Raw genomic sequence first — 144,179 nt, forward strand, 5'->3', positions numbered from 1 at the left:
GTAACTGTGTAAACAATGAGTTCTGGTGGTAGTTATTGCTGTCTGGAAGCTAAGTCTTACTGACATCTTTTAAAGCCCTTACAATTTTTCCTCGTCGATAGGATAATGAGGATCAAATTTAAATTTGATTATATTTTATGCGTCTTTCTTCATCAAAATTTACAGTGGTTGTGTTTCAAATTACTTAGAAAACAAATCGAAGATATCTATTTCCTTTTTCACAAACTACGGACGTTTGTGCTAATATTGATAAACATGTATATGGTCTCCCAAGAAGTGACGGAAGAATCTCTCAGGTTAAATAGCTGGAAATATCAACAAAAAACAATTCTGTTCCATTAGTAGTGTTAGACGACTTATGCAAAGCCATTTGAGATATGAAGGAAGGAAGGACCCTAAGAAATAATACTCTTTCGTTACGAGATACTAAAGCTGGAGTCAAATAAACAGAAAAAAACTTGAAAAATTATTTGTTGAGGGATTTCAGAGGAAAACATTTCACGAGAATTAAATTATTTTTGTTTCCTATCCGAATACACGTCTTATTAGTAACTGGAGTAATAATCAATCGCCGGCCGAAGTGGCCGTGCGGTTAAAGGCGCTGCAGTCTGGAACCGCAAGACCGCTACGGTCGCAGGTTCGAATCCTGCCTCGGGCATGGATGTTTGTGATGTCCTTAGGTTAGTTAGGTTTAACTAGTTCTAAGTTCTAGGGGACTAATGACCTCAGCAGTTGAGTCCCATAGTGCTCAGAGCCATTTGAATTTGAATAATCAATCAAATAATTATAAAACTCAGTTCGAAATATTCTTTTAAAATTACATAACTACAGTATAGCTTCTTTACTGCAATTGGGAAGTCCAGGTTGGTACAGTTTGCGTTGAAACTCTGGCAGACTAGGAGGTGATCTTCAGTCTATCGCAGCCCACAGTCACGTCTTTCATCCTCATACAAGTACTTCCCTGTAACAAAATTCTTTTAACATTTCGAAAAAACCGTCCATAGGCAATTAAGCGTCCCCCATGTTGGATATGGAAGGTAAAAGCCAGCAGAAGAGGCTACATTAAGCTCCAATAAAGGACTTGGTATCTGTTCTCTCCACTGTTCCATTCTGCAAGTTTCTGCAGTAGCATTATGTAACTTGACGGTGGCACCTGATGACCATCCAATGGACGACCTAGTCCCGTAGTTTTATCTGCTCGACTTCTTCACTGACTACCCTCCTTATATCGGGTGGATTCACTACTACACATGGTAAATTTTGTCGGTGGTTCTTGGTCCCAAGCATCCGAAACAACAGGTCATGTCTCATTGTCAGCAACATCTATTTGTTTGGCATGGAAGGAATTTCGTTAAACAGATACTGGGTAGTCTGCAGCCGATGTGTAGAAGGACATACTTGACATGAAGCTGAGCGTCCTAGACGAAGCTTTCCGGCAAGATAATCTTCACACTTTCTACAGTTTTCTTCAAACGTGTATGATTTTTTGTTGAAAAGGTTATACACTGATATTTGTGGCGTTTATCTTCAGATGGTTGAAGTCATGTTGAGAGTGGGATGTAGCCCACTTATCTTCCACCTACTCAGACGTGTAGAACTTAGGCTTGACTTCCGGAATAATTGCTTAATCGTGTATGCTGTACAGTATGGGGCCAAGAGCTCTACGGCGGGATAGCTCTTTCGTCTCAAACCTACAGTAGCTTTTCTCGTTTAGGAGTGAAACGATAATCTGTTTATGTTGGACACTTTCACATGTAAGTCATTTCCTGTTGGTGAGCTTGAAGCGTCTACGAAGGCAGCGCCAGTCACTTGCCATTGTTCGCAGGGAGCCTCTGTGTGTTGTGTGAGATGAAGGACTTGCCTACCACGTGCCTGGTATGAACCAAGCTTGTTGTTAAATAAGAAGATTACCAACTAGGTTAACGATGCGTGGTTGAGTACCGTTCTTACAAGCAGCGTCAGGAGATGGCACAAAAAGGAAACAGGTCGGAAATAGTTGACTTCGTTGGTTTCCTTACGGGGCTTCAGTAGGATAAAGGAGCGAGCTTCCTTGTGTAGCTCAAACATGCAGAACGACTGAATTGAAAATATCCTGGCACGCAGGACGCAACACGTTGCTCTTTAGATGGAGCCAGCTGATGTAATATCTGCCGTGACTTATTGGAGAATAATAGGACCGTTGCTGTAAATGTTAGACATAATGAATTTGCGGTTACTATTATTCGCAGTCCCAGGATTTTCACAGATGATCATACAATAGGCAAAGCACTTCGTTCCGTTAATGATAAACGACCCCCACTGTCTGCAAGTGGTGTATACAAGATTCTGTGTACATGTTGTAGAGTCTACATTTGAACTACAAAGAGAAGTGTGAATACACGGTTGAAGGAACATAAAAGTCTTTGCCGACTAGGAGAAACAGACAAGTCAGCCGTGGCGGAACATGCGCTTCAGTCGGGTGATCACGTTGTGAAATTTTCGGAAACTAAAGTTTTATGTACTATGATGAACTATTATCCACGGCTATTTAGAGAAGCCATCGAAATATATAAACAAGGGGATAATTTTAACAGAAAAGAAGAAGCTATGATACTCAGCGACATATGGACAGCGGCGCTACAAAATCTATGAGAAGATTTTATCTTTGGCGTACTATGATCGATAGTTATATTTTATCCTTGGCAAGTTTTATCTCTGCTATCACGTGAAATCCAGACCACGCCCACTTTCCACGGTATTTAGGCCGTTCTTTGATGTCCGACTCGTCAGTCGGCAACACTCAGCACAACCAGGAGCAAAATGGTTCAAATGGCTCTGAGCACTATGGGACTTAACATCTTAGGTCATCAGTCCCCTAGAACTTAGAACTACTTAAACCTAACTAACCTAAGGACATCACACACATCCATGCCCGAGGCAGGATTCGAACCTGCGACCGCAGCAGTCCCGCGGTTCCGGACTGCAGCGCCTAGAACCGCACGGCCACCGCGGCCGGCTAACCAGGAGCACCTCCGAAAATGTCCACCGTAGCTTTGGACGAAACGTCAAGGATAGAAGAGTTCCATGGAGCACTGCCATACAACCAGGAAGGATTCTTTGCATCTTCACAGATGATGTCGTTATGTATGAGGAAATTCCGTAAAAACCGCAGTATTTGAAGCTTAGCACAGCACAGGTGGAGGAGCTCTTGCAACGAGACGATATTGACGAATGGACTGGCCTGCTCGTTCATCCGTTCGTAATAGCTACCGAGTTAGTGTGGGATGTTTTGAAGAGACGTACTGCAGCGCGTCCGTATGGATCAACGACCACCCAGCAGATGTCGGTAGTGCTGGTGTAGGAATCGAATTCCCTACCACAAGAACTCCTTGTGGCCAGCACGCAGACATATTGCAAAGCATGCTGTGAGTCTAGTGGTGATGACGCACCTTATAAAAAACCATGTGCCACCTTTTTTAATGTCGAAGGTACCATCATGAATCGTGGTGACTGCAGTGTTTTTATTCTTTGAATAAAAGTGTAATTTCTGTTCCTCTCATTGCACATTTCTTTCAGTTACAGGATGTGCTAATCTGTAGCAGCTCTTCCTACGTATCCGCTACGGTCGCAGGTTCGAATCCTGCCTCGGGCATGGATGTTTGTGATGTCCTTAGGTTAGTTAGGTTTAACTAGTTCTAAGTTCTAGGGGACTAATGACCTCAGCAGTTGAGTCCCATAGTGCTCAGAGCCATTTGAACCATTTTTTTCTTCCTACGTATCGCTAAACTTTCATCGAGCCATGTTACTAGACAGTGACTCATTATGCGAAAACTACTTTTGTCCTGAAGTTTTGCGCGCCAATTTACTATCAGCAACTGTAGAGGAAGTTTTCATATCCTTGAACTTGGAAAACGAAGAAGAAATGTGTGAAAATGTAACACATCTGAACCACCTTCGTTTTATTGATGACATTTAATTATACACTGAAAGTTATGGGATACTTCCTAATATTGTGTCGCACCTCCTTTTGCTCGGCCTCATGCAGCAAGTCGACGTTGCATGGACTCAACAAGTCGGAAGTCTGCTGCAGAAATATTGAGCCATGCTGCCTACATTGCCATCCATAACTCCGAAAGTGTTGGCAGTGCAGAATTTTGTGCACCAACTGACCTTTCAATTACGTCCCATTGATGTTGGACGGGATTCGTGTTGGGCAACCTGGGTGGCCAAGTCATTCGGTCGAACTGTCCAGAATGTTCTTCAAACCAATCGCGAACTATTGTCACCCTGTGATATGGCGTATTGCCATCCATAAAAATTCCACGGTTGGTTGGAAACATGATTGGCTGTAAATGGTCTCCAAGCAGCCAAACGTAACCATCTCCAGTCATTGATCGGTTCAGCTGGACCAAACGATGCAGTCAATTCCAGGTAAACACAGCACACACCATTATGGAACTACCACCAGCTCGCACAGTGTGTTGTTGGCAACTTGGGTTCATGGCTTCGTGGGGTATGGGCTACACTAGAACCCTACCTTCAGCTCTTACGAAGTGAATTGGGACTCATCTGACCAAACCACGGTTATCCACTCGTCTAGGTTCCAACCGGTATGCTCATGAGCCCAGAAGAAGCGCTGCAGGCTATGTCGTGCTATTAGCAGAGGCACTCGCGTCGGGCGTCTGCTGCCATAGCCCATCAATGCAAAATTTTGTCACACCGTCCTAACTAATAGATTCGTCGTACGTTCCACATTGATTTTTGCGGTTATTTCAAGCAGTTTTGCTTGTCTGTTAGCACTCACCAATCTACACAAACGCCGGTGCTTTCGGTCGTTAAGTGAAGGCTGTCTGGCACTGCGTTGTCCATGGTGAGAGGTAATGCCCGAGATGTGGTATTCTCGGGACACTTTTGACAACGTGGATTTGTGAATATTTAACTCCCTAACCATTTCCGAAATGGGATGTCTCACGTGTCTAACTCCAACTAACATCCAGCGTTCAAGGTCTGTTAATCCCCGTCGTGCTGGCATACTGGTGTCAGAAACCTTTTTACTGGAACCATCTGAGTCAAATGACAGCTCCACCAACGCACTGCGCTTTTATACCTTGTGTACGCGATACTACCACCATCTGTATATGTACATATCGCTATCCCATGACTTTTGTCGCCACAGCGTGTCTCTCGTACAGGCAAATTTCAATAGCGAAAACAAGAACTTGGCAGAGATATTGAAAAGTAACCTATCAAATCAGTCGTAATAAAACTGAAATAATGACCTTGTCGTTGGGATCTTCAGTCCGAAAACTGTTTTCATTTAACTCTTCACGCTAGTATGTTCTGTGCAAGCCTCTTAATCTCTGCATTACAACTGCATCCTGCTCTGTTTGAACCCTCTTACTGTAGTCGAACCATGGCGTCCGTCTAAAATTAAAGTTTTTAGTCTTCACACTTCCCTCCGTTACGAAACTGATGATTGCTTGACGCTTCAGCTTATATCCTGTCAACTGATCCTATCTTTTAGCCTAGTCGTGCTGTAAATTGTGTAGTTCTCGAATTCAATTCAATACGTCCTCATTAGTTATTCGATGTACCAATCTAATCTCCAACATTGCTCTATAGCACTGCATTACTATTTTCTTCTTGTCTGAGCTGTTTATCGCCCACGTTTCATTTCACTTACATAAAACCCTACACTCTGGACAAATATCTGCAAGAGGGAACCATTAACTTTTATTAATACTTAAATTCGATGTTAACGAACTGCTCTTTTACAGACACGATTTTGTTGCTATTGTCAGTGTGTGTTTTGTATCCTCTCTGCTTCGGTCCTCATCAATTATTTTCCCACCGAAATAACAGAACTCTTTTAATACTTTTAGTGTTTCATTTCCTCAACTAATTTCTTCAGCATTACCTCATTTAATTCCACTACACTTTGCTTTTGCTTATATTCATCATGTAGTCTCTTTTGTAAGCACTGTCCATTGCGTGCAGCGGCTCTTCCAAGATCTTTGCCGTCTCTTACGAAAGTACGATATCATCGTCAAACCAGAAAGTTTTGGTTTCTTCTCCCAGAACTTTAATTACCGATTTCCAATTTCTCCATTGTTTCCTTCACAATTTGCCCATTGTACAAATTGAACAACATCGTGGATATGCAACACTCCTGTCTGACTTCCTGCTCAACAGCTGCTTCTCTTGGAAGTCTTTCGACTCTTATAACTCCAGTCCGGCTTCTGTACAAGTCATAGACCACTTTTCGCTTGCAATTTATACCTCTGCATTGCTAGTTGCAAACAGTATAGTCCAGTGAACACTGTCAAATGCTTTTTGTAAACCCACACCTTTTATAATCGTAGTTTTTCATCTATTCAACCTAACTTATGAGATAAGTCGTATGGTCAGTATTGCTTCGTATGTTCCTGCATTTTTACTGAGCTCAGCTGATCCTCCCCGAGCGCAGCTTCTACAAGCTTTTCCATTGTTATGTAAATGAATCATGTTAGTGTTATGCAACCATGCTTTATTAGACGGACAGTCCTGTATTCTTCTTGAAGTCAGAAAGTATTTCGTCTGTCCCATTTACGTTCCATGCCAGGTGAAATAACTCTGTCATAGTATGTTCTCCCAAAGATCTCAGTAATTCTAAGGATATTTTGTCTACTTCGGGAGCATTCTCTCGACTTATATCTTCCAGAGCTCTGTCAAAGTCTTGTCACAGTATCTGATCTTTCACCTTATCTTCATTTACTCTTCCCTTTCTGTAATATTGTTTTGAAGTTCATTTCTTTTATATGGCCCTTCTACTTGTATATATTACTTAAAATTTCCCTTCTTCATCATTTGTGGAGCTAGTAGGCAAATGAAGTACTGAGGTGGGTATTGGCTTTGTACAAATCTTATCTAGGAGAATATCTTCACTCATAAAATTAATCACGCTTAAGGCAGATACCAGGTCGAGGTTCATTGGAAGAATCCTTGGGAAATGTAGTCCGTCAACGAAGGAAGTAACTAAGAAATCACTCGTTCGACTATTACTTGAATAGTGCTTGTCAGTGAGGGATCCGTAGCAGATGGAACTGATAGAGGAAATAACGAAGATCCAAAGAAGAGCGGCGCGTTTCGTCACAACTTCATTTAGTACGCACGAAAGCGTCACTGATATGATCAACCAACTTTAGTGGCAGACGCTGCAAGAGAGGCGTTCTGCATCACCGTGTGGTTTATTATTAAAGTTTCGATTGCGTAGGTTCGTCGAAGAGTCAACAGATGTAATGCTTCATCCTACGTATATCTCACGAAAAGAACATGAAGATAAAATTAGGGACAATGCACACCGAGGCTTATTGGCAGTTGTTCTTTCTGCGAACTACTCGCCGCTGAACCAGGAAAGGGGGAAGTGACAGTGTCACGCAAAGCACCCTCCGCCACACACCGCAAGGTAGCTTCCGGAGTATAGACGTAGCCGTAGATGCTGTACACAGTAACTTACGCGCGTACCTATTACCTCATTAATGTAAGACCTACCACCTCATTACCTATATTTAATTTTCGATTTGTAGCCCTGTACTCACATCACCAGAGGTCTTTTTCTTCCTGTTACAAACATCACTAATTCCCATTATATCTTATTTCACATATCCTCTCATGTTTTTATATTAGCCTATCTATTCAATTAAGGGACCTAACATTCCACAATCCTATCCGTAGAATCTGAGTTTTGTTTTTCTTGAGTAATCCCCGCCCTGAGATTCGAATGAGAGATCATTTTACCACCGAAGAGGATGCCTTCGTCATTAAGCAATATAGTAGTGCTGCGCGCCATTGGAAAGTGTAACGGTTGTACTTTCTCCTTGCTTTCAGCCATTCCAGGTACCAACTCAACAGGTCATTTTGACTAACGTTACATGGATAGTCAATCATCTAGACTGTTGTCCCCCAAGAAGTTCCGAAAACGTTGCAGCTGGTCTCCACGAACAGTATAAATTTATTCTGACCTCTCCACAGATACCCATCAGTCCAGACTGCACCTACGGTGCGGCTATCTGTATCGCTGAGGCATGCAAGCCATCCCACCTCTGCTAGGCCCATGGTTCGTCGGGAAACTAAAATAATGTATAACTAATACGCTGGAAAGAAAACATTAAAAACCAACAATGAAGTCTAAGATCAAGATGATGAATTTTTGTGTTCAGATCGAATGAAGACACATTTGGCACATATAGGCCCTGCCCCAATACAGGTAGGTTGCCAATTATGTTAACGCAGCCCGACTTTTTGCCTTCAGAACAGGATTAGGCAAATTTTAGGGATACTTAATCTAATCATAGAATATGCTTCTCTTTTTCGAACCATCTGCGTATCTAATTCTGAAGCACATATAATGTTCCAGCCTACTGCCAAGTATAGTTTTTTTAAGCCTGGGCACTACTGCATTCTACGAAAGATAAGAAATGAGCTTGATAGACCGCATGAGCATGATGCCATTTGCCACAAACGATTGGGCGATTTGAGAGCCTTCGTGGGAAGATAGTCTCCCATTTCGTTCTTCGCCATTAAGGTTTGTTTTTACCACAGTCTGCGCCACGTATCCACTGTGTGATATGGTGGTGCATTGCTACCGTACACTTCCACCAATTCAGCTTGGGCTGTTGCTGAACTGGTCCCCTTCAAACGCAGAAAACGAATAACCGCACGATATTCTACTGTATCAATGGCGAGCGACTTCTTATGTTTTGCATCTTCTAACGACAAACAACAAAAGAGTTAATTAAGTAATTTCATTTTTTTCTTGTAATGTTTAGAATTTTATGACTGCTTGTTGTACTTAATAAAATAATTCATCTTTATATTTACAATATTAGGTTCACTTTAGCCTCGTATTACGAGCATGAGGCAAACTCAGGACATTTACATCCACTTTGTGGCAGTGTATTAGTGTAGTTGATTATCAGATGGTGACTGTCTAGGGGTGGGGCGCACCAAATCGGCATCAGAGCCGCCCGTGAGGTGACTGCAGGTGACGTCGACACGTGACCCAACGATATTAAGCACCAAGTTTATCAGTGCAGTGTCATAGCTGTACTTACAAACAACGTCTTGAGCTTTCTAACAAGCAGAGAATTTCAACAAGAAGCCTAACGCAGTAGAAGGATAAGCGGAAACGCCTATAAGTATCTTGTCGCATCTGTAGCGTACCTTCCTTGCATTACGTTTGACTAGACACGTTGTTTGTGTATTTAGTCCCGTGAGTCAAATTAGATGACACGTCTTCCCTTGCCTATATACCAATCTTGCGTCTGAACAGTAAGGATCCGTTTCTCTAGGGTCAATAAACATCGACATGACAACGTGTCTTCTAGAGTATTAAAGTTTTGAAAGCTAAATTCACTTTGATGCAGCGCTTGGATCGGGTTTCCTGTCATATTCGTTCCTCTTACAGTTTACGAACTATCGAGTGAGTCCCTTTCATTCTTATAACACGCCTGTTAAGTGGGCTAGGAGCCTATTCTATGGAGAAACTAATCTCTCTTATCCTGAGAGTCTTTCGTTGTACAAATATCTTCCATCTTAAGAGCTGCCAGAACGGAAACCACAGTGAAAATTCTATGAAGCTTTGCAGAGGTGGGTTGGTCAGTGTCTCTCGCATGCCCGTCCATCGCGTCACGTCGCTCTTTTCCGTTCCGACAGCACAGTGAGCACGTAAAGGTGCCTAGAAAATATTTTATACCACCAAGTACGAGAAGCTGTTGAGAGGTTTCGCCTGATGTCATGCAGCCCACACAACACAACTGTCATGCGGTTTCTTCCTCATAACAATTCTCGGCCACACTCTGTAGGGGCAATGAAGATGCTCCTGCAGTGTTTTCGATGGGAAGTGTTTGATAACCCACAATACAGACCGTAATTCGTTTCGCTTGAGTTTCATTTGCGCTCACATGAACCGCTGGCTATAAAGATAACATTTTAACACAGACAATGAGCTGTAGACCAGCGTAGAGAATTAGCGGAAAGCACAGGTGGCTGCCTTCTATTGCGAGGGTATTGGAAAGTTGGTACAATGCTGTAGCTGGAAGGTGTTGCAAATAAAACATTTTTGATTTTCACAGTGGCTTCCATTTCGCGAACGGTCGGACCTTAGTTTCCGAGTAACCCTTGTATTACAACTCTAACGTGAGGAAGATACGTAAACACAAATGTTAACTCCTGTTATCGTGGTGGAAAGCGTTAGTGTGGTGATAATGTGCAGATGAACGTTGACATATGGGCAGATGTGGGTAATGGCAATATAAACATTACACTTCAACTATCCACGACCATTATTTTTATCAACAGCAAGGAGAACTGCATTCAGGGGTGTTCCATATGTATACTACGTCTGACGTCTGGACACTAGTAAGAGTTTTACATTACATTACTTTAATCGTATTCCATGGACTCCATGGAGAGGGGTCTGTGGCATACAGAAAGAAATCAAAGTTGTAACTAACTGCAGTACAATGAAAGTTCCCATCATTACAACATCTTAATTTATTACAGCGCAATTTCATTATGAAATAACGTGAAATATTAATTTTAATGGTTTCTGTGAAGATACTTTTTAGTGTAACGGAAGTAATTGCCCAGCAAAAAGTCCTTTAAATGTGTGTCAAATTCATCACGTTACCAAAAATGCATTTAATATGCTCTGGCAGGTTGCTGAATACATGTGTGACCATTGGCTGTTCCCTTTCTCTTCCAGAGAACATCCCATGCAGTCGCCGTGCCATTGTCAACGACAGCACCAGATGACCGCTACATTATGCAACAGGCAAGAAGGGAAGCATGTCGAACAGCGGGAGCAGTTGCAACCCACGTTTTACAGGACAGCACAGTTTGCGATTATGTCAACAGAATAGGGACTGGACCTACGTAGTACGGAGTCGTGTGCTCGCACGAAAGTAGATTTAATCTTAGTAGTGATTCGGGACGTGCTCTCCTGTGGGGAGAGGTGGGAACCCATAATGCATGCTGGAACGTTTCCGAGCATGATCGTTTTGGTGGTCCGGAAATTATGATATGGGGAGGCATAATGTTGCGTGGGCGTACTGCTCCAAATCTTTGAATAAGGTACGTTCACCAATCAACATTATTGTGGTACTGTACTCATTTCCCTGTGCGTCTTTTCAGGGATTCATTCGGTCCTGACTTCATTTTTAGGGATGACAGTACGCCACCGTATCGAACAGTGCAGGTGGAGGAATTCTTGGAACTACAGGATATTGGACTAGCCTGCCCGTTATCCCAACTTAAATCCCATCGAGCACATGTGGGATCCGTTTGGATTTGCGTAACGACCACATACACTAACGACCATTCACCAGTTGTCAAACGCCCTGGTGGAGAAATGGAAAGCCCTGCCACAAGAGCTAATCAGCTTTGTGGTCAGCATGGGATGACGTTGCAGAATATGCACTGGTGTCCGCGATTATCACGCACACTATTACAACCATGTCGCACCATCTTTACTATCAAGGGAACAATCATAAATCGTAGTGACTTCAGCGTAATAATTGCCTTTGAATAATAGTGTCATATCTGTTCACCTCGTTGCGCATTTGTTTCAGTTACCGTCTGCACTGCGCGGCAGCAGTTCTTTCCACGTATGGTCCAATTTTCATCTAGCTGTGTTACTTGGCAGTGATATCTCATGCGAAAGTTACTTTCGCCCTTACGTTATGCACACCAGTGTACTTATAACACGCTTCTGTATTCCGTAAATATTATACCTGTAAGGTGAATTTCTCGAAAAAAATTTCCGTAATAGATATTAAATAAAAATTGAATGAAGTTTTAAATCGATACTCTTCTTGTGTCTGGAACATTTTTTTTTCGTTGATGTAGGATCCATTCGGCAAGTGAAATTGACCTCAGCGGATTATTTTTGTACGAAGACAACCCGTCCTTTTCTCCAGCAGGAAACTCGCCCCGATTTACGTAAGTTGCTGAATATTAATTTTGTCATTTCGACCTGACGAAAAGTTCTAGAATGTCCTGTTGGAGAAATAAAAATCAAACTTTTTACTCCGTGAAGTAAAATCAGTAGTCGTTATAAACATCTGCGCAGTAAAGGTAATAAATTTTTATGTCGAAATAGCAGTCACTGCAGACGACGGAATGCTTAATTATTTATAGCAGATGAGATTTCAGGATTATGGGCAAGGAAATAAAAAAAAGACGCATGAATGAAACAATGCTGTCTGGCGTATCTTTTGCCATGTGAACTGTCCAGGGGGAGAGGAAGTGGCTTCCGTGAGGCATTGTTTCCCGTGACGGCTGGCGCCGGGACTGTCTTCTCCATGCAAAAGTTATTGAGGACATCCTGCTCTGCGACACGCAACCAAATGTTTACGCACGTAAATGTTGGATGAAGGGGATCACGTAACGGCTTACGGCTTCCTCGGACGTGATTCAACAACCGTACTGTCATTTCTAGATGACACTAACATTTCGAAAAAAAGAGAAAAGTCTGACTTCGTTACCTTTGTAACATTTTGTGTACCACGCCGGCTGTCATCCAGAATAGCTCGCGGACTCGATTAATGAAAATTCGTCTTGTGTAGTCAGATTGCTAAGCTACTTATTTTTCTTTTAATTTCGTGATAGTTTGTTTGAATACAGTGACCGACATGTATTGGAATTTTAAAGCTATGAAGTGTATTGTAACCTTGATTCCCCTACTGCCCCACTACACACAGAATAATGCTTTTATTACAAACGTTGTTTTTGTTATTTCGACTGGAGTGGACTTGCAGGAGTGTGACCTAGAGTTTTAATACTTTCCAAGACACTATAATCTCGTAACGTACTATGTGACAGTAATTTTTGGTTTCCTTTCTGAATTGGTTTGAAAGGGTGGAATAACGTTGTCTTCTTAGTGAAAGCATAAATAACAAAAATTAAATCCGGTCACAGATATAATGCTATGGCGCAGAGCTGATCAATTTAGCAACGCAGGACATACATCTACGAAAAGTGCCGACAGATTTTGTTTAATTGCTTTACAGCTGAGTCTTCTAGGTATCATCGTTGCATGATACCAAAGATAATGAGTGTTAGTAAAGAAGGATAGGGAGAATGCATCCGACTATTTTCCGAGCTTCATTTTTCATCCCTGTGTGTTGTCTGAGATCACGTTTTCATACATTTAGAAGAGAAATACACGCTTGAATCAACATAGAATCATAGCTAATAATCATAAAAATATAGTCCCTAAAACTCTTTAAGGAACATAGCGTCTTACAGCATTGTCTTCTGCACCGAATTTACACTGACTGTGCCGAATCTCGATTTTAATGTTATTTATGGTATGATAAAGTGAAAAATAGTATCTATAAGATTCTAACAGTGCGATAAAAATATTATATATTTGATCTATATTGATATTTACCGAAGAAAAAACGTGCACTGCCTCCAGCACACTAAAAGTTAGAGCTTATTAAAAAATGGTTCAAATGGCTCTGAGCACTGTGGGAGTTAACATCTGTGGTCATCAGTCCCCTAGAACTTAGAACTACTGAAACCTAACTAACCTAAGGACATCACACACATCCATGCCCGAGGCAGGATTCGAACCTGCGACCGTAGCAGTCGCGCGGTTCCGGACTGAGCGCCTAGAACCGCTAGACCACCGCGGCCGGCAAAGTTAGAACTGAAGATGTAGTTAACGACCCAGCATTTCCCGAAACTTCCACGGCTGCCTTCTGCAAATGAAATAGCGACTCCCCCTTCTCTGCAATACTGCCTGAATGCAATGTCAGTTTCCATCATTCGCCTGAAAGACAAGCATGATCATTGTATTAACAGATCGTGCTGCAATGGAGATACAATTTTTCAAGTTGTAGAAATCAAATAAAAATGTTTGTCTACATTTATATTTTGATTTTTTCGCTTCTGCGATTAAGATTTCGCATTGTAATCAAAAAATTTCAGCTTTTTACAAAATATGTCCAAGGTGTTACATTTTCTCATTAATGCAGTGCTTTCTTGCATCATGGCGATTACAACAGATCTCAGTTTCCTTATAACGTGCAGAGATGTTCATGCACAAACATAAAACAGAAGTAAGATACAATTAACAACTCATTCAGTAGAAGAGTATCGTTGCTACTGGTATCCTGGGAATCGCTATGAGGTAGCACACAATATCAAATTGCTAGAATAAATTTCAAAGTAAAAATTACTTGCTGACAGTGTACACTCCTGGAAATGGAAAAAAAGAACACATTGACACCGGTGTGTCAGACCTACCATACTTGCTCCGGACACTGCGAGAGGGCTGTACAAGCAATGATCACACGCACGGCACGGCGGACACACCAGGAACAGCGGTGTTGGCCGTCGAATGGCGCTACCTACGCAGCATTTGTGCACCGCCGCCGTCAGTGTCAGTCAGTTTGCCGTGGCATACGGAGCTCCATCGTAGTCTTTAACACTGGTAGCATGCCGCGACAGCGTGGACGTGAACCGTATGTGCAGTTGACGGACTTTGAGCGAGGGCGTATAGTGGGCATGCGGGAGGCCGGGTGGACGTACCGCCGAATTGCTCAACACGTGGGGCGTGAGGTCTCCACAGTACATCGATGTTGTCGCCAGTGGTCGGCGGAAGGTGCACGTGCCCGTCGACCTGGGACCGGACCGCAGCGACGCACGGATGCACGCCAAGACCGTAGGATCCTACGCAGTGCCGTAGGGGACCGCACCGCCACTTCCCAGCAAACACTGTTGCTCGTGGGGTATCGGCGAGGACCATTCGCAACCGTCTCCATGAAGCTGGGCTACGGTCCCGCACACCGTTAGGCCGTCTTCCGCTCACGCCCCAACATCGTGCAGCCCGCCTCCAGTGGTGTCGCGACAGGTGTGAATGGAGGGACGAATGGAGACGTGTCGTCTTCAGCGATGAGAGTCGCTTCTGCCTTGGTGCCAATGATGGTCGTATGCGTGTTTGGCGCCGTGCAGGTGAGCGCCACAATCAGGACTGCATACGACCGAGGCACACAGGGCCAACACCCGGCATCATGGTGTGGGGAGCGATCTCCTACACTGGCCGTACACCACTGGTGATCCTCGAGGGACACCGAATAGTGCACGGTACATCCAAACCGTCATCGAACCCATCGTTCTACCATTCCTAGACCGGCAAGGAAACTTGCTGTTCCAACAGGACAATGCACGTCCGCATGTATCCCGTGCCACCCAACGTGCTCTAGAAGGTGTAAGTCAACTACCCTGGCCAGCAAGATCTCCGGATCTGTCCCCCATTGAGCATGTTTGGGACTGGATGAAGCGTCGTCTCACGCGGTCTGCACGTCCAGCACGAACGCTGGTCCAACTGAGGCGCCAGGTGGAAATGGCATGGCAAGCCGTTCCACAGGACTACATCCAGCATCTCTACGATCGTCTCCATGGGAGAATAGCAGCCTGCATTGCTGCGAAAGGTGGATATACACTGTACTAGTGCCGACATTGTGCTTGCTCTGTTGCCTGTGTCTATGCGCCTGTGGTTCTGTCAGTGTGATCATGTGATGTATCTGACCCCAGGAATGTGTCAATAAAGTTTCCCCTTCCTGGGACAATGAATTCACGGTGTTCTTATTTCAATTTCCAGGAGTGTATTTGTTACTTTTGATTATGAAATTCTATTCAGTATCTTATTGTCGGTGGCGTTTCATCCGTTTTACAATGTCGCGACGAGAAAACATTGTCAGCAGATCTTATAACGACCCTAATTGGTATCAAAAATTTTATTTATATATGATATCGAAGGGGGAAGGCAGGGGAACCAGATCTGTCATTGATTATATAATAACAGATTAGGAATTCAGGAAGGCTGTGAGGGACACACGTGTATTTAGGGGATTCTATGATGACAATGATCATTATTTAATCTGCAGTGAAATTGGGATTGTGAGGCCGAAAGTGCAGGAGGTCAGGTCCATATGTAGGAGGATACGAGTGGAGAAACTTCAGGATAAGGAAATCAGGCACAAGTACATGACAGTGATCTCAGAAAGGTACCTGTTAGTTGAATGTAGTCAATTACAGTCATTGGGAAAGGAATGGACAAGGTACAGGGACACAGTACTAGAAGTGGCTAAAGAATGTCTTGGAACAGTAGTGTGTAAAGGTGGGATGAAGCAAACAGCTTGGTGGAATGACACAGTCAAGGCAGCCTGTAAAAGGAAAAAGAAGGCGTATCAAAAATGGCTACATACTATAACTCAGGTAGAGAGAGAAAGTTATGTTGAAGAAAGAATCAAAGCCAAACAGATAATTGCAGCATCAAAGAAGAAATCTTGTGAAGACTTTGGAAACAGGTTGGAGACTTTGGGTCAAGCTGCTGGAAAACCATTCTGGAGTGTAATTAACAGACTTCGAAAGGGAGGTAAGAAGGAAATGACAAGTATTTTGGGCAGGTCAGGAAAACTGCTGGTGAATCCTGTGGATACCTTGGGCAGATGGAGGGAATATTTTGAAGAGTTGCTCGATGTAGGTGAAAATACGATCAGTAATGTTTCAGATTTCGAGGTACAATGGGATAGGAATGATGATGGAAATAGGATCACATTTGAGGAAGTGGAGAAAATGATCAATAGATTGCAGTGAAAGAAAGCAGCTGGGGTGGATGAAATTAAGTCGGAACTCATCAAATACAGTGGAATGTCAGGTCTTAAATGGCTACACAGGATAATTGAAATGGCCTGGGAGTCGGGACAGGTTCCATCATACTGGACAAAAGCAGTAATAACACCAATCCTTAAACATGGAAACAGAAAAGATTGTAACAACTACAGAGGTATCTCTTTAATCAGCGTTGTGGGCAAAATCTTCTCAGGTATTGTTGAAAGGAAAGTGCGAGTATTACTTGAAGACCTATTGGATGAAAACCAGTGTGGGCTTAAGCCTCTTGGAGGTTGTCAGGACCAGATCTTTAGCTTACGGCAAATAATGGAGAAATGTTATGAGTGGAACAGGGAATTGTATCTATGCTTTATAGATCTAGAAAAGGCATATGACCGGGTTCCTAGGAGGAAGTTATTGTCTGTTCTACGAGATTATGGAATAGGAGGCAAACTTTTGCAAGCAATTAAAGGTCTTTACATGGATAGTCAGGCAGTTCATGGTTTAGAGTAGTTTCAGGGGTAAGACAAGGCTGCATCCTGTCTGCACTGTTGTTGATATTATTTATGGATCATATGTTGAAAAGAATAGACTGGCTGGGTGAGATTAAGATATGTGAACACAAAATAAGCAGTCTTGCATATGCCGATAACTTAGTTGTAATGGCAGATTCAATTCAAAGTTTTAAAGTAATATTTCAGAGCTAGATCAGAAATGTAGCATCTCCAAAACGAAAGTAATGACAGTGGGAAAGAGATGTAAACGGATTGAGTGCCAAATAGGACGAACAAAGTTAGAACAGGTGGACGGTTTCAAGTACTTAGGATGCATATTCTCACAGGATGGCAACATAGTGAAAGAACTGGAAGCGAGGTGTAGCAAAGCTAATGCAGTCAGCGCTCAGCTACGATCTACTCTCTTCTGCAAGAAGGAAGTCAGTACCAAGACTAAGTTATCTGTGCACCGTTCAATCTTTCGACCAACTTTGTTGTATGGGAGCGAAAGCTGGGTGGATTCAGGTTACCTTATCAACAAGGTTGAGGTTACAGACATGAAAGTAGCTAGGATGATTGCAGGTACTAGTAGATGGGAAATCAAAGAAAAACTGGGAATGAACTCTATAGATGTAGCAGTTAGGGCGAACAGGCTTAGATGGTGGGGTCATGTTACACGCATGGGAGAAGCAAGGTTACCCAAGAGACTCATGGGTTCAGCAGTAGAGGGTAGGAGGAGTCGGGGCAGACCAAGGAGAAGGTACCTGGATTCGGTTAAGAATGATTTTGAAGTAATAGGCTTAACATCAGAAGAGGCACCAATGTTAGCACTGAATAGGGGATCATGGAGGAATTTTATAAGGGGGACTATGCTCCAGACTGAACGCTGAAAGGCATAATCAATCTTAAATGATGATGATGATGATATCAAAACAATGAAACGCAAATTTTTCATAATTTTCTTATTTAAGACAAATGTACATCAGAGTGTGATTTCCACATCAACATTTCTAATTTGAAATAACGTAGAATGTATTTCATTGTGTGCTGCGGTATATGGTACATAACTAAGAATATCTCAGGTTAGTTCTATTTCACAAGGCAGGCCATCATATTTTCTGAATATATCAACGTTAACTATGTCATTTGATAACATTTAACCAATCCACAATCGCTTGTCAGTACTTTACATTCGTAAGGCTCAAAATACTTTAAACGAATGTCAAACTGATTTTTGACTTATTACTTGAGACAAAGTAAATGAAAAATGCCATATTCCCGCGCTGAGCTACTGTGAAGTTCTTTATTTATTCAACGAGTTTCGGTCGACTGACGATAATCAGATTCCTATATACCAAATAAAATAATATGTAAGTAACATTGCAGGCTAAAACTGTCTGTTAATTGATGTAAATGTTAACGACAGCACACACGTAATAAAATGCCACGTACTCACATCAAAGTGTTCACTGCTTCATGTTAGGCGAAATGTAAAATCATTATCGTGAAATGATGAAACCGTGAATCACGCACTGAAAATAAAAGTATGCCACAACACAGTGATGTGACTCAATGCGAAGACCATATATTATGAATACGTAAATGGTACACATTTGTACCGAGTCACACGTTATAATATTGTACTATAAATTATAACGACAGTCTATAAAAACCGTGCTAGGTAGTGTATTCTATTTGTAAATTGAATGTGGATAGGTGGAGAGAGGAAACGAAAGGGAGGAGAGGGGATAACTGTAGACAGCTGCGTCGACATTACGCGGAATCAGCGGCGATGAGGAAAATGGGGAATCTCCTGATTATTAAAAAAAATGGTACAAATGGCTCTGAGCACTATGCGACTCAACTGCTGAGGTCATCAGTCGCCTAGAACTTAGAACTAATTAAACCTAACTAACCTAAGGACAGCACGCAACACCCAGCCATCACGAGGCAGAGAAAATCCCTGACCCCGCCGGGAATCGAACCCGGGAACCCGGGTCCTGATTATTACGCAGGTACGTTAACCACTGCGCCATCCGGGACACAGCTTTATCGCAACAGCACGGAGTACACCTCTCAGCATATCCACATTCTCATCGAGCGTCACCTATCCGCAGTCCTTGTCCATTACCTCAAAGCTCGCTTCTCTGAGATTCCCACAGAAGGTCGGCCGCATTTATGCATGCGCACAGAAGAAGGTAGATCCGTTACCCACTTAGGCTTAATTAATTATATGAATGCGTAGTGTACTCATTCATATTATACACTGAAGCGCCAAAGAAACTGATATAGGCATGTGCATTCAATTACAGAGATGTGTAAACAGGCAGAAAACGGCGTAGTTGTTAGATCGGTTACTGCTGCTAAAATGGCAGGTTATCAACATTTAAGTGAGTTTCGACGTGGTGTTATAGTTGGCACACGAAATATGGAACATAGTTTCTCCGGGATAGCGACGAAGTGGGGATTTTCCAGTGTGACCGTTTCACGAGTGTACCGTGAATATCAGGAATCCGGTAAAACATCCAACTCTTCGATATCGCTGCGCCTGGAAAAAGATCCTTCGAGAACGAGACCAACGACGACTGAAGAGAATCGTTCAACGTGACAGAAGTGCAACCATTCATTGCTGTAGATTTCAATGCTAGGCCATCAACAAGTATCAGCATGCGAACCATTCAACGAAGCATCATCGCTATGAGCATTCGGAGCCGAAGACCCTCTCGTGTAACCTTGATGACTGCACGACACAAAGCTTTACGCCTCGCCTGGGCCCGTCAACACTGACATTGGACTGTTGATGAATGGAAACACGTTGCCTGGTCGAACGAGTATCGTTTCAAATTGTATCGAGTGGATGGACGTGTGCGGGTATGGAGACAATCTCATGAACCCATGGCCCCTGTATGTCAGCAAGGGACTGTTGAAGCTGATGGAGGCTCAGTAATGGTGTGGAGTCGGCCGGAGTGGCCGTGCGGTTCTAGGCGCTACAGTCTGGAACCGAGCGACCACTACGGTCGCAGGTCCGAATCCTGCCTGGAGCATGGATGTGTGTGATGTCCTTAGGTTAGTTAGGTTCAATTGGTTCTAAGTTCTAGGTGACTGATGACCTCAGATGTTAAGTCCCATAGTGCTCAGAGCCATTTGAACCATTTTTTTGCAATGGTGTGAGGCGTATGAAGTTGGAGTGATATGGGACCCCGGATACGTCTAGATACGACTCTGACAAGTGACACGTACGTAAGCATCCTGTCTGATTACCTGCATCCATTCATGTGCATTGTGCATTCCGACGGACTTGCGCATTTTCAGCAGGACAATGCGACACCCTACACGTCCAAAAATGCTACAGAGTGCCTCCAGGAACACTCTTCCGAGTTTAAACACTTCTGCTGGCCACCAAACTACCCAGACATGAACATTATTGAGCATATCTGGGATGCTTTGCAACGTGCTGTTCAGAAGAGATCTCCATCTCCTCGTACTCTTGTGTATTTATGGACAGTTCTGCAGGAATCATTGTGTTAGTTCCCTACAGCACTACTTCAGACATTAGTCAAGTCCATGCCACGTCGTGTTGCGGCACTTCTGCTTGCTCTCACGAAATTAGGCAGGTGTAGCAGTTTCTTTGGCTCTTCAGTGTAACTGTCATCAGCGTTAACGCTGTGAAGTGACTAATACCACATAGAGCCGATTGCACGCTTGATGACTGCTTAATTGTAGAACCAAAGATGGTCATAGAGATCTTTGTACATAGATAGTGACTACTATCTTACTATTAACAAGCTGTGTGTCGTCTGCTACGATAAGCAGATGTGACAGCCTTGACAGATGTTCTGCGTGTTGTATCTCACGGCAACTTACCCGTGTTGCAATCACAGTTGCGGTGACAAAATTAATGCATTTAAGTAATGGCTGACATGTACTCGTAAGCACTAGCGTGAAACAAGATATTGTCACATTTGTATGTGCACTGCTTTCGTAGTACAGTAAATATTATGAGACACGCTGTCCAGATTCACGAAATGTTTGCGTAGCTGTACTATCTTAATCGTAACGTACAAGGCGACATACAGCTTGTTAATAGTAAGATACTACGCGCTATCGATGTTTTACTGATAAACAGTGAACAGCTGTGCAGCCGGATCTATGTGGTACGAATCACTGCACATCGTTAACGCTGATTATAGTTAAAACATGAAAGAGTACTCCACCTAGCACGGTTTTTATAGACTGGCCATATAACTTATGTTACAACATGATAACTTTGTATAAATGAGAACCATTTGTTGTTGTGGTGTTCAGTCCGAAGGCTAGTTTGATGCAGTTCTCCATGCTATTCTATCTTGTGTGAGCCTCTTCACCTCCGAAAAATTACGGCAATTTATATCTTTCCAGATCTGTTTTCTGTATTCATCTCTTGGTCTCCATCTACGATTTTTGCCATCCACGCTTCCCTCCAAAACTAAATTGGTGATTCCTTGATGTCTCATACTGTGTTCTATCAACCGTCCCTTCTGTTGGTCAGGTTATCCCACAAATTCCTTGTCTCCCCTATTCTATTCAGTACCTCCTCATTAGTTACGTGATGCACTCGTCTATTTTTCAGCGCTTTTCTGTAGCATGACATTTCGAAGGCTTCTCTTCTCTTTTTGTCTAAACTGTTTATTGTCCACGTTTCACTTCCATACATGGCTATACTCCAGTAAAATACCTTCAAAAAAGACTTCCTGACACTCAAATCCTTGTTCAGTATTAACAGATTTCTCTTCTTCAGAAATGCTTTTCTTTCCATTGCCAATCTACACTTGATATCCTCTCTAATTCGGCCATCATCAGTTATTTTGTTGCCCAAACAGCAAAACTCATCTACTACTTTATGTGTCTCGTTTCCTAATCTAATTCCCTTAGTATCACCTGATTTAATTTCACTACATTCGATTACCCTTGTTTTGCTTTTGTTGAGGTTCATTTTATATCATCCTTTTAAGTTGCTGTCAATTTAGTTCAACTGCTCTTTTAAGTCCTTTGCTGTCTCTGACAGAATTACAATATCAGCGGAAAACCTCAAAGTTTTTATTTCTTCTCCCTGAATTTTAATTCTTACTTCAGCGTAAATATTGAATAACGTCTGGCATAGACTACAAACCTGTCTCCCTCCCTTCTCAACAACTGCTTCCCTTTCATGCCCCTCGACTCTCATAACTGCCGTCTGCTTTCTGCACAAGTTGTAAATTGCCTTTCGCTGCCTGTATTTTACCCCCGATAGCTTCAGAATTTCAAATAAAGTATTCCAGTTAACATTGTCAAAAGCTTTCTCTAATTCCACAAATGCTGTAAACTTAGGTTCGCCTTTCCTTAACCTACCTTCTAAGATAAGTCGTAGGGTCAGTATTGCCTCGCGTGTTCCTACATGTCTTCGGAATCCAAACTAACGTTCCCCGAGGTCTGCTTCTACCAGTTTTTCCATTCTTCTGCAGAGAATGCGTGTTAGAATTTTGCGGCCATGACTTATCAGACTGATTGTTCGGTAATTTTCACACATATCAGCAACTGTTGTCTTTGGAATTGGAATTATTACATTCTTCTTGAAGTCTGAAGGTATTTGGCCAGTCTCATACATCTTGCAATCCAGATGGCAGAGTTTTGCCATGGCTGGCTCGCCCAGGGCTGTCGGAATATCGTCTACTGCCAGGAACTTGTTTCCACGTCCATTCTATAAAACTGCTTTCGAGGTCGTCTCCTTCGAAGACATCCGCTACAAACTCCTTCCATCTTCCACCCTTCCTTTCTTAGCTGAGTACTGGTTTACCACCTTCGTACAGCTGCTTCTATTTTCCCCAAAGGCCTCTTTAATTTTTTGTAGGTGGTATCTATCTTTCGACTAGTGCAATATGCTTTCAAATCCTTACATTTGTCCTCCAACCATTCCTGATTAGCAGTTTTGCACTTCCTGTCAGTCTCATTTTCTAAACGTTTGTATTCCTTTTCGCCTGCTTCATTTGCTGCATTTTTAAATTTCCTCTTTCACCAATTAAATTCAGTATCTTTTGTGTTATCCAAGGATTCCTACTAGGCCCTGTCGATTTTCCTATTTGCTCCTCTGCTGCCTTCACTATGTCATCTCTTAACGCTACCCATTCATCTTCTACTATATTCTTTTTACCTAGACAATCGTTGTATAATGCTCCCTCTGACGCTCTCAACAACCTCTGGTTTCTTCAACTTATCCAAGTCCCATTTCGTTAATTTCCTGCCTTTCTCCATTTTCTTCAATTTTAATTTACAGCTCATAACCACTAAATTGTGGTCATCTGCCCATGCAAAAGTCTTACAGTTTAAAATTTTGTTCCTGAATCTCTCTCTAACCATCATATAATCAATCTGAAGCCTTCCCGTGTCTCCAGGGTTCTTCTACGTATACAACCTTCTTTTGTGGTTCTTAAAGCAAGTGTTAGCGATGATTAAATTATGCTCTGTGCGAAAGTCTACCAAGCGGATTCCTCTTTCATTCCTTTCCCCCAGGCCATATTCACCAACGATTTTTCCTTCTCTTCCTTTTCCTACTACCGAATTCCAGTCACCCATCACGTTTAATTTTTCATCTCCTTTAAACGTCTGATTAATTTCCTTTATCTCATCATACATTTCTTCAATATCGTCATAATCTGCGGAGCTAGCTGGCATGTAAACTTCTACTACTGTGGTAGTCATGGGCTTCGTGTGTATGTTGGCTACGATAATGCGTTCAGTGTTCTGTTAATAGTAGCTTACTAGCATTCATATTTTTTTATTCATTATTAAACATGCTCCTGCATTATGCCGATTTGATTTTGTATTTATATCCCTGTATTCACCTGACCAGAAGTCCTGTTACTCCCGCCACCGAATTTTGCTATATCTAACTTCAACCTATCCATTTCACTTTTTAAATTTTCTTACCTACCTGCGGGATTGAGGGATTTGACATTCCACGCACCGATCCGTAGAATGCCAGTTTAGTTTCTCCTGATAACGACATCCTTCTGAGCAGCTCCGCCCAGAGATTCGTATGGGGGACTATTTTACCTCCGGAACATTTTATCCAAGAGGACGCCATCATAATTTAACCATACAGTAGAGCTGCATATCCCCGGGATTTTCAGTGCCTAATTCACTGTTTTGTCATTTGACGAAAATGATTTTGTATTTATCCTAACAAGGAGCTGTGAGTACTTTTACGTGAGTGCATGACATTTTAATTATTGTTTATTGTTAACAACAGATTCGTGACACTTCAAGCTCGTAATGTTACTCACGTTTCATTGTATTTGCTGTATATGAACCAGATGATTGGCAGTCGACCGAAACAAGTTGTAAAAATAAAGCATTTTACCAGCTGCTCAAGGCGTTAATATGGCATTTTTCAAATATAGACGAGCTGTGGGGAACCACCTTCTGATAATATAATCTCTCGTAGAGTTTCCAATTGTTACTACTTATTTTTCGTGCTGCTAAGATTAGTAACCTAAAGAAGTACTGCTCTGTTGTTAATTTTCGTATATCGAGCACCAGATATATAATTTGGTCGCGCTAATCTCCTCATTTTTGCTTTTCTCTCATATGCGGTATTTGTTCTAACCAGCAAATTTCAAGTGATGGTACTTTCCACGTCAACACGTGTTGTGGTTCTGGAAACTGTCTGTAGAATCGGATGGGAGGGCCATTACAACATGTATTTTCTTCTGCATACCGAGTGAAAAGGTTCATATGAGAGTCCCTTCGGGAGGAGTGGAGTCCAAATCTCATTTTCTGTCAGTCCACCAAACCACGTGACATGGATATCCGTGATGGTCTTTTCATCGTAGTCAAGGCAAATTCCTCACCCTCCTCCGCTGTCATGAACCAGTTAGTGTATCGTTTCTCTTGATGTTGATGGGATATTCTTCTCTAGCCTTCCTCTGTTCTTCTTTATGTTTTAAATAACCCAGAGAGTCGTAGCCATCTCGTTTTTGAAACTTTCGTGTTGAGTCTACAGATCTCACTTTTCAAGTGGCCTCAATTTTAGAGTAAAGGCGAATTCATATGAAAAACTGGTTTTCAAAAATTGTATGATCTTTTTTTAGAGAGGAGACAACAGAAGCAAATCATGGCTATACCCTAAGCTCACTATACCTCAAAATTTTCTCTCCTTTCCCCAGGAAAATGTTCTTTGGGAAGAATCTTTTATCGATTTTAAATAGAGCCTAATGCCGCAGATGTGAGCATATGTAAAGCACGAACAACTTTCACAAAAACTAGACATAGTAACAACACTAGTTTAATCTGCATAGTTGGATTCCGTACTTCCGTTACTGAAGCAGTGTACCGTCGTTTCCTCGTGTACTGTCTCATTAGGTGCAGCCTTCGGCAAACACTTCACTATGGAGGAATTATTATTATTATTATTATTTTGTTTTTCTGTTGATGGGTCTCTTAGAATTACTCCTCTTGTTTTGTGTTAAGAGTTAATTAGGCCAAATGCCGAGGGCTACAGATGTTCTAGATTATTCATTGGCCACAATTTGGTATCTCCAGTTTGTGATATGAGGCTTTAGATCTCTTAGGTAAATGGATATTTCATTGACACATTTTTTCGTGAACAGACTGAAACAAAACCTTATCTATTAGGGATGAAAAACATGGAGGGACGATACAGTATGTTCGACATTAGTGATGGACGACTGTTGACGGAAGATTGAACAGTTTTAAATCTTTCCCTAGCCTGTGAATACTGAGGTTATTGAAATAAACCTACCCTGCACACAGCAAAGGTTCTTCTCCTTTTTTTAAATCTGACAGTCTTTTATGTAGGTACTCCAAAGATATGCGATGTGAATGGCGTCGGAATGGTATTTGAAGTTTCACATGAGAGAAAATGGTTTCCTCCTTCACTGGCATTTTTACTAATTCATGGGTTCCGTCGAGAGGAGGAAGGCAGAATAATGGTCAAAAAATCACAAATGAAAAGCGCTGCACATACTGGGTGCCCAGCGAAGGAGCCCCTGACTTTAGAATTAAGTATCACGAAAAGTTATATAGATAGACAATGAAACAGAAGGTATGGTTATTGTGAAAGCTGTAAGAATTTTATACAGAAGTTATGCAGACGTTTCGAAAAAGTCTGAAAAACTGCTAACGCATGGCGCTGTACGCTGTGTAGCTCGTACATCATCAACTTGCATAATTAAACTCGTCTTCTGTAAACAGTCTTTGCAATCCTATCACAAGCTTCTCGAAGTGTCCACCATTCGCGGTACAGAAGTGAAGCAAACAAACAACGAAATTTGCCATCACATCCTGTACTGGCTCAACGGAAGTGGGGTCAGATACCGCACAGACCGCCGTTCCAAGCGCGTTCAACGTGGTGGGAAGGTTTCGAAAGATAGTGTCTTACAATGTGCCCCACAAAAGGTAGTCACAGGGAGTCAGATCGGCCGGACATCCCTACGCCAGTAAATTTGCAGTAATCCAATGGTATGACTCGGTCTCAGAAGTATTCATTAAGAAAGCGAAATACCTTTTCGGTGTTCTTCTCCATCTTGCATAAGTCACTAGGTGCCTGGACGATCCTCCGACATTAGATCTGTGTGAAGACAAGTTGTTTCGAAATTGCAGCGTATCCCTGAATAGTGACCGTTTCTTACAAGAAAAAAAGGGCAGTAATGTCTCTGCTGCACCTTGCAAATACACAAACGGAGATTTTCGGAAGCCCTATGTCGCCAGGTTAGTTTATTCACGACTGCATTCAGGGGAAGTGCACTTCATCTGTGAGCAGATGCAGCCAACAACAAATCCTTCATTATCACTAATTGTGAAAATCTGATTCACACAGCTCGTACAGACATGGCCTAGCGGATGTGCATATTGAATAGAAACATTTGTAGGCTCTGTCTCAGTATTTTCGGCGTGCTGGAACGCTTGAAACCAGTCTCTGCTGCAAGTCTTCGCACGGATTTCTTAGAATTTTGCAGAATAGTTACAGAAGCCTAGGCGACATTTTCAGGAGTAACTACAGTTTACCTGGGGCCAGCATCTCCCTAGACCATCAGCCACGCTGCCACTTTGTGGGAATTCGGCAAAGAGCTTGCGAATGGTTTTCTCGTCGGGCGCTTTTGAAACATTAAATCATGTCTGAAAACTGTACCTTGTTGCCGTAGGACTATGTTTTAACCTGTGGTATTCTAGTATCGGAAAAACTCGATGTTCAATAGAATACGAAAATTCAACCTCTTCGCTTGGTACGCTAACGTACTCTCACATTTCAGCGGTGGAACTGATCGTTCTGAGATACGACGCACTATTTATAGGCGCTACGTATTGCGATTACAGCGCCATCTGTTAGCAGCTTTTCGACCTATCTCGACACTTCCGTATAAAACTTTTAGAACTTTCGCAATAAATACAGACTTTGGTGCAAACGTCTGTCGATCATAATTTACGAGATACTTAGTTTTGAAAGCAAAGATTCCTTCGCTGGACACGCTGTAGAACCAAACGCCAATTTGTTTCCTTCGCGTGTAAACTATTTAATAAAATTATCTCTAGTGTCAAACTAAAGAAATCTGTGCTTCTTAGGATAATCAGATGATCACGTGATTTTTGTTAACTTAATTGAAGGAAATGAATACACCTTCAACGTAGCTGTGTTTGCAACGGCTGCGCGCCTGACCCAATGATAAAACTCTACTGAAGCCACCATTTAGTTACTGTCACTAAAATTTAAAGCTTGTTAATCACGACGTGTCCCAAAACTGCAAGAAATTCAGGTTTGGTACTTTCCCGAAAACAATATTGATTAACCACAAAGCGAAATTGTCATTCATGAAATACAGCTTCTGAAATAGCGTCGTATTTAAGAATAACTAAAATTAAATGACTAGTTGCTAAGGGTTAGGTTATTTATAGAGTACACGTTACTGTTGTGATCTGGTGTCCGAAGGCTGGTTCGATGTAGCTCCCGTGCTAGTTTATAATGTACTAGCCTCTACATCTTTGTGTAAATACCCTAACCTACTTCCATTTGAGAGTGCTTACTGTATTCAAGCCATGGTCTTCCCTGCAACTTGGGGACCCACACTTCCTCCCATTACCAAATTGAAAATTCTTTAATGGAAATGTGCTATCTACTGATCACTTCTTTTAGTCTAGTTGTGCCATAAATTACTTTTTTTCCCCAATTATATTAATTATCTCCTCAACTGAAGACATTCGCGGAAAAAACAGGCTAACCCTCAAATATACAAACGTAGAGATAAGTGTGGCATGTGTTGCTGGGAGCGGGAACTATCGAAATTGACATTGATGTCGCCCATAAATGATATCTATGCACTCTAATTCGGACATCATCAGTTATTTTACTGCCCAAATAGCAAAACTCGTCTGCTACTTTTAGTGCCCCTTTTCCTAATCTAATTCCCTTAGCATCACCTGATTTAATTCGGCAAACGTTTAGTACCACTGTTTGATTATTGTTGAAGCTTATCTTATAACCTATTTTTAAGACACAATGCATTCCGTTCAACTGCTCTTCAAAGTCATTTGCCGTAATAGCCTTTCCAAATTTCTCCTTGGTTTCCTTCACCGCTTGCTCAATGCACAGATTGAATAACATAGGGCCTAGGCTACAATCCCGTCTCATTCCCTTCTAAAATATGGTTTCCCTTTTCATCTCCTTCGACTCTTAGAACTGCAGTCTGGTTTCTGTACAAGTTGTAAGTAACCTTTCGGTCGATGCAATTTAGTCCTTGTTGTCAAAAGCTTTCTCTAAATCTACAAATGGTATAAACGTAGGTTTGCCTTTCTTCAACCTGTGTTTAATAAATACAGCGTAGGACCAATATTGCCCCGCATATACCTACGCTTCGCCAGAACCCCAACTGATCTTCCCCATGGTCGGCCTCTACCAGTTCTTCCATTGTCCTGTAAATAATTAATGTCAACATTTTTCGACCATCATTTTTTAAACTGGTGATTTGTTACTATTCATACCTGTCGTTACGCGCCTTATTTGTAACTGGAATTATTTCAATCATCCTGAAGTCTGAGAGTTTTTCGCCTCTCTCATATCTTTTACACACCACGTGGAATAATTTCATAATACCTGGTTCTCCCAAGAATCTTACTAATTCTGAGAGAATGTTGTCATTTCCAAAGTCTTTGTTTCCACTTATGCCTTTAATTGCTTTGTCAAATTATCCTCGCAGCGGCATGTGCCCCATATCATGTTCACCTAATTGTTTTTCTTTCTATTATATGGTGCTTAAGTTTGTTCCCCTTATATAGACCGTCAATATATTTCTTCCGCCTTATCGTCTTTGCCTTGGACTACTTTTCATCTTCGATACATTTGATTCTCTGTTCTCCAAAGGTCTCTTCAGCTTTCCTATAGGCAGCATTTATCTTTGCCGCAGTTATACATGCTTCTACAGCGTTGCATTTGTGCTCTAGCCATTCGTGCTTGGCCATTTTGCGCTTTCTGTCAGTCTCATTTTTCAGATGTCTGTTTTCCCTTTCGCCTGCATTATTTGCTGCTTTTTTATATTTTCTCCTTTCATCAGTTAAGTCCAATATCTTCTGAGTTATCCAAGAATTTCTAATATGCCTTTTTTCCTATTTGATCCCCTTCTGCCCTCACTATTTCTCCTCTCAAAGCTACCCATTCGTTTTCTATTGTATTCCTTTCTTCTGGTTTAGTTCAACGTTGCCTAATTCTACCTAACAAACTCTCTACAGCCTCTGTGCTCTTCAATTTATTCATAATCCATCTCTTTAGTTTCCTAAGTTTCTTCAATTTCTTCAGTTTAATCTGCAGTTCATAAGCAAATATTATGGTTAGATTTCGCATCTGTTTTCGCAAAAGGGCTTACAATTTAACATCTGGTTTCGAAGTATCTGTCTTACCATTATATAATTAATCTGAAATCTGGCGTGGCCGCTATATAACCTTCTTTTATGATTCTGCAACCAAGTGTTAACTATGATTAAATTAAGCTCTGTCCAAAATATAGAGTAGGTGTGTGGTCCATATTTGTTTTTGAAAGACCATTTACACCGGTGAAACTTGGAAATCATCACAAACTGTACTTTAGAACATTTTGTTGTTAATTTTACCACGCCTTTACAATTAATTCGTGACAGAAAATGATGTGGATTGAATATATTTTCTATTTCGTCAGCAAAAAAATAATGCTCAAACTTCGAGGAAAAATTTTTGTTAGAAAACATTTTTCCCGTACATCGCTGGCTGGCATCACGTGCTTCAGCACGTCCTTATATTTTCACTTGGTGTTTAAAAATGAAGATATAACTTTGTTAATGTTCTACAGAAAATTGTTTAAATTATAGCAATTGCTTCTGTAACAAAAGGTTCTTGAGAATGACTTCATAAGCTCACCGACCATTCATAAATGATATAACCAGTCACAGAGTGCCAATAGTTTTCTTCTTCCATTCCCAAGTTTAGGGATTTTAGCAATTTTCAATGAAGTAAGTCGCTAAAATTTTTGTTTGAAGAGAAATTGTAGGTTATAAAATACTTTACTCTTTTTTGCACTTCTTCAATGAGCTCACCTAATGAAGGCTCACTGCAGGTGTGTAATTTCAAATGATATCGAAGACTAGAGCGCAAGAAAACTAAAAATATCGAGCTCTGACAGTAAGTTGACACTCGTCGTTTTCTTATATGTAATCGTTTCCCTTCATCTCATCTTATCTGCTAATTTCTAACCCTTCGGTTGGAGGCTCATCAGAAGTGTGGTTATGTGTGGGTACCAGAGTCCGAACACCAGGTTATTTTGACAAGAAAACGTAGATTATAGTTTAACGGCGCGTTGACGAATAGGTCATTACAGACGAAACACGTGCTCCGACTGAGAAAAGATTGTAAAGGAATTCGTTGTCTTCCTTTTCAAAGAAACCGTTCCAGCATTTGCCTTCAGCAATTTTTAATGGAGCAACGGAAAGCTTAAGTATGAATGACGAAACTATAGTCTCAACTACTGTTCTCTCGAATGTGGATCCAGTGTCTTAAAATCTGCCCCAGCTGTCTTGGTTATTTTAAGAAGACTGATGGAGGAATTAACTTTGACCTTGGAAAAATCTGGTATTCACGTAAATTAACCCAGAGAACCCGTGGGAAAAGATACTATCCTGAGTGGCCCAGTATTTGAATACAGACAGTGTGATCGTGGAACTCGTGTATTGCCACTACACCTAGAAGCGGAATTCGAACGTTATAACTTGTAGTAAGGAATTCACATGGTCCAGTAACTAGATGTGATTGCCACGAGTAGGTGGCATTCGTTAGCTTTTACGTTCAGTGAGAAACTCTCTCACGACGCTGTAAATAACACTAACGTTTTCATGTTCTGTATCCATTATATAGCATCACGTTATTTGCCAACGGTGCGGCTGCTATGCACACCTGCTGCAACTTGCCCTGATATTTCACATTTCCTACGCTATTTGTGTTAGATGTGGCTTGCGAATATAAATCTCTTATTTCAGAAATGCATATAGGACCCCAAAGGATTTTTGTGGCCACTGTAGCAACAATAAAAAACAGTTGAATGTAATACGTACGCAAATGTTGATACGTGTGAAAATGTTGAAGTGAAATGGTAAGATGTGATCAGAGGGATTACTAAGGCTCACATTCACAGCTACCGTAGTTCACTTATTCTTTTTACCTTTCTGCGGGAACATGCGGTACTGAAGACAAACTCATAAAACTCGAATTCTGTCTTACTGTGTATAATCACGAGGGGTTTATATTCGAGACTGTAACAGTAAAAAAGAAGAGATGGAGGTAAAAAAACGAGATTCGCTTCTCTTTATTCGTTCTTTTTTTCTAAAAGTTCTAATGATAAATTTGATAAGAACAGAGTACATGTTTGCTTTTTCGATTCGTTTTTTCTTTCTGTCTTGTTATGGAGTGTAATGCTGGGTTAGAAGGCAGCCATTTTGTGTGAGCAATTGTGTTGATAATGCGAGGTTACGGTTAGTTATTTGCATGAGTTGCTCTTTTTTAGGTTGCGTGGGCGCGCCGTGCCCGCGCCTGGTGTGATGATTGCCGCATTCCACTTTGGACACGATGATTCATATTATTAGGCGGTTATGCGCTATGCCTCAACCTTGTTATATCACTCCGTCTTACATCCGCTGCTCCTTGCCGCTGGGATAGGAAACTATTTCTCCAAACCTGGTGAATGTTTATTGCGGTGTCTCCTCTAGATGGAACTTAAAACACTGCTTTCGGCCAGCCGACAAAGAGAAAGTTGTAAAACGTAGCCAAGTCTCGAAACACTTTGAATTTGCCATTCTGGCCTAATAGTAAGCATCTGCTCGGTTTCGAGTGTTACTTATGGGACTTTTATACTGAGGTGGGAAGAAATTGATTGAATGAGTACAATCACAGTTATTTCCTTCTTAGATTTCAATAACGATTAAAAGTGAACGACACTGGGCAACATAACGTGCAGCTGAAATACGGAAACAAATGTCTTCCATGGCAGAGAAGCACATTGTTTAGAAATGTATTGTTTTATAGTGTATGTTTTAAGAAAATTAAGTTATTTGCAATATTCCACTAGAATTCTAGATATGCATTTCGACTTTAAGGTACTGTTTAATGTGTTAGTGTCAAAAGTGGGAGAATTTTTTATAGGATCTCGTTCTATTGAGTCTGATGTAGTTTTGTCGGATCAGATAAAGCCTGTCCTAATTGGAAATGACTACTAAGTATTTCCAATTCTGACAGTTGTCCCACATTTACAGAATTCTCCGAAAAGTCTTTGCCGAAAAGAGGCGATTATCATGTACTTTGTTTTAATAATGAGAGTATACTACTTCAGACGAGGATTTCCAAACTTGAGATGTTCGTATGTAGTTTCTAATGAGAATAACAGAACTGACAAAACTGCGTAATTAAGCCTTTTAAAGTTTATTCATTTCCTATCGCACTGAACAGTGTGGTGCGTTGGTTAAGAAACGGGACTCTATCCCCGACCGACCATCCAGATTTAACTTTACTGCGATTTCCTATCTTTTAACTCAAATGTCGCTATGATTGCTTTGTAAAGGAAAATACCGACTTCTATCTGCTTTCTTCCCCAGTCTCATTTTGTGCTCTCTCTCTAACTCCCTCGTTGTCGACTAGACGTTAATATTAATCTTCATATTTTTAAAATTCAACAAAATGGAATACATATCTAAAAACCATTCCGCTCTAGAGATGCTTCATATATGTTGTGAATGTTAATGAACCAGATAGTGGAAAAAGTGTTATTATTGAGAAATGTTTTCCAGTTTTGGTGGTTTTTATATTACCACCAGACAATTTTTTTCTGTTAAGCATCCGAGCCTACTATCTTGTAATAGTCCGTGGAGTTTATTCGACAGAATCAATCACTATGTACATTTCACGAGTGTTCAGGAACAAATAATCATCGTTATATTTCCCCGGTGAAACGTGCATTTTCTGCCTTATTATTATTTAGTCGTTTACCAGTTCACGTCAGCACTGTTTCCGGAGAGCATAGGGAAATGTACACAAAGGCGATGAAAACTCACTTATCTATTCTTGATTCTTCCACGTTCTTGCACGTTGCAAGTAACGTTAAATAGTGAAAGAGAGCCGACTTAGTAAAATTTCTACAGTTGGACGATTGTCACACTTCAGTAAATACTGTGATATTAACGTTGTATGTCCGTAACAGACATTCACAGCGTTTTCTTACTTGAGCTCCACTAACAAATCGCGTTTTCCTCACCAGTCGCTGTTATCTGAACACATGTGTAGGTTACAATTTAAAACACGCTATCACAATCTGGTCCTTGTACGAACTGTCTAATTTACGTTATATGTTAATGTGACTTTTGATGTGTAACGATCAAATAATTTGATGCTAGCTGTGAGTCCCATCGACATCGTGGTCATCTGTGACGGACGCTAATGTTGAAGTGATAGAAACAGAAATGGCCTTTGGTCTGGCAGTTCTGGAAAACGTATGACTTCTAGCAACTCGTCCCTCATCCATCATACGGAGATCCCTATATGTTCGTTTTAAATCTGTATTAGTACGCGCCCGCGTGAAACAGACACACACACACACACACACACGCACACACACGTGCAAGGGCGCATCTCTTTCCGTCTGTGCAGTGTGCATGCGCAAGAGGACGCAAAGAGCAGACGTGGGTACACTTGAAATCATTATTGAATCACACGCCAAAGATATTTCTGAGCAATTCATTACCTTAACAGTGAACTTTCTAGACTATAATAAGGAGCAAAATAGAGATTTTAGGTGCAGTTGCTGTGCATCCACTGACGTAAAACACACTCTGAGCAGTTGTACCATGGGTTAGAAGAAATAGAATTTTTTGAAACGTTAGTTTCTACGAGGAACTGACAAGGATTCCTATAAATTTCTACATCATTTAGTATCAAAGATATAACCAAACACAGCTATACACAGAAGCTCGTGCACGGTCTGTGAGGCGATGCTTACAAACGTTATCCATTCGCTAACGTCTGTAGCGGCTGAAGTAGTGGTATCTATTACTTTCGTGGCTTGTAAGGCTACTGCCTTATTGAAAGTACAGCTTTTCCCGCTCCTGTGAATGAGCTAGCCAGTTCACAGGACCACTGAGTCACGAGGCCATTTAATAGTGTTGGCGATACATATTTGTAAACTTCGTAGGAATATAACCAGTGGAAACAAGCAACTGGCATATAGAATTACTGGTCATGATATTACGTGCATGTGGCCTACACGAAATTCTGTATATCTTCCAAAACCACTACAGAGAAGGCATGGTCTACAGAGATCAGTCTTTTCCTCCATACATCAGATACAAACGTAGGTAAACACTTAGCTGGAGATATGTCAGTCCTCACTTGGAAGAAAGTTGCCTATGCAAGTCGTCTCTCCTTCACCCTTCTTTACACGTAAGTCTTTGTTCTGGCTTAACTTAGCTTCCATAAACATATATATTCATGTGAACCCTCTCTTGTTGGCTCGTCTTAAAATAAATTGGAGCCAGGTAACACAGTGTGTCAGACGACATATTTCATCAAGTGGTAAGTAGACAGTGGAGTAGACCACTGATTGGAAATACTCTTTCAAAAACTGGGGAAATAAAATCATCACAAGAGGGAGAAACGAGGGCAGCACCTTGCCAATAGTCAACACCAGGATTCGTTAACAGAAAATATGCCTATTACTTGGTTTCGCAGAAAACTTTGTTTCCCAGTAAACCATATAATTTACGCATTTCATCTATCCACTAGTGTTTCTGAATTGTGTACGGTGTGTTTGGCTCAATGTTTCAATGTTCAATTGTTGCCTGTAGACTTCCGTTGGTAAAAAATACATGCTTTACTTTTGTTACATTTAGGATGTTAAAATACAGAATATGTGATCATGTGATTATGGATCTGTATCGGCTTGTTGGTTGTAGAAAGAGATTACGTTGACAGAACATTGCACATAACTGCAGATGCAGCTACTTTAAATATCTTCAATCTGCTGTGTACGTCATATTTTAGAATCATGGGAACTTCATTCTTTAAAGAGGATGAAATGTTGTTTTCCAGACAAAGATGTTTACATAATAAACGTCTTAAGGCTATCAAAGTACTCTTTTGCAGAAAATGTAGTAGATTACAGCATAAAAGTCGTCCATCCATTTGTTCATCATTTACACAAAATTTATACAGTCTGATCACAGATGCTAGAGGTTATTGTGGCATATAGAACTTAAAATTACATTACTATTAATAATATAGATGTTGTTATTTACTGTGCAGTGCATTAGAAAGTATGGCCAACTGTAGTATTCTAATGTAAAACCATGTACTTGGTTTTGTCTCGAATTCTTAACTATTCCACGAAAATTTTTTGTGACATTAACCTTTATTTTTCCCCCATCAATTATAGGGTTTAGTGAAATAAGGTAACAGATATATTTAGTTCGCATTACTTAAAACAGAAAAAAGAAATTTGTGAAAAAGCTAATAATGGGCAAAAGGTCACGGCTTAGTGTTAGATAAGATCTCCGTTCCCCCGCAGTAATGATTAGTGAACCTGCTTTATCATTAATCACAAGCAGTTACATACTGTCCGCAGCTCGTGGTCGTGCGGTAGCGTTCTCGCTTCCCGCGCCCGAGTTCCCGGGTTCGATTCCCCGCGGGGTCAGGGATTTTCTCTGCCTCGTGATGACTGGGTGTTGTGTGATGTCCTTAGGTTAGTTAGGTTTAAGTAGTTCTAAGTTCTAGGGGAATGATGACCATAGATGTTAAGTCCCATAGTGCTCAGAGCCATTTGAACCAGTTACATACTGTTCAAATTTAAGAGATCCCCCAAGCGAAAAATCACCTTAAAATGTGCATTTTTAGTTGTACTCAGACAGAGCGCTAGCAGTTCTTAATTTCATCACGCCAATTCCTTACTGCAAAATTTTGATAATATGTTAAACGCGTATAATTGAGATGGTTACATTCTAAGATTTACTTGAAAACATTCTGTGAATTTCTAAATCTAGAAGATAACGATGCTGTTCTCTTTCTTTTCTCAGGTAGTTCCAACATCCATCACAGAGCGATGGAGCCTAGCACCGCCAACTACTGAGGAAACACTCGTGTACAGTCACTGCTGAATGGCCCAAAGTAAGCTGCTCCCCAGTAATGAAAACCAAACAAAATAAAACACAAAAGACAAAAACAGTTAATATATTATTGCATACCACTTTGCCTCATGGCCTATGCCCAGACGTACACATATTTCACTTTATATGCTGAAAGTATGCTGCACACGCAGATCTGGAATAGGATTGACACCTGAAAGATATCACAATAGGTGGACGAAGACTAATTTGCACACAGATAAGCAACTTCTCGTCTGTCTCTGTGAATTGTGTTAGGCCAACACAAATTATGTTACATAGGAAGTGTGTCGAACCTATGAAAAAATGTTTAGACCGTATTCGTAGATGATATTTGTTGAATTATTTGACGTAAGAAACTAATGGACTTCAGAAATATGGTATCGAATAATTACGGTTCCTAAGAAACTGAGATTCCTGTCGTTTTTTAAACCCGTCATCCCACACTTTTCGGAAAATGTGCCGTTGATTATTAGTTAATTGTTTAAATACCATTTTGTGCATAATGTTAAGAACCACCTGGATATTCAGTTTAGGAAAAGGTATATTGGTCATCTCGATTAGAAGGTATGACATAAATGAGAACAGCTATGTGAGGACAGCTTTTTAAACACATGCATACAGTAACAAGACAGATATACAAGACGACTGCAGCAAAAGCGAACGAGCTCATTTGCTAATATACACTGAAGCACGACGTGGCATGGACTCGACTAATGTCTGAAGTAGTGCTGGAGGGAACTGACACCGTGAGTCCTGCAAGGCTCTCCATAAATCCGTAAGAGTACGACGGGGTGGGGATATCTTCTGAACCGCACGTTGCAAGACATCCCAGAAACGCTAAATAATGCTCACGCCTGGGGAGCTTGGTGGCCAGCGGAAGTCTTTAAACTCAGAAGACTGCTCCTGGAGCCACTCTGTAGTAAATCTGGACGTGTGAGGTGTTGCATTGTCCTGCTGGAATTTCCCAAGTTTGTCGGAATGCACAATGGATGTGAATGGATGCAGGTGATCAGACAGGATGCTTACGTACGAGTCACCTGTCAGAGTCGCATCCAGACGTACCAGGAGTCCCATATAGCTCCAACTGCACACGGCCCACACCATTACAGAGCCTCCACCAGTCTGAACAGTCCCCTGCTGACGTGCTGAGTCCATGGACTCATGAGGTTGTGTCCATACCCGTACACGTCCATCCGATCGATACAATTTGGAACGAGACCCGTTAGACCAGGAAACATGATTCCAGTCATCAACAGTCCAAGTCTGCGTTGACGGGTCCAGGTGAAGCGTAAAGCTTTGTGTCGTGCAGCCATCAAGGCTCCGAAAATCCATATCGATGATGTTTCGTTGAATGGTTCGCACGCTGACACTTGTTGATGGCCCAACATTGAAATCAGCAGCAATTTGCGGAAGGGTTGCACTTCTGTCACGTTGAACGATTTTCTTCAGTCGTCGTTGGTCCCGTTCTTGCAGGATCTTTTTCCGGCCACAGCGATGTCGGAGATTTGATGTTTTACCGGATTCCTGATACTGTATTCCCAGCACACTCGTGAAATGGTCGTACGGGAAAATCCCCACTTTGCCGCTACCTCGGACATGCTGTGTCCCATCGCTCGTGTGCCGACTATAACACTACGTTCAGACCCACTTAAATCTTGATAACCTGCCATTGTAGCGGCAGTAACCGATCTAACAACTGTGCCTAACACTTGTTGTCTTATATAGGCGCTGCAGACCGCAGCGGCGTATTCTGCCTGTTGACATATCTCTGTATTTGAATACACATGCCTATATCAGTTTGTTTGGCGCTTCACTGTAATTTGTAAATACCGGTTATCTGTTTCTAGAAACGTATTACGATCATCAGAACGTAACTGGTAGTTTGCCAACTGATGTTTAATAATATAATCAATTTGTCACAGTCTCAGAAACCTTACGTTAAGATAGAAGTACTCAGAAGTCAGGCTTTAAAGACAATGAGCTACTAATTTCAAATATCTCAGCCGTCATTCCTGAGCAACCTGAAACTACTGATGCGATTTATCTAACGTATACAAACCAAGGATGGCATGATCTGTGGATACCAGAAAAGTGACGAAGAAATAACAAAAAGTCTCAAACAGTAGATAGTCGACAAAAGGCTGCTATTATGTCTTGGAATTTCTTCATAAAATTAGAAGAGTCTGTTTCCAGGATAGAATCTGTGAATGCAATTCAGTTTTCCAATAAAGGACTTAGGCGGTGGAGGATGGGAATGACATCAGACTTCTATCAAAGACTCTTTCTGGGCGCCCTGATTCAGATAAAATGTAGATGGCGAGTGACTAGGGCCTCCCGTCGGGTAGACCATTCGCCGGGTGCAAGTCTTTCGATTTGTCGCCACTTCGGCGACTTGCGTGTCGATGGGGATGAAATGATGATGATTAGGACAACACAACACCCAGTTCCTGAGCGGAGAAGATCTTCGACCCAGCCGGGAATCGGACACGGGCCCTTAGGATTCAAATTAAGTCGCGCTGACCACTCAGCTACCGGGGGCGGACCCTTGAGTCAAGTTATCCATACGTTTTCAGGGTCGCTACTGAAGTTCCCATCGAGCGACACACACACACACACACACACACACACACACACACACACACTGCCTCACTGGAGACGGTGAAGGTTAACATTTCCCTATGAGGAATGTACGTTCGCGATTATAACAGAACAGGAATAAATAACGTGTAGAACGTAAGGACGACACATGTTGCAACGATTTACATGAGCTGAATGTAGATGTCTACAGAGGACAGGAAAGTAGGCAAGAGAGCACATACTGAGATAAGTGATGAAGATGGATGATAGGATAAAGCACAACGATTCATCGCAAGAATTAATACATGGAAATTTAATTTATACCTTTTTGGAAGTCTTTATAGCGAGGGTGTAGCTATTTTTCTTAGATTTAAAATATTCTTCCGGTTTTCGAGACTCATTGAATATCTAATCCTGGCTGACAGGATCGAAAATTATACGTTTTTAGCCTTGTATGAGTATTGGATAACTATAGTTTAGCAATTTTGTAACTAAGTTTTTTCAATGGAAATAAAACAAACTTATAGTGAGAAAAAATAATTGACTTGATGTACTACTGGAACCTGAAATATTAGTGGGATTTATGACCCCTTATTATCTGATTGTCGTTCTCTCGCACTTGTATCTAGCTACTTCCTACCATTATCCTACTCGAACTGAGCTAGTGCTCCGTGTCCAACAACCTCGACGTTGACGGGACGAGGAACTGCGACATACTTTCTTTCCTTTTCTCAGCCAAGAGGCCCGCTGTGCTTCTCAGTTGTTCATAGCTGTTTATTGTCTAACATCGACATTAGCAGTAGAAGAAAGAAGATACCTGCTTCCCGAGAGATGACATCTGATCAACGCTCCAAGAAAAAGTCTCCACAACTTGAACACGACTGTCCATATCACTCCACTACATGGCTCATGGACTTTCAAAGTGGTATCTGCAACCTTTCGGACGCTCCTATATCAGAAAAAAACTTTAATCAGTGGCAACTCATGAAAGTATTACTGCATTGAGGAAAAGAATGGAAAAAGTTATGACGATAGTTATCACCTTAAATCCGTGCAATTACAACTGACTAAAACAAATGTTTCTTGTCAAGGGCGTTTCGCCTTCATTATTTGCAAGGCATGGCAATGCAAGAAAATTTTTTTTTATTCAGTTACGTTTCGACGGATCTAAAGTAATAATTATCAACATAATATTACACGCAACTGAAGACGGCGGAAGAGCAAATAACTAAGCACGTTGGTGGAAAATGACAGAAGAATCTTGGGCCTGTTTTGTAGATGTTGTTCCTGTCTTTCGACATGGCATTATAATAATGAGCTCTTTCTGATCAGTCGTCCATAATATAGCAGCATGTGACACTACCATTCTTGCTATGTGAACGAAATTGCAAAATAATCCTGCTTTGTTATTATTAGGATAAATGTCCCAAATGTGACCCCTTTGCCTGATACCGCCGGTACTTGTTCTGAAGGTGCGCTGCCTTTGACTTCATATGGTCAACGTCGTTGTTTTTGTTGCCACTACAAACGAGCTCCTTATCAATGATAAACAAGACAGCTATGGAGATGAAAGCGTTCTAAACTTGTTCATCATTATTTCTGCCTATATTACGATTGGGAAGCAATCAAGTAAAAAATGAAATGAAATGGTCGTGTGGCATTCATGGTCGGGAGGCCCCGTACGTGGAACTTCGGCTGCCGTGTTGCAAGTCTTATCCCAGGCGACGCCACACTGCGCGACTTGCGCGTCGGTGATGAGGATGGAATGGTGATGATAACACAACACCCAGTCCACGAACGGAGAAAATCTCCAACCTGGTGGGGAATGGAACCCGGGCCGCTGCATGGCTAAGCAAACACGATACCACTCGGCTAAGCGGGTGGACAGTAATTAAGTAAGAACGACCCAGACTCATTTCTGTTGCTATCGTTTGAAACGGTGTTAAATGGAGAGTCCAGTGGCATAATACTTTACAGAAACTGTTACTGAACTTACGTTATTCGGGCAAGGGTATCAACTGAGCTGTGTGCGTATATCGTAGTTCAAGTGTTGCATTACCTTTCAGATTTCCAATTATTCTATCTTAACTTCAGGACAATGATACGCCCCTTTACGGAGTCTCTGTCACAGTATGAAATTGTGGCTGTGTTCATCCCACCCAAGAACATAAAAACAGTAGCAAAAGTTCTAGAATCAATTCGCAGAAGAGAAGGTGGATCGAATATAATATTGACCAACCACCCCAAGAAAACCCCGAAAGGTAATGCTTCTCAAGCAAGACATTTACTAACAAAAATCGGAATGAAGTCAGAGAAAGAAAGCACAAGGTTCCATATTGTTCAAGTTACAACAATATCGAAAAAAATATCTCCATTATTCTACTCAGTCGAAGATGTCGATATGGACGTGAAAACAATGGGTGTCATATGTATATTTTGCCAAGAAAAATACACGGACTGTTTCGGTGGCCAGACTAGGGCGTTTCCCTAGTCAAACTAGAACTATAAATTAAGCAGAAATACGAACAGGTTTCTGATAATTCTCAATTTCAAAAGTTTCGTAGTCGGCAGAATTTTTTCATCTGTAAAAGAGTTAGAAACTAAGTTAGGCAGTATTATCAATCAAATTTTCTCATTCATGTGCCATCACCGGAGGAGGGAATAACGAACAGAACGTGCGAGCTTTAGGACATTAATGTCAGTACGGTGTGGTGTACTCTTAGCAATCTGAAAGTTTCGAAATTATAAGATTGAAGATGTGAAATTTTGTGGTACTCGATTATAAAATAAAGTGCGTGACATGCAGAACAACGCCTGCTCCAAATTACAGATATGCTAATACGAAATCTGTGCATACATCGTTGGCTGTTTCCACCAGAGCTCTGTAATGTTATACCGCACGCAAGGCGGCAGATCGTGGGAGCGTGCAGCGCAATGTATTCAACATACCCACGCTACTCGCTTCCGTCTTACAACGGCGTCGACCAGAAAGTGTACCTTTTCCCTAAACTACCTTGTAGTGTGAATGGATCAAAAAAGCGTAGTGCTAATCTGGAGTGCAGTCATTTTGGTACTAGATGATGCTACATTGCAAACACATGTGGCGTTCATACAATATTGTAACTAACGTTCAGATACATCAAACAGTTACAGACGCGGCATTACATATTGCTGAATGATAGTCTTTTGTTTGCTACGATACTCAACCACGAACCGAAAAGTATTTTCTCTTGCCTCTTTGTAACGCCGGCCGAAGTGGCCGTGCGGTTAAAGGCGCTGCAGTCTGGAACCGCAAGACCGCTACGGTCGCAGGTTCGAATCCTGCCTCGGGCATGGATGTTTGTGATGTCCTTAGGTTAGTTAGGTTTAACTAGTTCTAAGTTCTAGGGGACTAATGACCTCAGCAGTTGAGTCCCATAGTGCTCAGAGCCATTTTAAACCTCTTTGTAACGTCTTTGAGGGCGAAGTTTTAAGCACTTTGATCCTACTCCGTAAAGGAAATACGTTTTGAAAAATACAGAATCGTTGCATAACTGTGACGTTCGACTTCGACAGTTGCTCTCATAATTGTAAAATTTAAATTTCCGCGGCCGGAAACGTCACAGTTAAAAACGTTTTCCGGGCTGTTATGCTGTGGTGGAATGGATTTCACCTTAAAACCCAACGTTTCGTCCCCACCTGCTGAGGACATTTTCAAGGGGGAAGGTAGCTACTTTGAATGTCCGATTCACACCCCGGTTCGCTACTGATTGCAGCAAAATTCCGCTTCCTTGTGCTTCCGCGCAGTGGCGTGACGTCACATTTTTGTAATGTTCGAGCGCGTTGTCGATTGCCATCGTCCGTTGTTGCTATCGCCCCATTATTGAAGACTCGTACACATCTTCCTCAGCACCGGAATCCAGATATCATTCAGTTTCACACCCTCATCTTTCCTATTGAAATTCCTGGGTGTTTTACAATCTCTATGGCTTCTCCGTATAACCTTTCATGGTATCCGCTTCTAGCTGCCAGTAATTGTGTCCTATCAAAATGAATGTGATAGTCTCCTGGCTGCAAAGCACGTTCCGCAACAGCTGATCTGTTAGTCTCCCTTCTTCTGCGATTGCTCCTGTGCTCTTCTAGTCCTTTCATGGCCGTTCTTTTTGTAGTAACCACGTACACCTTCCTAGAACTACACGGAATCCTATAAATTCCTGCTTTTTCCAGCTGCTGGCGAGCATCCTTGACAGAATTGAGGTGATCTTGTATCTCCCGGGTGGGTTTTTATATTACCTCGATGTTCACTTTTTCAAGATTTTTCCTTTGTGGTCAGTAACGTCCTTAAGGGGCTCCGGAAAGGCTCAAAATCATGAAAAGTTCAATTTTTACTTTTATGCGTTTTCTGAATCTGCAGACTATTACCTTTTAATAGATATATAATTTATTCAATTCCGAAGACTACAACTATTTTTAAATTTTTTTTGAAATGTGTTCTACATGGGCGTGACCCACTGTGGCGCTGTTAAACTGCTGTCAAATGGTGTTATTATTAACGTCCGTGTTCATCAGGTACATTTTAGTGATGTGAGATAAAGTATGTGTTGTGGCTAACCTGTGATGGTTCAATATATATCGCTGGTGTGATTGTTGATTGTTTCATGTTTATTTACTCTGTCGTTATCTCGAAAATATTCGTAATTAATTGTGTTTCTTGAGTCTCTGTTTTGTTGAAGTATAATAATGAGTAAAAGTAAAGTTATTAGAAATCCTCTGAAGGCTTTTAAGAAAAGGAGAAATGTTGGAAAGCCAAAGGTATGTGTTATTACTGTAAACAATAAAGACGGTAACCAAGTGAGTGAACCTAACCTCTCAAGTACACCTGCCCATAGCAGTCAAAGTGGGAAAGAAAATACTTCACAGAAGAAGCTTGGTTCAATGAGTGAAAACTATGAATGTTTTATGGGCGAATCGGATGTGAATGAGATATTTGATATGTCGGTTCTCAAAGGAATTTTTTCAAACTGTGTAAGATGTATTCATTGTAGTGAAGTTGGTCTGGAACTCTCCATAATAAAGCACGTAGGACTTGCTAGTGAAATACAACTGAAATGTGATAAGTGTTCATACATGACCACCTTTTGGAACAGTGTTGCAGTAACTGCAACTGAAGAAAATGGTAGCAAAATCTACGAACACAACAACGAGCGATGCTTGCTTTAGACAAGGAACGCCTTCGGGCTGCAGACAGGGCTGTAAAGAGTCTAGAAATACAAGCAAGAGTAAACAGGAGGAGGAACAAGAGGAATCTGGAGGAGGAGTTTGCAGAGGATGAAGATAATCCATCCGATGGACCTGGAATGCACTAAAAAGTTAATCCAATCTTTGTCGCTCGATTCCCAAAACTTTTATTTTCTCATACTAATTACATGTTTTCTAAGAATCTTCCAAACATATTTCTTTCAAACTTTCAGTAAATGTTACACAGTACCTTATGCATAATTTAACACAGCCTTTTTCCAAAAAACTGTATATTTTTGAATATATAAATAAAAAAGTGCAAAAAAATGTTGTGAATTTTCATTACAATTGAAAAAAAACATCTTTAATAACTGAACTAAAATTTTGTAAAATCCCTGTGTTAAGTTGTAGCCCATATTCCAATAAATAATCTGTAAAAAGTTCAGCTTCCTACCTCAAATACTTTGTGAGGAAAGATGTAATTTATAAGCGTTATTTTAACATTGCAAGTATAGGGCGTTCCGGAGCCCCTTAATGAACGGCAGGAAAACTTCCGATTTCACCTGCATTTGAGCATCGCTATGGTTTCTACGCGTTGGTCTTGACGCTCTTTTAACCTCAGCGCCGGCCGAGTGGCCGGGCGGTTCTAGGCGCTTCAGTCTGGAACCGCGCGACCGTTACGGTCGCAGGTTCGAATCCTGCCTCGGGCATGGATGTGTGTAATGCCCTTAGGTTAGTTCAGTTTAAGTAGTTCTAAGTTCTAGGGGACTGATGACCTTAGAAGTTAAGTCCCATAGTGCTCAGAGCCATTCGAACCATTTTTTAACCTCAGCGAACGAATAACCATTCTTGAGCAACGCGTTGGTGAGATGTTTTAATTCTATGTCAGGCAGCTCTGGTTCGGAGATTTTCCTTGCCCTGTCCGCCAACGCTTTTATGATCCCTCGCTTTTGTCGTGTGTGGTGGTTCGAATCCCGGCACAGGTAACGGTCTGTGCGGGTGGGTTTCCGGTAAACCGTGTGGTCCAAGCTCCATCTTCTTTCTTTAAAACTGGTACATCAATAAAACTCAATCTTCCGCCTGCCTCCTCCTCCTCCGTGGTAAACTGAATCTTCGGATTGATCCCGTTGAGATGTTTCTGAAAACAATCCAGCTTCTCCCTGCCATACCGCCCCAAAGACAAAAGTATCATCACGAGCCGGAAACAAATATTCGGTTTCTTCTTCTCAGTTTCCAATGCCTGCTCCTCGAATTTTTTCATATAGAAGTTCGCTATAACCGAGCTTAAGGGGCTCACCACAATTACACCATCCGTCTGTTCACAGAATTCATCGTTCCATTTGAAATACGTGATTGTGAGGCAATATTTAAACAGCTCTGTAACATAGGGAGGAAAAATCCGATTCAGCTGTTGCCGCACTTCATTGAGCGGAACTATAGCGAATAGCGATACCACATCAAAATTACCTAATACGTCCTCCTGCTGTACCAATATTGCATAATGATGAATGATGAAATGATCTGAATTCTTGATACACTAATCCGATCGGCTCACATACGGTCGTAATAATGGCATCAAGAACTTGGTAAGCGAATAGAAGGCCGAACGAATAGCACTCACTATAGGCCTTAAAGGAACCTTTTTTTTCGCGTGTCTTTGGCGGTCGATAAAGTCTTGGTGACAGCGCAGCTGAACTGGACAGATTTTTCTCTTCGATAGAAGACTTCTTTATCAACCGCGTAACAATTCTAAGAACTTTGTAAGTGTTGTCTTTACTCAGTTTCATATAAGTTTGCAGATATAATAAGTTGTTAATCTTACTATTACAGCAGGTCACATTCAAACGACCGTTGAATTTACCTTCTCAGCGGGAAGAATAATAACACTGTCGTCCTCATTGAGGCGTTTTAAGGCATTCCTCTCACGCAAAGCTAAATTAAATTTTGGAGGCGTTCCGCGAGGCAATACCCTTACAGCTTCTATACGGATTTCTTCAGCTGCAACCGTGCCCACACTACGAATGCTCTATATGGACGAAATGCAATGTCGTGTGAAGCCGTAGTGTGACGGTTGCAACAATTTGACCAAGGCCGCACAGACGTGGGTGATACTGCTAGGGAAAATGAGCCATCGCGGCAACCGCAGATTTTCCAACGGAGAGGACGTTCGCATAATGGTTCTCGAGTGACCAACGAGCGGACTTCTATCATCGAGTAATTGAGCCGTTGGTAGAACATTCAGACCGTTGTTTACAGAGACTTGATGACTGTTGGAAAACAGTGTCATGTATGTGTTTCACTGTGAAGTACATTCAAGCGTTCAAATGGACTCGCTTGCTTGCCATAACAATGTGAATCTTAGTTTTTGAGGTCCCCCTTGTAGAACAATTCTAGACTGAAATTTTCACTCTACAGCGGAGTGTGCACTGATATGAAACTTCCTGGCAGATTAAAACTGTGTGCTGGACCGAGACTCGAACTCGCGACCTTTGCCTTTCGCGGGCAAGTAAGTGTTCTACCAGTTGAGCTACCCAAGCTTCTGTGAAGTTTGGTAGGTAGGAGACGAGGTACTGGCGGAATTAAAGCAGTGAGGACGGGGCGTGAGTCGTGCTTATGTAGCTCAGTTGGTAGAACACTTGCCCGCGAAAGGCAAAGTCCCGAGTTCGAGTCTCGGTCCGGCATACAGTTTTAATCTGCCAGGAAGTTTCATATCAGCGCACACTCCGCTGTAGAGTGAAAATTTCATTCTAGAAACATCCCCCAGGCTGTGGCTAAGCCATGTCTCCGCAATATCCTTTCTTACAGGAGTGCTAGTTCTGCAGGGTTCGCAGGAGAGCTTCTGTGAAGTTTTGAAGGTAGGAGACGAGGTACTGGCTGAATTAAAGCTGTGAGGACGGGGCGTGGGTCGTGCTTGCGTAGCTCAGTTGGTAGAGCACTTGCGCACGAAAGGCAGAGGTCTCGAGTTTGAGTCTCGGACCGGTACACAGTTTTAATCGGCCAGGAAGTTTCAATTTTAGAATTCGCCTACAACCATTTGGGAAAGTGACTGAAGATATAAATCTAGACTGGTGTCCAAAATTAAAACAACATACCTTTGTTTTCCCGTACTGTGTCTAATTCACGATAAAATTAACTGTCAACCGGATGTCCGTACGATCGTGTTCTGCACGGAAGATGGCATTCCGGTCAGTGGACAACCATGCCAACGATGACGTCAGAGCACCTGTGAAATGAGATAGTGTTTGCCAGGTAGTCCCACACCCAGAATCGCTGTGTACACAGTCATAGACGGTGCAGTATAACACAGAGAAGATACCTACCAGACTCTCTTCGGCGGAGGGCCAGCGAAAGAAAGGAAGCTGGACAGTCGCAAACTGATGTTGGACGATGGATTAGTGTGAATCGTTGTGTTGTTTCTCGGATGTGACGAAAGTTTATGAAGACCGAAATGGTATCCCGAAGACCAGGGCAGAGCCGACCACGTGTTATTTCCGAAGAAAAGACCCTTATTTGACACTAAGATCTTACTACTGGACGACAACTGGGATGTGAGCTCGCAGCATCCACTGGACGTGTTGTATAGAGGCAAACGGTGAGCAGAAGGCTTCGGTAAAGAGGCCGTTACTATCGGAGACCTGCTGTATGTGTACCTCTGACGCGTCTTCACAGAAGGGAACATCTAGAGTGGAGTTATCAGCATGCACACTGAATTCTCTCACATTGGGACATTGTTGTTTTCACAGATGAGAACCGATTTAGTCTGGAGAGTGATTCTCAATGGATTCGCATCTGGATGGAACGTGGAACACGATTTCTGGACCTAAACATTGTGGAAAGAGAGCAGTGTCGCGGAGGATCCCTAATGGTGTGGATAGAGATTATATTGACCATTCGAACCCCTCGTCATGAAATTGTACTGGTGAATCGGCAAAGTTTAATTGCCGTCAGGTATCGTGGCAAGACCTCGTATTGATGGACGATAATGCTCGACCTCAAAGAGCATGGATGGCTGAAGTTTTCTTGGAAACGGAAGATATTGCACGCATGGCGTGGCCTTCTCACTCTCCCGATTTCAGTTCCTCAGAGCATGTCTGGGATGCACTAGGGAGACAGCATCCACCAACCACTCTCCAAGACTGCGAGCAGCTCTGTAGGAAGAATGGGAGTTATTGCCTCAGCATGAGACTGATTATATAATTCACAGCATGCCCTGGCGTTGTCAGGCCTGTATTGCTGCCAGAGGTGGTCACACAACATTCTGAGCACATAAACCAGCTGTCGGAATGTGTGTGTAAATCCGTTACGTTGGAAAAAACGAGGAACTATTTGTATGCCGTTATGCATGTCGCAGTTGTTTACGTTCTGTATTCTTTACATTGTTTCTACTTTACTATCACCTGTCAATTCTGTGTTGTGGTAAAATAAAAGGAACCTTGCAAAATTTTCGTTTGTTGCTTTAATTCTGGGCACCAGTGTAGGTAGCAAGACGTAGATTCTAAGCCGAAACCTTCCTACCTCGGTATTTATAATAAGATACCTTGTAGAAACAGCAAACTAATCATTTCAAAGAACAAGAAATTAATGAGCTAACGAAACAGCCATTATGGGTAAACGTCACTGTCATTTAACACATAGCGGAAATATTATGTCAAATTCGCGGCATGTACACCGAGAGTTACTTTGCTTTTACTATCTTTCATCTTAAAAGGTTGCCTACCGAAGGTAGTAGACCCTTAATGAAATCCGTATACAGAAAAAGGAATCAATGGCGACAATCTTAGGAAGAAGCCTGTAATGCGATTTGTGCAGTTTTAAACCTGTATCCGTAATAAGAAGGTCAAACAACAGTGCATGACAGAGGGTACGTTTTACACTACAATATTTTAAAGCTCCTCCTCGTGACATTGACGGATGGAGCGTGAAATGATTGACTGCCAGTGTGTCTCTGTGTGAGTCGTTATTAATCTAATCTTAACTGACGACCGTACCGACGTTTTGTAGACGTAGGTGGAGAATATTCACGTATGTCACTTTAGAAAGTAGTAGTATGAATTGTCTAAGCCAAGTTTTATCAAATATTATTTGCCTTTGAGTATCTCCCAGATGAGACTTGTTAGAATTTTTCAAAGCAGACAAGTCGATGACTGTTCATATTGAGCTAAATTGAAGCTTATGCGTTTTAAAATTTCGTAGCCAGTCCCACCCGTAGACAGACTGTAGTTGTCAGGTGTCCCAACAATAAATTGATGGATACTACGTTCTTTAGATATGTGCGAACGGTTGTGGCTGTCACTAGGTGTTAAGAAGGTATATCTCGAATTACCAACGTGCTTAGCTACGTAACGTATTTTTTCAGGCAGACATTTTCCCAAAAAGACAAACTGTTTTCGATGTGGTAATGGTATGTCATTTCATTACCCATTCTCATTTCCAAAATGTAACACCGAGCGAGGTGGGGAGGTGGTTAGCACACTGGACTCGCATTATGGAGGACGACAGTTAAAACCCGCGTCCGGCCATCCTGATTTAGGCTTTCCGTGATTTCCCTAAATCATTTCAGGCAAATGCCGGTATGGTTTCTTTGAAAGGGGGCGGCTGATTCCCTTCCCCATCCTTCCCTAATCCGATGGGACCGATGACCTCGCTGTTTGGTCCATCTCCTCCAAACGAACCAACCAACCAAAATACAATGTTATGAAATCCCTTAAGTAGGGGAGAATAATAACTCGTGGAACATATAAAAAATTAAATAGATGTTTCTTAGGTTTAGCTATTTATTGACGAAGCCGCATCTAAATCCGATGTTTGGTGAAGAGTTACGTAACTTTCAATTGATTGTCGCATCAAAATTCGGGGAAGTGAGCGGCAGCCATGTTGGACAACTGTCATGCAATCTGGAGCGGCGCGCCCACTGCAGAAGCGAGTCGTCTAGGTGGGCGTGGTTACATCGGATGATCAAAGCTTATGTCATGCTATTACTTAATATGCCACAGTGTTACTGGTAAGCAGGACAACGCTTAATATCTTATCGAGTACTCGTATACTCAGTGTTGTGGTAGATACTCTTTGATGGCTTTCTGTTCGCGACTGTGTATAGAAATTTATTAGTTGTAAAGAGGATTTAGGTGCTGAGCGGTATCATCACTAACCGAGTGCTTCGCTTATAATGTCTAACGTGGCAGGATATTTTGTTGGGTATCCCACTGCTGATGCTAGTTAGTCGAAGTTACGTTCTGAGGACGATTGCTTAGAAACAGTGGTTTCAGTGAGGACTCTGTGAATTCTGGTGTGATGCACATTCATCTTTGAGCTGAAATAGTTAATGATGTACTCTAACTTAATTGGAAGACACGGAGCCTTGAAAATATAGTGTCTTATTACCAGACACAGTTGATACTTACAGTCTGTTAAGTAAGAGCGTGATCGGCATTACACACAGGTGGTAAAAGATATCGCCTTAGTTCTTTCACAGCCCAACAGAGGAAACCTTTCTCCTTCATGCATTGTCCATAAACCCTTAGTTTTCTTTGAATTCTTGACTGAGATACGCAAGAAGAGACATGAGTGCCGCTTACGCTTCGCATTTACAAAAGATGTTTCATGCCAACTGTCAAACGTTGGTTCATCGACAAATATGAAGATTGGATACTGCAGAAGGACAATGATCCGAAGCACCGCAGCAGGCTTTGCAGCGACTGGAAAAAGGAGAAAGGCTTGCAGGTACTGGAGTGGCCCTTACAGTCACTGGACTTACATCAAGAAGAAGCTGCAAGGAAAAAAGATCTTCACTTTATAACAGGTGTCAACGAAAATTCGACGCGTTTATAGGTCGCTTCCACTTGAATACGCCGAAAAACTGGTTTAAAGCATGCCTCGTTGATGGCAAGCAATTTTTGACGCTGTGGGTGACTGGATGTATTGTTAATTATATTTGAGTTTTTCATTTGTACATGTGTGATGTATGTATACGTTTTAGTTTGTTGTCGAATATATTTTTCTGCTAATTAACCCGACCACGATCGGACTTCACGGACTGCTGGTTAACCAACCTCTCCACCGGCCCTTTTTTTATTTATTTCAAAGATGGTTTACGTGCTAGCAGTTGAAGAGCAACGTCAGAACGAGTGCAGCCCATGTACGACAGGTGAGATTTAATAGGTTGCGGCACTGGTGGTAAGGATCAGGTTGCCGAAATCAATAGGCAGGTCTGATGTAGCTCTTGATCGCGCACGCAATTACACCACAGTTACGGCTGCAGAGAATTCTTTTCCATAGAGACGTTACCTGCTTTTGTACATTTCGCCAGCTTGTAAAAATTGAGAGCTTCGTGAAAAGTGCAAGTTAAGTTAGGGGCCAATGCCATTAAGTACCCCTGTAAAAGCGAACTACACGCATCAATAAAAGTTTTGCAACACCTCGGATCCGAGAGTCCGGAACCTGTACAGAAAATTGGAATAGAGGTCAACATAAACATCATTTCCGCTCTTTTTATTGCTAATGAAAACCACACACTGCATGTTGTACCACCATAGAGCGAGATATTCAGAGGTGGTGGTCCAGATTGCAGTACACACCGCTACCTCTAATACCCTGTAACACGTCCTCTTGATTGATACATGCCTGTATTCGTCGTGGCATACTGTCCAAAGTTCATCAAGGCACTGTTGGTCCAGATTGTCCCACTCCTCAACTGCGATTCAGCGTAGATCGCTCAGAGTGGTTGCTGTGTCACGTCGTCCATAAACAGCCCTTTTCAATCTATCCCAGAAAATGGTTCAAATGGCTCTGAGCACTATGCGACTTAACTTCTGAGGTCATCAGTCGCCTAGAACTTAGAACTAATTAAACCTAACTAATCTAAGGACATCACACACCTCCATGCCCGAGGCAGGATTCGAACCTGCGACCGTAGCGGTCGCTCGGTTCCAGACAATCTATCCCAGGCATGTTGGATAGGGTTCATGTCTGGAGAACATGCTGGCCACTCTAGTCGAGCGATGTCGTTATCCTGAAGGAAGTCATTCACAAGATGTGAACGATGAAGCCGCGAATTGTCGTCCGTGAAGACGAATGCCTCGCCAATCTGCTGCCGATATGGTTGCACTATCGGTCGGAGGATGGCATTCACGAATCGTACAACCGTTACGGCGCCTTCCATGACCACCAGCGGCGTATGTCGGCCCCACATACTACCACCCCAGAACAGCAGGGAATCTCCACCTTGCTGCACTCGCTGGACAGGTTGCTTTTCATGCCCCTCGACTCTTATAACTGCCATCTGCCTTCTACACAAATTGTAAATAGCCTTTCGCCCCCTGTATATTACCCCTGCCACCTTCAGAATTTGAAAGAGAGTATTCCAGTCAAAATTGTCAAAAGCTTTCTCTAAGTCTACGTAGGTTTGCCTTTCCCTAATCTTTCTTCTAAGATAAGTCGTAGGGTCAGTATTGCCTCACGTGTTCCAACACTTCTACGGAATCCTAACTGATCTTCCCCGAGGTCGGCTTCTACCAGTTTTTCCATTCGTCTGTAAAGAATTCGCGTTAGTATTTTGCAGCTGTGACTTATTAAACTGATAGTTCGGTAATTTTCACATCTGTTAGCACCTGCTTTCTTTGGGATTGGAATTATTATATTCTTCTTGAAGTCTGAGGGAAATTCGCCTGTCTCATACATCTTGCTCACCAGGTGGTAGAGTTTTGTCAGGACTGGCTCTCCCAAGGCCGTCAGTAGTTCTAATGGAATGTTGTCTACTCCCGTGGCCTTGTTTCGATTTATGTCTTTCAGTGCTCTGTCGAGCTCTTCACGCAGTATCGTGAACTGTAGATTTAAAAAGATGTTGGCACTCATTGTTGCAGTGGGTTATTAGTGAATCTCTCCTTTGCTGTTTGCCGTAGAGGCCCATCGAATGGATAGTAATTTACGCTACATAGACACATACGACATTAATCGGCATGTAAGTCTACCTTCAGGGGCATTAGTATTGTCAGAATTATGAGGTAAATTGTTCCGGCGTAACGACAAGCGCCGGCGTGACAATGAAGAACGGAAGAGGAGAGAGGGCTGTGACACGACGTCAGCCAATAGTACGCTGACTAGGACGACACCACGACAGGAGCGGCATCTACACGAAGAGAAGATCAGATCCGCGCCGCCTAGCCGCGGCCGGATTGGAAGACTAGCCGTCATACTAATGCTACAGCAGTGACTTATGAACTGAATTGTTTTGCTTGCATTGAGATTGTACGTACCGAAGGACACTGATTATTTGCATATCGTCAGTTGCTTGCGACACATTTTTGTGACCACGCAAAGTTACATATTGTCAATTTAACTTACTCTAATAAACTCCATTAATATGATTTTTCTTGAATTGTTGTCTAGCGATCCGAGAAACGGCTTCCTAGGCACCCTATTTTAGACGAGTGGGCAGGATTGACATAAATTATCTAACGATTCGGTTCTATTAGGGATAAGTGTGGCACCCTCTTCAGCTGCTACAAGTAACAGTAGTTTCAATGACGTTATTGGTGTTTTGGAAATCGAGGCACATGTGATCTGAACGTCATGGAAGGGTGTTGGGCATTGAACGGGCAGTTTGCAACGTGAGACGATGTACGCGATATGGTATTCCCTGGCGGTGAAGGAAGTTATTTACAATGAGAGCCCGACGTTGTCGGTATGCGTCCGACGAAACTGTTGACTGTAAATGCTGGAGGATTTTATATCTCCCCGTTCGTTATTCAGCCTAAGACTTTTCGTACGTGATCGGTCTCCTTACAGAATGCAAATGAGTGAGATTCTAGATTGTAAATGAGGAGTGCACGGAAACCTACTACGAGGGCCGGCCAGCTGGCCGAGCGGTTTCAGGCGCTACAGTCGGGAACCGCGCGACCTCTGCGGTCGCAGGTTCGAATCCTGCCTCGGGCATGGATGTGTGTGATGTCCTTAGATTAGTTAGGTTTAAGTAGTTCTAAGTTCTAGGGGACTGATGACCTCAGAAGTTAAGTCCCATAGTGCTCAGAGCCATTTGAACCATTTTTGCTATGAGGGGATACATTTCGTGAATTCCATTTTGAACACACCGATCCCGTTATCGGAAACAGGTGAAGGCTGGACAGCAACGTTCTTGGTGAACCTGATATTCTTTTCTGCGTATAGTGAGAGTCTGTTGAATAGATTAATTCCGGATTTCTAACGGTGTACGGGATTCAAACGAAAGGGGCGAGTAGAAGACAGTGAAACAAGCAAACAATTGTAATAAATGTAGATCCGGAAACCAATGGTTTCACCAATACGACATATGCACAAATGCAGTCATCCACTGTTAATTTCAAAGGCTACGCTTTGGATTATTTTCCCTGTGGTAAAAGGATGAGTATCTCGTACATGCTTGATGGTGCTCCGGCACAGTTCATGTAGCGCCCTGAAATTTGCAGCACGAATCCTCGGCATCAAGTGTATCAGTAGTGCCTTGCCAATACCATGTCCCCCGACTTGAACCCAATGGCTTTCTTTGTGTACGAATATTTGAAAACTTTAGTCCTGTTGATAATTTCGATGAACTCGGGGAAAGCATTGTGGGCGGTTGCCAATGAATGTGGAACACGGCTAGGATTCCTGAACTTGTACGGGCGTTGATGGGGAGACATGATAAGGACTTTTTCCACATGGACGATAACCAAGTGGAATAACTTTGTTATGTGTTTGCCCTCAGGTGCGTATCTGCAATTTGCACCCTCGAGAACTCTGTTATCGGGTGTTCATGTACATGGGCATCATACCTCATATCGGTGAAACCATTGGTTTAAGTAGGTTATTAGCTTGAATGAGGTTTTCACTCTGCTACCCATTGGGTAGCTCAGTGGTAGAGCACTTGCCCGCGAAAGGCAAAGGTCCCGAGTTCGAGTCATGGTCCGGCACACAGTTTCAATCTGCCAGGAAGTTTCATATCAGCGCACACTCCGCTGCAGAGTGAAAATCTCATTCTGGAAACATCTTCCAGGCTGTGGCTAAGCCATGTCTCCGCAATATCCTTTCTTTCAGGAGTGCTAGTTCTGCTAGGTTCACAGAAGAGCTTTTGTATGGTTTGGAAGGTAGGACACGAGGTACTTGCAGAAGTAAAGTTGTGTATACGGGACGTGAGTCGTGCTTGGGTAGCTCAGTTGGTAGAGCCCTTGCCCGCGAAAGGCACAGGTTCCGAGTCCGAGTCTCGGTCCGGCGCACAGTTTTAATCTACCAGGAAGTTTCAGGTTGTTAGCTTGTTTCATTATGCACTACTCACCCTTACCGTCAGTACCTGTAATATTCGAACACCTTCTATCATGTAGGTTAATCGAGTGGAGCCGCAGTCTTGCGTATGTTATCCTGATCTCATTTACTTCACCCGAATATGCAACAAAATCTGCCTTTAATTTAAACGAAGGGACAACATGCATGCAGAAATCACCTTACCGTAAATGGCGTTCTTCGATATAAGGAAACTGGAAATGTAACGTAGCTCTCTGTGATGAACTTGCAGTCAGATTGACCTATGTGCTCATCGTAACCGCTCGGTGTGCACTGTGTCAGCAGCGCCGTGTCATTTCTCCGTCAAGTGCGCAAGAGGTATGCCAGTTGCGCCATCCCCGCGTGTGTCTCAAGCCTACTGAGGCCTTCTGTTTAACACAGATTCCTTTCTATACTCAACAGAGACTCTCACGATACTGCAGAATTGGCGTCTCTGAAAGACACGATATGGTGAAGAGTTGGAATAACTGCCTCAGAAGTGACACTGAGTTGATAATATATTATCATTTTAGATGAGTTGACGCTGCTAACATCGAGTTAAATATACACTACTGGCCATTAAAATTGCTACACCACGAAGATGACGTGCTGCAGACGCGAAATTTAACCAACAGGAAGAAGATGCTGTGATATGCAAATGGTTAGTTTTTCAGAGCATTCACACAAGGTTGGCGCCAGTGGCGACACCTACAACGTGCTGACATGAGGAAAGTTTCCAACCGATTTCTCATACACAAACAGCAGTTGACCGGCGTTGCCTAGTGAAACGTTGTTGTGATGCATCTTGTAAAGAGGAGATATGCGTACCATCACGCTTTCAACTTTGATAAAAGGACGGATTGTAGCCTATCGCAATTGCGGTTTATCGTATCGCGACATTGCTGCTCGCGTTGGTCGGGATCCAATGACTGTTACCAGAATATGGAATCGGTGGGTTCAGGAGCGTAATACGGAACGCCGTGCTGGATCCCAACGGCCTCGTATCACTAGCAGTCGAGATTGGATCCCAATGGCCTCGTATCACTAGCAGTCGAGATGACAGGAATCTTATCCGCATGGCTGTAACGGATCGTGCAGCCACGTCTCGATCCCTGAGTCAACAAATGGGGACTTTTGCAAGACAACAATCATCTGCACGAACAGTTCGACGACGTTTGCAGCAGCATTGACTATCAGCTCGGAGACCATGGCTGCTGTTACCATTGACGCTGCATCACAGACAGGAGCGCCTGCGATGGTGTACTCAACGATGAACCTGGGTGCACGAATGGCAAAACGTCATTTTTTCGGATGAATCTATGTTCTGTTTACAGAATCATGATGGTCGCATCCGTGTTTGGCGACATCGCGGTGAATGCACATTGGAAGCCACGGGACACAGCCAGCCTGGCTAATTGACCGATTCCAGCTAGACAGGTGCAGAGGCCAGCAGCGTCGCCGGAAACGGGTAAATGCCAATGCTGAAAATTCAGTCGGCTGTCGCTCGCCTGGCGTTTGTGCAGGAGACAATGCTCTAAGAAATGGCGGAGTGTCAGACAAGGTGAAAGATGGCTTTTACAGCTCTTTGAAAGTCGATAATTTACAATAAAATATTAATGCAAATGTCAATACGTCAGCGATCCCAGAAAAATGAGTCACATTCAGTTACACAACAATATTTCAATATCTTTAAAACAATAGAAGTTAATACTTCACAGAGAATAAACATTTACACAATGAACCTCTGAGTTAACAACTTTTTGTCACTTCATGCTATTTCAACAAACTATAGCATTGCACTATAGCTGTCATCACTGAAAGCTACATATCTCTATGTATTTCATTTCGTGATTTATTACCTTTTTTTGTGTCTTTTCATTATGCAAATGTTTGTCAGAAACATCAGATCCTCCACAGTTACTCGGCAAATGAACACTGCACGTATACTTCATATATATTGTCGCACTTGTATAGTCATTTACTGAACAGTTTACTATTTTGCCAGTAACTTTATCTAAATTTTGATTGGAAACGCTATTAAGAAACGGTGCTAATTTAAAAGTGGTCAATCACAAATCTTAGCGGACGCCACAATTGAAAAGAGGACCAAAAGACACTTCGGACAAGCATGACTAAATAACTGTTAAAACCATATTTCACGACAATCTGTTGTCATTCATTACGAGCGCACTTGCGCAAGATTACTTGCTTATATATGTATCTACAAACCTTTATGTATATTTATTGTGAATGGTCTGAGTGTGAACGAACGTTTATACCATTTTTTATTTAAATATCATTGTAATATATTACATTGAAGAGGCAAAGAAACTGGTACACCTGCCTCATATCGCGTAGGGCCTCGCGAGCACGCAGAAGTGCCGCAACGCGACGTGGCATGGAATCGACTAATGTCTGAAGTAGTGCTGGAAGGAACTGACACCATGAATCCTGCAGGACTGCCCATAAATCCGTAAGAGTACGAGGGGTTGGATATCTCTTCTGAACAATACGTTGCAAGGCAGCCCAGGTATGCTCAATAATGTTCATACCTGGGGAGTCTGGTATCCAACTGAAGTGTTTAAACTGAGAAGAGTGTTCTTGTAGCCACTCCGAGCAATTCTGGGCGTGTGGAGTGTCACATTGTCTTGCTGGATTTTGCCAAGTCTATCGGAATGCACAATGCACATGAATGGATGCAGGTGATCAGACAGGATGCTTATGTACTTGTCACCTGTATGAGTCGTATCTGGACGTACCAGTGGTCCCATATCACTCGAATTGCACACGCCCCACACTATTACAGAGCCTCCACCAGTTTCAACAGTCCACTGCTGACATGCAGAGTCCATTGATTCATGAGTTTGTCTCCATACCCGTAAACGTCCATCCGCTCGATGCAATTTGAAATGAGACTTGTCCGACCAGGCAACATGTTTCCCCGTCATCAACAGTCCAATGTCGGTGTTGACGGTTGACGGACCCAGGCAAGGCAAAAAGCTTTCTGTCGTGCAGACATCAATGGTACACGAGAGGGCCTTCGACTCATTAAGCGCATATCGATGTTGTTTCGTTGAATGGTTAGCACGATGACACTTGTTGATGGACCAACATTGAAACCTGCAGCAGTTTGCGGAATGCTTGCACTCTGACACGTTGAACGATCTCTTCAGTCGTCGTAAGTCCCGTTCTTGCAGGATCTTTTTCCGGCCGCAGCGATGTCAGAGATATTATGTTTTGCGGGATTCCTGATATTCACGGCACACTCGTGAAACTGTCGTGTGGGAAAATCTCCACTTTTCACTACCTTGGAGATGCTGTGCGCCACCGGTGGTGCACCGACTATAACAACACGTTCAAACTCATTTAAATCTTGATTACCTGCCATTGTGGCAGTGGTAACCGATCTAACAACTGCGCCAAACACTTGTTGTCTCATATAGGCGCTGCCGAGGACAGCGCCGTTTTCTGCCTGTTTACATATCTCTGTACTATTTGAATAAGTATGCCTATAACAGTTTCTCTAGCGCTTCACTGTAGTTTATCCCAGAAAGTGGTCAACGTTAGTGAAATCACGCCTGTATGCACGTATGAACGATGTAATCTTAGTGGGGATGGTCTTCAGTCAATGAAAACGCAGACCCTAGTAGAACGCTGTGGGAGACAACTGGAGACCGGGACCTTTCTAGTGATGAACTCAAGGGGGCAATTCCTGACACTTGGCAGTTCGTTTTGGGTGAGGGTAGACCTGCTGTGGTATCGTGTGGTTTTTCATTGAGTGGGTGGTAGATTCTGGTCGGCGAACGGTCGCTGCCATACTTTAATTTCGCAATGGACTTTATGTTTCCAGAGATCTGAATAACAACAAAAGGGTGGCAGAGATATGTGCGTCTGTGAAAAGATCCATGCGTGAATCATACAACAACTGCCACCGTCATATCTCTCCAGAAGATTTGGCAGAGGAGCCGAGAAAATTATGGCCCTATGTAAAAGCTGGTCTATGTCTTCCATTCAGTCCTTTGTTGACCAGTCGCGTTCAAGAAATTGTTCAAGCAGGAGAGGCGTACAAACATTCCGTCATTTGAAAATCAGACAGACTCCCGCATGGGCGACATAGTAATAAGCACCACTGGCGTAAAGAGACAACTGAAAAATATGAATGCAAATCAGTCACCAGGTGTGGAAGGAATCCCAGTTCGGATTATATGGCACTGGCCTCTTACTTAGCTTGCACTTACTGCGAATCTCTCAGCCAGCAAAAAGTGCCAAGCGACTAGTAAAAAGCGCAGGTGACTTCTGTATACAAGGAGGGTAAAAGAACGAATCCGCAAAATTAAAGACCAATATCCCTAACTTCGGTTTGCTTCTGAATCCTTCCAACTATTTTCAGCTCGATTATAGCAAATTTTCTTGAGACTGAGAAGCTTACGTCAAGAATTAGCATGGTTTTAGAAAGCATAGCTCGTGTGAAACACAGTTTGCCACATGATATCCTGCGAACTATGGATGAAGGGCAACAAGCAAATTCCATACTTCTGGGTATCAGGAAAGCATTTGACACGGTGCCCCACTGCAAGCTGTTAACTAAGATACAAGAATATGAATAAGTTCACAGATATGTGACTGACTCAAAGACTTCTTAAGCAATAGAACCCAGTATATCGTCCTCGAAGGCGGGTGTTCATCAGAGACAATGGTATCGTCAAGAGTGCGTCGGGAAAATGTGATTGCATCGCTGTTGTTCTCTATATACATAAATGATTTGGCCGACGGAATGGGCAGCAGTCTGCGGTTGTTGCTGAGGATGCTATGATGTACGGTAAGGTGTCGAAGTTGAGTGACTATAGGAAGATACAAGATGTCTTAGACCAAATTTCTAGTTGGTTTGATAAATGGTAGCTAGCTCTAAATGTGGGAAAATGTAAGTTAATGTGGATGAGTAGGAAAAACAAACCTGTAATGTTCAGATACAGCATTAGTTGAGTACTACTTGACACAGTCACGTCGTTTAAATATCTGGGTATAACGTTGCAAAGCGATACGAAATGGAATGAGCATGCGAGGACTGTGGTGAATGGTCGAGTTGGGTTTATTGGGAGAATTCTAAGAAAGTGATGGTCTTCTGTAAAGGAGACCGCAAATAGGACGCTGGCGGACATGTTCTTGAATAATGCTCGAGTCTGGGATCGGTACCAGGTCGGATTGAAGGAGGACGTAGCAATTTAGAGGCGGGCTGCTAGATTCGTTATCTGTAGGTACGAATAATACGTTAGTGTTACGGTGATGTTTCGGGAACTCAAATGGGAGTCCCTGGAGGGAAGACGACATTCTTTTCGAAGAACACTATTGACAAAATTTAGACAGCCGGCATCTTAAGTCGACTGCCGAATGATTCTACTGCCGCTAACATACATTGCGCGTAAGGACCATGAAAATAAGATACGAGAAACTGGGGCTCATACGGAGGAGAAGACATAAAAACTTTGAGGTTCGCCGATGACACTGTAATTCTGTCAGAAACAGCAAAGGACTTGGAACAGCAGTTGAACGGAATGGACAGTGTCTTGAAACGAGGATATAAGATGAACATCAACAAACACAAGACGAGGATAATGGAATATAGTCGAACTAAGTCGGGTGACGCTGAGGGAATTAGATTAGGAAATGAGACACTTAAAGTAGTAAATGAGTTTCGCTATTTGGGGAGCAAAATAACTGGTGATGGTCGAAGTAGAGAGGATATAAAATGTAGACTGGCAATGGCAAGGAAAACGTTTCTGAAGAAGGGAAATTTGTTAACATCGAGTGTAGATTTAAGTGTCAGGAAGTCGTTTCTGAAAGTATTTGTATGGAGTGTAGCCATGTATGGAAGTGAAACGTGGACGATACATAGTTTGGACAAGAAGAGAATAGAAGCTTTTGAAATGTGGTGGAGAGCTGCATCAAACAAGTCTCTGGACTGAAGACCACAACAACAACAACAACAAGGGAGGCATATAGGTAACAGTTTTTCCCTCGCTCTGTTTGTGAGTGGAACAGGAAAGGTAATGACTAGTAGTGGTGCAAGGTACCCTCCGCGAAGCACCGTACGGTGACTTGCGGAGTATCTGTGTAGATGTGGTTGCTAAAAACCAGGACTTTAATTTTTTTTCTGATATTGTTACGGAGCTGAGGATAGACAGAGTATGAGTTACTGTTCGTGTATCGCTTGTATTAATTTGTGAATATCATGCTGAACTCTTAACTGTTTATAGCTGGTGAATATTTCGTGTACTGTGATCAAGAAATTGACGGTGTTTTTGCGTATTTTCCATGACTATTTAGTTTGGAGATTATGCTACCATTCTTATAACGCTTTCGACGTAACTTTTCTGCATTTTATAAGGATATTTTCTGTCTGTTTTCCAATTGATTGTCGTAGGAGCACCTCCTGTTAATTTGAGATGCCCTTTCTTGAATTAACAATAATTCTCCGTAATTAGAATTACATATCAATACCTTCAGCTGCTGACGGGCGTTGATTTATATCAACGGGGACAGGTGAAAATGGGTGCCCTGACCGGGACTCTAACCCGGGATCTCCGGTCAGTAAAACTTTGAAACACGTATCTATTTTGTGCGAGCTGTAAATAAATACACTCCTGGAAATGGAAAAAAGAACACATTGACACCGGTGTGTCAGACCCACCATACTTGCTCCGGACACTGCGAGAGGGCTGTACAAGCAATGATCACACGCACGGCACAGCGGACACACCAGGAACCGCGGTGTTGGCCGTCGAATGGCGCTAGCTGCGCAGCATTTGTGCACCGCCGCCGTCAGTGTCAGCCAGTTTGCCGTGGCATACGGAGCTCCATCGCAGTCTTTAACACTGGTAGCATGCCGCGACAGCGTGGACGTGAACCGTATGTGCAGTTGACGGACTTTGAGCGAGGGCGTATAGTGGGCATGCGGGAGGCCGGGTGGACGTACCGCCGAATTGCTCAACACGTGGGGCGTGAGGTCTCCACAGTACATCGATGTTGTCGCCAGTGGTCGGCGGAAGGCGCACGTGCCCGTCGACCTGGGACCGGACCGCAGCGACGCACGGATGCACGCCAAGACCGTAGGATCCTACGCAGTGCCGTAGAGGACCGCACCGCCACTTCCCAGCAAATTAGGGACACTGTTGCTCCTGGGGTATCGGCGAGGACCATTCGCAACCGTCTCCATGAAGCTGGGCTATGGTCCCGCACACCGTTAGGCCGTCTTCCGCTCACGCCCCAACATCGTGCAGCCCGCCTCCAGTGGTGTCGCGACAGGCGTGAATGGAGGGACGAATGGAGACGTGTCGTCTTCAGCGATGAGAGTCGCTTCTGCCTTGGTGCCAATGATGGTCGTGTGCGTGTTTGGCGCCGTGCAGGTGAGCGCCACAATCAGGACTGCATACGACTGAGGCACACAGGGCCAACACCCGGCATCATGGTGTGGGGAGCGATCTCCTACACTGGCCGTACACCACTGGTGATCGTCGAGGGGACACTGAATAGTGCACGGTACATCCAAACCGTCATCGAACCTATCGTTCTACCATTCCTAGACCGGCAAGGGAACTTGCTGTTCCAACAGGACAATGCACGTCCGCATGTATCCCGTGCCACCCAACGTGCTCTAGAAGGTGTAAGTCAACTACCCTGGCCAGCAAGATCTCCGGATCTGTCCCCCATTGAGCATGTTTGGGACTGGATGAAGCGTCGTCTCACGCGGTCTGCACGTCCAGCACGAACGCTGGTCCAACTGAGGCGCCAGGTGGAAATGGCATGGCAAGCCGTTCCACAGGACTACATCCAGCATCTCTACGATCGTCTCCATGGGAGAATAGCAGCCTGCATTGCTGCAAAAGGTGGATATACACTGTACTAGTGCCGACATTGTGCATGCTCTGTTGCCTGTGTCTATGTGCCTGTGGTTCTGTCAGTGTGATCATGTGATGTATCTGACCCCAGGAATGTGTCAATAAAGTTTCCCCTTCCTGGGACAATGAATTCACGGTGTTCTTATTTCAATTTCCAGGAGTGTAGTTGCCACTATCAAAGTTCCAAACCTTGTATATTCAACGTACACTGATGGGTCAAAACATCGCAACCAGTCGTTGTAGTCCACCTTTGGAACACTGATACTGCGTGTCACTGGTTCAACCAACAAATCGTTGATAGTTTTCTGGAGGTATGTGGCACCAGATATCATCCTACAGGTCACACTCATTTCTCGTAAATTTTGGCCCGATGGTTTGTGGGTGTGGACTTGACGCACCAGAGCATCCCTGGTGTGTTCCATGGGGCTCAGATATAGTGAATTTGGAAGCCAAGACATGTACGTGAGTTCACTATTCTGCGTGCTATGCCATTTACTTGTGACGTTTTCCATGTGTAAGGTGCTGCAGTGTCCTGTTGTCTTTACTGCAACATACGAAAGCAAGGAAAATTTTTAATTGATGATCGATATTTCTTTAGAATTAGTGGCGAAGTTTGGAAGAAGTTCTACTTACAGTTTTCTTGTGATCCGCTCATGCAGAAACTCACACATAGTAAACTTTAAATAAAATTTCCTTTGCACATTACACATTGAGAATAGAAAAGGTACGTAAATAGTTACACAAATGTTTTTACATGTAATCAACAGAGAAGTGCCATAGGTCGTCCGAGCGAGTGGACACGCATTCGGGATGACGACGGTTCTAACCCGCGTCCGTGGAACACTGTATAAACTATTAGGGGTGACAGTCCATCGTCGTTTATTACAGCGTGCGTGTCGTCCACTTCTTCTGTGTCTACCTTTGACTAATGTGCTAAACGGCAGTGAAGCACGGAACAACTTTACTGGGGCAGGAATGGCATCAGATATTGTTTTCGGACGAATTCAGGTTCTGTTTGTTTGAAGTTGCTGGTTGCATTTTGGTTCACTGCAGTCAGGGAGAGCGGCATCACATTGACTTCATTCGCACAAGACATATAGCTTCAACTCAAGGCCTTATGGTGTGGGGTGCTATTGGGTACAACCACAAATCACAGTTGGTGCGCGTCCAGGGCACTGTGAACAGTATGACCTACCTGAACGGTGTCCTGCGACACGTAGCCAGACCCTTTCCGCACAACACGCCAGACGTCATTTTTAAGCAGGAAAATACATGACCATATGTTGCTGCACAACAAGTGTTACAGGAAGTCAGTCTTTTGCCCGGACCCGTCAGTTTATTAAACTTGTCGCCAATCGAAAATGTGTGTGATACGGTGAAATAACGCGTGCTGCACTGTGACCCAACGCCGATCACCACAGATAAACTTTGGAACCAGATAAATGCAGCATGGATGGCGATACCACAGGACGCCATTTGCGCCTCATACGCGTCGATGCCGTCAATGATGGAACAAGTTATCAGGGCCCAGGGCGGACCCTGTGCCTACTAGGCAACAGGACACATGATGAACCGAGGTGACTGAAATGCTAATCGTTTCTGCAGAACATACTAATTTACATGTCGTGTGAATATGAGCGTCGTATCCCTAATCGTTCATGGTGTTCTGTTTTTTCTGAACATGAGTGTATATCTGACAACCGGACGCCACGACGTTCGGATGTAGAATGTACTACAAACTTTGTACACTCTTAGTAGTACATTAGGATAAAATAATGTGCAAGTAATAAGGGATTTCGAGAAAATCGCAAGAGAAGTTTTACGTGTCAGTGATGTACCGGTGCGTTGCTACCGAAGGTGCTTAGTTTTTATGATTCATCATTATTAGCCCTTACGCACAAGCTCCGGGGAATTAAACCTCTCCCAGTTGGTTGGCCGACCTCCTCTCGGCCCACCCGCCGCTAGCACCAGCTGGCAGCGGTCACGTGGTTAGCGTTCAAGCTTCATAATCGATTGATCTTTGGGTCCACTTCCCCTCCTGTTTTTTTATTTGTATTGTTTCAACACCAGTCATGTTATTTCATAAATATTGCATTTGAAAGGTGATATGATGATATGATACGTGTATGTGCACGAACTTTTACCTGGTTTCCGATGTTATTTGGCTGTTTATTAATTTTTATTATTACAACGAACTTTAATTTCTATAGGCAAGTTAAAAATTTTATCAAGCGTCTTCACACTTGATCATGTTTGATTGACAACAATTGCTTCTCGTGAAGATGCTATTAAAACACATTCAATAGCACATCGCTTATTTTCGTCACATGTATTTTCGACAATGTTACGCATGGTTTGCAACCTAATTGTCGGAAGAAAAGGTAATTTTTTTAAATGTCAACAAGCTTTGGTTTTGCTTCGAAACTCTAAGGATTGTTAGTACACGCGGGAAAATTCGATGTAGTAGATGCCGTTATAATTTACGTTTTCTGTGACAGCATGAAAAATATCATCCAGAAACTTGTTATGTCGAAAGGACATGCGACGATTAATCATACCATTTGATATTCTGGAGTATTGTAACTCTTTGTATTATTGAATTGAGTTATTCACATCTTAATTTATCGTTATTTGACTTTTGCTTTCAAAGCCTGTGACTCGTCCTTGAAAGTGGTGTCTGCGGGTCGAAGCGCCCAGTTGCAAATCAGTTCTCTGTACCTTACCTGATTGCAGGTACAGCGAATTTCCTAAATCACGACAGGCATACATTTACTGGGAAATTTGATGTATGTATTCGTTTACCTGTCGATGGTTATGAATACAACATTCGTTGTGATAGTAAAAATTAGCAAACAATCAAATAAAATTGTAAATTCAATAACAGTTCAGACACATACACGTGTCTTTTCATCACATTACCTTTCAAACGGAATGTGTATGAAATAATATGACTAGCGTTGAAAAAAATATAAACTAAAAAAAAAAAACGGGACTAGATCCATTGACCCACCGATTACGGAGCTGGAACACAAACCTCACGACAGCCGCCACCTCGTGTTGACGGTTGCAAAGCACCGGTACAGCACTGACGCGTAATATTTCTCTTGCGATTTTATCGAAATCGCGTAAGTAGTACGCCTTATTACTATCGCATTATGTTTGCTTAATGGACTATGTACAGTGCACAAAGTTTGAACTAAGTCCGTGATCCGAAAGTCGCTCTGTTTTTATTTTTTTTTTTAGAGCGTAAAAACAACTAACGTCAAACGCGCCTATGTCAGAACCTTAAAACACTATGACTAAAATGGAGTTAAAAACCACTACACGTTAATCCCAATCGACGAAAGGAAAAACAGCGAAAAAGAGGGGCTTCCTCTTTGAGAAAGGTCCATAAAATACGTCAGAGAAACAACGGAGGTCCTGAACTAAAGATTAAATGTCCTTCGCCAGATTGCTACGATGGATAAAAAGTAAAACGTGGTTTACATCCCGCGCATCGTTCGCTAAGACAGCCAAAACTCAGACGGCACACATAAATTCGAACGTAAGTGCTTACAAAAAGAGCATTCGACCAGGAAATAGCGAACCGTCAAAGGTTAATGGCAATGAGCACAAATGGTGGGGGATCACCAGTTAACAAATGACGATGGCTAAAACGACAGTGCCCAATACGCAACCTAGCTACAATGATCTCGGGGCGAGAGGGCCGAGAGGAGGTCGGCCAACCATCTGGGAGAGGTTTAATTCCCCGGAGCTTGTGAGTAAAGGCTGATCATGATGGGTGATTAAAAGTGAGCAACTTCTGGGAGACTTTTGGCTTTTAGTTCTTCAGCTAGTATCCTTTTATGCTACACGTCACTCTGCTGCGTCGTCCAAAAGATACGGAACACAGCCATACACAGAAGAGGACCGAGCTGCAACTGACCGAAGGCTTCAACAGTAGGCGCCCAAGGCAATACTTTTTCTATGCTTCTGCCTGAAATCACGCAAATAGTTCCCAAGTTGACATCCATCCTCCAGACACGGATGTAAGCCGTCGCAAGGGTACACTCAAACAGTATCAGTAACAACAGCGACAATATCATCTAAACAGTACGAGTATCAGGACCTTGTCTACAATCGCTGCCAAAAAGGCCATAACTATACATCATACAAGTGAACGTAGTTATTGTTCATTGGATATTACCAATGTTCAAAGCAGGCCGTTGCAAGTCAACAATGAATTGTTGCTACTCACCATCTTCTTACTACAGTCAAGCAAGTTAAAGTTGCTATTAATGAATTATTAATAATCGTTGCTAATCTGTGTTGCCATAATTTTTGCGTAGATGTAGCCCACTCCTAATCATCCCATGAAGAGGCTGTATAGTTGCTGCGTTCAAGCAAGCCACCTTTTAACAGCAGCTACTTTTGTCACTAAGTAATGCAACACTTTTTTTCTGCAAACAGATTCGTTATATTTAGGATTCCAAGAAAATGGTTCAAATGGCTCTGAGCACTATGGGACTTAACATCTGAGGTCATCATTCCCCTAGACTTAGAACTACTTAAACCTAACTAACCTAAGTACATCACACACATCCATGCCCGCGGCAGGATTCGAATCTGCGACTGTAGCAGCAGCAGCGCTGTTCCGGACTGAAGCGTCTAGAACCGCAGGGCCACAGCGGCCGGCTTAGGATTCCAGTACACTACATTATTCCCCACTGTTTTGGCTACAAAACCCCATTTTTCAGCATAATCTCCGTTCACTGTGAGGGCCTTACGCCACCTTATTAGGAGGGCCTATATGCTCGCATGACACCATTCTACTGGTTGACGTCGGAGCCAGCGTCTTGCTATATCACTAACCTCCCCATCATCCACATACTACAGTGCATCCTTCACTGGGCCAGACAGTTTGAAGGTGCGACATCCGGGCTGTAGGGTGGATGAGGAAGAACATTCCGATGAAGTTTGTGAGCAAACTTATGTGGGTTGTCATGGAGAAGGAGAAGTTTATTTGCATTTTTGTGGCAACGAACACGCTGAAGCCGTTGCTTCAATTTCCTGAGGTTAGCACAACACACTTCAGAGCTGATAGTCCCATCATGAGGGAGAACGTCAAACATAACAATCCCTTGAGAGTTCCAGAAGATCGTAGCGACTTCGAACATTTCCTTAGGAGGAGAGATCGTGTGCCTTCACTTCGTGAATTGCCGATTTGTTTCCGGTTCGATGTCATGAACCCTTGTTTCATTGCCGGCCAAAGTGGCCGAACGGTTCTAGGCGCTAAGGTCTGGAACCGCGCAACCGCTACGGTCACAGGTTCGAATCTTGCCTCGGGCATGGATGTATGTGATGTCCTTAGGTTAGTTAGGTTTAAGTAGTTCTAAGTTCTAGGGGACCTCAGAAGTTAAGTCCCATAGTGCTTAGAGCCGTTTGAACCTTGCTTCATTGCATTGTCGGGAACGGCCTCGTAACGCGTAAGCAATTCAGTGCAGATGGTTCTTCGTTCCTCTTGAAGGTCTTCTGTTAGACGGCGAATGAGAGTTTCATCATTGGAGGAGTCACGGCTGTGTGCGGTCGGTTTGAGCGATCTTGTTACGATGATAACAGAAACCTCGTCCAACGACTCACCGCGTTTTTGTTCACTGCCAGGTCTGCGTAGACATTCTGCAATGCCTATGAATATCTGCGATACCCTAGTATTCCGCCAAAAGAAACTCAGTGACAGCTCTCTGCATGGAACGCACCCCCGTTAAAGAAGTCACTTAGAAAGCTACGTATATCACCGCCACCCATCGGAATGTCATGAAACTACAGGGGCTGAAGCTGAAATATTCCACGGTATCCCACAACAAATTTCGCATTATTTCGACCGAAATTGGCCGAGATAAGAAGTTTTTCACATTTCTTATTGAAAGTTCTTCGTATATTTGACACCATTAGCAGTTGTTGAATATAATACACTCAAAAACAACATGTTTAATCAGGATGTCATCTGAGTTGAGCGTCGTCAAGGTCTCTATTGCTGCTGTGTGATGAGCGTGTAACACAGCAGTACCTAAATTATTGAAAATTAAGCATCTCCACTGACATGTGTTTCGACAAGAGAGTTCTAGTTTTATTGGTTACCTTTGAACATAGCAGCATTCTTACTGAGTCGGTCTGCATCCATCTAGGTGATCCATTTCTCAGGTTTCCTAGGAGGTATAATGGAGTCTACTTCGATATTTACACTTAGAGGTTATTAGCTGTATCTGATTAGGAAGGTATACCACTGTGACATTACTAGAGTCTATTACCATAGGGTACTGATCAAGCAGAAAATTTGTAACGGAACTACTACGTGGTCTCGAGTAAGGTACGCAAACAATCGTGTGTTTTGTTGCACTGAACGGCAGTAACTAGTAGCAGTGCAATATTTCACAGGCGTAACGGCAGCAAGCAACATCAAGCACGCTACACAATTTTTTCAAAGATGGGAATATCCCACTGTAAGTCGTAAAAAGAAATAGACCTAACTTTACATCTAATTTTAAATCTCATCATCAATTCAAAGAATGTTAGTAGCACTGATTATAATAACAAATTACAGAAAATGAGAAGTAAGAAGTGGAATTAAAAGTTTTATTACAGCCGAGACACGACCTCAATCGGCGAGAAGGTGTCGGCTTAACGGAAGGGGTTGGCGGCACGCGCTGCGGAAGACACTAAACGACTCCGCATACAAATGAAGCTGCTCTCCCAGCTTAAATAATTGTCTTCATTAAAAGAGCGGGGACTCTACTTTGCACATATTCACACGTTCTAATGGCATTAATCGAGTAGAACAGAAGCTGAGAAATTAATGTACCGGACGTGCTGATGCGAGCTGGGAGGATGCGTTCTCTTCTAGAGTAAGACTTGGGTGTACTTTCTACGGCGGCGCTTCTGAAGTTTTCTCTTGGTGGCTTTCAATACAGTTTTTCTTCTTTCTCCCAATGAAATAGTCTTCAGAGGTTTTCCTGACAAGCAAGTAGTGCTGAAAACTTGCCACTGTTATGTATTTATATATGATTAGCAGCAAATTATTCAGTGCTGACTATATAACAATTAAAAACGTCCCTTGTTCGAATAAAAACATAAACGTGTTTAAAACTTAACTTGAACCTTTCTAGAAGTATGACTCGTTAGCTTCTATCAGCAATCCCTTCAAGTCTCCCGGCCGCAATCAAGCATAATACAGAAGGAAATACCTGCACTCACGTGTGGATGATCTCCGTTGACGTTTCTCTGGTGGCTGTCTCTAGCAAAGCAATCAACGATGAATGTTATTTAGTCAATCCAGCAGGGAATTAGAAAGAAGTAACTGGTACATCATCAACGTGCAAAGGCGTACCCGACGAGGGACAACAGGAATGCAATGCAGTGATGTTAAGAAATGGCGGAAAGGAAGATATTCATTCACTGAGGGTGATGTGGTCTAACTGCTGAATGAGCCGGCCGCAGTGGCCGAGCGGTTCTGGGCGGTTCAGTCCGGGATCGCGCGACTGCTACGGTCGCAGGTTCGAATCCTGCCTCGGGCATGGATGTGTGCGATGTCCTTAGGTTGGTTAGGTTTAAATAGTTCCAAGTCTATGGGACTGATGACCTCAGATGTTAAGTTGGTTGGTTGGTTGTTTTTGGGGAAGGAGACCAGACAGCGTGGTCATCAGTCTCATCGAATTAGGGAAGGATGGGGAAGGAAGTCGGCCGTGCCCTTTCAGAGGAACCATCCCGGCATTTGCCTGGACTGATTTAGGGAAATCACGGAAAACCTAAATCAGGATGGCCGGACGCGGGATTGAACCGTCGTCCTCCCGAATGCGAGTCCAGTGTCTAACCACTGCGCCACCTCGCTCGGTAGATGTTAAGTCCCATAGTGCTTGGAGACATTTGAAACATCAGAAATATTCGTGTTTCTCATATTGATTACAAAAATTTGTTTGCTGGAGTACTGCACTGCTGGTTCCTGTAATGTTAGTGCAATACAGAATGACATAACGATCCTGGTGGCAGCCTCTGGTAATTGAATAATCCAAGAAACCTACACGCGGAAAACAAACAGTGCTCACCATCCGTGAAATCACAGGCACAAAATACTCTTTTCGATGGGACTGTATCGGTACTCTATGATGCTACACTGCTAGACTAGGGTAAAGGAGAACTGAATTATAAAGGTAACTGGGTGTGAGACAGCAACTTAAGTCAATTACGGGATTAATTTTCTTAGCACACCTCACTGCCATTAATAGACTATTACTGCTATTAGTAGATTTACAGTAATCTTAGCACATAGTTTTGAATATAACACAGAGTCAAGGTGGAACTATGCTCCCTGTAAAATCTCATAAACACAATCGTAACGAAACAGTGGCTACACTGTCATGCATCCTGCAGAGATTATTCGATTTTATCGTTCTCTGTTACGTTCCAGAAGATCAGTTGGCACACAGATGTATTACTTTGAACGTATTTCAGGAACGAGATACAAACACGAAAAGTTCTGGAAACAGTGTCAGATGCAGAGTGAGAATTGCGCCCTTTTCTATGAGTCACACAGATATCATGATCTGAGCACGAATACGATTACATCAATTTCTCACTCAGCTCCTATCAGATGGGTAATCTTCTGCTGCCAAAACTAGGTCCACATCGAAACAATGTGGTGTGGTAAAAACTTCTCTTGTTCGATGTCAAGGTATAAAGAAGATCCTGTATAGCTCTTGGCGATTCTGGAACACTTAATATTGACACTAGCTACGTAGTACTCTAAAAAATATTCATGTGACTGTACTAACTCGTTTTTGACGTGATATTTTCTCTGCAAAGCTTAATACTTGCTCATTTACTGGCAGCACGACCAAAACGATTAACATGCCGATAACTCAACCAGGACGTAAAAAAATATTAATCGCGACTAGTTTCGATTATGTAAATTTAATTAGTGAAATATGGGTTCAGCTCGTAACTTGAATAAATTCATCAGCAGCCAGTTTACGTTATACGGGAAGATAATGAAAGTGTCTCATAAAAGTCTACAGTACAATGAGTGTGGATGAATGAGTAAATTGTCTCCACATACAAATATTCACAGGGACGTACTTATCCTGCTCCACGTAAGTAACGTAGTCTCGTAATACTCTACGTCGAGATTCATAATGGTGTTTCTTTTCTCGTTTGAACAGAGCGTCCATAAACAGCATGTAAATAACTAATTTTACTTTCCGTTTCTCGTTCCTGTTCTTCAACCGGTTTTGACATTTTGCCAGTATTTCTTGAGCCCATTAATCAGAGCTTTGTTTCGCTCCTCTGATAATGACCCTCTCCATCCTCAATAACGACTCTCGTTCCGTCGAATCTTATACCCTTTTCTGAAGCCAACGGAACTACCACGTAGTCAAATCTCCTAGTTGTCTTGTATCTTATGCTATCATTCACACTGAAAATTTGTTCTGAACAGGAGAGGTCATTTCTGAAAACAAACTGGTTCTTGACAATCAAGATGAACTTCGGTTAGTTAGTTGGTTAGTTAGTTGCATCTTCTGTAGATCATTTGAATGATCCTTTTATCGAAACGATGCGGAACAAGTTTATTTACAGGATATACGATGTGTTTAACAGTGCTGCAGAAAGAGTCTTGTAAGAGGCAGGCACTGTTAATACACTCTAATAATTGACGACGTTCTTCTTGTCTCCTTCTTTGTAGAGAGGATGGATTAGTGCTGAGTGCCTTTCAAGCTATACAGAACCGTACTCCGAGTTTCCGAAAAGAGGCAGAGTAGTACGATCAGAATGTCCTCATTCAAATATCCTATAAATGCAGTTGCTATAATTAAAAATAAAGTTATTTCTCCAATTATTTATATCTGTTTATACGTATATGAGACAGAATAAAGTACCTGACCTACTTGTAAATAAATACAGACAAAAATATACAAACTCTATTTGCATGTAATGTTAGGATAATAAACCATTATTTATATCTCGAGAAATCAGCTCCAGTTGTTCCGACACAGCACAACTTTCACCAGCTTCTTCATTTTCTTTCAAGCTGTCTATGATCTATTTAATTTCGCTATAAAAAAGTGTCTGAGAGTTAGACACTGAACGGGAGGGGAGATAGATTGTCTCCCTGTGAGTTAATCTCACTTGAGCTTGAAGTACTCAGCCAAAATATTACAACTTTTATGTTGTTTAGGTCTGCTTTGTAATTAGATCTCTGAACAATGACTAGGAGTTGATACTCTTTCAGAGTGGTATTGAAGGTTTGATAAATTTCCTTGAAATAGATGTTTCGGGGATCCTGATTGATTTTGTACAAATGAAAAACAGGACACACGTTCCTTCGGCGATCAAGTCGAAAGCGTAGCGAAAACCAAGGAAATTCATTTGAAATCGATAAAAATTTACGAACCTCTCAGGTTATCCAAGTTTCCAGGTCACCTCCATCTAAATACGAAACATGCAGAAAAAGATAATATAAGTATTCGTCTTGTTCAGCAACTGACCAGAAAAGTCGACATTTATACAAGTTGTACCCTGACGCAAATTGTACTTTTCTTCACGCTAAGTATTTAAATAGTACGTCAACAATTTATGATTCATTGTATATCTTTCGATATAATGTCTACTGTATTTCGTGAAATTAGATAATTAAAGTATTAGCTGCGTATCTACACTTTACAACTAGATTTTAGGGTAATAAATTTCTACTGTAACGAAGATAGTTGGGTGGAGTCTTTCTTAACCAAATTGTAGATTCAGAAGAAAAGTTTAATTATTTAGCCTCTTTTGTAATATGGTACTGTAGGGAGATGGATAATACCACGCGGACCACCTAGCCTAGTGTGCCCTAACGACGGCTACCTCACCCCATTAGTCTCACGTGTTGTCACTCCATATGATTCCTCAGGGGGTGCGGGGAGGGTGGTGGGGTGAGGTGGGAGGGGGTTGCGGGGGATGGGAGTTCTCTCGAGACACAGAAACCTCCTGTGAACAGCTGTATTCCGTCACACCTCGAACTGGCAAGTTCAGACTGAGTTCTATTGCACTATGTGCTTCAACGACCCTATGAGAGATGGAAGTGGGTTTCTTTCGGAGGTGAATTGTTGTTTTTTAATATTTTACCAGAGAATCATGCCCTATAACAAGATCATAAGACAAAAAGTTAATGATCATCGATTGGCCAACTTATTATGCGGCAACTTTGGATGGAAATATTCATACGTAAACAAATTCCACATTTAATGGTCGCCATATTATTAAGATCAGTAATGCTGCGTAGAGGCTTTATTAAGGGATGCAATCTTTGGCGTCTCATTCACGTACAGTCTGGATGACATCCAGGACGCAAGCTGGTCTCTCTAGACGCTTTGTGTCCTCATCTTGCGGTTATCCACGTGCCATTAGAAAACTGTGCGGTGAAGCGTTGTAAACCACATTAGCTATGTGCTTTACCAAAACGTAACACACAAATCATTTGAAAAGGTTCTATGATAAGTGTAAATAACGGTTTTATTTCTCCTTAGGTAACATCTGTACGCCTGGAGTTCCCACACTATCCCACAGTCACACTATATTTTTCTTCGTCGTTAGTTAAGGATCTGTTTGTAAAAGTTGATGGTTTATTATCTTAATTCCACTCATCCCAAGACTACTGGAACAATTCCACTTCAAAACGTACCCACTTGAGTCAGTTTCTGAACAAAATGGCTGACTGGGGTCAAGGTGGAGTAAGATCCTCCACTCCCTCAAAGCCTCCTTAAGTTTATCAAAACCTTCTTCACATTTGTATTTCCAGGTAAAACTTGTTCAGTTACAAAATTTCTAAAACAATTGCACAGAACTAAACATGACTTAAATCACTTTCTGGTTTTTGGATATGAACTTTCTTTTATTACCTTTATGTTTTTTGGGTCACCGTTAATACAAGCTGTGTGTAAAATTCCACCAAAAAATTTTATCTCTTTTCTAGCAAATTCACGCCCTTTAAGCCTAGTGATCATGCTCCCTTCTCTTAAAGCTTAAAATACCTAGTCCACAGGTTACAATATTCTTACCAAGGTTCACTGGTAATTAGCTGATCATTTACATAAATGATTGTTCTAGAGCGATCTGGTCTTATAACTTGCTGTAGGACTCATATAAATACTGAAACTAATATTAAATCCAAATGGCCCACCAGTATAATCGTAGCACTTCTCATTTATTAAAATGGATGTACGATTTCGATATTTTTTAATAAATGGTACTTCCCAGTCTCCAGCAGTTAAATCCAGAATTGTCATATGGTTCACCCAGCAGTACTTTTGCAATACCCCTCCCACATTTTCTGTTTCACTTTTCTCTCTCCTCACCACTGTGTCCAGCATTCAAACATCTATGACAACTTTTACACTAACATTCTTTATACTAACAACTAATAAAGAACTATTGAATTCACTCTTATCGCTGTCTATATTTCCTCAATCCATCATCCTTCCAATTGCTTTGTACACTGTCCCTATGTGTAAACAGAATACGATAAGATTTTACTGAAAAGGGGTCACGTGGTTTTATGTCGCGTTTACATTCAAAAGTCTGGCACGAGTGTCATAGCGCATAGCCCAGCAGCAAGTGCCCCCCACCACCATAGCACGCTGTCTAAGCGTGAGGAGAGGGTAGTAGCCCTGTCGGCATGCTGACAGATGCAGACCGTTTCACAGATTCTCGAACTCAGGTTGGCACTTAATCATGACAATTTTGTTTCATAAATGAGAAAATGTCTTTCACACAAGTATTTTGATCGAAGCATTGTAGCACTTTTGCAACAACATTAAAGACAGACGGAAACTTTACCTGAGAAGTGGGAATTTCATTACAGATCAGCACAGGAGCACTTTCAACTGAAATCACAAACTGTTTCGATAACAGTTCGAAAACAGATGTAAGATTGACAGCGTCCTCAAAACATGAAAAAAACTGTTCTTGTAATACTTTTAAGATCACACTGAAGTATTCAAACCACAAGTTTTCTTTTTAAGTGAGCTTAGGGAAATTGACTGTGTTTGTCAGAATTTGTCCCTTCTATAATACGATTTTCTTTTTAAATGCGTCCCAGTGAAATCAGAAAAAAGTTGTTTCACACCTTGCAGTATCTTACTGTGGGCAGTGTGCAGTCAAATTCACTTAAAGTGCGCCGGCCGGAGTGGCCGAGCGGTTCTAGGCGCTACAGTCTGGAACCGGGCGACTGCTACGGTCGCAGGTTCGAATCATGCCTCGGGCATGGATATGTATGATGTCATTAGGTTAGTTAGGTGTAAGTAATTCTAAGTTCTAGGGGACTGATGACCTCAGATGTTAAGTCCCATAGTGCTCAGAGCCATTTCACTTGAAGTGCGAACTCTGCAATCCATTCCGGATACTCTAATTTTCGTTCCTTTTAAAATCGAAAAGTCGTACCAGGCATGCCTCTTGACTCAATCGACGTGCTTTGAAATAATATATAAAGTACCCATACGCTTCGCTCATTTCCATTGTCAACTGTTGCAACTGAAAGTGTAGAAATGTCACAGATTCCTTCATGCCCCTTGCTTGCAAATTTAGCGCATTGTGCTTCTTGATGTACGATACAATGAATCCCGCTTAGTTATCATTGTAATGTTTAGCTCTTTCATTGTCAACTAAATCTTGAAATTTTTTCTGCGTGGTACTGTCGTCAGTTCATAACAAATTTTCAGTACACATCTACTACGCGACTGCATAATAGATATTTGGATTTCTTATTACTCTTTACTGTCATTCCTAGTTGTTTTTAAAGGCTGCGACGATAGACTGCTATGACTACATCTTTTTGTGGAAACAGCCACTGGAATTGCGAAAGTCCTTTGTACCACGAACAAAGGGCGAAGAGTAAAAAGCGTTGACACCACAACTGTGCCGAACTGAAGAGGAAGATGCTGACCGAAAAACGCCACATCGGGATGCTAAACGAACTGTCATGCCGTAACGGGTACTTCCAAGAACCACCGAACAAAGCTGAGACAGGGTGAGCCTCAGCTCGCACACGGCAGCACATGCAGCACGCGTGCGGTGCAATTTGGCACGCTGTAGTAGGCCCTGGTCTAGAGCAGTCTCTTGAAGCACTGTCTGGCAGGAGACGTGCGACGGAGACAGTGAATTTCCTGGCTTGGAGACCTCTGTTTCTTCGGTGTCTTTGGGCACGAAAGGCAAGATATGAACATGGCACTCACGGATGAGAGTTCATAATACTTATCTCATTAATTGCATTGTGCAACTCAAAGTAAGATATATTTTTGGTTAACGCACCACCCAAATGAAAATACGCCTCGACGCTAAACATCAAAATCTAGGTTAATCATCTAATCGTAATGGAAGATGGTTGCAATTTGTGTGCAAATTTCTCAGATTGAATGCTCTTCCTATGCATGTAAAGTGGGGCAGTAGTTAATAGAAAATCACCTATGGACTTCGAACTTTGGCTCTATTTCAGGTAATCTCCTTGTCTAATTTTCCAACCTATATTATTTACACTTACGCTGCTTGGTTAGAGATGATTTGCATTGCATGTGTCTCCAAAGATATAGTGGACTTGATTGGAATTTATTTAACAACTTCATAAATCTGTACATCCCCCACTAGTGAATGTAAATACTCGTATCACCATCTCAAAGAGTACTCAGATCAGTCATGCCAAACAATTTCAGGTATTTTTAGTCATGCAGAAACTTAAACTACAAATACCACTTTCAGAATCTGTAAGCAAAACTTTGACCATTTTCGGATGCAAGCAGAGACGTCAGTCAGCGACATGGCGTATACTAGGCCGTTTTTGTACACGGCAGAAGTGGAAAAGTGTTTGTGCCATATCTATGAACCTGAAAAAAGAAATAGTAATAAGCAGAGTCAAAAGTAAATACACATTACCAGCAGTATAGCGAAAATATTTAACTAGTAGAGCGTAGTAGCTAAACAGAATTGCTGATTTGCACAGGAAAGCTGCAGCATTCAATTTACTGCCGATGTTTTAACAATGTACTAACTGAAGATCCAAATGTGTATCACGCTAACTGGAGATGGGTGAAGGCCCTAAACGAGTATTAGCTGCAATATAAATACATAAACAAGATTTTGGTTGCTGTGTTTCTTTTAAAATATATATATATGTAACCCACAGCCACGGAAATTAACAACCGATAAAATGGATAAATTATTATTCAAGAACATCGGTTTGATACTACTCGTAGGGTTGAACTGCAGTGTTGTGAATATTGCGACTGTCGAGTACAGAACTGCAAGATGGATGGGGAGATCGATATCGTACACTATGTGATCAAAAGTATCCGGACAGCTCACAAAAAATGACTTACAACTTCGTGGCACCGTCCATAGGTAATGCTGGAATTCAATATGGTGTGGCCCACTCTTAGCCTTGATGACAGCTTCCACTCCCGCAGGCATACGTTCACTCGAATGCTGGAAGGTTTCTTGGGAAATGGCAGCCAATTCTTGACGGAGTGCTGCACTGAGAGGTATCGATGTCGGCCGGTGAGGCCTGGCACGAAGTCGGGTTCCAAAACATTCCAAAGATGTTCTATCAGGTCAGGACTCAGTGCAGGCCAGTTCATTAGACGGATGTTATTGTCGCGTAACCACTCGGCGACAGGCCGTGCATTATGAAACGGTGCTCCATTGTGTTGAAAGATGCATTCGCCATCCCCGAATTGCTCTTCAACAGTGGGAAGCAAGAACGTGCTTAAAACATCAATGTAGGACTGTGCTGTGATAGTGACTCGCAAAACTACAAGGGATGCAAGGCCCCTCCAAGAAAAACACGACTACACATAACACCGCCACCTCAGAATTTTATACCGTTGGCATTACACACGCTGGCAGATGTTCACCGGGCATTCTCCATGCCCACACCCCGCCATCGGATGGCCACATTGTGTACCGTGATTCGTCACTGAACATCATGTCATTCCATTGTTCATTCGACCGTTGTTTACGTTCCTTACACCAAGCGAGGCATCATTTGGCATTTACAGGCGTGATGTGTGGCTTATGAGCAGCTCCTCGACCATGAAATTCAAGTTTTCTCACCTCCCGCCTAACTGTCATACTACTTGCTGTGGATCCTGATGCAGTTTGGAATTCTCATTCGATAGTCAGTATAGACGTGTGGCTGTTAGACATTACGACCTCCTACAACTGTCGGCGGTCTTTGTCAGTCAACAGACGAGGTCGGCCTGTACGCTTTTGTGCTGTACGTGTCCCTTCACGTTTCCACTTCACTATCACAAAGGGAACAGTGGACCTAGGGTTGTTTAGGAGAGTGAAAATCTCGCGTACAGACGTATGACACAAGTGACACCGTATCACCTGATCACGTTCGAAGCCCGTGAGTTCCGCGGAGCACCCCATTCTGCTCTCTCACGATGTCTAATGACTATTGAAGTCGCTGATATGTAGTAGGTGGCAGTAGGTGGCAGCGCGATGCACCTAATATGAAAAACGTATGTTTTGGGGGTGTCCGGATACTTTTGAGCCCGCCGCAGTGGCCGAGTATTTCTAGGCGCTTCAGTCTGGAACCGCACGACCGCCACGCTCGCAGGTTGGAATCCTTTCTCGGGCATGCATGTGTGTGATGTCCCTAGGTTAGTTAGGTTAAAGTAATTGTAAGTTATAGGGAACTGATGACCTCAGATGTTAAGTCCCATAGTGCTCAGAGCCATCTGATACTTTTGACCACATTGTGTGTTTGTCTTCTGGACAGAGTTTGAACGTAACAGTATCGCTCCCCCTCTCTGTTTCAGAAGGCGGTCGTTGTACAAAATAATTGCGACGCTCAACCAGGGGCCATGTATCGCCAAATCTGCGCCATGATGTTCCTCTGCTACCCATCCATCTCACGTCAATAACCTTCATTAAAACTATTGACAGTTCATCTGTAATTATAAAACAGGGTATGCGCTTGCAAATCCACTTATTTACATAATGGTTACAAATTACTCTAAGAAATTTAGCTGTAAATATTTAATGCTACCTCATTAGCACACGTCTGTCTACGTGATAAGGAAATCAAAATGACAGTTTCACTACAACTTCTCATAAAATGATCTTAGTTGTTCTAAAAGGAACAGGCTCCCTGAATCCTGCTAGTTAAATGTTTAATTGCACGATACACCAGTTCACAAGTCCGCAGACATTACACAACTGTCACCTATAAGTAATTTACAACCATATAAAGAAATCTAATTCTCCAGTTGTATTAAACACAGTTCTCATAATAGGAATCTACGTGGTCGCTATAAAAACTACGAGATTCCCTCTTTGTGGTCGTGGTAAAATCATGATTTATGTTATATTCTGGTGAACATGTAGCCTTATGAAATCATCGGATAATTTTTGATCATCATTGTTGTTCGATTCTGGTGAACATGTAGTCTTATGAAATCATCCAATTTTTGATCGCTGTACATGTATGGATATAGTAACGTAACGTCGCAGAAAACAAAACTATGCCTATTTTGAATGACAATCATTATGACAAAATTTAGGCAGCACCTTGATCACTACATTCGCTTCATATGGATCTAGTAGCCCATTTGTGAACATTGATAAGACAAAGTTTCTTTGAACCCAATATAATCCACCATCAAATACCAATAATAGGACGGTTCCTTCCAGTTGATGAACTTACACCTCATCGAGTTCTTGAATTCCATCGAGTTGTATAGGGTCATGTAAGGCATTATGTGCGGACGGCTATCGTGTTGTCTGTTTATGCGGAAGCCAGTGAACCAGTGAAAACCCTTGAGGCAAGAACTGCTATGAAAGTATGGAAAATCTACGCAGCTAAAAAAAATGCACCAGGTAACAAATAGATATAAAAGTTAAATGTGCTATTGTGTTTCAAAGTAGACTGTTGAGCAGACTTGGTCTTTCTAGTTCTAAAATCTATAGTGTCAAACGATTTCTCCGAAAATCTTTCCTCCCGAGAATACTTCAGTACGTTATCTGTTACATTACTTGGTATGTTGTCCACGTAATTTTAAAGTTGTGAAAGAGCGTTGCTGGAGTTCCATCACGCTTCATGGTGGACAGGACGTGTATCATAAACGTCTATATAGCTTGGACTGCAACTGAGGTGGTGAATGTGAGTAGCTGGTTTACACCCGCGTCATATCGCAAGAAGAGGTAGCAGAACAACGGAAGGCGATAGTGACAATTGCAGTTCTGACAACCCCACACTTAATAGGCAGATTTGGCACCTCCGCCATGTGATCATCACATATTGCGCAGTAGCCCATTATGTTATCGGATGGTTCGAGAACACTTACAGATCACGGGATATCACCAAAGACTGTTTCACTACGTATCAGGCCAGTTTACCTGTCCGTTTAGCCAGTGTCACTGACCCACGACCTCAAACACTTATAAACACAATGGAAACGTTAATGTCGACAGTAGCGTGCTGATACAGTAAGTAGTCTCTACTGGCAAACGGAAAACCAGATTTTTTTCAAAGAAAACGACGTTCCGCTTAAGGAGGTCGGAGACTGACTTATTATAGTTTATTTATTTTTGACGCAATCACTTTTAATACGCAGACATAAACGATTTCGGCCAACAAAGGCCATCTTCAGACGCTACAATAGGATAAACAAAAAGCTTATACTAAGCTCTAAAACAAGTAAAATAGGTTTAATATTGAATTAAGCAATGTGCAATTAAAATACACTCCTGGAAATGGAAAAAAGAACACATTGACACCGGTGTGTCAGACCCACCATACTTGCTCCGGACACTGCGAGAGGGCTGTACAAGCAATGATCACACGCACGGCACAGCTGACACACCAGGAACCGCGGTGTTGGCCGTCGAATGGCGCTAGCTGCGCAGCATTTGTGCACCGCCGCCGTCAGTGTCAGCCAGTTTGCCGTGGCATACGGAGCTCCATCGGAGTCTTTAACACTGGTAGCATGCCGCGACAGCGTGGACGTGAACCGTATGTGCAGTTGACGGACTTTGAGCGAGGGCGTATAGTGGGCATGCGGGAGGCCGGGTGGACGTACCACCGAATTGCTCAACACGTGGGGCGTGAGGTCTCCACAGTACATCGATGATGTCGCCAGTGGTCGGCGGAAGGTGCACGTGCCCGTCGACCTGGGACCGGACCGCAGCGACGCACGGATGCACGCCAAGACCGTAGGATCCTACGCAGTGCCGTAGGGGACGCACCGCCACTTCCCAGCAAATTAGGGACACTGTTGCTCCTGGGGTATCGGCGAGGACCATTCGCAACCGTCTCCATGAAGCTGGGCTACGGTCCCGCACACCGTTAGGCCGTCTTCCGCTCACGCCCCAACATCGTGCAGCCCGCCTCCAGTGGTGTCGTGACAGGCGTGAATGGAGGGACGAATGGAGACGTGTCGTCTTCAGCGATGAGAGTCGCTTCTGCCTTGGTGCCAATGATGGTCGTATGCGTGTTTGGCGCCGTGCAGGTGAGCGCCACAATCAGGACTGCATACGACCGAGGCACACAGGGCCAACACCCGGCATCATGGTGTGGGGAGCGATCTCCTACACTGGCCGTACACCACTGGTGATCGTCGAGGGGACACTGAATAGTGCACGGTACATCCAAACCGTCATCGAACCCATCGTTCTACCATTCCTAGACCGGCAAGGGAACTTGCTGTTCCATCAGGACAATGCACGTCCGCATGTATCCCGTGCCACCCAACGTGCTCTAGAAGGTGTAAGTCAACTACCCTGGCCAGCAAGATCTCCGGATCTGTCCGCCATTGAGCATGTTTGGGACTGGATGAAGCGTCGTCTCACGCGGTCTGCACGTCCAGCACGAACGCTGGTCCAACTGAGGCGCCAGGTGGAAATGGCATGGCAATCCGTTCCACAGGACTACATCCAGCATCTCTACGATCGTCTCCATGGGAGAATAGCAGCCTGCGTTGCTGCGAAAGGTGGATATACACTGTACTAGTGCCGACATTGTGCATGCTCTGTTGCCTGTGTCTATGTTCCTGTGGTTCTGTCAGTGTGATCATGTGATGTATCTGACCCCAGGAATGTGTCAATAAAGTTTCCCCTTCCTGGGACAATGAATTCACGGTGTTCTTATTTCAATTTCCAGGAGTGTACGTACGAATCATATCTATGCGCGACATTGGGTGAAAAAACGTTCATGCATTATCAAATTGAACATATTACCAAAAATCAGTAAATTATGTACTGCAATACAGAACAGAATTAAAGGATCACTTTTTCGAAACCCCTTAATTGCTCCCCAAACGTATAAGTGGCTGAAATCTGCGCACAGTCTTCCACTGTAATAGTGCAAAAGCTTGGCGCCCTACTCTCACCCGCTTGTTGTTGACCTTCAAACAGCAGGGTGTCGACACATGCGAAAAAAAGAAGCTCTGAAGTTAATGTGACCTATAAGATGTGTTAATTACGTCAAACTGGCAGCAAATTTCACCACAAGTATGCACAACGTTGTGGACGTGTCAGTGGATGAGGAGGTCGTCACAACCCCTCTTACCCACCTTTTACACCTTTTCTTGACGCATCTGCGATGAAGATCAGAGCCGCGACGCCCAGCGTTGCAATCGTGTGGTTTTCTTATGAGTGGCAGAGGAAAACATTTCAGACCCATCGCCGCTCGGAATCGACACGAAGACGACTCAGGAGGTTGCATAAAGGGTGTCAATGAAACCACCGCTTTCCTTCGGAGGTTGATTCCCACACATTTCGTGGCAGAAAACGACACTTCGCGGTGCGAACACAGTACAGTCTCCGGTAAACGATGTTATGGCACTGCCCTCCCCCCCCCCCCCCCCCCATTTGCGCGTTTTCTGGGGAAAATGCGCGACCGCCTCCACCCGCGAAGGTGAGGGCGCTCTTCTAACGCGAGGATATTCGAATGGACAGGCCTTCCCGATCCACCGACAAAATGTGGGATGCGTTGGGGAGACGTATTGCAACACGTCGACAAGCACCATCGACCCAGCAGTTGTCAACAGCGCTGATGGAAAAGTGCGACGCACTAACATAAGAACTCCTTACCAACATTGTTGCCAGAACGAGAGCACTTTAAAGTGCGCGTATTGTCGTCCGTGGTGATTACACACCTTATTAACAAACATATCGCGCCTTTTGTAATGTCCAGGACCATCATGAATCACCGTGACTCCAGTGTAATATTCTCCTCGAATAAAAGTTATTTCTCTTCGTCTCATCCCGTATTTCTTTCAGTTACCTTCCCTACTACACTGTAGCAGTTCTTTGTATGTATGGTCAAAGTTTCATTCAGCTATGGCTCTAAGCACTGTTGGACTTAGCCGGCCGGTATGGCCGAGCGGTTGTAGGCGCTACAGTCTGGAATTGCGCGACCGCTACGGTCGCAGGTTCGAATCCTGCCTCGGGCATGGATGTGTGTGTTGTCCTTAGGTTAGTTAGGTTTAAGTAGTTCTAAGTTCTAGGGGACTGATGACCTCAGATGTTGAGTCCCATAATGCTCAGAGCCATTTTTTGAACTATTGGACTTAACAGCTGAGGTCATCAGTCCCCCAGACTTAGAACTACTTAAACCTAACCAACCTAAGGACATCACACACATCCATGCACGAGGTGGGATTTGAACCTGCGACCGTAGCAGCAGCACAGTTCCGGACTGAAGCTCCTAGAACCGCTAGGTCACAGGGGCCGGCTCATTCAGCTATGTTACTTGGCAATGAAACATTTACGCGAAAGATAATTTCGTCCCTAAGTTTTGCCCCCGGTGTTTGGGATTTATGATTTACACTGTTTTCACACTGTTATTTATAAAATTTCGCTCACAGCTTTACTTCACACATAGTTTTCACCAAACGTGGAAAAAATGTGATTTTATCAGACACTTCTGTCTCCATACTCACTGAGAGGTGCTATGTGGTTGTCGCTGCTCACTTTTTCATTATTTTTCTTATGTTTAACGTGGCGCTAATTTTGAATATTTCGTGAGAACTATTGTGGTGTGGGTGGGAGAGGTCGGATATTTGTGACGTGGTGTGTGTGAGTGTGTGTGTGTGTGTGTGTGTGTGTGTGTGTGTGTGTGTGTGTGTGTAAAATGAGAGACACAGAGAGAGGGTGAGATGGAAAGAAGGGGTGGAGGGGACTGGGAAATCATACGTTTTTAGGTGTTTCAGAATGTTTGATTATTATGTTTTACGTGGGGAAGTGTCTCTGGATGGTTCATTGAGTGTTCCAGACAGTGTTTTGTTGCACAGTGCTCAGTTTCCATTCAAGACTTTCTCTTCTTGAATCATTGCTTCTCATACGTGATAGTTCTCCTCTATTTTGAGTTTTTGAGAGAGACTGTGGCTTTCTCTGAGGACCTTGAGTGCTGTCTCATTGCTGTTCAGGTGGTTGTAATGTTTTGGCTTATCAGTGTATGTGGACGGCATCATTTGCTTGATAGACGAAACAGACACCCAAATAAAACAAATAAACAGTGACATAAACACTGTTCATCAAAAAATAAAATTCACCATCGAGACATAACAAGACATATAACTTAATTTCTTAGACATCGCTGTACACAAAATCGACAATAAAATTTTGGAATATTCAGGAAACCTACAACCACAGGTATAACCATTGACAACCATTCCAGTCACCTGCAGGTGCACAAAAGCTGAGCTTTCAGGTACATACTACACAGGCTCGACAGAACTTCACTGGACAAACTCATCTGCACACAGTGGCTAAATACAGTACACCAGATAGCCAGAGAGAATGGGTACAACACGCAAACAGTAATCAAACTGAACAACAAAATTAAAAAACAATTAAAAAACAAACCATGAACAGATCACGAGCCACAACAGAGAACCAGGAACATAAAACCTTGACAAACAATGAGAATCAGGAACAACTTACAAAGAACACAGCATGACACATACTTACGTACAAGAATAAAAACTTCTACAGGGTGAGGATCATCCTTAAGAAAAATGGACTACAAATATCGTTCCACACAAACTACACACTACAGAAAAAACGTAAACACTAAGAACACCTCCGCAGACAAATTCTCCAAAGGTGGAATCTATCAGTTAACCTGCAGTTCATGGCAGTCTGACCACATAGGTCAAAGATGCAATAATTTCAAAGCGAGATACTCTGAAAAACTCAGAGCCTTTGTAAATCATAGCACACAATCAACTTTTGCAGATCAACTCATACAAGAAAACCACCAAGCTAACCACAATGAAACTGATCTTAATATCCTCAGAGAAACCAATAGCCTTTATCAAAAAATCGCAATAGTGGAGACCTAGCACATATAAGAAGCATTGATGATACAAGGAAAGAAAGTCTTGAATAAAAATACACTGTGCAACAGAACACTGTTTGGAATACCCTATGAACTATACGAAGGCGGTTTCCAACATAAAACATAATAATCAAACATTCTGAAATACATAAAAACATGTGTTTTCTCAGTCTTTAAAAACAACTTTTTCTCAGTCCCCTGCCCTTCCTCTCTCTAGCTCACGCTCTCTCTCTCTCTCTCTCTCATTTTACACAAACACACACACACACACACACACACACACACATCACATCATATCACATCACATGCATCGCCCCCCCCCCCCCCTTAGCCGATACACCTCAAAGCACAATAGTTCTCACGAAAGAACAAGTGAGCTGCGACGACAGTATAGCACCTCTGCAATTCTTAATAAGTATGGAGACAGAAGTGTCTGCTCGAATCACGTTTTGTGAAAACTACATGCGAAATAAAGTTATGAACGAAATTTTATAAACAACAGTGTGAAAACAGTGTACTCAATAGCAGTAGAAAGAGATATGCACAACAGGACGGAAAACGTATGTATAGAACGTACATAATCACTAGCCACGAAACAGTACTTAATAAACGCACAAAAAAATTCTTCATGAGTGCTTTGACATGCTGCAGATGACTGCATACACATGCTGTAAAAAACAGCAAGAAAAACCACAAACCAAATCCATAATAACACAGTTTCATTGAAAATGTAATTTTCATTTGAGTAATCAAAACAAAACAAACAGCACGCACACGTTAAGATTTTCAGACCTACAATAGATAAATGATTATAAACTTCATACACTGAAGAGCCAAAGAAACTGGTCGCCCTGCCGAAGACAGTATAGGGCATCCGCGAGCTCGCAGAAGTACCGCAACACACAGGATCGTCCATAAATCCGTAACAGTACTAGGGGGTGGAGATCTCTTCTGAGCAGCACGTTGCAAGACATCCCATACATGCTAAATAACGTTCATGTCTGGAGAATTTGGCGGCCAACTGAAGTGTTCAAACTCAGAAGAGTGTTCCTGGAGCGACTCTGTAGCAATTCTGGACGTGTGGGGTTACGCATTGTACTGCTGGAATTGCGCAAGTCCATCGGAATGCACAATGGACATGAATGGATGCAGGTGATCAGAGAAGATGCTTACGTACGTGTCACCTGTTAGAGTCGTATCTAGACCTATCAGGGGTCTCATATCACTCCACCTGCAACGCCCCACTCCATTACGGACCATCCGCCAGCCTGAACAGTCCCCTGCTGACTTGTAGGGTTCATGGATTCATGAGGTTGTCTCCATACCCGTACACGTCCATCCACTCGATCGCTCGATACAATTTGAAACGAGACTCGTCCGACCAGGCGACATGTTTCCCGTCATCAACAGTCCAACGTGGGTGTTGACTGGCCCAGGCGAGGCGTAAAGCATTGTGTAGTGCAGTCATCAAGGGTACACGAATGGGCCTTCCGCTCCGAAAGCCCATATCGATGATGTTTCGTTGAATGGTTCGCACGCTGACACTTGTTGATGGCCCAGCATTGAAATCTGCAGCAATTTGCGGAAGGTTTGCACTTCTGTCGCGTTAGAAAAAAGAACGATTCTATTCAGTCGTCGTTGGTCCCTTTCTTGCTGGATTTTTTTACGTTCGAAGCGACGTCGGAGATTTGATGTTTTACCGGATTCCTGATATCCACGGTACACTCGTGGAATGGTCGTGCGGGAAAACCCCTCTTCATCGCTACCTCGGAGATGCTGTGTCCTATCGCTCGTGCGCCGACTATAACACCACGTTCAAACTCACTTAAATCTCGATTACCTGCCATTGTAGCAGCAGTAACCTGTATAACAGCTGCGTCAGATACTTGTTGTCTTATATAGGCGTTGCCGACCACAGCGCCATATTCTGCCTGTTTCCATATCTCTGTATTTGAATACACATGTCTATACCAGTTTCTTTGGCACTTCAGTGTATAATGCTTCACAAAAATAAATTTCATCTACAGAGGATAACTCATAGCTATCGAAACATGACTGGGTGAACAAAAAGAAAGAAATAGTGTTCGCATAAGGCGGATTTCAAATCCAATCATATATCGAGGCTGAAATACGAGACATTTATATAGGGCTATACGATATAAGCATGGAATTATAAACATCTACATCTACATACACACTCCTCAAGCCACCATAAGGTGCTTGCCCCTTTCTTATTCCACTCGCAGATGGATCTAGGTTAAAACGATTATATGCCCCCGTACAAGTCCTAATTTCTCTTATCTTGCCTACGCGGTCATTACGCGAAATGCATGAAGTTGTCCATTAGCCTTCCCTGCTACAGTCATGCGTGCTCGTTCCATTTTGTATCGTTTTGTAACGTTATGGATTTCCAGCATGCTGGATTAACTGCAGGACAATAACTTGTGTTAACCAGTTCGATAAAGGGTTCAGATAAGCTGAAACAAGTCATCAATTGACTAAAATAATGCATCTTGCAGCTTTGGCGGTTTCCATATCGAGCATCTAACGTTACGACTATGTATTTATCGACGTGCCTGTGTCAAGCAGCGCACCACTAGCTCTTACACGAACACGACAGGATTGTTTTTACTACTCATCTGCATTAACTCTTATTTTTCTTTATCTAGACTAAGCTGCCTTTTATCACACCAAACAGAAATTCAGTCTAAATAATTCTGTGTGATGGCCCTACAACGGCTAAAAAATATATTGACGATTGAAGGAGCAGTGTCCTTCCTTTAATGCTCTCTGGTTGAAGAAAAGGTAGCTTCAAATCACTCGGTTGATTTTGGTGTACGTGAGTCTAAAGTGGATTGATTAATCTTCATAATCTTCACTTTCACCTGTTATGCCCCTGCTGTCTAGTATTTCAGTCTCGTATTATCTGCCTACGCCAATGGCCTTGCCCCAGTGGTAACACCGGTTCCCGTCAGATCACCGAAGCTGTCGGGCTGGGCTAGCACTTGGATGGGTGACCATCCGGTCTGCCGAGCGCTGTTAGCAAGCGGAGTGCACTCAGCCATTGTGAGGCTAACTGAGGAGCTACTTGATTGAGAAGTAGCGGCTCCGGTCTCGGAAACTGACATACGACCGAGAGAGCGGTGTGCTGACCACATGCCCCTCCATATCCCCATCCAGTGACACCTATGGTTTGAGGACGACACGGCGGCCGGTCGTTACCTTTGGGCCTTCATGGCTTGTTTGGGAGGAGTTAAGTTTAGCTTAGTTTAGTTTTATTATCTGTCTACAAAGTATTGTATTTTTTTTCTGTCATAGTATCCTTGCACTTTGCGACTAATCGCTGTAACGACTTTTACTTGCATAGCTCTATTATCCTAGGAGTTAGTATTAATCGCTGCAACCACATATTTCGAAAAAATTGAAATCAATAATAGTACTTGCTTCGAGATGGATATTGGAAACGATAAAACGGTTTCAGAGTTCACACAGCAACCATTCCTTAATCTTGATTTCGACTGAAAATTCTCCCATTAAGACGACTCATAAATGTGGCGTCCCCATAACTGATATAATTGCTTCCATCCGAATTGTTCGTCGAACAATGCTGGGCGGACTCACTCACGTGTCTAACAGTTAAATACTGACACACTTATTTTGTTCACGGTGTAGGTATTCGCATGTGTGGAACGAATCATTCTTTGGTGCTCTTGAGAATCAACGCTCTCACAGCAAACAGAATGCCTAGTGGAGGCGCTTTAATGCATAAAATATTGTTCAGGACTCAATTTCTCAACTGTTCCTACGGGAAATGAGAAACCGAGAGTCGGAAATTAGTCCTGTCGTAACGTTAATCAGGATCTTTGTAAGTGGTTTAAGGCGATGAATAACCATAGAATCTCCAGATAAACAAAAATAAATGGCTTACTGTTTCATATAAGTGTTTTTAATAATACATCGCTTTATTAACGCACGTAATTGTTCTCATTTGGTCACAGCGCCTATGAAATATGTTGAAACATGCTAACATTTGTGAACATTGCAACGACACGAGTGGTACGTAAAACTGAAATAAACGTTACAGTGCAGATTACTTACATCACAACGAGTAACCCTTGCATAACTGTACATTATCTCTCACTTACATAATTCAGTATGATGTGGTACCTATACGTGCTTTAATATCGAGAAAGTGGAGAGGATGTACGAGATTTGCCCAGAAAGTAATGCACCGCATTTTTTCTTCAACAATTCTTTACTGAAAATAATGAGAATTACACACAAGAAAGAATGGTGTTTTGTCTACACACCCTATTTTTTCACGTAATCTCCGTCCCGTTCTATGGTCTTCCTCAAGCGCGAAACAGAGGCGTGTATGCCCCGTCGGTACCAGTTCTTGTCCTGGTGAGGGAGCCAGTGCTTCACTGCGTGAACCACCTCCTCATCGTCCTCAAAATGTCTTCCACGAATGGCCTCCTTTAATGGCCCAAACAAGTGAAATTCCGAAGGGTCTAGGTCAGGGCTGTATGGTGGATGGGGTAACACTGTCCAACCCCGTTTTGTGATGTGTTCAGCCGTCCTCAGACTTGTGTGGGGCCGAGCGTTATCGTGTTGCAGCAAAACATCACCTGAGTTGCTGTGGCACCGAAGTCACCGGAAGCGCGTCTTTAGTTTTGTTAATGTGTTGACATATGCTTCTGAATTAATGGTACCGTCTCTTGGCATCACATCAATGAGAATCACACCGTCTCAGTCCCAGAACACGGTGATAATGACTTTACCGGCGGAAGCAGTAGCCTTGAATTTTTTTTCTGTGGGGAGTGGGAATGGCGCCATTCCATCGACTGTCGATTTCTTTCGGGCTCAAAATGGTGAAACCACGTTTCATCACCTGTCACAATCCGGGACAACAAGGCCTCCCCCTCAGCTTCAAAACATTGCAACAAATCAAGACATATGTTTTTTCTGTGCAATTTATGATCCACCGTTAGACACCAAATGGCTCAATTGGCTCTGAGCACTATGGGACTTAACATCTGAGGTCATCAGTCCCCTAGAACCTAGAACTATTTAAATCTGACTAACCTAAGGACATCACACACATCCATGCCCGAGGCAGGATTCGAACCTGCGACCGGAACGATCGCGCGGTTCCAGACTGAAGCGCCTAGAACCGCTCGACCACACCGGCTGGCGGTTAGACACCGCGGGACCCATTTTGCACACACTTTTGAACATCCAAGAGTGAGGATAGTTACGTCCACACTTCCTTTGATGATTGACAGATGCAGCGCCAACTGCCGAGTCGTAACACGTCTGTCCTCGCGAATGACATCATCAGCTCGCTGCAACATGTCAGGTGTGACAGCCGTGGGTGGTCTCCCCGACCGCTGTAAATCGTGGAACTCCGCCGAGCCGCTTTCTGAAGACCTCATTCTCTGTGTCCAGAGACTAACCGTATTTCTGCTGACAGAAGATGCTCCATAGACTTTGCCAAGCGTTTGTGAATATTCCCCATAGTTTCTTTCTCTGCAGTGAGAAATTCAATGACGGCACGTTGCTTGTAACGTACATCACCCACAGATGCCAATTTGATACTGTCCTGCAGCTACCCTATCTGTCGGAAGTGACGTAAACTTGGCGCGCTCTCTTGGGAGACTTCATATAATACATACGTACGTTTCACATTCGTAGCATTGTTTTCGGCAGCGAAAAATATGCGGTGCATTACTTTCTGGGCAATCCTCGTACTTATGTCTCCGGGAAATCTCCTTTCGCGCCTACTGTATGCTACTTCATAATGTTCGAACATACGTTGTTGGAGACCTTGAAGAATCGAAGAGAGTTTGCACATGTAAACCGAAGTTTCCTTGCTTAAATATAATATGTAGGGTTGCCAGGAGCAGGAACTGTATCTCGATATTTAAAACTTCTTTGATGGTAGGGCTGCTACCCAAACCATCAAGCTGCCTTTTTTTCCGTATACAATACAGACAAGAAGACTGTTCCTACTCCGATAACGCTGAACTCGTATGCAGTCATCACTGTTTGACAGGTTGAAGGGAAATCCGATTGAAAACAACTCATTTTGCCAATTTGCACTCAAGCGACGCCATTCTTGTGTTCGTTGTTGTTTGAGATGCTTATGGTTTCTACATAGACGGGAAAGACGCAATGAAACGCGTGGGACTCGTACTGGCACGTACACGACGTAGACAGAACTACGTCAGTCGCAACGCAACGAGGTCGAACCAGCATCGAGGACGTAGCTGTATGTTACAGAAGAGTGGATAACGCGGCAACCAGCCTGTGCTGTGCTGACATTCCTTCCGCTAGTTCTTGCGTGTATCATAGCCATTGTGGTACACCCTTAACGAGCCGAAGTGTCGCTATATGAGAAAGACATTACTAGGAGATCGATTACTCTGCTCTGATGGAACTCCCCGACAAGCCATCCATATTTAAGTTCTCCGTGGTTTCCTTCAATTTCCGAAGGAAAACACCGTGGTAATTTAATATGCCCCCTACTGGGGACGGTCTGGCAGCAATCGTATCACCGCTCTTCGGCCACTGGATTATATAATGTACAACTCGAATACAAACTTGTTATAAGGTAAAATACTGGACGTTTATGACGCGATGATGGTGATGTCAGATACATTCTCTTCATTATGAGGATGACATTATAGAGCACCTAGTTAGTCTGCAGAGAGTGGGAATTAATGATCCTCACACAAATAAATGTAATGTACTGTGAATACGTAGACAGAAAGACCCTTCATTGTATGATAACACGATTGCAGAACAGCCTCTCGAAGAGCTACTTCCATAAAATATCTATGAGTATGTGTACGAAGCAGTCTAAAGTGGAACAACTGCATAAAATTAGTCGCTTTTAGGATAAATGCCGGCCGGCCGGGGTGGCCGAGCGGTTCTAGGCGCTACAGTCTGGAACCGCGCGACCTCTACGATCGCAGGTTCGAATCCTGCCTCGGGCATGGGTGTGTGTGATGTCCTTAGGTTAGTTAGGTTTAAGTAGTTCTAAGTTCTAGGGGACTGATGACCTTAGAAGTTAAGTCCCATAGTGCTCAGAGCCATTTGAACCATTATTTAGGATAAATGCCAGACTGAGATTCATTGAAAGAATCCTCAGCACATGAAGTTCATCGACAAAGGAAGTAGCCTACGAAATCTGTAACAGATAGTATTGACAGAGGAAATGAGAAGCTCCAAAGAAGAGCAGCACCTTTCGTTACAGGTTTATTTAGTAAGTTCGAAGGAGAAGCTCTGCCAATTCCAGTGGCAGCCTCTGAAAAACAGGCGTTCTCCATCTCGGTATGTACCACTATTAAAGTTCCGAGAGCGTACGCTTCTAGAAGAGTCAAGCAGAATATTGCTTCCTCCTAAGTTTATCACGCGCAAAGACCGTGAAGATAAGATTACAGAAATTTGTGCCCACGCTGAGGCTTACCAGCAAGCGTTCTTCCCGTGAAACATACACTAGTGGAACAAGAAAAGAGCAAAGTGACAGTGGTACACATAGTATCCTCCACCACACACTGTAAGGTGGCTTACGAAGTATAGATGTAGATGTACCCTGTGGACAGGGATTGCAATGTGGGAAGGTTTTGAGAGAATGTTTATGTGGAAAACGACTGGTAGGTGAGATGTAAGGGAGTCGTACACCACATGGACGAGAAAAGGGTTCCTGGGAAGGGGAAAACGATTGTAGTTCCACTGGGAGGGGATATCAAATGATAGAAGGTGTTGGGAAGGTGGCTTTGATAGACGCGCAGCAGGAAGTCAGTTTTCTCACAGACGGTGATGACTATAGGACGTTTACAGAAGATATAAGAGATGCGAAGGTGTTGCTAGTGTTTTAGGAGTTGTGGGAGCTCTACGAGTTGTACAAGATACGAATGGAAGCAGGAATGCACATCGTTCCAGGATTTGAAGGATGATGAAACTCGGCTGGTCACGAAAACTGACAACAGCCAGGAGAGCGCTGTGCTGACCACACACCCCACCGTACCCGCATCCGGTGATGCCTGAGCGTATCACTCTTGCACGTGAGATCTACAACAGACACAGACAGTAGGGCTACCTAAATTCCTTCTCGGGGGTGGGGGGGGGGGGGGGGCGGGGAGATAACGCCAGGGAGGAAATCCGACAGCCAAATGACAATAATAATGCCAAATGTAATATAACGATGCTGACACCGAAAAGAAACAGGAGCAAGGCAAAAGGAAAAGAAATTCAAGACATTTTAGTGCTTTAGTTACGCAGACTGGACTGGACTGTTGTAGACTGTCAGGTAAAACTCTCTGGGGCGGAATGCTCGGGTGGTTTTTCCTATAATTATTTCCTTGGTTTTTAAGGGGCTGGTGGAAAGGCATGCTTCTTACGAAAAGAGCAGGTCCGGTTTTCTTCCACATTCTTTATCAGGCTACGTTTATCTTTCTTTCATAACAAGCTAGTCGTCGACAGGGTTTTAAACCCCAATCTTCCTCCAAATTTTCTCTTGCAACTCAACTCATCTGACCAGGCGACGGTTTTCCAGCTATCTAGGATTCAACTGATGCGGTCACGATCCCAGGAGAGACGCTGCAGGCGATGTCGTGCTGTTATCAAATGCATTCGCGTCGGTCGTCTACTACCACAAACTATTATCGCCACATTTCGCCGCACTGTCCTAACGGATACGTTCTTCGCACGTCCTACATTGATTTCTGTGATTATTTCACTCAGTGTTGCTTGTCTGTTAGCACTGACAACTCTACGCAAACGTTGCTGCTCTCGGTCGTTATGTAAAGACATTCGCCCATTACGTTGTCCGTGGTGAGAGGTAATGCCTGAAATTGGTATTCTCTGCACTCTCTTGACACTATAGATCTCAGAATACTGAATTCCCTAAAGGTTTTCGAAAACGAACATCCCTTGTGTCTAGGACATTTCACAGTCCAGAGTGTCTGGGTTGACAATAACACCCCAACATTCAGCCCTACATCCTGCTGGGATCAGCATTGTTACACTCGTCGCATAAAGGCGAGAGGACATTCAATATTCATGAGAATCATCTTTATTTTAATAACCATTATTCTGATGGACAAGTATGTGACCTACAGAAGCTCGATCAGTATTCTTGAACGTTGTGTGGGACATGTCGCTGGGGATTTATCTCTCCCCATCCATACATCACATGCACTTTACCTTTGGACAAGACAGTTTCCAAGCCACTGAAAACCGTCGATTGGCTAGTATGTCATCGCCTGGTATTCAACCACCCATAACAGACGATAACAAAACGTAATTTGATTCTATCTTGAAAGGAGCCAGAGAAAATTAGCTACAGTTTCAAATGCAGTAGGAAGTTTCAGGGGGACGCGTATCTTCCCTTTAAATCAGTTGACAGTTTCTGAAAAAAATTTCGTTTCTGAAACAAAACGGGGAAACTATAGTGACGAAATTCAGCAGCCAGCTATGGAAGATGTAAACAGAGAAGAGTTGGATGCAGCAAGAAGCGTATTGGCGTCTCCCAAGCAGCGTGAACAGATGACTATGGGCGGAGGTGGAAATAAGAGGCAGGGGATAGTGATACTGACAACTCATCAAAGAATACAAAACTTTAAGATCAGCAAACGTTTGTCTGTTTATCCTAAGCTTCCTGGAAGGGAAGAGGGCCTTGAACGAGCAAATGTAAATGCAAATGTGACTGGATTTTGTGGCAAGTCCTTTTTACACCTAAGTACCAGTCGACTTTGTGACTGGATACAATGCGAGAAATGCGGCACACGGTACCATGAGTATTGTGTCGAAGCAGCAAAGAAAAAAAAAAACCTTTATTTCCGACAAATCTGCTTACCCACTTTACTCTAAGGACGACACACTTCATATTGTGATGACCTGAGTAAATTACAAAAACCGAATTTTTGATTGTTTACTTTCTCTCTAGTGTGCATAAAATTATAATATTCATTCATTTGCAGTATAGAGAATATCGTTAATGTACAAAATAATTTTCCCAAAATATCTTGTTTACCGTTTTTGTATAGAATGACGTGGTAAAAGTCATGGGGTAGCACCTCCATAGGTATGGGAATGGGAGGCTGGCATATTTCATCAAAATATAAGAGGTATTAGAGATAACGTTAGTGAACTCCTTGTAGATGTTGACTCTCAAATTATTGGTATATCGGAGCACCACTTAAATAATTTGACAATTCAGAAGCTTCCTTTACCAGGATACAGAATAGCTGACTGTTTTTCAAGAAGTTCCTTGCGAGGTGGAGGAGTGGCTATGTATGTAAAAAACAGTATTCACAGCACTGCACTGAACAGATATTTGAATGTTGTGCAGGGGCAGTTGAATTTAGTGAAAATAAACTTCTAATTGTTGTTATTTATAGGTCTCTGACTTCAGCCGGCTGCTGTAGCCGAGCGGTTCTAGCCACTTCAGTCCGGAACTGCGCTACTGCTGCGGTCGCAGGTTCGAATCCTTCCTCGGGCATGTATGTGTGTGATGTCCTTAGGTTAGTTACGTTTGAGTAGTTCTAAGTCTAGGGGACTGATGACCTCAGATGTTAAGTCCCATAGTGCTTAGAGCCATTTGAACCATTTGAACTCTGACTTCAGGGCATTTCTGCTCAAGCTAGAGAGGTTTCTTGATTCACTTTATAGAAAGTACCAGAAAGTATTTATATGTGGTGACTTCAAAATAAAGTTCGTATATGATGGCGCAAGAAAAAAGATGTTGGTAGATCTCCTAAATTCATATGATCTGATGCAGACTATGTTCTTTCCAACTAGGGCGCAGGGGAACAGTAGGACAGCCATAGACAATATTTTTCTTAATTCTTCATTACTAGATGGGCATTCAGTTAGTAAAAGAGTGAATGGCCTTCAGACAATGATGCACAAATTTTAATACTAAAAGATTTTTGTACTCAAACAAAAGTCACATATAATTACAGACTATGTAGAAAAGTTAATCCAACATCAACAGAGAGGTTTTTACACCTCGTCAGCGAACAAGAGTGGAAGGATGTTTAAAGTGCCGATAACACAGATGACAAATATAATGCTTTTTTTAACCCATTTCTCATGCTCTTTGAGAGTTGCTTTCCATTAGAACGTTCTAAACGGGGTACTATCAGTAAAGGGCAGGCCGGGTGGCTGACTAGTGGGATAAGGATATCGTGTAGAACAAAGTGGGAATTATATCAAAATTTTAGAATCAGTCTCAATCAAGCTACAGAAGCCTATTACAAACAATACTGTAAGGTGTTTAAAAATGTTATGAGGAAGGCAAAGAGTATGTGGCATGCAAATAGAATAATTAATTCACGTGATAAAATTAAGACCATGTGGTCAGTTGTGAAGGAAGTGTCTGGTAAGCAGCGCAAGGTCGACGATTTAAAGTCAGTTCGTAGTAAAAATATCTCTATTACTGATAAATCAGATATACTTACAGTATTTAACAATCATTTTCTCGAGCGGTTATAGGCGCTACAGTCTGGAACCGCGCGAGCGCTACGGTCGCAGGTTCGAATCCTGCCTCGGGCATGGATGTGTGTGCTGTCCTTAGGTTAGTTAGCTATAAGTAGTTCTAAGTTCTAGGGGACTGATGACCTTAGAAGTTGAGTCCCACAGTGCTCAGAGCCATTTGAACCAATCATTTTCTGAGCATTGCTGGTGAATTAAACAAAAATTTAGTTCCTGCAGGGAATCATATAACTCTCTTGGCAAATGCCTTACCGAGATTCATGTCTGAAATACTCCTCAGTGATACAGACAAGGGAGAGACTGAGTCAATAATTAATTCACTGAAGACTAAGGACTCTCATGGATATGATGAGGTGCGTAGCAGAATATTAAAGTACTGTGCTGCACATGTCAGCCCTGTATTTAGCCATATTTGTAATTTTTCCTTTAGGAATTGTCAGTTTTCTGAACTATTAAAATTCTCAGTAGTAAAGCCGCTTTATAAAAAGGGAGAAAGGAATAATGTAGACAATTTTAGACCCATTTCTACGTCATCAGTGTTTAATAAAGTTATTAAAAAGGCTGTATATGTAAGGATAATTGATCATTTTATATCACACGATTTGCTATCAAATGTACAGTTCGGCCTTAGAAGTCGTTTAACAATTGAAAATGCTATATTCTCTTTTTTCTGTAAGGTACTGGATAGGTTAAGCAAAAGGTTTCGAGCGCTAGGCATATTTTTTGATTTAACTAAGGCGTTTGAATGTGTTGATCACAAAATATTGCTCCAGAAGTTGGACCATTACGGAATACGGGGAGTAGCTCACAATTGATTCACTTCTTACTTTAGCTAGAGACAGCAAAAGGCCACTATTCACAGTGTTGAAAATGGCTGTGATGTAGGGTCTGAGTGTGTGAGTGGGGTACGGTCAAGAAGGGGGGGGGGGGGGTGCCCCAGGTATCAGGGTTGGGGCCACTCCTGTTCCTCCTTATTTATATAGGTGATACGCCCTCTAGTATTACAGGTAACTCTAAGATTCTTTTTGCTGATGACACTAGCTTGGTATTAAAGGATGTTGTGTGCAACATCGGCTCTGTTTCATATTGTGGAGTTAATGACGTAAGTTCATGGCTTGTAGAAACGAAACTAACGCTAAATCACAGTAAGACTCAGTTTTTACAATTTCTAACATACAGTCAACAAAACCTGGCATTATAGTCTCACATAATGGGCATATGCTTGGTGAAACTGAACAATTCAAATTTCTAGGTGTTCAAATAGATAGTAAACTGTCGTGGAAAGCCCACGTTCAGGATCTTGTTCGAAGCCTTAATGCTGCCATTTTTACTATTCGAACGGAATTGAGTGATCGCTTGACACGAAAATTCGTCTACTTTGCTTATTCTCATTCGCTTATGTCGTATGTGTCGTATGGTATTACATTTTGGGGGAACTCTTCGCATTCTAAAAAGATATTTTTGGCTCAGAAACGGGCGGTTCGGGCTATAAGTGGTATAAGTTCACGAACCTCTTGTTGACCCCTGTTCACGAGTCTGGGTATTCTGACATTGGCCCCTCAATGTGTATATTCCTTACTGCCATTTCTTGTTAACAATATTAGTTTATTGCCAAGAATAAGCTCCTTTCACTCACTTAACACTCGACAGAAATCAAACATGCATTTGGATCGAACTTCTTTAAGTCTTGTGCAGAAAGGTGTGCAGTATACTGTTGCATCCATTTTCAGTAAGCTAGCACTAGAATTCAAAAATCTTAGCAGTAATCCACGCACCTTCAAATCGAAACTGAAGAGTTTCCTCATGGGTCACTCCTTCTATTCTGTCGAGGAGTTCTTTGAAAAATTAAGCTGATTCTTGTGGTCTTGTTGATTGTATTTACTTAAACTTATGGCTTGACTTTTCTCGGGTTCATAAACATTTTATTTTTATGTGTTATTAACTTTATGTTGTAATTTCATGCACTGACACGTTGCATGACCTAGGAGATTTGCTTCTCAATTTGGTCCTACGGAACTTGACGTGTAAATAAGTAAATAATTATGCACATATACAGATGGCGGTGGTATCACGTACGCAAGGTATAAAAGCGTAGTCCATTGCCGGAGCTATCATTTTTAGTCAAATGACTCAGATGAAAATGTTTCCGACGTGATTTTGTCCACGCCTCTGGTATTAATAGGCTTTGAACGCTAAATGGTAGTTGGAGCTAAATGCATGGGACCTTGCATTTTGGAAATCGTTAGGTAATTCAGTATTCCGAGATCCACAGCCTAAAGAGCGTGCCGAAGATAGCCAATTTTTGGCCTTACCTCTCACAACGAACAACGGTGTGGCCGCCGGCCTTCACGTAACAACCGAGAGCAGCGGCGTATGTGTTAAACAGCCAGTACTGACGGACAAGCAACACTGAATGAAGTAACAACAAAAATCAATGTGGGACGTACGATGAACGTATCCGTTACGTCAGTGCGGTGAAATTCGGCGTTAATGGGCTATGGCAGAAGGCGAACGACGCGAGTGCTTTGGTAACAGCATAATTTCGCCTGCAGCGCCTCGCCTGGGTTTGTGACCATATTGGTTGGAGCCTAGAGGAACGGAAAACCTTAGCCTGGTCAGTCGAGTCCCGATTTCAGTTGGTAAGTGCTGAAGGAAGGGCTCGAGCGTGCCGCAGAGCTAAGAAGCCATGGTCCGAAGTTGTCGATAACGCACTGTGCAAGCTGGTGGCGGCTCCCCGATGGTGTGAGCTGTGTTTACATGGAGTGGACTGGGTCCTGTGGTCCAAATGAACCGATTATTGACTGGAAATGCTTACTTTTGGATACCTGTAAACCATTTGCCACCATTCACTTACTTCATGTTCCCAAACAACGATGGAACTATGTGAATGACAATGCGTCATGCCACCGAGTAACAGTTGTTTCCGATTGGTTTGAAGAACATTCTGGATAGTTATAGTGAATTATCTGGCCACACATCGAACATCTAAGGGACATAATCGAGAGGTCAGTTCATGCATAAAATCTTGTACCCGGAACACTAACGCAATTATGGATGGGCATAGAGGCGGCATGGCTCAATATTTGTGCAGTGGACTTTCAACAACTTATCGAGTCCATGCCACGTCTAGTTGCTGCACTACGCTGGGTGACAGGAGGTTCGACGTGATATTAGGAGGTATCCCATGACTTTTGTCACCTCAGTGTAAGTGCGTCTTAAAATCGACAGTATGCGCTTAACGACGAGTGACTAATTTTTTAATCGCGTATATATCCTTCATTTTCAATTTTTGTTAGAAACCATTTTTTGCGTATTTCTAAATTGCATCTACTGAAGAACTAATAGGCGAGGGAATGAAATAACGATTTTAAAAAATCAAACTGCGACCGGGGCTGGATGAGCTAAAGGCCATTTTCTTAGCTTCCTGAAATCATCCGTTTAGAGAGCGTCATTATAGTTTCGTGAAGCTGTTTCTTGGACCATAATTTCATATAACCGACGTTCTTCTTAAAAGTGCCGATAAACATACAGAAGACACCATCACATTGACGGCAGAACGTTACCATATGGCGTTTGTAGTTGGAGAATGTTATCTGTTATTAAGTAAAATGGTATTGTGAGAGGTGTGACGACAACAGTTTGGGTATATGCTCCACTGATGCATGAAATGGGATCGATAATTGCTCAAACGAGGGGCAGCGTTTTTCATAAATCATACACGTTGTCTCAAAATAAAGTAAGAAATCTGAGGAAGGCCCTTCTGTTGGCAACAATTTTTGCGAACTCGGGCGTTGGTTATGTCCTCTGAGCAAAAGCTTGCCACAGATTTGAAAACACTCAACCGCGAGCAGCTCCTATATCAGCTTACACAGTGCGTGGCGCTTCGCTTTCGGTGAGCACAGGACGGCACCCACAGGAAATTCTGCCGTCCGCGCCAAATAATGTCTCAGATGACCTGCTCGTTCAACGATACCCGAAACTGTACGCTCTCGGTGTAAACCCGGTTAAGGATTTTACTCGGAAATGATGAGTGCTCTAATTGACGCAACTAACTTCCGACGTTTTGTTGTGAATTCAGTGCTCTTCGTAGGGGGGGGGGGAGGGGGGGGGACATATGAACGAGTTAACTCAGACCATTAACTAGAGGGTTTAGGAACCAGCGATTGACGGACCTCCTGCATATTATTCAACATATAAGATACGCACATTTTCTATAATTTTTTTCACACCTTGCATATACCTTTACTCCCATGTTTGTATTTTTGCGTGGTGTGAAGGTCTCAAAGTATTGCCCAACAGTACCGTTGCTAGTGACTTCTTTGTCGACGGGGCGTTACACGGTAAACTTTCTTTTCCCTAAAAAAAGAAAAACGTCAGATACTGCATGCGCCATACGGCCCTACTGATAAATAAAAAATCCATTACGAATTCGTAATTCAATTTTAATAACCTAATGAGCTTATTCAGTTCTCACTCTTTCCAGAAAGTGTTCGATGTAGAGTCCTTTGTTCCTAATGGAACATCAAGTCCCTGAATTTTATTATTGTGAAGGGACATGTAACCATTGCCTTAAAATTTAATAATAGTTAGCGATTTCTCTTTTGTTGGTTTTCTGATGTTAAATTTGGCACTCTAATTTAATTTTTAGTCTCCTACAGAGGATCGTATTAAACGTATATCATTTAGTAGAAGCAAATACATGTCAGTGTTTGTCAGTGAAGTGTCTTGTTCTTCATCACCTTCAACTACAAGCAGATTGCGTGCATCTCAGGATCTAAATAAAGCGTAAGGTTTACTGAATAAAGTACAAATGAAGTGTTTTTACTGTTACTGTGTGCTACTAAGATGTTCAGTGCAAGCACTGTTAGTGAATGCTGTAGGAATTTTGTTCATTCACAAAGAACTTCCCTTCGCGTAATATCCATGCAATAGTGCGAAGTTAATGTCTGCGGAAATAGAACGAAACATTCCTTTTCTTATCTGCATATTTTCCACATCCGTACTGGCTAACATGTTCATATCTTCGAGTTAAAATTTTGACTAATATAAGGTGTAAGCACGTAAACATTTTCTTGGTTATCAAAGCTGTTATGAATGAATGAGATAGGATCTCTGGACTTTCCATTACTGAAGAGTCTGAAGTTCAGCGACATAAAGTGAAAGGTAGCTAGTAGGCAGACAGATATTTCAAGAAAAGAAATCGGGACAAAATTTTTCTTGCGCCTAAGTCTCACGCCTATGTTCTACACCAACGTGCAATAACCACTCACAGACCTCAGGTGGCACCACTAGCAGTGGAGGGTATGTGAAGCATGTCGGGAGAGACCTGAGTAACAAAAAAATATGTGTGAATTTCTAAGGGACCAGACTGCTGAGGTCATCGGTCCCTAGCCGTACACACAACTTAAACTAACTTATGCTAAGATCAACACACACACCGATACTCGAGGGAGGACTCGAACCTGCGACGGGAGGGGCCACGTGAGTAGAAATGCAGTCATTGCCGTAATACTGAAACGGAGTGATTTATCTGACTTCTTAAAGGGCATGATCATTGGCTTTCGGGTCAATGATCAAAGTATTTCCTAAACGGCTAAGTTTTCAAACTTTTCGAGTGCTGCAGTGCTCAAAGAACACTGTGCAAGACAAAATAACGCTATCCAAAACCAGAGCCGAACCAGTTTTCGTTCACAACGGGCCATAGATGACAGGGGTGAATGACGGCCGCGGAGATGTGTACAGGCGTTTAGACGTGCAACTGTAGAGCAAGTGATCGCCGCGATGAATCGAGCGGCTACCAACAATGTCTCCTCAATGACCGTGCACCAAACGTTGCTCCATATGGGCCTCCGCAGCAGGCGCCTGGTCCATGCACCCATGCTGACTGCTGTTCATCGGTGATGGAGGCTGGAATTCGCACGCCAGGACCACAAGTGGACGTCCACTGGGTGGCAGCCTTTACAAATATATCACGTTTTCTGCTCCCCCGTCGTGTGAAACGTCTGAAAGCAAACACCATGCAACGAAGAGGTACCGTTACGGTCTGGGGAATGTATTCGTGGCATTCGCTGGTCTCGTCATTCTGAAAGGTACAGTGGATTAATACAAGTACACATCTATCTTTGGTGACCATATAATACCCTAGAAGCAGTTTGTTTCTCTCTCAGCATGATGGCATCTATCAGCAGGATAATGCAACGTGCTACACAGCACAAAGTGTGCGTGCGTAGTTCTAAGAGCACCAAGGTGAGCTACCGTACTCCCCTTGCTATCATACTCCCCGGATTTAGAACCAATCGAGAATATGTGGGACCACCTCGGTTTTGCTGTTCGCGGCATGGATCCTCAGCGGAGAAACATCGCGCAGCTGGTCACGGCCCTCGAGTCGGCACGGCTGCACATCCTCGTCAGTACTTTCCATAACCCCATTGACTATCTCCTTGCACGTCTCGCGCTGACGAAGGTGGTTATAGAGGCTTTTGAGATCTACTCACATTAATGTGACTGGACAGTGTACTTCGTCACGATCTGTAATGATCAGGATAAGCTCTCTATTCAAAGGAAACACGATACTTGCAATGTAGGAAGGAGGAAGATTAGAGTTGAATGTCCTGCAACGATACCATTAGTATGCTGAGGCTGGGGAAATATGCGGAAGGAAATCGACCATGTGTTTCGAAGGAACCATCCCTACGTTCGCTTTAAGAGGTTTGGGAAAATAACGGGAACCTAAATCTCAGTTGCTGAACAGGAATTTGAGTCACCGATCGCCAGAACGCAAGTCCAATGTGTTACCACTCCGTCACCTAGCTGGGTGAAATATATTGGGTCTCTGAATGTAAGTTCCTAGCCAGGTTCCTAAAACCTATGCTTGATTGCCTTGTTTATCGCTACTGAACACGTATTTCCTTCAGCACACAATTCTGTGTTTGCAACAAAAATTAACGGTGAAAAATGTTAACATGAGCTCATAGTACTATTAAGGAAAATTCTGGAGAATTTATAGAAATCAGTAAAACCTTTACTAATGAACAGACTGCAGAAACGATTCCCGAGCAACATTCGTGAACAGAACAGGAAGAATCCTCCACTTGAGAAGTATAGAAGTTAATGTACTCCATCTGTCCATGAAGTTTCGACACTGAGATAGTAAAAACTAGAGAAACATTAAAATGATGGTTTTAATATTTCAGATGTTCTTCATTGTCTTTACCCACTTGACTACAACGTGCAGAACGTTCACACAACCATGTGAAACAATAAGTCCTTCTTTGAGCATCTTTTCAACTCACGACTGACATTGTCTCTGATGAACACTCGCCAGTCGATCTGCAGCAAGGGAAGTCAAACGGCGTCCAGAATAAAGGCACTTCGACTGTCGTAATTTTATCAGTAAACCGTAGAAGATAGATAATTTCTGTATGGTGCGAAAAGTGGCAATTGGCACTCAACAAAGAAAAGTGCGAGGTCATCCACATAGGTACTAAAAGAAATCTGATAAATATTGGGCATATGATAAATCGCACAAATGTAAAGGGCTGTCAATTCGACAAAATACATAGGAATTACAATTACGAGCAACTTAAATTGGAAAGACCACATAGATAATATTCTGGGGAAGGCGAAACAAAGACTGCGCTTTGTTGGCAAAACACTTAGAAGATGCGACAAACCCACTAAAGAAACAGCCTACATTCCACTTGTCCGTCCTCTGCTGGAATACTGCTGGGTGATATGGGATCCTTACCAGGTAGGATTGAAGGATGAGATAGAAAAAGTGCAAAGAAGGGCAGCTCGTTTCGTGTTACCGCACAATAGGGCTGAGTTTGTCACTGATATGATCCGCGAGTTTGGGTGGCAGTCGTTGAAACAAAGGTGGTTTTTAATCATCAACTTTCTCTTCCGATTGCGAAAATATTTTGTTGACACCCACCTACGTAGGATGAAATGATCATCATAATAAAATAAGAGAAATCAGAGCTAAAACGGAGAGATTTAGATGTTCATTTTTCACACGCGCCATTCGAGAGTGGAATCGTAGAGAAGTAGTATGAAGATGGTTCAATGAACCCTCCGCCAGGCACTTAGGTGTGAATTGCAGAGTAACCATGTAGATGTAGATGTAGAAGCATTCGCAATGAAGGACCCGAATTTTCTGCCCTCCAGGAAAGTTCTCGCGCACACATTATTCTCGGGACCAAGAACTGGCAGATACCAGAAGTGGAAAGCTTCCAGATATTTAGCGAGTCGTGGAACGTATGCTGGAAAGACAGCTTACAGACTATAGCAGGGGGAATTTTCATTACAGTTGACAAAATATTGTTTCTAGCGTGATCGAAGCTGGCCGGCCCTTGGTGGCCGAGCGGTTCTAGGCGCTACAGTCTGGAACCACGCGACCGCTACTGTCGCAGGTTCGAATCCTGCCTCGGGCATGGATGTGTGTGATGTCCTTAGGTTAGTTAGGTTTAAGTAGTTCTAAGTTCTAGCGGACTGATGACCTCAGATGTCAAGTCCCATAGTGCTCAGAGCCATTTGAACCATTTTTTTGATCGAAGCTGAGTGTCTCAGTAAAGTTACTTGGTCGCGTATAAAACGTGTAGGTGAAACCAAATTAATTGTTGCGTGTTTTACCGGTGACCAGATTCTGTTGTGACAGTTCTAGAGTCATTCAAAGAAAGTGTAAGGACAGTAGGGCATAAATACCCAGATCATGTAATACTAGTTGGAGGCGACTTTAACCTACCGAGTATAGCCTCAGATTATGTATTCATTGCAGGGGTTACAGACAGTCATGCGAAAACGTTTTGAACGCATTTTCTGAGAAATGTCTAGAGCAACTAACTCGGCAGCCCACACGAAATGGAAATATCTTAGACCTTGTAGCTAGAAACAGGTCGGACCTTATCGACAATGTCAGTATAAAGGCGGTAATTAGCGATCATGATGTCATTATAGCAACTATGATTAATAAATTAATCAAGAAGGATTGGAGAGTGTTCCTACATCTACATCTACATGGATACTCTGAAAATCACATTTATGTGTTTGGCAGAGGCCTCATCGAACCACCTTCACAATTCTCTATTATTCCAATCTCTTATAGCGTGCGGAAAGAACGAATACCTATATCTCTCCCTACGGAATCTGATTTCGCGATTTTATCATGGTGATCGTTTCTTCTTATGTAGATCGGCGCCAACAAAATATTTTCGCATTCGGAGGAGAAAGTTGGTGAATGGAATTTCGTGAGAAGATTGCCCCGCTTTAATTATGTTCATCCCAATTCCTGTATCATTTCAGTGACACTCTCTATCCTGTTTCGCGATAATACAAACCGTGCTACCCTTCTCTGAACTTTTTCGATGTACTCCGTCAATCCTATCTGGTAAGGCTCTCACACCGCGCATCAGTATTCTAAAAGAGAATGGACAAGCATAGTGTAGGCAGTCTCCTTAGTAGCTCTGTTACATTTTCTATGTGTCCTACCAATAAAACGCAGTCTTTGGTTAGCCTGACCCACCACATTTTCTATGTGTTCCTTCCAATTTAAGTTGTTCGTAATTGTGATTCCTAGATAATTAGTTGAATTAACGGCCTTTAGATTTGACTTATTTACTGTGTAACCGATGTTTAACGGATTCCTTTTAGCACTCATGTGGGTGACTTCACACATTTCGTTATTTAGGGTCAACTGCCAATTTTTGAACCATACAGATATGTTTTCTCAATCGTTTTGCAATTTGTTTTGGTCTTCTGATGACTTTACTAGTCGATAAACGACAGCGTCATCTGCGAACAGCTTAAGAAGGCTTCTCAGATTGTCTCCAAAATCGTTTATATAGATGAGGAACAGCAAAGGGCCTAAAACACTGCCTTGGGGAAAGTCAGAAATCATTTCTGTTTTACTCGAAGACTTTCCGTCAATTACTGCGAACTGTGACCTCTCTGACAGGAAATCATGAATCTAGTCACACAACTGAGACGATATTCCATAAGCACGCAATTTCACTACAAGCTGCTTGTGTGGTACAGTGTCAAAAGCCTTCCGGAAAACCAGAAATACGGAATCAGTTTGAAATCCCTTGTCAGTAGCACTCAACACTTCATGCGAATAAAGAACTAGTTGCGTTTCACAAGAACAATGTTTCCTAAATCTGTGTTGACTGTGTGTCAATAGACCGTTTTCTTCGAGGTAACTCATAACGCTCGAACATAATATATTTTCCAAAATCTTGCTGCATATTGACGTTAACGATATGGGCTTGTAATTTAATGTACTACCTTTCTTAAATATTGGTGTGACCTGTGTAAGTTTCCAGTCTTTGGGTACGGATCCTTCATAGAGCGACCGGTTGTAGATGATTGTTAATTATGGAGCTATTGCATCAGCATATTCTGAAAGGAACCTAACTGCTATACAATCTGAACCAGAAGACTTGCTTTTATTAAGTGATTTAAGTTACTTCACAACTCCGAGGATATATACTTTTACGTTACTCATGTTGGCAGCTATTCTTGACTCGAATTCTGAAATATTTATTTCGTCTTCTTTTGTGAAGGCATTTCGGAAGGCTGTGTTTAATAACTCTACTTTGGCAGCACTGTCTACGATGGCATCTCCATTGCTATCGCGAAGAGAAGGCATTGATTGCGTCTTGCCGCCAGCATACTTCTCTTTGGATTTTCTGCCAGGTTTCGAGACAAAGTTTCGTTGTGGAAACTATTGTCAGCATCTCGCGTTGAAGTCTGCTCTAAATTTCGAGCTTCTGTAAAAGATCGCCAGTCTTGGAGATTTTGCATGTGTTTAAATTTGGCATGTTTTTTTCGTTGTTTCTGCAACAGTGTTCTGAACCGTTTTGTATACCACGGAGGATCAGCTCTGTCGTTTGTTAATTTACTTGGTCCAAATCTCTCAATTGCTGCCGATACTATTTGTTTGAATTCATGCCACATGTTGTCTATACTTATATTAACTTGGAATGAGTGGAGATTGTCTTGCAGGAAGGCGTCAAGTGAATTTTTATCTGCTTTTTTGAACAGGTATATATTTCGTTCGTTTTTGGAGGATTTGGGTGTTACAATATTCAGTCTCGCTTGACAACCCTGTGTTCACTCATACCTGTATGCGTTTTGATGCTCGTTATTAACTCAGGATCTCTGCTAGACAGAGCAGATAAGCAGTTCTTAGTACCTCACTTCAATAGTGAACTAACATCACTTAGTTTCAGTTAGACGGATGTAGAGGAATTATGGACAAAGTTTAAGCATATTGTAAATCGTGCTCTGGACAACTATGTGTCCAGTAAGTGGATAAAAGACGGAAAAGACCCACCATGGTTTAATAACGAAATTCGGAGGATGCTGAGGAAGCAGAGGCTGTTGCACCCTCGGTTCAAAAGGGAACACACAGATGACGACGAGCGAAGGTTAGTAGAGATTTGGGCGTCTGTGAAAAAATCATGTGCGGAGCATACAACTATTACCTCCTTCACACCTTAGGAAAAGACCTGACAGAGAACTCGAGGAAATTCTAATCTTATGTAAAATCGCCAAGCGGGTCAAAGGCTTCCATTTAGTCCCTTCTTGACCAGTCTGGTGTGGCAGTTGAAAATAGCAAAACGAAAGCCGAAGTTTTAAATTTCTCTTTCAAGGAATCGTTCACACAGGAGAATCGTACAAACATACCCTTGTTTGAAGGCTCCCGTATGGACGACGTAGCAGTAAGCACGAGTGAAAGATTTGAAAGTAGATAAATCGTCAGGCTCTTATGGAATCCCAATTCGGCTTTTCAAAGAGTACTCTACGACGATGGCACCTTACCCAGCATGTATTTATCGTGAATCTCTCGACCAGCACAACGTCCCAAGCCACTGGAAAAAAGCGCAGGTGACTCCAGTACATAAGAATGGTAAAAGAACTGACCTGCAAAATTACAGACCAGTATCCCTAACTTCGGATTTCTGCAGAATCATACGCTCCGTTAGAATATAATAAACTTTCTTGAGACTGAGAACCTTATGTCCACGAATCAACACGGTTTTCCGCTCATGCAAAACTCAGCTTACCGTTTTCTCACATGATGTACTGCGAACTATGGATGAAGGGCAACAGGCAGATTCCGTATTTTTAGATTTCCGGGATAGCGTTTGACACGGTGCCCCAGTGCAGGCTGTTAACAAAGGTACGACTACATGGAATACGTTCACAGATAGCCTAGCTGTGTAGCCGCGTGGTTTGAGGCACCTTGCACGGTTCGCGCGGCTTCCCCCGTCGGAGGTTTCGAGTCCTCCCTCGGGAATGGGTGCGTGTCTTGTGCGTAGTGTAAGTTAGGTTAAGTTAGATTAAGCAGTGTGTAAGCCTAGGGACCGATGAACTGAGCAGTTTGGTCCCATAGGAACTTACCACAAATTTCCAGTTTTTCCAAGTTCAGAGATATCTGAGTGGCTCGAAGACTTCTTAAGTAATAGAACCTAGCACGTTGTCCTTGACGGCGAGTGTTAGCGAGAGACAAGAATTTCATCAGGAGTGCCCCAGGGAAGTGTGATACGACCTCTGTTGTCCTCCATATACATAAATAATTTCACGGTCAGAGTAGGCAACAATCTGAGGTTGTCTGCTGATGATGCCGTGGTGTAAGGTAAGGTCTCGAAGTTGAGCGACTATAGGAAGATACAAGACGATGTCACAAAATTTCCAGTTCGTGTGATGAATGGCAGCTAGCCCTGAATGTGCAAAATGTAAGTTATTGCTGACGAGTAGGAAGATTAAACCTGTAATGTTCGGATACAGTATTACTAGTGTTCTGCATGACACAGTCAAGTCGTTTAAATATCTTGGTTCAAATGGCTCTGAGCACTATGGGATTTAACATCTGTGGTCATCAGTCCTCTAGAACTTAGAACTACTTAAACCTAACTAACCTAAGGACATTACACACATCCATGTCCGAGGCAGGATTCGAACCTGTGACCGTAGCGGTCACGCGGTTCCAGACTGAAGCGCCTAGAACCGCACGGCCACACAGGCCGGCAATACCTTGGTGCAACGTTGCAAAGCGACATGCGATGGAACGAGAATGTGAGAACTGTGGTAGGCAAGGCAAATGGTCGACTTCGGTTTACTGGAAGAACTTTAGGAAAGAGTGGTTCAACTGTAAAGGAGACCACATATAGGACGATGGTATGACCTGTTCTTGAGGACTGCTCCTGTGTTTGGTATCCGTACCAGGTACGGCATTTAAAGCTGAGTGCCGAACGATTCTTCTGCTGCCGACATACATTGCGCATAAGGACCACGAAGATAAGATAGGAGAAATTGTCACGTGTTGGGCAGGTCCCAGTACCGGGTACCATAATGATAAGCTGAATTTGCTGTTAAATATTTTCTGGTATGTCCCATACCAACAGAAGTTCAGGTTCAAATGGTTCAAATGGCTCTGAGCACTATGGGACTCAACTGCTGAGGTCATTAGTCCCCTAGAACTTAGAACTAGTCAAACCTAACTAACCGAAGGACATCACAAACATCCATGCCCGAGACAGGATTCGAACCTGCGACCGTAGCGGTTTTGCGGTTCCAGACTGCAGCGCCTTTAACCGCACGGCCACTTCGGCCGGCAGAAGATCAGGTTATTTTCCTTTATATAATTCATAGTATTTTTTATTGGTAGTTCTTCTGGAAGGTAAATGCTGTCTGTTTTACGTTGCCATCTCTTCCCCTGAATGCACCTATGTGGTTTTCAATAGCTGCCTCCTTTTCTTTGGGTAGTTTCCAAGGCCGGTTAGCATGCATACCTCTTTTGTCTCTGGTAGATATTCCAGCATCGTTTGTACTCCACTATATAGTCTGCAGTCTGCGCTTTGTTATTTCATGTAAAGCAATGAAGGCCTTTCGCAAATAGAAATTTCATTCGTCGTATCAATTCGTTTGGTTATTACAATGCAATTTATAGCATTGGAATCGTGATACCTAGGCCTTCTATGAGTAATTAACTTCCGAGACATTGCCGTAAAGTCCCTACAGACATTATTCATTCTGCCATAACTTTTTCTCTTTTTAACTGACTGATTATCAGATGGTTTTTCACCGTCTTGTCATGATCCACACACATCGAAAATCCTGAGAGGACCACACTACTATCACACTTCACTTTTACTGTAAGGAAACAACACAGAGTAAGAAACTCAATCGATCACGTTTGTAGTCGCAACACAACTGACCTGACTGGCGTTATGTGAACAGTGGAAGCAAACCTTGGACTTGTCCCATCCTTTCTGCCTTTAAACGTTCTTTCCGTCACCACTAAAAGTGAAGTCCTTAGCATCTCGGTGAACTGCCATGTTATTAGAAAGTCACTGTAATGCCTTATAGTAGCGATAACTAGCCATCAGAATATGCGATAAACTCATAATTAATTAATGAGCCGGCATTTAAAGCTGAGTGCCGAACGATTCTTCTGCCGCCGACATACATTGCGCCTAAGGACCACGAAGATAAGATACGAGAAATTATGACTCACGCCGGGGCATATAGACACTCGTTTTTTCGTCGCTCTATTTGCGAATGGAACAGGAAAGGTAATGACTAGTAGTAGTACAGGGTATTCTCGGCCACGAACCGTACGGTGTAGATGCAGATGGTTGTTATTGAAAACACCAAGTGTCATCGCCGATGATGATTTTTTTCAGAAAAGAACTGTCCGCGTTTTGCGTTTCAGTCAAGTCGCAGGAAACGTTCACAATTTGTTGTTTTTGCTCCGGAGTGAAGGTGTACGGGACAAACTTTGCACATGCATTTCTTTTCTTCTAAGCATTGTGGAGACTACCTCGAACACTTGGCTTAGAGAAGTTGCTCCCCTACGATATATGGCATAACAGTGTTGCCACACTTCGGTCGCATGTCCACTAATCAAATGCACATCTATTGTTTTCAGTTTGAAGTTCAAGGGGCCAGGGCCACAGTAGTTACTGCACTGACGTCACTTATACACCAGGAATAAAATCAGTTTCGGAATTTTTTAGACGGACAGTGTATACGTAGACGGAGCGGTATCCGCTTGTGCAGGTCATCAATATTGCTGCTCGGCCGAACGTGTGTAATGCAGCCTGATGCAGAATGTTTTTGTAATTGAATTTGCAATTCGAGATTTCGTTCGAAGGACATAACCAACGCTGGAGATCTTATTTCTGTGCCCAGTACAACGTCCACATACAACTTCCGCTTATCATTTTGAGGTAGCCTTTCTTTTCAGTAAGACGGCACATTCGCAACCTTGTGAAGCTTATGATATCACACACCTACTGCACGAGCTCGATTAGTTATGCTTCTGTCTTTCACAGTCTTGCAGCTTTACTGAGTGTCCGGTGGCTATTCTTACCACACCGCGTACCTAGCGTGGGGGTAACAATATGAAGTTAATGAATTTACATAGAGTTCCTGGAGCACATGAGGCCGGATTCTTTGAGCGGCCGTGCCCGCGTCCGACGTGCCGTGTAATTGCGGCCGGCAGGCAGCGAGGGAGCGGAGCGAGCGCAGCACGCCCCCGCGTTTCGCGCTCGACTGGCTGCGCCGCGAGTGGCCGCCATCGCGCCGGCCGCCGCCCCCGCCGCCTAACTTGCCTGCCAATCTACCGCCGGTACAATCCCGTCCACCCACGCGGCGCCCAAAGCTCTCCTCGCTGCCTCTCGCTGTGCAGAGCGAGTAGAGCACCGCGAGGCTTCGCCGAAACAGGGCTGCTATCGCTCCAGGCTGGAGGTCCCAAGGACAACTGCTCATTTATTAGGTTACGGCAAGTTACGGTTCAATAAATATTTCACAACAACGGTAATGTTTCATGTTCAAAAATAGTTTATTCTTACCTATTTCCAACTGCTGAAATCAAAACTCTCCACAGAAACGAATGATTACCTTTTGCTTTATTTATTGTTTTAAATTATTATTACGAAGTGTGATGTCACGTAACACGGCACGAAAAGGAGCCTTTGACCACTGGAGACAGAGCCACAGGCTATCCCAAAGTCATAACACAATACGTACATGTCGTGTTAATCCCCATAAATCCATGTGATGACGGAGATTGAAACCTCTGAAACGAATTGTCGAAATAAATAAAGAGTGACTTGTAACAGTAAACTAGTTGTTTCGTTCGATATCACGAATAGTCACTGTAAAAGTTAACCAAAAATGTTCGCATTTAAGTGTAACTCCCGGGAAAAACATGTTAAATGGACTTTTAATGTTGTTGACAGAATTAAGATGTATCATGTCCTATTATCCCGTTAAGAAAATACAAACGCCAATAGACGGCAGGTGATACTTCAAATGGTTCAAATGGCTCTGAGCACTATGGCACTTAACTACTGAGGTCACCAGTCCCCTAGAACTTAGAACTACTTAAACCTAACTAACCTAAGGACATCACACACATCCATGCCCGAGGCAGGATTCGAACCTGCGACCGGAGTGGTCACGCGGTTCCAAACTGACGCGCTTAGAACCGCACGGCCACACCGGCCGGCTGCAGGTGATACTGTTTTGGCTTGCATATACAGGGTATTTCTGTAAGAGTGTGCGGAAACGTAACAGAATATAGAGAATGCTCCACTGAACAATATTTTGTAGGGAACCTTGGATCGGAGAAGCCAGCTTAAGGAGATATGGAAGTAAACTTATCTACCGATTTGTCTAGCATTACTATTTTCCAGCTTATTTACAACCAGCAAGTGTACACGTTTACACGTACTACGCTGCTTATTTCCATGTGCATCCTTTACTTTCTACAAGGAAACAAGGAGGACGAGCCTGATTACTTGGAAGTCACAGTGCAGGTTTTGTTTATTTTACTTGTACGTAAGGGGACTCTACATACCGTATTTACATCGTGCCATAACAGATCGTGCTGTGAATCAACGACAGACCCATTTATTGCTCAGTGCTATTCAGAGGCGTGCAGTGCAACAGGGTGGATTATTCCCGGTACAATATTTCCAGCCGGCCGAAGTGGCCGCGCGGTTCTGGCGCTGCAGTCTGGAACCGCGAGACCGCTACGGTTGCAGGTTCGAATCCTGCCTCGGGCATGGATGTGTGTGATGTCCTTAGGTTAGTTAGGTTTAACTAGTTCTAAGTTCTAGGGGACTAATGACCTCAGCAGTTGAGTCCCATAGTGCTCAGAGCCATTTGAACCACAATATTTCCTGATACCTGGATTGGAAGGGGAGGTCCTATTCCATGCCCTGAGATGTCATCTGACCTGAATCCTCTTTATTATTTCCTATGGGAATCTAAAGTCACTTGTGTATGAGACCCCAGCGGATACGGAGATGGAATTAGTTGCCATAATTGTAGCTACCTGTGATGTGGTTCGAAACACACCATGGTAATTTGTCAGGGTACGTCAGAATCTTGTTCGCCTGTGTTATTCTTGCATTGAGGTTGATCGTCGTCAGTTTCAGCACATTTTGTAAGATGCAGTACAAATGGTACGTTCGTTGTGTCAATGATGGCATCTGCAGTTAACTAATGTAAATAAAAAAGTACACAGTAGTATGATTTTATTCCTATTATTTCCTTAAGTTGGCTTCACCGACCCCAGGCTCCCTATCTCAAATCGTTCAGAGGAGCATCCTCTATGTCCCGTTATATTTTCGCACACTCTTAAGGGAACATCTCGTATATATAGTGTTTTCGGAAATTACCATTACAAAATTCTAGGACTTATAGAGGGGAGTGAGTACATAACGTTCTGAATAGGAACCCTTGTCCGGAAACGTACCGACGGCTTCAACTCAGATGTTTAACTCATCCACTTCTGCCTGAGGAATTGATTTAGGGCCGGCCGCGGTGGCCGTGCGGTTCTGGCGCTGCAGTCCGGAACCGCGGGACTGCTACGGTCGCAGGTTCAAATCCTGCCTCGGGCATGGGTGTGTGTGATGTCCTTAGGTTAGTTAGGTTTAAGTAGTTCTAAGTTCTAGGGGACTTATGACCTAAGATGTTGAGTCCCATAGTGCTCAGAGCCATTTGAACCATTTGAATTGATTTAGGCGTGACACAGTACAATTAACAGGTAGCAATTAATAGGAAACATAACGAAACACGAGGAGCCCACGGAAAAACTGGGTAAGTCATTAATAAGGAAAGAAAATTTGATCCTTTAAGATTATAAACAAATACTTAAAACACTCTAATCGAGTGTAATCAATATTTATTGATTTAATGATTGTAGAGGAAGTACCTTCGATAAAAGTAATAATTGAATTTATACGATAAAAAAATACATCGAAAGAACGTCTTTGCCACTAAAAGAACGTTTTAAGTTCATCACTTTTTAGTAGGCTTTCGTCCCTTCTTTGTGTTGTTTAACTTTGAAAGTTTCTTTTTGTTGGTCTTTTATTTTGATTCGTTATGTAGTAGATTGGAATAGCTATTCCTTGCTTCTTGACCACAAAACTGTTTAAATTCTTGAAGGTCTGCATATTTTTCTTAAGTTATTCGCAGGAGTTCTGTAAATATACCTCAAAATAAGTTATCTGCAAAACACTCTTGATTTACCTTATACAAACTTTGATATTGCAAAACACATATCATTATATACTCGATGAGCAGAAGAATTCTTAGAATTCGTCTGGTACCTGCAGTTGATACTCAGGGTAGGCGTGTACTTGTAGACTACCAGAGAGTTCCAGATCTGTTGGTGTCGTGGTTCCATTGTAAGCAGTCCTATCTTCCTTCACACCTAGAGCTTCTCTGAGTGGTCGTGCCTTCAAAGAACACTCCAGTTTGTAACACATTTTTAAAAAGTCCACCTATCTTGTATCATTTCCTATTGAACAGGAATAGGTTTGTAAGGACCTGGATTCAGTCTTGTGTTTCCAAAAGCCTTAATCCAGTCTTCTGGTAACTCTGCAACAGTTTTCTCTTTTATCAAAGATGAGTTTTTATAGTATTCCATGTAAGCGTGTCCTCTTATTGGAAATAATATTTAGGTACCATCCAATCTCTTAGTGGTATGAACGGCATAATGAAAGTATAAAAACACGGCATAGTTCTTATTCTGTCCTGAGCACGAATCATAGAATATTACAAGAACCCTTACTTTTGTATAATGGATTTCGTTCACATAGTTGTGCAGAAAACCAATAAATTCAGTCGCTCATTTACTCACTTCGCCTTCAGTGTAAGGATAAAATATTCTATCGCTCTTAGACATTTGACGAATGTTGAAACTGTAAAACTATCATTGATGCTTGTAATAAAGGTCATTGGAGCTGATACTTGGCAAGGATAGTTTTTTCTTTCTTTTATAGTTTATGCAGACTGCTTCATTTTCCTCTATTTTCTGACTTCCTTGCCTCTCTTTTCCCCGGCTTCAGTAAAATGTAACAGCCCTTAGCTTGTGATCCTGGTCTTCCATGCTCGTTACTTAAATTTTATTTATAGTTTCAAACATTTCTTTTTCAGTGGTATTTAGTGAAATCTTTGCATTTAAGCCTTTTAATTCTGCTTGAACTTTGGCACATGTTGAGCAGGTACCGGTACCAGGTACACCGATGATAAGTTGAATTTGCTGTTACATATTTTCCGGTATGTCCCATACCAACAGAAAGTTTAGGGTATTTTCCTTTATATAATTCATAGTATTTTTTTATTGGTTGTTCTACTGGATGGTAAATTCTGTTTGTTTTCCGTTGCCATAGTAGCTGTTTCTTCCCCTGAATGCACCTATGAGGGCTTCAACAGCTGCCTCCTTTTCGTTTGTAGTTTCCAAGGCCGGTTAGCATGCATACCTCTTTTGTCTCTGGGAATATTCCAGCATCGTTTGTACTCCACTATAGTCTGCAGTCTGCGCTTTGTTATTTCATGTAAAGCAAGGAAGGCCTTTCGGCAAATAGGAAGTTCAATCGTAGTATCAATTCGTTTTGTTCCTACAATGCGTCGGAAAAAGCAATTTCTGGCCTTGGAATCGTGATACCTAGGCCTTCTATGAGTAATTAACTTCCGAGACATTGCCCTTAAGTCTCTACAGACATTATTCATTCTGCCATAACTTTTTCTCTTTTTAACTGATTGATTATGAGACGGTTTTTCACCGTCTTCTGATGATCCACACATTTTGAAAATGCTAAGAGGACCACACTACTACTACACTTGACTTCTACTGTAAGGAAAAAACACAGAGTAAGAAACTCAATCGATCACGTTTGTACTCGCAAGACAGTTGACCTAACTGGAGTTATGTGAATTGTGGAAACAAACCTTGGACTTGCCCCATTCTTCCTGTCTTAAAACGTTCTTTTCGTTACCACTAAAAGAGAAATCCTTTGCATCTCGGTGACTTGCCACTTTATTTGAAAGTCATTGTAACCGCCTTATAGTAGCGATGACTAGCGATCGGAATGTGCGATAAACTCATATATCAATTAAATGGCGTTAACCCGTTTATTCCGTGGGGTCTTCAAAACTATTTACCAATTAAGTACATTTGTTTGTGTTAACACTTGAACATAACGTGTTTACATTACTCCAAAACAAAACAGAACCTAGCATAATGTACGTACAGAACAGTACTGATGCGTTATAACAGTGGTTAGATGTGGAACCCACCAACGTCGTTACAGATGTACGTACGAATCAGGTTATGCTACACACACTCGATCCCACATGGTGTCTCTTCAGTTTCTAGGGGAGCGGCCAGAACTCGTGACAGCAGATCTTTCTCTCTCTCTCTACAGGATTCTTGTAAATTAAACTTTGGATGCGACCCTTTAAGAAGTAGTCGATAGGAGCTAAATCCGGCGATGGCGACGGCCCCGCTGTTGGGCCACCTCGGCCTATCCATCTTTGCCGCAGCAGACTTGGTTTCGTTACACATCTGAATTGAAACCGTCCTACAACATAAATGGTACGTTTTCTGACATGGGTTTCTATTCGAAATATGTACTCACACCCCGCTACAAGTACTAGAAGTTTGTAATATACACTGTGTGATCAAAAGTAACCGGAAACCCCCCAAAGCATATGTTTTTCATATTAGGTGCATTGTGCTGCAACCTACTGCCAGGTACTCCATACCAGCGACCTCAGTAGTCATTAGACATCGTGAGAGAGGAGAATGGGGCGCAACGCGGAACTCGCGGACTTCGATCGTGGTCAGGTGATTCGGTGTCACTTGTGTCATACGTCTATACCCAAGATTTCCAAACTCCTAAACATCCATAGGTCCACTGTTTCCGATGTGATAGTGAAGTGGTAACGTGAAGGGACACGTACAGCACAAAAGCGTACAGACCGACCTCGTCTGTTGACTGACAGAGACCGCCGACAGTTGAAGAGGCTCGTAATGAGTAATAGGAACATGTCTATCCTGACCACCACACGGGAATTCCAAACTGCATCAGGATCCACAGCAAGTACTATGACAGTTAGGCGGGAGGTGAGAAAACTTTGATGTCATGGTCGAGCGACTGCTCATAAGCCACACATCACGCCTGTAAATGCCAAACGACGCCTCGCTTGGTGTAAAGAGCGTGAATAATGGGCGATTGAACAATGGAAAGACGTTGTGTGGAGTGACGAATCACGGTACATAATGTGGCGATCCGATGGCAGGATTTGGGTATGGCGAATGACCGGTGAACGTCATCTGCCAGCGTGTGTAGTACACAGTACAAAATTCGGAGGTGTTATGATGTGGTCGTGTTTCTCATGGAGGGGCCTTGCAGCCCTTGTTGTTTGGCGTGGCACTATCACAGTACAGGCCTACATTGATGTTTTAAGCACCTCCTTGCTTCCCACTGTTGAAGAGCAATGCGGGGATGGCGAATGCATCTTTCTACACGACCGAGAACCGTTTCATAATGCATGGCCTGTGGCGGAATGCTTACACTAAAATAGCATCCCTGTAATGAACTGGCCTGCACAGAGTCCTGACCTGAATCCTACAGAACACCTGTGGGATGTTTTGGAACCCGATTTCGTTCCAGCCTTCACCGACCGACATCCTCTCCTCAGTGCAGCACACCGTGAAGAATGGGCTGCCATTCCCCAAGAAACTTTCCAACATCTGATTGAACGTATGCCTGCGAGAGTGGAAGCTGTCGTCAAGGCTAAGAGTGGGTCAACACTACATTAAATTCCAGAATTACCGATGGGGGGCGCCATGAACTTGTAAGTAATTTTCAGCCACGTGTCCGAATATTTTTGATCACATAGTGTAGCTGAGTACCGGCATTTCCCAGGTGTCTGTTTATTGTAATCTTCTATTAGCCCATTTCCTCTTGCCCTCTCTCTGTCCATCTCCACCTTCACTCCCTCTAAGTGAGTCTGCTACAACCCCTCTCTTTTTATTACCTCCACCCTCTTCCCCTTCCCACCCACTGCCCCTCCATCTCCTCCCGGCCCTCTTCCTGACCACCTCCTTCTCCCCACTCTCTCTGTCCATTTGCTTTCCCCCTGTGTCCGTCTGATCATTCACCCTATGTTCATCTCCTTGACACCCTTCTCTCTCTATGTTATCACGCTCACCCCAAGAGGAGACTTCTGGTTCTTACCCCCACAGTATTTCTTTCCATATCATAACTAACATGTGAACCAAATTTGGTTGAAATCATTCAACTGGTTCAAATGGCTCTGAGCACTATGGGACTTAACTTCTGCGGCCACCAGTCCCCTAGAACTTAGAACTACTTAAACCTAACTAATCTAAGGACATCACACACATCCATGCCCGAGGCAGGATTCGAACCTGCGACCGCACCGGTCGCGCGGTTCCTGACTGTAGCGCCTAGAACCGCTCAGCCACTCGGGCCGGCTTGAAATCATTCCAGTGGTTTATAATCAGCTTTCTACCAGTGGCTTTGCCCGCGATCGCATATGTCAAATACATTTCACACGTATTTAAAATATTTCACAAGGACTTTTACACGTGTTTCACCTGTCTCTCTAGCGAACTTAGTCCTGCAGTTTCATTTTCACGCAGCTCAATGTTTATGAAGTCGTATTTCCAGAAGTATGTGCTGAACAATGATATAATTATGCAGGCACATCCAATGGTATATGTGGCTACTATCTGCGACATGTGTTGAGAACAGATTTAGTAGTAAAGAACTAATAAATTAAATCGTTATGCATGATGCGGTAGTTTTTGACGCAAATCACAAGGGAAACTCCCCTTCGCAACCCCCTCAGATTTAGTCGTAAAATTTCCCAGTGCATAGCCCGTCAAAAACTGAACACTGATCAAGCATGAAAAAAGGTATAAGGTGTAGTAAACTGTGAAAAAAAGAAGCAAAATAGAAACAGTGAACGGTCCAAACGCAACATATGGATCATCAAGCGAAATGTACGCACAACTGTTTTGCGGTTGTATGGTCACATTGACGGACTGCAAAACTGGAGATCCGTGTTCAAATCTCCCGCCTTCCCTTCTTCTTTTCAGAAAATTATGAACTATCCATTCGGTCATTGACGTGTCCGTTCTTCTGTAGTCTTGGTAACTGTCGCACTATGCTATGGCACTAGAATGTGAGTCATGTGGTAAGTGTATCAGTCTATGGCTCTGGGTCCACGTGTGTAACTTGAGCGCATGAGGCTCAGAGTTCGAGTCTTGCAACGGGCAGGCAGTATCTTTTTCATTGCGTCGAACAATTATGTGTTTACATTAGGGTAATATTTATTATTCTACTTACCGGTCTCCCGGTCTCCGCTGGTTTATTGGAAAGTACAACACACAGAAACTTACTGTATTGCGTCACAAGTACATGAGTATAAGCTTTTGAATTGCGTCGTTACCAGTAAATGTCCTACGTACTCCTCATTAAATAATGTCTGTATACAAAAAAAGAAGGGGCAAAGGGAAAGAAACACAAAATGAGAACAGCTTGTACTTGGTAACAGCGAGAACAATGATTTTATAACGTCTACGTTTACAACGGACCTTATTTACGAAAGATATTCGAAATTTGCACCAGTTGCTCGAATGCAACTATTGCACCGTTCACTCATCCCTTCACGCCCAAGCCCAACCTCTGTACTTGAGGCGAGGAACATCATCCGGTGACTACACATGTTCAACATTTCTCATCCATTTTTGGGGTGTTTTCCGACGTTTAAGACCACACATGTCTCCTATTAAATTACTTTTCTCGGCGTTATCTATGTCGTTTCGGGTTTTTTTAACGTTAATAAGAATGACCCTATATAAAAGCATCGATTTTTATAATATGTAGGAATGTATGGACATAAAGGGGCAGTCAAATGAAAACTAGACTCGTGGAAAAGGTAACTAAACTGTTTAGTATTTCAAAAGTAATTGTCGTAACTGTTAATACATTTACCCCATTGTGAGACAAGATTCGCTCATGGAAAAATGTTTGCATTTACCTAGGAAACCATGATAGTAGCCAAGCGCGCGCCTCTTCGTCCTAAGCAAAACGACCGTCACGAACGTCTTTCCTCAGATGTGGAAACAGCATGGGGAGAGATTAAGGTTGTATGGCGGATGTGTAAGGGCTCTCCCCCCCCCCCCCACCCCCCTCGGCCCGAAGATTGCAAGATTGTTTCACTCTATACATTCTCGATCCTTCTCCATGCGATTTCCATATTTATGGTACCCCGAAGAAAGACGTCCGTGCCCATAGACTTGCTTCATACGAGGAGGTACACGTCTGGGTACAATCATGGTGCCGTAGGCAACCGCAAAATTTATACATGAAGACAATGAGCGCCTTGTCTCACAGTGGGATAAATATATTAACATTTATGGAGATTACTTTTGAAATAATAAACTATTTACTTACTTTTTTATCTGCTTCCTTTTCATTTGACTGCTCCTCATATATCTCAGAAACTAGACCTAATAAAACTTTTTTGTTGTCATACTCGTTCTTCTCAATGCGAAATTAGTGTGATGTAGCTCATGAATGTTGGCAGGTAGAATCAACAATATCAATCAATAGTGAAAACAGACACGGGTGAAAATGTGCCATAACAAAACCAAAACTCTTCCAGTAAACATGGGTCCTCAAATGAGCTGCCACTGACTTCACGTTGTCGAAGGCAGTACAAATGTATTCTAAATGTAAACTTTTCGTCTACGTCCCCATCTAACTGGGCTCAAATGTCACTCGAAGCCCTTGGATAAGGAATATGACAGATGCATGATAAGGTACCGGCACGTTTACCTGCTAACGGAAGACAATACCTGGGTAAGTCGAGTAAGGCCTGTTTCTTGGTCTCCAAGATCACCTGACCTTGATACTCTCTATTTTTCTGTCTGTTGTCATGTCAACAATGAATTTTAGAGCGCTTCCGTTGGTACGATTGAAGAGCTAGGGCAAAGAATTCTTCAGTCTTGTTAAGCCCTATGCGATGATGCGGGGATGTTTGGGAAAAAAGTTTGCATTTCAAACATATTTCTACACTAAGGCCAGTGGTCATTCGTAACCACAATTTTCTCGAAACTGGCTTGAGTGTGGGCCCATGTCAGCCGGAACAATTTTGTTTATATTATGGTATATTTTGAAGCATGCAGATTTCGTAATAATTATGATACACCCTGAATACTTTACTTTGAAATACCCATCAATGCTCATCAGTATTTAAGTTTCAAGATATAATATTCGTAGCACTTTGTTGAAGTAGTAATAATAGACAAAGCACACTACAGTTTCACAATAAACAGGTAACGACACCGACAGCTGTATGTAAAGACTACTAGAGTAGAATCAAAATGTTCAGCTTACTCAGGAAAACTGTCATAAAAAGAATGGCCCCTGAAGAGGCTTATTGCACGAGTGACCTAGGAAATCTTTACAGGTAATTTTCCATGTACAAAAATACAAACATACATGGTTTATTATTTCATGGAAACCAAATATGTTTCAGAAATGTCAGAACAGAATTATTCCTGTAAAACCTTGAGAGAATATCAATTACACAACAAGAAGACTTTCGAACCGGAAATAAAAATTAAAATAAATAGTGTAGGCAACAGTTTCAGGAGAAGGTGTCCGGCCATTTTGATTTGGGTTTTCCGTGGTTTCTGCAAACTTCTAATGTGAATGTTGGGATTTTTCGATTAAAAAGTCGATGGCCACTTCCTGCTCCACCATTACCTAATCTGATCCAACTTTGTATATTTTATATATTTATACGTTGCATCCACAATATATTTGACATATCTACACTTTTGTGTGGCTATCGACCGAATAAATAAACTGCTAGATATGTCCCGCGTGGATGGGATTCAAGAATACTGAAAACTGAGAGGACGCCTAGTCACTCTAAGTCAGAGAAAAATCACCTACCTTTGTTGAAGTAAATAGAAATAACGAGAACACCACTATAACTATTTTAGTTGGTCCCCACAACTGGAAGAAAGCAAGAAAAAAGAGAACGGAGAGAAGGAGTTAGAAACGCCTCAGTAAAGTAAGAACCTTTTAGCGACTGAATGCCAATAAAACTAGAAAACATTGCACAGAAAAATTTGAAACAAAATATTGTAGAAATCAGGAAAAGCACACCTCACAAAGTTCAATCATAATGCAAGTGGACATACGGGGAGGAAGACAATGGGAAATTTTCACCCATTTGTAGTTGAATGGAACTGACAGTTAATTACAATCAAATAAAATACTATTCAGAAAAATGTTTCCTTGTTCACCACAATCGTTTGGATACATTTAGGTTAATAAATGCCTTTGAAATTTTTATTTTAATGTTTTTAAAGTTCAAAGAGTCAACATTAGCCCCCTATATCAGTACTGCCCAAAAGTTTTCCTGTATGGATATCACAGCATTGCCTATCTACGAAATTACGAAATAGGCCTACTCATTACGTCTAAATATTTTAGAAGTATTTACTCAACAGCTGAGCTTAAGTTTTTGTGCTAGTCTGGCATATACAACTATTCGAGAAGAAATTGAAGACCAGGTAGCCAAAACTGCTCTTTATTGCTATGTGGGATTACTAAATATGTATCCAGAAAGATAAAACAAAGGAAAGGAAAACGCAATGAAGTTAAGACAGGAAGAGAAAAAAAGACAGAAGCAAAATGAGGAAGAAACTGAAGAGAAATGTGATGATTAGAAGTCGATTACGGACCGGACGTTACGTCCTGGGTCGCCATGTATGCTGTAAAAAAATTCTGTTTAGTTTCGTGGTACCGTAGATAAAAAAATGTAAAATGGACTTTCGCTCAGCTTTTGGAGCACTGCAGAAACCATGCGCACTTCTCTCTGTGGAGTATTTTTTATTCAGACGTCGAGTGAATGGTTACGATAAATGTTTGTGTTTGTATGGAAGAACATGGAATGGAAACATGGAACAACGGAGAGGATTAGTCCATGAGACACTGAGGACAGGTTCTAGATATCATGCATGAGAGCTGAGCACAGTCTGCTGTTCAGGAACTTTATACCAGCATCTCAACAACTGTTACCCGCCAAATACTGATAATAATAAATTTCATCCACCATCAGGATTTGTATCGCCAATTTCGGACAGACTCTCCAAGTAATAACTACGTCATCAGTTGTGACTAATGAAGCAGCTTGCTTTACATTTAACATTACCACTAAACGCTGGGTAACAATAGGAAAACTTTTAAAATTGTATCTAATGTTATCATTCTCCTAGGAGGTTGAAATTAAAATAAACGTAAGAAATTTATTTCGTCTTTCGAGTGCAGATCATTTCTCACAGAGAACCAGAATGCTAAATTAAATATTTGGTTTTTGCAGTGGAATACCTGGAGAGACAACTTCATCTATCACATCCCTCACTTGCACTGTTTATAGACGATTCTGTGGCCTGTATCGGTTTATTTAAAGCATTGATAACTGACAGTGCTTCTTGCAAGCCGTACACTGTGTTCCTGCCAGCACATTCTTACAGACAGATTCTGGCAGCGGATCAAAACCGCAGCTCTGGTGAGAATGGTTTCATGGAGCAGGAAGAAGCGACAAGAATTCTCTCGCGGGAGTCGTGTCACGTCTCGGAAGGTAACTAACAAGCTGCAAGCCTAATAGGAGGAAAAACGCCGTTAGGAAGCCTTTTGGCTTGTAATACGGTTTGTACCTTGTACAGATTTTATCAAGTGCGACAAGAGCTCCTTATCTGAGGGAAGCATTAATTGGCACATTATTATCTCACTACCACAACAAATCTGCACAAAACGCTACCATTGCCCTGGATTGTTTCTGACAAACCGCAGTCGTTATTTTCTGTTCTGATGGAACACAAGGGCTTCTCTGTTCACTGGGGCGACTGAATGCGAGTCTTAACGTAAAGCCGTCTACATCATATCTCTGTGAAATTCTCGTTATATATGTATATCAATTGTGTCTATAGATATTATTTTTGAACCAAATGCCTACTTCTTGCTACAAATAATTAGGGAACTAGTCTGAAATGCCATATTTACTCTGCTGTTAAAATGATGTTGTTTCGCTACACTCATTCCAGACACCCAATTAAATCCTTTAGTGCACTTCGCAATCTAAACAGTTGAGCCTGACATGATGAAAAAGTGTAAATATTTTGCTTTACAATATTGAGGTTCGTAATAAAATGATACACATTGCAGATGAAGTAATTGTTTAGTCAGTTACTTTGCAAAACTTAGTTCACATAAAGGTTTATGCCCGCAAGTTCCAGTCTTGTTTTCAATTATTTTTGATGTGGATGATCTTAAGCACGACACGCCGATAGTTTTTAAGCTTCGCATGCGCAGAAAGATACATAACCATTGATCTCTGCTATGTTCGGACGTTCGTCATTGAATTATAGTGTTCTTCTTTATCAAATGTTGCGAGAAAGATACACTGATATTTGGTTTGGTGTTGCATCATGGTACATAGATTCTTATGCTACAAAGGAAAGCTTTCAGGGATAAAGGTTGATGATGCTTTAAAAAACCACGAAGACATATAGTGACAAACTGCAACGTTTGGGCAGAGCTAGTTTTACTATAATAGTAACTTTAATTTGGTGACATGTATATCAAGAAGCTAACAAATTTTATAATTTCAGTTCAATGATGTTATTGGTGAAACGAATTTATTATCAAAACAGTAAGCAATTAGTACTTAAAGAAGAGTTTACACTCATACATTTTGAGTGAATTTGTACAAGGTGTTTCAAATGTTAATTATAATCATCCTACTGTACAATTAATTATGCCCCTTAAAGATGTGAATTATTCTCTGATAGCATTACTCAGTACGCAGCTCATCGTCTTGAGGCAGCGTTCTCGCTTCCTGCGCACGGGGTCCCGGCGGAGTCAGCGATTTTTCCTGCCTCGATATGACTGAGTGTTGTTGTGTCGTCTTCATCATCATCATTCATCCCCATTACGGTCGGAGGAAGGCAATGGCAAGCCACCTCCACTAGGATCTTGTCTAGTACGGCGGTGCGGGTCTCCCGCATCGTTCCCTACGCTCCTCGGTGTATGGGACATAAACATTACTCACGAAATCATGAATCCTACAGCATTGAGGAATTGCATCATAGTGTGCCATTCTTCTTATATCCAATACCCGCCAAAAAAAAAAAAAAAAAAAAGGAAAAAGAAATAAGAGAAATCGGTGGATAGCTGCAATTTTCTGTGACAGGTAGAAGAGCCACCAGAGTGCCATAGTGAGTTAGGGTTGTTCATAGTTGGTGTTGAGCGTGAACAGCCTCAGATATCGATGATGATGATGTTTGGTTTGCGGGGCCCTCAACTGCGCGGCTAACAATGCCTGTACAAATTCCCAACTTTTGCTCAGTCCAACCTCGCCACTTTGATGAATGATGATGAAATGATGAGGACAGCCGGCCGGTGTGGCCGAGCGGTTCTAGGCGCTTCAGTCTGGAACCGCGCGACCGCTACAGTCGCAGGTTCGAATCCTGCCTCGGGTATGGATGTGTGTGATGTCCTTAGGTTAGTTAGGTTTAAGTAGTTCTAAGTTCTAGGGGACTGATGACCTCAGATGTTAAGTCCCATAGTGCTCAGAGCCATTTGAACCATTTTCTTAATGAGGGCAGCACAAACACCCAGTCATCTCGAGGCAGGTGAAAATCTCTGACCCCGCCGGGAAACGAACCCGGGATCCCTTGCTCGGGAAGCGAGAACGCGACCGCGAGACCACGAGCTGCGGACTCAGATATTGGGTTACCACTGTGAGGGACACGGAGTTGCCATAGACTCACGTGTATCAGCACCTGTCAGAGTTTGAAACAGGCCCATTGTGGGTCTCCATTTAGCCAGCTAATTGAATGGTGCAATATCTAGCTTTGTGGGGCATTTGCAAGTGGCAGAGACCCGATGCTGGACTGCATGGAAACGTGAGGCCAAGCACAATCGCAGTCAGGGCTCGAGTAGACCACGTCTGACCACCACAATGGAAGATTGCCACATTGTGCACCAAGCATATCGTAGCTCCTTCACATCTGCGTTAGGGAATTTCTGTCCCTCGTGTACGCTGACGTTAACACCACAATACAAATGGCTGGGTGTGGAGTAGTGCCGCGATGAGGAAGCATTAATGCAGATGGTTGGCGTTGCAATGTTTGCAGCGATGACTCCGGTTACTGCATTAAGCCGGCGACTATCGTCGGTGAATGTGGTGGGGATCCGGAGAGAGCTACCATTCTCCCAACATTTGGAGAGGCACAGTGACGTCATGGTTTAACGAGCCATCAGGTATGACTTCAGGACACACCTGACTGCGATTCTGGGAACTCTCACGGTGCCACAGTACAGCACCGATATCCTGTGTCCCCATGCGTCGCATCTCATGCAACAGCGTTATTGTGGCATGTTTACACAGGACAATGCTCGTCTACACATTGTACGTTTCTCTATCACTGCTACCACTGGCTGTGTCCGCCCCCGGTAGCTGAGTGGTCAGCGCGACAGAATGTCAATCCTAAGGGCCCGGGTTCGATTACCGGCTGGGTCGGAGATTTTCTCCGCTCAGGGACTGGGCGTTGTGTTGTCTTCATCATCATTATTTCATCCCAACGACGCGCAAGTGGCCGAAGTGGCATCAAATCGAAAGACTTGCACCCGGTGAACTGGTCTGTCTGTGTGATGTTATGGTACTGCTGTTTTCGTCAATATCCTCAGATCGGTCTCCGACAGAAAATGTGTGTGGCCAGCTCGGACATCAACTGCGGCAAGCTACCAGTACCAGGGACACCAAGGACCCGTTACAACAGTTGCGAGCCACCTTGTCTCGTGAACGGATATTACCACTTTATGACACCCTTCCCAACCAAATCAATGCATGCGTCAAGACCACATGTGATGCAACATCAAACTCATAAATGGGTTCATTCGGTGAAGTTCTTTGTAAATTTAACTCGATTTTGTAATGTCTCAAACAATATCACATACTCTCGTAATGTCTCAAATAATATCACACGCTCTCGCAACCCGCCCCCTCCCCTGCCCCCCCCCCCCCTCCCCCATGAACCATGGACATTGCCGTTTGATGAGAGTCTTGCGTGCCTCAGCGATACAGATAGCCATACCGTAGCTCCAACCACAACGGAGGGGTATCTGTTCAGAGACCAGACAAACGTGTGGTTCCTGAGGAGGGGCAGCAGCCTTTTCAGTATTTGCAGGGACAACAGTCTGGATGATTGACTGATCTGGCCTTGTAACATTAACCAAAACGGCCTTGATGTGCTGATACTGAGAACGGCTGAAAGCAAGGGGAAACTACAGCCGTAATTTTTCCCGAGGACATGCAGCTTTACTGTGTGGTTAAATAATGATGGCGTCCTCTTGGGTAAAATATTTCGGAGGTAAAATAGTCCCCCATTCGGATCTCCGGGAGGGGACTACTCAGGAGGACATTGCTATCAGGAGAAACAAAACGCGTTCTGCTGATCGGAGCGTGGAATGTCAGATCCCTTAATCGCTCAGGTAGGTTAGAAAATTTAAAAAGGGAAATGGATAGATTTAAGTTAGACATAGTGGTAATTAGTGGAGTTCGGTAGCAGGAGAAACAAGACTTCTGGTCAAATGAATACAGGTTATTAATACAAAATCTAATAACGGTAATGCAGGAGCAGGTCTAATAATGAATAAAAAATAGGAGCGCGAGTAAGCTACTACGAAGACACTGAAGAAATGTATGATGAGATAAAAGAAATTATTCAGATAGTGAAGGGAGACGAAAATTTAATGGTCATGGGGGACTGGAATTCGATAGCAGGAAAAGGAAGAGAAGGAAAAGTAGTAGGTGAATACGGAATGGAGGTAAGGAATGAAAGAGGAAGCCGCCTGGTCGAATTTCGCACAGAGAATAACTTAATCATAGCTAACACTTGGTTTAAGAATCTTGAAAGATGGTTGTATACGTGTAAGAGGTCGGGAGACACTGGAAGGTTTTAGATAGATTATATAATGGTAAGATAGATATTTATTAACCAAGTATTAACTTGTATGACATTTCCAGGGGCAGATATGGACTCTGGCCACAATCTGTTGGTTATGAACTGTAGATTAAAACTGGAGAAACTGCAAAAAGGAGTGAATGTAAGAAGATGGTACCTGGATAAACTGAAAGAAACAGAGGTTGTAGGGAGCTTCAGGGAGAGCTTTAAGGCATGACTGACAAGAACGGGGGAAAAAATACAGTAGAAGAAGAATGGGTAGCTTTGAGAGATGAAATAGTGAAGGCAGCAGAGGATCAAGTAGGCAAAAAGACGAGGGCTAGTATAAATCCTTGGGAAACAGAAGCGATATTGTGAGACCTTAACTTTCCCCGGCGAATTGAATGTTCAAATAACTTACGGGTTTGCTGCCGGGTGACGTCGTCGAACACCGCCGATATTTTGACAGGAGCACACCCTGCCATTCTAAAGGCACAAATTCAAGGAAGAAGAAATGTACAAGCAAATTTAATACCTCGGTTCACAGAGTGTCTAATTCTAATTCTCGACGTTCTGTGATCAATCTCACGGAGGAAACGTTTGACGACGCAGCTTTGTCTGTGCTGGGGAAAGATTTGAACTTCGCACCGACGCCCAATAGTTTTCCAGTCGTTGATTTTATTAGTTCTATCGAACAGGCTGTTTATAAACTACCTTCCGAGGCTGCGGAAGAGGTTAAGAGGGAAGCTTGCCGTGTGTTGACTGGGACCCGTCCACCCAAGTGTAACATTACAGCAGCTGAGGCGGCTGCTTTAAGTTCACTTAGAATGGATCCTGATCCTGCGGACAAGAGAAACGCCACCGTTTTGTTGAACAAGCACGATTACATTCATAAGATGCAGTGTCTACCTTCTGATTCGGCGTATCGCAAAATCGGTACTGACCCTACTAAGAGTGTTGAAAGACAAATAACCTCCTGAAGAGAATTTCTTTGTCACAGGAGACTTGAAGAGTCTTAATTCTTACTGTGCAGTACCACCTAGATTATATGGCCTCCCTAAGGTACGTAAAGAGGCTGTCCCGTTGAGGCCTATTGTTTCTAATATTGGTGCTCCGACATATCTTGTAGCTAAACGTCTTGCTAGTTTGTTGAGCCCACTAGTAGGTAGGTATGAAAACCACATTAAGAACTCTGCAGATTTCTTACGTCGATTGCAAAGATTGCGTTTGAATGACTCTGATATTTTAATCAGTTTTGATGTGGTTTCTCTTTTCACTCGCGTTCCTCTCTCTGATTCGTTGCAGCTGATTGAGGTTAAGTTTGGTGTCGAGTTAACAATTTTGTTTCGACATGTGCTGCCTTCCACTTACTTTTTATTCAATGGTCAGTACTACAAACAGACTGATGGAGTTGCAATGGGAAGCCCGTTGTCACCTACTGTGGCCAATTTGTTTATGGAGGGCTTTGAGGAACGTGCATTGGAGTCTAAGACCTTGAAACCTGCTTGTTTTTTCAGATATGTAGACGATACTTTTGTTGTTTGGCCTCATGGTAATGAGAATTTAAACCGGTTTTTGGAACATCTGAATTCAATCCACCCGAATATTCAGTTCACTATGGAAGTGGAAACGAATGGATGCCTTCCCTTCCTTGATGTGTTGGTCAAAAGGAAGACTGATGGTACGTTGGGACATTCTGTTTATAGGAAGCCTTCCCACACTCACTTGTATCTGCGAGCTGATAGTTGTCACCATCCAGCTCAGCGTGAAGGAGTACTTCGCACGTTGGTTCACAGGGCCCACGTTGTCTCAGACCCTGAAAGTTTGGCAGCTGAGCTATCACATCTCGAAGTCACCTTTCGTCAGAATGGTTATAGTGAGAGGCAGATCAAACGTGCGTTGCGCCATCAGCCTTCTGTGCAACGGGTGAGTGACGATAGCAACGAAGTGGCACCTAAGTCTACGGCCTTTTTGCCTTACGCAGGAAGCATTTCCAACAGGATTGGCCGCATTTTGCGGAAATATGATGTGAAATGTGTTTTTCGACCACCTCCTAAGATTAAGGCCCTGTTGGCGTCCGTAAAAGGTGATCTTGGTTTGCGTAGGGCTGGGGTCTATCGTATTCCTTGCGGTTGTGGCATGTCATATTTTGGTCAGACAATCAGGACTGTGATAGACCGGTGTATTGAACATAAGCGTCACACACGCTTACAACAGCCGAGCAAATCCGCTATTGCAGAACACTGCCTTGACACCGGTCATCCTATGGAATACAACAACACGGAGATTCTGGCTTGCACGTCCAGCTGTTGGGATAGTGTCACTAAGGAAGCTGTTGAAATCAGACTATCAAGCAACCTTATTAACAGAGATGGTGGATTTTGTTTAAATGCTGCTTGGAATCCGGCTCTGTCTCTGATCAAAAAACGGAGGGACAGAATTAGTGCTACCTCACCTGTTGATTGACAGTAACTATCGATATTTCTGATGTTGGTTATCTTTGTTTGTGTTAACACTTGTTCAGTGTGTGGTGTCTTCCTTGTTTCTCCTCTGTGATCAGAGGTATTAAATTTGCTTGCACATTTCTTCTTCCTTGCATTTGTACCTTGAGAATGGCAGGGTGTGCTCCTGTCGAAATATGGGCGGTGTTCGACGACGTCACGCGGCAGCAAACCCGTGAGTTATTTGAAGAGAAGTGATATTGAATTTAATTGATGAAGGAGAAAATATAAAAATGCAGTAAATGAAGCAGACAAATGGAATACAAAGGTCTCAAAAATGAGATCGACAGGAAGTGCAAAATGGCTTAGCAGGGATGGCTAGAGGATAAATGTTAGGATGCAGAGGCATATATCACTAGGGGTAAGATAGATACTGCCTACAGGAAAATTAAAGAGACCTTTGGAGAAAAGAGACCCACTTGTATGAATATCAAGAGCTCAGATGGAAAACCAGTTCTAAGCAAAGAAGGGAAAACAGAAAGGTGGAAGCAGAATATAGAGGGTCTATACATGGGCGATGTACTTGACGGCAATGTTATGGAGATGGAAGAGGACGTAGATGAAGATGAAGTAGGAGATATGCTAGTGAGTGAAGAGTTTGACAAAACACTGAAAGACCTAAGTCGAAACAAGGCCCCGGGAGTAGACAACATTTCATTAGAACTACTGATAGCCTTTCGAGAGCCAGCCATGGCAAAACCCTACCATCTGTTGAGCAAGATGTATGAGACAGGCGAAATACCTTCAGACTTCAAGAAGAATACAATAATTCCAATCCCAAATAAAGCAGATGTTGATGGGTGTGAAAATTACCGAACTATCAGTTTAAGAAGCCACAGCTGCAAAATACGAACACGAATTCTTTACAGACGAACGTCTGAAGTAGTGCTGGAAGGAATTAAATCCTGCACAGCTGTCTATAAATCCGTATGAGTACGAGGGGATGGAGATCACTTCTGAACAGCACGTTGCAAGGCATCCGAGATATGCTCAGTAAATTTCATGACTGGGGAGTTTGGTGGCCACCGGAAGTGTTTAGACACAAAAGAGTGTTCCTGGAGCCACTGCGTAGCGATTCTAGACGTGTGGGTATTGCATTGTCCTGCTGGAATTGCCCAAGTCCGTTTAATGTACGATGGACATAGTAGATGCAGGTGATCTGAAAGTATGCTTCGTACGTTTCACCTATCAGATTCGTATCTAGACGTATCAGGGGTCCCATATCACTCCAACCGCACACAACCCACACCAGCCGGCCGAAGTGGCCGTGCGGTTAAAGGCGCTGCAGTCTGGAACCGCAGGACCGCTACGGTCGCAGGTGCGAATCCTGCCTCGGGCATGGATGTTTGTGATGTCCTTAGGTTTAACTAGTTCTAAGTTCTAGGGGACTAATGACCTCAGAAGTTGAGTCCCATAGTGCTCAGAGCCATTTGAACCATTTGAACCCACACCATTACAGAGCCTCCACCAGCATGAACAGTCCTCTGCTGACATGCACAGTCCATGGATTCATGAAGTTGTCTCCATACCCGTACACGTCCATTTGCTCCTTACAATTTGAAACGAGACTCGTCCGACCAGGCAACATGTTTCCAGTGATCAACAGTCTAATGCCGGTGCTGACGGGCCCAGGCGAGGCGTAAAGCTTTGTGTCGTGCAATAATCAATGATACACGAGTGAGCCTTCGTCTTCGAAAGCCCTTATCGATGATGTTTCGTTGAATTGTTCGCATGCTGACACTTTTTGATGGTCAAGCATTGAAATCTACAGCAGTTTGAGGAAACTTGAACTTCTGTCACGTTGAACGATTCTTTTCAGTTGTCGTTGGTCCCGTTCTTGCAGGATCTTTCACGGCCGCAGCGATGTCGGAGATCTGATGTTTTACCGTATTCCTGATATTCACGGTACACTCGTGAAATGGTCGTACGGGATAATCCCCACAACCTCGCCCTATCGTTCGTGCGCCGACTCTGACACCACGTTCAAACTCACTTATCTGTTGATAATGTGCGGTTGTTTCCGTCCCCGGTAGCTGAGTGGTCAGCGCAGCAGAATGTCAATTCTTAGGGCCCGAGTTCGATTCCCAGCTGGGTCGGAGATTTTCTCCACTCAGGGACTGGATGTTGTGTTGTCCTCATAATCATCATTACACCCCCATCGACGAGCAAGTCGCCGAAGTGGCGTCAAATCGAAATACTTGCACCCGGCGAACGGTCTACCCGATGGGAGGCCCTAATCACACGACATTTGTTTATTTTACCTGCCATTGTGGCAGCAGTTTTCGAATTAACAACTGCACTAGACACTTGTTTTCTTATATAGGCGTTGCTAAAAGAAGCGCCTTATCTTGCCTGTTTACATATCTCCGTATTTTAATACGCCTGCCTATACCAGTTTCTTTGGAGCTTCAGTGTATGTTGCCGGAGAGAAAGCCACTTTAATATTCAACAACAGCAGGCTTGAACACAGGCACCTTTTTATAAGAATATGTGTCATCACCGTTGCAATAAATTGCAATTATTACGTAACGTACGCAGGGTAATGGAACCTAAACAAATCTATTGGAAAAAATCATTGTGTAGTCTGAGCATTATAATCTGTGGCTATTAGAGGAGATATTATAAAGTCTATTGGCTAAAATGTTTGCAAGAAATGTGTTTAGTCTATGACGTGTGCATTATTCATAAATGTCAAAACAAAATTAAAAAAAAATTGATATCGTCTCATATTCAGTTTCTACAAGAATTTTGAAGGTAAAGGCTTTATAATTGTAGCATCTGACTGGGCTGAAACTTCCTGTCTCAAAGGAAACGATGCTGTCTGTTATTTTCAAATTCTACTTACACTCTAAAACAAAAAAAGATAAACGTCGGACCACGAAGGGATTATCTGATAGGACGGAAATCGGTAGATGTGATGTGTACAGGAAAACAAATGATCACAATTTTAGAAAAACTGGATGGTTTATTCATCAGAAAATTGAGCAACTCAATAATGCGTTAATCCGCCTTTGACCCTTATGCAAGCAGTTATTCGGCTTGCTATTGTTTGGTAGAGTTGCTGAATGTCCTCCTCAGAGATATCGTCCAAATTCTATGAAAATGCTGATAATGCTCCAAACGTCTTCAACTGATGAAAAAAGCATGACCTTGCTGGCTGAGGTAGAGTTGGGCAAGCACGAAGACGAGCAGTATAAACTCTCTCTGTGTGCGAGTGTGCTGTATTATCTTGCAGAAATGTAAGCCCAGGATGGCTTGCTATGAAGGGCAACAAAACAGAGCGTAATATTTCGTCGACGTACCGCTGCATTGTAAGGGTACCGCAGATGGCAGACAAAGGTATCCTGCTATGAAATGAAATGGCACCCCAGAACATCACTAATGGTTGTTGGGCAGTATGGCGGTCGACAGTCAGGGTGGTACCCATGCGCTGTAAGGGTAGGTCGGATGGCAGAAAAATGGTCCTGCTATGGAATGAAATGACAACCCAGCCCATCACTACTGGTTGTTGGGCGGTATGGCGGTCGACAGTCAGGGTGGTACCCCTGTGCTGTAAGGGTAGTGCGGATGGCAGAAAAATGGTCCTGCTATGGAATGAAATGGCACCCCAGCCCATAACTACTGGTTGTTGGGCGGTATGGCAATCGACAGTCAGGGTGGTACCCCTGCGCTGTAATGGTAGCGCGGATGGCAGAAAAACGGTCCTGCTATGGAATGAAATGGCACCCCAGCCCATCACTACTGGTTGTTGGGCGGTATGGCGATCGACAGTCAGGGTGGTACCCCTGCGCTGTAAGGGTAGCGCGGATGGCAGAAAAACGGTCCTGCTATGGAATGAAATGGCACCCCAGCCCATCACTACTGGTTGTTGGGCGGTATGGCGATCGACAGTCAGGGTGGTACCCCTGCGCTGTAAGGGTAGCGCGGATGGCAGAAAAACGGTCCTGCTATAGAATGAAATGGCACCCCAGCCCATCACTACTGGTTGTTGGGCGGTATGGCGATCGACAGTCAGGGTGGTACCCCTGTGCTGTAAGGGTAGCGCGGTTGGCTGAAAAATGGTCCTGCTATGGCATGAAATGACAACCCAGCCCATCACTACTGGTTGTTGGGCGGTATGGCGGTCGACAGTCAGGGTGGTACCCCTGAGCTGTAAGGGTAGCGCGGATGGCAGAAAAACGGTCCTGCTATGGAATGAAATGGCACCCCAGCCCATCACTACTGGTTGTTGGGCGGTATGGCGATCGACAGTCAGGGTGGTACCCCTGCGCTGTAAGGGTAGCGCGGATGGCAGAAAAACGGTCCTGCTATGGAATGAAATGGCACCCCAGCCCATCACTGCTGGTTGTTGGGCGGTATGGCGATCGACAGTCAGGGTGGTACCCCTTTGCTGTAAGGGTAGCGCGGATGGTAGAAAAATGGTGCTGCTATGGAATGAAATGACAACCCAGCCCATCACTACTGGTTGTTGGGCGGTATGGCGGTCGACAGTCAGGGTGGTACCCCTGTGCTGTAAGGGTAGTGCGGATGGCAGAAAAATGGTCCTGCTATGGAATGAAATAGCACCCCAGCCCATCACTACTGGTTGTTGGGCGGTATGGCGATCGACAGTCAGGGTGGCACCCCTGCGCTGTAAGGGTAGCGCGGATGGCAGAAAAACGGTCCTGCTATGGAATGAAATGGCACCCCAGCCCATCGCTACTGGTTGTTGGGCGGTATGGCGATCGACAGTCAGGGTGGTACCCCTGTTATGTAAGGGTAGCGCGGATGGCAGAAAAACGGTCCTGCTATGGAATGAAATGACACCCCAGCCCATCATTACTCGTTGTTGGGAGGTATGGCGGTCGACAGTCAGGGTGGTACCCCTGAGCTGTAAGGGTAGCGCGGATGGCAGAAAAATGGTCCTGCTATGAAATGAAATGGCACCCCAGCCCTTCACTAATGGTTGTTGGGCGGTATGGCGGTCGACAGTCAGGGTGGTACTCCTCCACTGTCTGGGGCGTCCCCATATACATCTCCGCTGGTCATCCCAGCTCATTTCGAAGTGGGACTCGTCACTGAAAATAATCCTACTCCTTTCAATGAGATTCCAGGCCAGAGACGTGTCTGCAGACGGCCCGGACAGCAGTGATACCAATCTGATTGTCACCCGCCATACGGGCCGAAAACCAGGAGTGTTGGTCTGTGGTGCCACTTCATTTCATAGCCGGATCCCTTTAGTTGTCATCTGCGGCACCATTAAAGCACAGCAGTATGTCGACAGTATTCTACGCTCCGGTTTCTTGCCCATCGTGACAAGCCTTACATTTCAGCGAGATAATATCACACACCCGCACACGGCCGAGATTTTCTCCTGCTTGTCTTCGTCCTTGCCAAATCCTAGCTTGGCCAGCAAGGTCGCCGGATGTCTTCCCAAATGAGAACGTTTGACTATTATGGGCAGGGCCCTGCAACCACTTCGGTATTTTGTAGATCTAACAAGCCACTTGGACAGAATTTGGCACGATATCAGTCAGAAGGACAACCAATAACTCTATCAATCAATGCCAATCCCAACACCTGCTTTCATAAGGGCCAAAGTTAGACCAAGGCGTTATTCACTTGAATCTGTGAAGATCTTTCTCTTGAATAAATCATTATTTTTTTCTGAAATTATCATAATTTGTTTCTCTGCACATTTACATCACGTATACCATCCCACCCGGATTATTCCTTCGTGGTGGGTCGTTCCTTCTTTTTTTGTGATAGTGCAGGTTAGAAGAGGTACACGTAGACAGATTCTGAATCATATCTGATATTTGACCAGATTCGTAACTGTTACTATTCATATTTCCTTGAATAACACGTCGATGCTTCCACTTGGCAGGATGTTTGAAAAGATAGCGGTGACGCATTTTATCGCTGACAGTCGACAGTGAGCAATATTTTCCTTCCAACTGATTATGTATTAGTGACAGTTACGTTTTAATGCAGTCCATTACCAGTTTCAGATATTAAGGACCTTCTTCAGGTTTACAAAAAGTAGCAAATATACAGAAAGCCCCATGGTATCCTACTGTATCATTAAGTAAATACAATGGTTTGAAGTATATAGTGTGTTACAGATATAGGTATAGAGATTGTGATAACTGGTACCTTAATATGTACTCACTACAGTGTGTTAATTGTTATCTCTCTGTGTCTGTGTTCCCACAAACACATACCATAATTTGCTCCCTGACGATTTCTTCATGGTTGTTGCCTGCCATAAAGTACACTGCGCCTGTCAGCATAAACATCCTGTTTTGAATCCATGTGTCCACACTTAAAAACCTTACCTGCTGCCCAGGGGAAAATAAACATTAATGGCCAGCTTGTGCCATGCGTATTTGGAGTTACTAACCAACCCAAAAACATACTACTCTTAATAGTATAGTTATTAATCTGCAAATAAAGTAAATAGTGATGCAATGTTACTCAGTACACTGGCTTCAGTCATCAATAGAAACATCTATACTTATAACCCCAACATCCTCTATATGCAGGTTAATCGCTAGTTCGTCTCAGGTTTCTGAAGACGACTACAAGAAAAATTACAAGATCTATAGAAAATTGACATATATTAGTGAATAGAGTATCTCTCCAAATTTTGATTCGTAATATGCACTGTGGTGTAGTTGCAGAGCGCATCACTAGGTGGCAGGCATGTGAGAACCTGTAGACTAATCATCCACTCCGAATTATCGCACTGAATTAGTTCGCGCCTGCAGATTGGCAGCTCAGTGAAGAAATTGACAAAATGGGATTCCTTCCACTTTCCCATAGCATAGAATTCAATCAATTGCACACATGCAGTGATCTGTGGTATGTCACTAGCGTTGTTCACACTGAATACCTGTAATGTTAGTTAAGAACTTGGAGAGATGTTCTATGAGCTGAGTTGTGTCTATTTTCTGTACAAACAGTCGTCTTCTGAAAACCTATAGGCATTTACAGATACCCATGTATGTATACAGTGGTCAAAATAAATGTTGTATGTTACAGAAACTGTAATACTGTTTGTTGAGATCCAGAAATTCATTAGGATATTAGTACGATTGTTTGCTTTTAATGTAATTCTAGCGGGAACAGTGCGTGTTTCTACCCTGAGAGATCATTATCTGCTGTCTGTGGCAACCGTGTCGCCTGCAAACATTGCAGTACTTGTGCTGTGTGTCATTATGAGAGTTGTGTGGCTTCTGGATGGTTCGGACAACAATAATGTTTGATCAGAGCCTCCGTATTATCATTCTAATGGAGCAGGCAGTGAGACAGATGGAACGCCGCAGCGAATGTCGCTATGAGTCAAAGTGATGTTTCTAGAATCAGGGACAAGTTTCTACTGACAGTATCAGTTTAGGATCATCACAGAAGTGGCCGCGGAAGAAAAATAACAGGTGTGCAGGACCAATATCTGCGTATATCAGCAAGCGGAACCCTCAACACAATCCTACGCGTCCAAACAGCTACAGGCGGGCAGGTGTCAACACAAACGATATGAAACAGGCTCCATGAGCAGGGATTACGTGCTAAAAGGACACAACGTTCTTTTATGATGAGACCCGTATGTGGAGGGAACGGGGACAACTTTTGCACCCTACTGTATCATAGACGCCACCCTTCTCAAGGCGGTTCAGTCATGTTTTGAGTTGGAATCATGTATGGCCGTAGGATACGCCTTGTACCAATACGTGGGAGGACGACTGGTGAGAAATATCGGGACGACGTTTTTGCACGCATTGTGGCTCCATTTGGTGAACATATTGGAGCATGATTCACGCTAATGGATGACAATGGAAGCCTCCATCATCACAACCTTCTGACGTACCTTATTAGTGGGGCATAGACACAGTCGGATGGAATGGCCTCCATCTTCTCCAGATCTCAACTGCATGAATGGACCATACTAAAACGAGCGATTCGCTATTATCCTATCCCGCCACAGACTTTACAGCTTACACCGCATACTGCTGCCCTGCTTTCAGGTCAAGAGGTCCCTCAAACATCTGCTATAACGTACCAAATGTATCAAAATACTTAACTCGGGTGTGGTATCAATGTTCACCTGGACGCCTCAAGGTCATCACTCAATGCTATGCTGTTGTAGCGATCAGGCAACACTCTCGCGAATCTGTTTAGATTTTTAAAATGTACACAACAGTCGAGAAGGTCGATATGATTTTCGTGTATGGTGAAAGTCGCCAAGTCGTTAGAGCAGTGGTGCAGTTACGTGCTGAATGGTAGCCTGATTGGGCCAAACACTCAAGATCTGTCTTTGCAAACATTATAAAGAAAATTCAAGAAACGGAGAGTGTGGAGAATAAAATACCTCAACGAAAACTGAAAAAAAATGAAGAGAAATTAATGATAGAACTGAAACTGACATTTTAGCAGAGTTTACACACATTTCACATGTTACTAAGATGCATTTTGAATATGGGAATGGGATCAACGAAAGCAATGTTTTGCAAATGTTACGATGTAAAGCACTGCCTCCTTTCCACATTTATATACATCAAACGATTCGTGGCAATGAACTTCAGAATCGGTTACAACTCCCCGAATTGTGTCTATGAAAACTGTTAAGTGATACTGCGAGTCTATTGCAAATTTTGTTTACAGGTGAATTGTTTACAGATCACCGCCAAATCTACCTTCAAAATATGCACTATTAGTGAATTGAAAGACCACGCTGTTCGAGAAAGTTGATAAACAACTGCCTTTAGTAGCGTGTGGTGCAGGATTTAAAGAATCACATATTTTCCCCTGTTTTCTTTTTTTTTTTATGGAACTCTTCATAGTTATACGTATCGCTGCCAACATGATGGATGTCCCGCCCATTTCCTACAGATAATTACAGATCATTTTAACAGAACATTTAGAGACAACTGGATCAGTCCCTGGGGAAACACAACATTGCTTGCACGCTCCGTTCTGGACTATAACTTTGGGGAAAATTAAAACAAGAAGTCTGCAACAAAACGCCGACGACTACCGAAAACTTAAACGCCATATTGCACTGTCCTGAGCAGCGAAAAGTTCAGATTAAATTCAGAATTAACTATTGCCAGTCCGGAATCACATCTTAGCGTGTACCAGTTCTCAGGGTTAACATTTCGAACGCTTGACCATATGAAGGTCATAATAATAAATTCACGAAACGCACCTGCTTTACGTCTTTGCTTGGAGTTGTAACATCGGTACAGAAATTTTTGTGACATCTTCTCCTGTCGGTGTTGTTCTCTGGCTACTAGACTGCCTGACAAAAGGTTGAAGACCAAGAAGATGCCGTGGAAACGACACGGAATTTTACTGTTTGAGAGGGTATCTGATGTTAGGTCACTGATTACAAAATCTAGTCAACTCTACAATGACTGCAGCAGAAAGCACCCAGTTATCAATAAGATTTTGGATCATGTCGGGCCTGAACACATGCACTCATTCGGTTGCAAAGCCTGTCGCATAGCCGTGATTCCCCTTCAGATGTAAGCTGGCCCATAACAGTTGTGGCTGGTTAAAATGGCTCTGAGCACCATGGGACTTAACATCAGAGGTCATCAGTCCCCTAGAACTTAGAACTACTTAAATCTAACTAACCTAAGGACATCACACACATCCAAGCCCGAGGCAGGATTCGAACCTACGACCGCAGCGGTCGCGCGGTTGCAGACTGAAGCGACTAGAACCGCTCGGCCACATAACAGTTGTAGCTGGTCCTTGACATCTTTGATATTGGCGCAGGGGCGGAGTTGACGTTCGAACTGGTCCCACCCATGTACTAACGGGCACAGATCTATGGTCATTGTTGGCCATGAAAATAACTCAGTATCACGCAGTCAGTTCACAGATACACGTGGCATGTGTGGATGATCATTGTTCTGTTGAAAATGGCTGTCGCATGAGGGCTAACACAGAGGACACAGGATGTCCGTGACGTATCACTGTATCGTCAGACTTCCCTCATTCACTACCGGCTTTAACATGAAGTCGCATCCGATGTCTCTCCACGCCGTGACGCCAGGAATAACATCGCTATGGCGCTCCAGCACGTTGGAAGAATGAGCCCTCTCTCCAGGTCGCCACCATATTCGCCGAAGGTGGTCATCCAGGGTAATGCAATCCTCTGAACATAATGCGACGCCACTCAACAGCAGTCAATTCTTCCCGGAAACGGCGCCAATCTATACTCAGCCGTGTCTGTTGTGGCGTTAACTGCACCCTACGCATGGGACAGTAATTCCATAGTCCGGTTGCTGTTAAGTCTTCGACCATTGATGCGGACGACGGCAGGGTATCATTTACTTGTTCTCTGATGGCAGGCGCACGTTGAAGGGCTTACGATGTGCTTTATGCGCAATACGGAGGTTCTGCCTTGTTTTGATGACGCGAGGTCGATCGGATCCTTGAAGACGAGTATGTCTACCCTGAATTTGCCAGCAGCCCAATCTCGGGCCACTGTCACATCCGAATGCTCCACAAACCCGGATAGTGCTCGATTCGACAAGTCGGCCAAATGGAGACCCACACTGAAGCCACTTTCAAACTCAATCGGATGCTAATAACGCTGTCTCACAGGAGTATGTGGCCTCTCTATGTCCTTCACACCGTTCACTCAACATCTACCGATATTCAGGCCTCTTATATATCCGACAAGGCCAGCTAGCAATACAA

The sequence above is a fragment of the Schistocerca americana genome, chromosome X (genome assembly GCF_021461395.2).
Source record: "Schistocerca americana isolate TAMUIC-IGC-003095 chromosome X, iqSchAmer2.1, whole genome shotgun sequence".
NCBI lineage: Eukaryota > Metazoa > Arthropoda > Insecta > Orthoptera > Acrididae > Schistocerca > Schistocerca americana.